General features: G+C 41.7%; 9 protein-coding genes and 1 long non-coding RNA gene across 16 annotated transcripts; 4 read left to right on the top strand and 6 right to left on the bottom strand.

Annotated features, from left to right (window-relative positions):
* Positions 1-40,657: 40,657 nt before the first annotated feature.
* LOC308332355 (E3 ubiquitin-protein ligase RING2-A-like) lies at positions 40,658-48,610 on the top strand. Of its 2 annotated transcripts, none has more exons than XM_080788213.1 (7): positions 40,658-40,982; positions 41,538-41,652; positions 42,310-42,470; positions 42,957-43,172; positions 43,913-44,245; positions 45,783-46,032; positions 46,333-48,610. In XM_080788213.1, the coding sequence occupies exons 2-7, from the start codon at positions 41,575-41,577 to the stop codon at positions 46,492-46,494; spliced, it is 1,200 nt and encodes a 399-aa protein (XP_080644339.1). In that variant the 5' UTR covers positions 40,658-40,982; positions 41,538-41,574; the 3' UTR covers positions 46,495-48,610. The 2 variants fall into 2 exon arrangements, with proteins under 2 accessions (XP_080644339.1, XP_080644338.1); XM_080788212.1 differs by having other exon boundaries at positions 42,957-43,196.
* A 138-nt stretch (positions 48,611-48,748) lies between these two features.
* rps18 (ribosomal protein S18) lies at positions 48,749-52,792 on the bottom strand. The gene is made up of 6 exons (XM_080788219.1): positions 52,737-52,792; positions 52,118-52,216; positions 51,435-51,521; positions 50,478-50,579; positions 50,010-50,101; positions 48,749-48,873 (listed from the first exon to the last, which is right to left on the bottom strand). The coding sequence occupies exons 1-6, from the start codon at positions 52,737-52,739 to the stop codon at positions 48,798-48,800; spliced, it is 459 nt and encodes a 152-aa protein (XP_080644345.1). The 5' UTR covers positions 52,740-52,792; the 3' UTR covers positions 48,749-48,797.
* A 290-nt stretch (positions 52,793-53,082) lies between these two features.
* On the top strand, positions 53,083-64,669 carry vps52 (VPS52 subunit of GARP complex). Of its 2 annotated transcripts, XR_013965702.1 has the most exons (21): positions 53,083-53,183; positions 53,899-53,980; positions 54,222-54,274; positions 54,417-54,492; positions 55,204-55,271; positions 55,589-55,764; positions 55,858-56,008; positions 56,660-56,760; positions 56,964-57,096; positions 57,943-58,000; positions 58,160-58,293; positions 58,521-58,676; positions 59,152-59,270; positions 59,727-59,850; positions 60,224-60,319; positions 60,880-60,987; positions 61,174-61,239; positions 61,473-61,584; positions 62,934-63,052; positions 63,139-63,391; positions 63,451-64,669. XR_013965702.1 is itself a non-coding variant. In XM_080788211.1 (20 exons), the coding sequence occupies exons 1-20, from the start codon at positions 53,085-53,087 to the stop codon at positions 63,283-63,285; spliced, it is 2,178 nt and encodes a 725-aa protein (XP_080644337.1). In that variant the 5' UTR covers positions 53,083-53,084; the 3' UTR covers positions 63,286-64,669. The 2 variants fall into 2 exon arrangements, 1 of the variants encoding a protein (XP_080644337.1); XM_080788211.1 differs by having other exon boundaries at positions 63,139-64,669.
* Positions 64,670-64,778: 109 nt separating this feature from the next.
* Positions 64,779-74,341, bottom strand: igldcp (Ig-like domain-containing protein). Of its 2 annotated transcripts, none has more exons than XR_013965703.1 (7): positions 73,985-74,340; positions 72,045-72,410; positions 69,604-69,694; positions 69,222-69,400; positions 69,054-69,101; positions 65,041-65,342; positions 64,779-64,997 (listed from the first exon to the last, which is right to left on the bottom strand). XR_013965703.1 is itself a non-coding variant. In XM_080788217.1 (7 exons), exons 1-7 carry the CDS (start codon positions 74,014-74,016, stop codon positions 65,260-65,262), a joined length of 843 nt encoding a protein of 280 aa, XP_080644343.1. In that variant the 5' UTR covers positions 74,017-74,341; the 3' UTR covers positions 65,006-65,259. The 2 variants fall into 2 exon arrangements, 1 of the variants encoding a protein (XP_080644343.1); XM_080788217.1 differs by lacking the exon at positions 64,779-64,997 and adding an exon at positions 73,142-73,185 and having other exon boundaries at positions 65,006-65,342; positions 73,985-74,341.
* On the top strand, positions 73,442-81,807 carry LOC308332358 (uncharacterized protein). Its single transcript, XM_080788218.1, has 6 exons — positions 73,442-73,682; positions 74,799-75,218; positions 76,324-76,464; positions 80,030-80,079; positions 80,865-81,373; positions 81,411-81,807. Exons 1-5 carry the CDS (start codon positions 73,580-73,582, stop codon positions 80,982-80,984), a joined length of 834 nt encoding a protein of 277 aa, XP_080644344.1. The 5' UTR covers positions 73,442-73,579; the 3' UTR covers positions 80,985-81,373; positions 81,411-81,807.
* Positions 77,417-79,774, bottom strand: LOC308332020 (uncharacterized protein). Its single transcript, XM_080787605.1, has 2 exons — positions 79,277-79,774; positions 77,417-78,780 (listed from the first exon to the last, which is right to left on the bottom strand). The coding sequence occupies exons 1-2, from the start codon at positions 79,613-79,615 to the stop codon at positions 78,271-78,273; spliced, it is 849 nt and encodes a 282-aa protein (XP_080643731.1). The 5' UTR covers positions 79,616-79,774; the 3' UTR covers positions 77,417-78,270.
* A 1-nt stretch (position 81,808) lies between the features above and the next one.
* LOC308332356 (uncharacterized protein) lies at positions 81,809-87,035 on the bottom strand. 3 transcript variants are annotated; one of them, XM_080788214.1, is made up of 7 exons: positions 86,909-87,035; positions 85,300-85,551; positions 84,537-84,818; positions 84,142-84,216; positions 83,816-83,860; positions 83,552-83,659; positions 81,809-82,036 (listed from the first exon to the last, which is right to left on the bottom strand). In XM_080788214.1, the coding sequence occupies exons 1-7, from the start codon at positions 86,979-86,981 to the stop codon at positions 81,873-81,875; spliced, it is 999 nt and encodes a 332-aa protein (XP_080644340.1). In that variant the 5' UTR covers positions 86,982-87,035; the 3' UTR covers positions 81,809-81,872. The 3 variants fall into 3 exon arrangements, with proteins under 3 accessions (XP_080644340.1, XP_080644341.1, XP_080644342.1); XM_080788215.1 differs by having other exon boundaries at positions 83,552-83,644; XM_080788216.1 differs by lacking the exon at positions 83,552-83,659.
* A 2,610-nt stretch (positions 87,036-89,645) lies between these two features.
* LOC308331869 lies at positions 89,646-90,758 on the bottom strand. Its single transcript, XR_013965635.1, has 3 exons — positions 90,680-90,758; positions 90,488-90,595; positions 89,646-89,735 (listed from the first exon to the last, which is right to left on the bottom strand). It is a non-coding gene; the product is annotated as an uncharacterized lncRNA (long non-coding RNA).
* Positions 90,759-98,536: 7,778 nt separating this feature from the next.
* LOC308331713 (beta-1,3-galactosyltransferase 2-like) lies at positions 98,537-99,616 on the bottom strand (the record flags this gene model as incomplete). Its single annotated transcript, XM_080787205.1, has 1 exon — positions 98,537-99,616. One exon carries the CDS (start codon positions 99,614-99,616, stop codon positions 98,537-98,539), a length of 1,080 nt encoding a protein of 359 aa, XP_080643331.1.
* Positions 99,617-106,238: 6,622 nt separating this feature from the next.
* Positions 106,239-127,307, top strand: atf6b (activating transcription factor 6 beta). Of its 2 annotated transcripts, none has more exons than XM_080787649.1 (17): positions 106,239-106,549; positions 111,121-111,200; positions 112,637-112,718; positions 113,220-113,279; positions 113,424-113,503; positions 114,200-114,389; positions 114,816-114,980; positions 117,584-117,753; positions 118,309-118,488; positions 119,992-120,074; positions 120,424-120,630; positions 122,043-122,150; positions 122,863-122,962; positions 123,284-123,351; positions 123,727-123,826; positions 124,107-124,191; positions 125,301-127,307. In XM_080787649.1, the coding sequence occupies exons 1-17, from the start codon at positions 106,477-106,479 to the stop codon at positions 125,600-125,602; spliced, it is 2,133 nt and encodes a 710-aa protein (XP_080643775.1). In that variant the 5' UTR covers positions 106,239-106,476; the 3' UTR covers positions 125,603-127,307. The 2 variants fall into 2 exon arrangements, with proteins under 2 accessions (XP_080643775.1, XP_080643774.1); XM_080787648.1 differs by having other exon boundaries at positions 117,584-117,774.
* The last annotated feature ends 16,872 nt before the right edge of the window (positions 127,308-144,179 follow it).

Genomic DNA, 144,179 nt, shown 5'->3' with positions numbered 1-144,179 from the left:
GATTACGACTTTACGAGCAGCAGCAGCAGTAGCATTATACCTTCTACACCAAAAATCTTAAACTCACCTCTTAATTGGCGCTGAATAAACACTGGTTCTCCTGACAAATTCGCTGGTCTCAAGTTGCAAGCCATTCACAGTCAGTCAGTCACACAGGAGGAGATGAAGATGACATTTTTTAAAAGTGGCGCAAAGTTCCGCAAACCTGAATGACTGAGAGGGACTTCTCTATATGCATATGGTATAGCTCCGCCTCAGGTAGTTAGTTATCAAGTAGACTAGAGTCCCTCCACTGGAGGAAATAGTCCCTTCTTGGCCCACAGGCAGTAGTCCCCCCTCCTCCCCCCTCTCTTTATTTCTATAGGCTACTGTACACAGTACACACGTTTGACTTTTTTTTCTAACCATGTGATGATTTACTTTGTATATTTGTATATTTGTACTTTTGTAGGCCTGTGTTTAAACTTTAAATGTTTTGATGAATTGAAAATGGAGGACCCTTAAAGTCCCTGCACACAGAGCGTTTTTCAGATTTTTAGCTGGGAATTTTTTTATGTGTGTGTATATATATATATATAAATATATATATATATATATATATATACACACATAAAAAATACAAGCATACATAATAAAAAAATGATAATAATAAAAAGCAGATTTTTCATAGCAGAGCAGATTTAGTTTCTGTTGTGGTTTGGCGTTGGCCGAGGCATAGGCACGGCACACTATGCAGTTTGTTTCTGTTGTGGTTTGGCGTTGGCCGAGGCATAGGCACGGCACACTATGCAGTTTGTGTGTTGTGGTAGAATGTCATAAACGGGCCCCAGGTCTTATATCACGAAGCCACTGACGGAGCACGGGCAGGGCAGCATCCTTCCATTTGAGCAGAATGGCACGCCTAGCGAGCATAGTCGACCATACGACACTCTATGCGTGTTAGAGGAAGGTCATCCCTTCCAGCAGTGCCAAGGAGAGCCACTAAGGGATCTGGGTCTAGATTTTGATGTAGAATGTTGGATAGAGTATTGAACACATTCCCCCAAAATGGTTGTAATTTCGGACACATCCAATACTGATTGATCAAAGTTGCATCACCGCTAAGATGCACTTGTCACAGGTAGGAGTTACGTCAGGATAAATACTAGCCAGTTTAGCCTTAGACATATGAGCTCTATGGACTATTTTAAACTGCACTAAGCAATGTCGTGCACAAAGAGAGGACTTGTGTATAGAAGAAAAAATAGAATCCCATACCTCATCAGACAGTGTGAGCCCCAGATCATGTTCTCAGTCGGCCTTTATCTTATCTAAGGGCGCTGGCCTCGAATTTGAAATTATAAAATATAATATTGAAATGGCGCCCTTAATCGTTGGGTCAAAAGACAGAAATTCATCAATAGGCTTAGCATTAGGCTTATTATAGGGAAGCCGGGTAATATAGAGCTCACATAATGTCGGGCCTGCAACCAGGAAAGTTCTTTAATGAACAACGTTTCGACCCTTGTGGGTCTTCGTCAGGTAGCTACTGTACTACCATCTCACTGAGCAGGAGAAGAAGAAGTTGAAAAATGTATACGAAAGCAATAGCCCTTTTCAGGCTTGAATCCCTATAGATCTGTGACTACCTTTGAAACGTTTAGAACAGTGATTCTCAAACTAGGACTAGGACTTCCGGTTCGATAAGATTTGTATCTTTGAGACGCAAATCTGCACTGTGAAATCCTCTGTGTAATTTGAACTCTGAAAATGGAGCCAAATTGCAGAGTTATTATACCACACGCTGAGTGAGAACCACTGTTAGAAGCACTGTTTTAGAGAGAAACCTTGGTTGTCAAGCTAATGCATGTTGGAGCGCGCCACGTCTGATGGAATGACGTGTGAAGGTCACGCATGACGTGAAACAGCACTCCATCAGTCCCTGATGTCTAATTACTTCACAGAACCCTCACTCAACTTTCTAATAATGGACCCATGCAGGGTACTGGGGCAACCCACTCATGTCTGACGCTGCATGAGCTAAGAAACTGGAGCTGTGTTAAATAATGTTAACACACTGCCAATGATTGATGGCACTATTAGGCTGTGGGATCTATTAAATCTATAATTGAGTTGATGTTGCGTCCGTAATGAGCTTTCGCTGCCAGTTCAATCATAACGCAACATAAAGCGCAGCATCATATCCAGGCGCAGTCAAGGAGAGATGGGCTGGCAGTACATCACAGCATCCTTTTTTTGTCACCTATCCATGAACATGGATAGGTCTTGGTTATCAATTTCTACTCTGTAATGTTTATTATCCACTCATGCTATTTGCTGTCAGGCTAATTAACATTCATATTTAAACATTCTTACCTGGAAGAAAATGTACCGGACAGAGCTAACAATGTCTGGTTTTGAAGCCCTAATTTAGGCAAAAGTGTTGGTATTGGTAATAGGAGGCTCTTTGCAGCCACAATTTACTATATATGGCTTGTGTAGCCACTTAAAGCACCTGTTTTACTCTAAATGGGACAATTATTTACAAAATAAACATGTATTGAAGAAGATCGAAAAAAGAATAGCTTTATTGAAAACATAAACTCATTAGGAACATTTACTGAGGTAATAAATCAAGTGAGAAGTAGGGCATTTTCCCACTGACTTCCAGAACGGGAACTCTTTTTGCAGCCACAGGAGTCACACCCCGATGGCCTTCTACTTTGGGCCACTTAGGATCTGAGAAAGAATTAATCATTTCCTTCCATCTACCCAGCTAGTCTGGCTGGGACAACTCCTCTCCATTTTCGGTTACTGTCCCTATCTAATCTTTTGTCTTCATGTTTGCTTTGGATATTCTGTGGTGAAAGTACTCAGAATTATTTTTATGTAGAAATAATCTGTAAAATACCTGTATTCAAAATATTAGGCTACTCATTATGCAGAATATCCCATTTCACATTTCACAATGTACTTTCACTTACACTATGGCAGTGTTTTTCAAATATAAACGCTTAAAGCTGCCCACATTGCTGATTGGATTAAATTAGATTAGATTGTTCTATATATGTATACTCTGACCTTGCCATTGTGAGATGCTCTGAGGAAGCCTATTTGAGATGAAATGCATCAGCTTTGTGATGCAATAAATAGTGATTTGTATTTCTCTGCTCGTCTTTTCGATGTGCTTCATCAACAACGTTTTCTAATGACCCGTTCTGTTCTCCCCGCAGGCATCACCTGTCTCATCTCATCTCCTCTTATTAACTCTACCTCTTACCCTGAAAGCTTTGATGATTAAAGAAAGTGTCTGCTTGTATGCCTGCGTTTGTGTGCACTGAGCATGCACCAGGTCCCTCCTGGTGCACACATGCTGTCTGTCTGCACGTGCATATCCTCGCTGTCGGGCAAAGGCCTTATCTCCATAATTTCAATGTATGTTTTTTCACAAATGAATGCTATTTGTCATTTTACTGTATACTTCAACATATAACCGTGTCGCATGCACAAAGTAGTGAACATTGCAAACATTGATAATCTGATTCTACACTCTACAGGCTCTACAGGCTATGTAAAAAAGGCTCAAGATTTAGCCTATAATGACATGCCCAAAGTAGGTAACCTGACGCTGCCAGAATGTAATGTCTTAATCTTGTGCTCTGCTCTGGGGGGGTTTGTTGTTATGTTGTTCATGTAATGATTACATGAACAACATAACAACTTCAATACAGTATGCCATAACCACATGATGTATATCACACAAAACAATCCAAAAATCACATTATAATCACAGAATCAACCATTACAAAACTCGATACCACATATCATAGTACAACCCATAATTATTAGAATCACAGAATCACCCATTGCAGAACTAAATGCCACAGGGAGGAGGCCGGGGAGGCGGAGGGAATTTGAACGCCGACATCTGAACTACTGACTCGGCTAGCATGTAGTGAACGGAGAACAGTGACTGCTTAAATAAAGGGACCTGACGTACTGTGGGTGAGTTAGCTTGAAGCGAATGAGAAACAGACAGACTGATTAGTGGGAGTATATATGAATGAACTATTGGCGAATGGAATGGGGGGGTTCGGGGAGAACTGTGCTGGATTCTGTATGTGTCTACGCATGTTGCAACAGGTGGAACGTGTAGACATACAGACAGACAGACAGTGCACCAGGTCCCTCCTGGCTGAATAATTGGCGTTGATGGATGGGGTTGCTGTGCCAAGTAGTCAGTCCATCTATTCTAGCTTGCTGTCTATGAGGGAGGAAAGGTCAAGAAGTCAACACAAAGAACCAAGACCACGACTGGATGGAACCTGAGCAATCATACAATAGAATCCCCATCGATGATGTCATCGGTGGACAGGTTTCTGAACTGAAAAATAAGAATGAACCCACGCTCTCATCTGATCCAATTATTTCCAATTATGTCTGAACTATCCATAGCCCGCCAAATGAGATGCAGAGTGTGTTTAAATGGTACGATCTTGAAGTTCTGACACTGACGAAGGCCTGCACACTGAGACGTGTTTGTCCGGTTTGACTGCTGCTGCAGATCCTCAATATTATTAAACAAGATTCTTACTACGACTGAGAGTGCAGATTTTATTCTCTTGCTATATGTTTTCTTTGAATCTGCACCCAGCACACGCCTGAACCTTTAAAAGACGGTCTGAGTTGAGCGAGCCTTTTCCCTTGAAGTGAACGATCTTTTAATGAGCATTAGTGATGACCAATTATATGAAGATATATAGTTGAAAATTGTTGTATTCGTGCGTGCGTGCGTGCGTGCGTGCGTGCGTGCGTGCGTGCGTGCGTGCACACTCTGTGGGATGCCCAACACATTAGCTGTTCTTCTCAGGGTTTTTTCTGGGTGTGAAAGACTAAGCATGATCACATCCATCCATCCATCTCACCCTCTTCTTGTTCTCTCTCTCATCTTCTGACCTCTGTTCTCACTCTCTTGTCCTCTACTCCTCCCCTCCCCTGCCATCATTATGTCTCTCTCTCGCTCTCTCTCTCTCTCTCTCTCTCAGTGTGAGCGTAAGGCTCCCAACAATGAAGCAGATGGCTGTTCACTGCTTGGCCAAGGACCCTTTCTTACAGCGCACACATACAGTTCAACAAGCATGCGCGCACACACACACACACACACACACACACACACACACACAAATGATTGCAGTGTTTGTGTGTGTGTGTGTGTGTGTGTGTGTGTGTGCGTGCGTGCGTGCGTGCGTGCGTGCGTGCGTGCGTGCGTGCGTGCGTGCGTGCGTGCATGTTTAAGTGTGCATACATGTGCATCATGCGAGTGCCAGCTTTTCTGACTAGGTTCACCTCCATCAATAAAGATCACACCTACAGTCACCTTGTTCCCAACAAAGATGTCTTACCGCATGAATGCGTTCCACTCACTTACACCATGGGTCTCAAACACACATACAATAGGTCCACATTGCTGAGCCTAATAAAGTACACTTACTACAGCAGTATATATACTGGTACAGGTAGCATTATAAAATACTGAATTCAATTCAACTACACCACAGCTATAGCATGTAGATCAGTGGTTCTCAAAGTGGGGTCCACTGAAAATGAATTGCTTGGCAATGCTGGCAATGCTATTTACATAAAATCTTGAAAAATGTTTAAAATGTTTCAAGAATATGCTAAATTGTTAACTACACAAATCTTGTATGGGCGTCCCTGGCACAAAATATTTTGAGACTGGTGTCTGTGGCCAAATACATTTATTTTGGGGGTCCTTGACATTTGAGAACTATACTGAAATAACACCTATAGCTAGTACGGGCAGGCAGCATTATAAAATGCAGATTTTAACTGCATCACAGATAGACAACAAAGTTCAATAAAGCTGGTAATTCATAACGTGTTGAATGAACCACTGGTATTCAGGACCCAATCAGGCAGCAAACGTGGGTGTCTGTTTGCTACAGTCTGCATCATTTTCAAAAGGTGTCCCGTGTCCGTAAAGTTTAATGCTTTCCATAACAAAACAGGGTCAGCAGTGTTTTCAGATATCTCCATTTAGGGGTTTGAAAATACCACATTAGTGTGGATGCTAGGGGTAAACATATAGCAAAAGCCAAGGTGTGTTTTCACTGTGTGGACTTATGCTAATGTATGATTTATTTATGTTTGCATAATGCTATATATCGTGCTGTGAGGAGCTTGTAGATCAGCAATTTTCAGTGTGTGACACCAGCACGTAGTATAACTAAGGCTTAATGCAGTAGGTTCAGTGTGAGAATGCACGCGAGGAGGTGTTTTGGGGTTTGTGCGTCTATAGGCATGCAAAGATATGTGTGAGTGTGTGTGCATTGTCCTGCATGCAAGGCGTATTCTATGAACTGTAGTCTTAGCCCACGTCTCATGCATGCAACTCTCGCCTGGTTCCTCATCAGCGTCGGCGAGGAGACGACATCAAAGGGGACAAACGATCCCCTCATTGCTTCTGTGGCAACAGAACCCAAGCAGCAGCCACACAGATTCACAAAACATAGGCCTCAAGCATTTGGCAGCATTAGCCAGCTGACAGCTCACAGGCAGAGCTGTGCCACAGTGCCGCGAAAAGCCAAGTTAAGAAAGGCAGAGCAGAAGAGAATGTATATTGACTGCTGTTAAATACGACTTGTTCTTTCATGGCCAAAAAGTTTGGAGCTAATTTGTGCATCCATAGAAAAGATGAAAGTATAAAGCCACTCAAAGCAAAGTAGAACAGAGCAGAGCTGGTCTGCTTCTAGTTGAACACTTTCTTCCACGACCAAAGCACTTTAAAGGGCTTATGTTTTGTGTATTTAAACATCCAACGAAAGATTGTGTGGGTGAGACAAAAGGAAACCCCAAGGGGTTTATACCTTGGGGTTTACTTTATGATCACATAAAGCCACGATCAAAAACTCAAGAAGTAGGTCCTACTTCTTGAGTTCAGGAGAATACGGCAGTTTGTTTTTAGACCGGCTGGCGGCACTGCACTATGGCTGCATTTTTCAGCGCGTGTTGTTAACTGACTACGTGGCTGGTTAAAACTGATATGAGGTCAAGGGACTTACATGGCTGGTTAAAATTGATATGAGGTTAGGGGACTTACATGGCTGGTTAAAATTGATATGAGGTTAGGGGACTTACATGGCTGGTTAAGACTGAGGTTAGGCTTGTTAGGGTTTGTAATGTTGGACAACGCACGTCGCCGCTGTCTAAACAGCAGCCCCCCCCCCCCCCCCCCCAACACCACCACCACCCCTCAATAATCAAATAAATGACTACATAAGGTCAACAGGCAAGTGAAAAAGAGTGAATATCTTCACAGATACAGTAAAGAAAGAAAATGACCAAAAACAAATTGGAGGGGAGAATTGGGTCGTTGTCTTTTATGGTGATAGCTGTAGCCTTTATCACCCACGCTGGGTGCATGTGAAACACAGATGCTGAGATGGACTGCTGGAGGAGGCCCCTCTGGCAGGACACTGAGTGGCATCTAATGTGCAAATGGTGAGGGATTTTCCTAGGAGATGACACCATCTTGTTTTTAATCCCCTAAAAGCTCCTGGCACAGGAGAGGAGTTGGCTGCTGCCGGCAACTATAGAGGTGGTACATCTCTCATTTTGCATCTCTCTCTTTCCCTCTGCCCTCGTTTCTCACATTAATTCCTCTGTCCGCCCCTCGTTGTAACTGTCACTCCATCTCCCTGTCTCCTAATTTCTAGCCTCGGAAACCACAGACGTTTTGTTTAATTTCTGTCTCTCCTCTCCTTTTCTCTCTTGCTCTTTCCGTCTAATAAGAGATGACTCATTACAGTTTGGTTTGGCATACAGATGCTCTTATCCATGGTGCCCCTCTAGGTTTGACAAACTTGACAAACCACAAGGTAAATGGTCAAGGAAATAGAGTGAAAAGAAAACAATTGTTCCTTGTGTTGTGCTACAAAAAAAATAGGTAAACATTGTCTGTCTAATGCAGTCTTAGCATTTGTGGAAACATATAGCCTAAGCCTATATGTAAAAAACATAACCAATAACATAAACAAGAAAAGAATATTGGCAACCAGAAGTGATAGAGGAATGAGGTATGCTAGGGGGTGAGGTAGTGTCTGAAGAGGTGAGTTTTCAGACTGCGGTGGAAGAAGAGGAGTGAGTCTGCACAGTCCTGACTGACTGAGAGGGTGAGGTCATTCCACAGCTTGGGAGCCAAAAGTGAGTCTATACTCTATAGGACAGTGATTCCCAACCTGTGGGCCATGGCCTGGGCTGCGAGAGTATTCAATCATAAGTGTCCCCCAAATAATTGGCAAAACATTAAGATTTTAATGACTTTATTATTATTTAAGAAAGAGCTTAATAGTATACTAGGTTAGTTCCATAATTGATTCATACAAATATATGCTCTGAAAATGCACACATTGATTTGGCCAGGGTGCTGTATACTAGGGTCCTGTCCAATTTCTCCTTTCTTTCTTTGTCTCGCTCTCTATTCAATTTCAGTTTTTCCTAATCTCCCACTCTGCCCCCAACCTATTTTATTAAATATACAGTATCTCTCTGTTATTCCTCTTTCTCTCCTCTCTTGCCATTATTCTCTGCCTCCAGTTCTCAATCTCTCTCTCTCTCTCTCTCTCTCTCTCTCTCTCTCTCTCTCTCTCTCTCCTCCCTCCCTCCTGCTGGAGGGCGTTAGATCTTTCTCTGGTAATTAAAACAAATTAGGGTAAACATTGGCACTTAAAGTTTTTACAAATTGCTTAGGCAGTAATATAGGCACCATTTGAGCTATAGGCTATTGTTGCAACATGCTACACTCCTGATACAAACCACACTCTTGCCAAAGCAATCACTCTTGCAAAACTCTTTTGTGTGTGTCAATACAGTAGGCCTACACACAAACCATGAAAACATATAAGGGAAAAGTTATTCTGCTGAAATATAAAGCACATTTCCTGCTTCACACTAGTTTGGACAATCTTCCTGAATAAAATCTCTTTGTGTTGCCTTTAAAGTGGCTAAACATACAACATCCCAAGCATCAGATACAGTAGTAGTTGGTCCCGAGCATGCTCAGGTACCATACATTGTTATCTGTGACAACATATTCACTTTCTGCCTTATAGCTCTGGTCTGCAACTGGTTCAGTGATCACCCACAATTTCCAGTTCTTTATCTCCCATACTCTCCATTTCTGAATCTGATTTGAGGGTTTTTTCTGCCTGGAGAAGGATATAGTGCAATCCACATGCACAGATAGTCGGATACCATCCACTGCTACAGGTTATGGAGGAGGCATGTGCACGGCGAATCGGCGATATAGCTGCTGAGCCATTTCAGGGCTGGATTCACCATTCTAGGAGATACCATTGAGAACATTACCTGGGCCACTACCATCCTAGCCTGGCTAATAAGCCAGACTAATATCACACAACACTGTCAGCATTTGTTTTTCTCCAACGGCTGATTCGGTCTGGCTTATTAGCCAGGCTACTACCATCCCACCTGTGATTTTTGAGTGGTGTAACCACTCCAAGGAACAGCAATGTCTGTGTTCACCTACCTATGTGTTTTCCTATGTGACGTTATGCACCTATGTGACTGTGAGCACCAGTATGACTATTAGAACCAGTAGGGGCGCTGTTGTGCCAGAAACAGAGAGAGAGAGATAGTGCTGCACTGTTGCCTGCTAATGAGAGCGAGAGAGAGATGAGGGGGGGATGGGGGAGAGGAATATATTTATTATGGTTCTGCGATGAATTGGATCTGCTTTTATGTACTCTGATAAAGCGCATCTCCCGACCGTAGGGACTCTGAATCCCCCGTACATAAACAGCAGATCCAAAGCAACCAGTGGTAGCTGGGGTGGTGGAGGGTGAGCATGACAGCAGCACAGTGGTGAGTGCAGCAGCAGCATGACAGCAGCGAAAGTAAGCAGGAATGAGCAGTGCAAACTTCCAGATTAATAGAGCGGTCTGACAATGAAATGAGTGTGTGTGATTGGATGAGTGGATGGACGTGGATGGAGTTGACGGCACTGAGTTTCCTGACAGAACTTGTTATGCGCCTGTCTGTGACAGGCGCGGCGCTCATTTTCTTTATTCATTCTCATTTTGCAATATCTTGATGATACCTTTTTCAACAGTATAGGGCATAGCATCCTTTTTCATGTCAGCCCTAGGCTATAGTCATAAATAGTATAGGGTAATAGATCCTGTACAGGTGTTTTGTATTAACTAAGGCTCTGATCCATTAAGGTCAAACTGAGTCAGCGTGCTGCTATATTGTGCATGTCTGCTGTCTGGAAAGGCTTTACTAAAGTACTACACTAAATGGAACAGAGCCTTTATTACTATCATTGGTACTATTTATGTCAATATGGCTGCCATGAAAATAGGGTAGCAATGTAGAAAAGGGGGCACGGTGACATAGTCGGTATAGCATTGACTGTCGCATCACAGCTAGAAGGTTCTTGGTTCCTGCTGGGGGCGCTGGGGGTGTGTTCTCTCCTCTGCGTCATCAGTGCCCATACCCTAGGTGGGGTTGATAAAAGGGTATAGTTTGCATGTTCTCCCCATGTCCCCTCACAAAAACATGCAGTAATCTCTAGTCTCTAAACTTCCTCCCCCTGGCCAGCCGGGGCGCCTGATGGAGGGGAAAAGGACTGGTTGGAATAACGTGTTCCTTCCACGTGCTACGTCCAACCGGGGAAACTCCCCCCTGTCAGGTGAAAAGAAGCGGCTTGGACACTCATGCACTGAAGGAAGCATGAGGTCAGTCCGCTGCTCTCCCCAGGTTGGTGGAGGGAGACCCAGTGTCGGTTGACACTGGGTGAAAGAAAGGGGTTAAAAATCGTAGGATCAAATGTTTTCAGTTTTGCTAAGTGTGTTAAGTTAAGTAAGTGCAAACTGAGTGCAAAGCAGAGAATGTGCATTCTGTTTGGCACAGTTAAAATGAAATGCATTAGCATTGTGTCAATGGCTTCAAGAATCAATGCTAGAGTTTAAGTATGGAAAAAAAAACTGTATAAACTAACATAGGGTTGGATCCAAGAAACACACACAGACACAGGAAAAATTCTACACAGAGGGCTAGATTTTGAAGGTGCGTTTTACCTATTACAGTAATATGAGCTGGGGGCGTGAGGTATGTCATATTGCAATTTTAAGCATGTTAAGAAGCGCTTTCGACACCCCGTGGAGTGCGCAAAACGGCCTTGAATTAGTCATGGGAGTGTTTAAGGCGTGTTTGAGAGTTACCCAATCAACATGTCCGTACTATTTTCTTTACCAGTCAGCTGATGTCACATACGGAATGCGCACTTTGGGGATCGTTATTATTACATTTCTTCAGGCTGGCACCATAGAAGACATGACATATGACTTTGTCACATTTGGGTTAATTATTCCTATTGCACTGCATGCTGTCACCTTTATGCCTCAAAATAAGTTGTTTCTATTGAGAAACACCAGTAAAATTATATTTTAATTTAAATTATAATTATATTATATTTGAAATGAGTAATGAGTTGAATGCCTGGTGCGTATGCCCGTGATGCGGTATGGTCCCGTGATGGTATGGTCTTCGCTCGTAGCATTTTATTGAAGAAGACTTGACTCGAGTGTGATACAGCGTATGAAAGCAAACTTCCCAAGGATTATGGATATGTTTTTGTTTTTTTTTAAGGTTGAGAAATGAAAGAATTATGGCCGTTTCTAATCTCAACATTTTAATAAAAAGACGCAATGAAAAGACGTTGTTGCCATGTCTCAGAGAAACAAGTAAATATAGGTCTATAAAAATAATCCCAAAATAAGCGCATATAACAGGGGTCTGTAACCTATTTTAAATGAAGTGCCATGTTTTTATTTTCTAGATAGTGAGTCTGCTATATCCAGATTAATTTTAATGACACCACATTAAAATAAAAAACATATTTTGATTGTCCACAAATATTCCATCTTTTTAAATATTTTCTTGCACATTGTTATAATGATCATTATATATCCGCCTGCAGTCAGAGTTCATAGTTTTAATGAATGAATGTGATTCATTGTGAGCTGGTAGATCTGCTATTTTCAAAAGTAAAATTTTAATTACATTTTTGTATTAGCCGTCCTTAGTTGGGCAAATGCATTCATCTGGGGATCCTTGACATGGGAATGTGCTGTGTGAGGATCACTGGTTTAAACAACATTAGGAGAAACCTTTAGAAACAAGAAAAGCAACCACAACTACCAATATTTACAAGCAACTTTACAGAAAAAGAAGCCGCTTATAATAAACAGACTTGGCAACACTACAGCAGCGTCCCAGAGCCGCTCAAGTGTAAAATCAAACAGTGCTTTATATTTTCTTTTTGCGTTTATGAGGTGCCTAGACCCACGTCTAATCGTTATGCGCAGGTCAAGGGGCTTAATAGCAAATTGCGCAAAGCGAAAATAATTAACATATGGACACTCCCACAATGCTAAAATATTCAGCAACGTCGTATTCCATATGTGTGTGCGTTCAACACGGGACGATAAGGCTTTCATAATACGATTGTGCGCAGAGCGAGGCCAATTTATGTATTACCACATGGTAAAACGCACCTTCAAAATCCAGCCCAGAGTGTTTAAAGGCAAGAATTTAGCCGGGGGTGCAGACAGTAAACCTACGCCATTCGCACAATGTATTGGAAGTGAAGCTGTTGCATACTGAGTATAGGCAGCAGCAGCTATAATGTGGATATGGGTGGATAAGTTACAGTGGTGGAAAGTACATTGCCCTTTCCACACGAGGACGGCTCGGGCTGTTCCCCGCGGAAATGTACTTACTTAAGTACGATTTTGAGGTATTTGTACTTTACTTGAGTATTTCCAATATCCAATGCTTTTACTTCTACTCCACTACAGCTCAGATCCAAATATTGTACTTTTACTCCACTACAATAATTTTACAGCTTTAGTTGGTACTTTGCAGATTTTGATTATTATTACAAAACAATATGATTAACCACTTCAGCCCTATATACATTTTGGCTATTTGAATATAGCAGATCTATCTTTTCAAAAGATTTGTATACATTTTAAAACCTGAGATGGGACATCTGCACAATACTTACGTTTACTTACTTACGTTACATATACGTTTACTCAAGTAAATTTTGAATTCCAGACATTTCTTTCATAAAATGTCCATATTGCAGTATTGACACTTTTACTCAAATAGCCTAAGGCCTCACTCACACCTTTCGATCTAGCATACAACATTGCCCATTGCCCTGTGAAGCACTTTGCGCTACATTTATGTATGAAAGGTGCTATACAAATAAAGTTTTTTATTATTATTATTATTATTGATGATGTAAGCAAGATGTAAGTGTCATGGCCGCCCCAATGCATTTCCAATGGAAGTCACATGGTTTGATACAACATTTTGGCAACATTTTGACTGCCCTCCTCCCCCTCCTACAACACAAATGTTGTGTCAAACCATGTGACTTGGGGCAAGATGTATCACACCCTTTGTATACAACAAGCATACATCAGTCTGTTGTAAAGGTGTGAGTGAGGCCAAAGAAATGCCCGAGTACACTGATAAGTTACTGCGGAAAATACTGGAGTCAAATGTTAATTACTATGCCGTTCTGCCATTGTGCTGGACGTTAAATGCTGCCTTTCACGATGGAAATGAATTAACTTATTCATTCGTAGCCCATAACCCTACTGACTATATCAGTTACATGTTACATTGTAGATTATTAATACAAAACACAATGTATACATTAACCAATTAAGCCTCACTTAATTCATTCAAAATAGCAGACCATGTGACGTGACACATTTTGAGTTTTCAAAAAAGGTTGACAAATGTGGATGTTTGAGCCTTTTACATTAAGTATTTTCTACATTGTGGCATTGCTACTTCAAATCTGTTCATGTGGTGCTGTATGCATTAAGCAAGTTAAGGAGCAGGCAAGAGCCATAAAGCTTAATCAACATGGATCTTTTTTCCCTTCTCTGTAACCTGTAATAGTACAGTTATGGGTGATTGAGTGATTAAAGTTGTTCCTTTAAACCTTGACCACCAACAGTGGTGGTCTCAACCAGCCAGGTATACTGCATACAGTATCTAACAATGGACAATGCTGCCACCTTATGTACAACATAGTCCATTACAACTAGTCAGGTAAGATTATTTGTCTTACCTTTTTGCAAAGCAGTGTTGATCTGTTTGTAAAGAACAACCACATGGAAGCTAGTTAGAACCCATTTTAGTTATTGTTATTGTAAATCAATATTGGTCTGTGTGTCATTTCCCTGGCTGTATATATCAACTCTTTCAACTCTTTTAATTCTATAATTTTTATCCCACGATTTTGTAACCCATTTTTCACCCCTGTGTCAATTATCTAATCAATGTGATCCTGGGCTCTGCACACCCTCCGCCAGCCTAGTCCCGACTCCCCATATATGGGGGACATGGGGAGAGCAACAGACTTGAACTCATGCTTCCTTCATGCCTGAGTGTCCAAGTTGCTCCTTTACACCTGACAGGGGGGAGTTTGAGCATGTGGAGCATTGGTTGGACGTAGCATGTGGAAGGAACACTATTCCAACCAGTTCCTTTCCCCTCCATCAGGCGCCCCCGGCTGGCCATGGGGAGGTAGTTTAGAGACCAGGATTACTGCATGTTTTTTGTGTACCCTAGGCCGGGGACACGGGGAGAACATGCAAACTCCACACAGGGGGGCCCTTTCGCCAACCCCACCTCGGTTATGGGCACTGATGACACGGAGGAGGAGGCATGCCACCAGCACCCACAGCGTCCCGAGCGGGAATCGAACCCAGGACCTTCTAGCTGTGAGGCGACAGCACTACCAACTGTGCCACCGTGGCCCCATCACTTGCAACTCTTGATACACCAGTCGATCTTTGTTCCTACTCTCATCTATGGTCACATAGATGAGACACAAGTGTGTGTGTCAAGACCGAAAGAATAAAATTGCGGCCTAAATGAGTTTTTTGTTTCTATTGTCACATATTGCTGCAACGTCCAGTCAAACCCCCAGATTATAATGTGACATAACAATAACAAATGTTGTATCTTTACTTTGTCCCCACATTCTAAAATGATTTGTCCAGCCAGCGGTGCACACAGATTTGCAACTCTGAAATAGTGACACACATCTCATTGTCTGCCAACTCACACCACAGCTGTACCTGCAATTATGCAATCACAACCTCCTGGAACATCCTAAACAGAACAGGTTTTACCAGGCTTACAAATGAAGAATAATAAACCAGTGAATGGTAGTGAGACGGCACACTATCTAAAGCCAGCTACAAATTATACTGTAGTAAGGAAAGCCGTTATTCCAAAAATGTGGTTTGTCGGATTTAAGAAATGTGACCCAGTGGTGTTTGCTTGATATTTCATTACATTAACAAAGTTCAGACTGTCACAACCCTTTCTTTGTGACACCGGTTTGTCTACTGCGAATGTGTGTTTTTGTCATTATATGTACTGTATCAGTCAGTCAGTCAGTCGCTCACGAGCTTGTATGATCCTCACTTTGTCACTTACATCCATACTTGCAAGGATGGAAATGTTGAAATGGAAATGTTTGGGATCTCTGGCCTAAGGCTTATTCATACTCCAGTTTTAGGTGATAAGGTGACCAAGGAAGTTGAAACTGTGGTTAGTAAAAAGAGAGAGATGTGTTTGGGTGAGCGGTGAAGCATGTTGCAGTTTTCGGTGGTCACCTTTATCACCTAAAACTGGAGTATGAATAGGCCTTAAAAGACACCATGATACAGAGGGAGGAAAGACAGCGTCATCCTCTTTGGGATGCAGAAATACAGTAATTAACTATTTTGTTGGTCTCTGCATTGCCTGCTGCCAGCTAGGCCAGGCTTCATACTTGAGGGTAGCCCCACAAGCAGAACCCAAATGGTACTAAAGTTCTGGCATTTGGTAGACTTTACCCCATTGGGTCCTATTCCACGGTCGGGTGCCACCTGGTACCGAACAGAAATAAACATAAATACGTCGGATACGTCGTTGCGGCGCCGTTTGAGGGCTTCTGTTTGTTTGAGTTATTCTGAATGTGTGAACTATAAGTACCTATAAATACCGCTGCGAATTCTCCTGTGCCGCGGAAGCCGTTAAGTATTTTTAATCTATGTTTGATTAAAAATGTCGCTTCTTCCTACCTTGTTTATTGACACCTCATTGTACCGCCTATCTGGCTAGCTAGTGGTGCTATAGCTATGACGTTAGCCGGCAAAGCCAACCGCACATCGGGAGGCGGTACAATAAACGGTAAATAAACAAGAGGAAATCAAAGCGACATTTTTAATCAAACATGGATTAAAAATACTTAACGGCTTCCGCGACACAGGAGATATTCTCAGAGGTATGTATAGGTACTTATAGTTCGCACATTCGGAAACCATAACAGGAAAAAATGTAGTAATACCGCGCAGACCGACTAAACGAGGAGTTTGTTTATATCCGCGTTCCAACAATTGCATTAGAAAATTTTGTAATGTCGAGGAACCCTACATAAAGCGATCATCCAAATTTCATAAAAGCTTTATGGAGGGTTCCGAGAGGGGCTAACTTGAGGGCTGAGCCATACATTTATTCAATCATTTCACACCTGTACATCTCTTAATTAGTGACGTCTGTTAGAGGTAAACACCCCTGTGACAAACCATGACTTTCTGGGCACGTAGGCTACTATTCGTCATCACATAGGCTACGTGATGACGAATTCCTTGGCACACTTGTGAAATGTGTGAAGACATGCTTCTGCGTAGGTTCTCCCAAAAATAGACAGAGACTGGACAGGTGTTTGTTTATACTGGTAACTAGGACTTGATTGACTTTTTATTAAGGATGGGAAAAAAGTGTGAACAAAAACAATAACGCTGAACTATTTCCATTCGGTTTGAGAGGAGACGTCTATAAATAAGACCGAAACAGAACATTTGAATACTGAGACACATGATCATGAAAGACCTATCTTAGACCTAATCTTAGACTATCTTCTTAGACAAATAAAACATTCTACACAAGTTCTCCCTGCAAACCGGAATCACGTTAGTTAAAACCACAATGGTAACTAATTATAAGTAAAATTATAGATGGGGAAATGTGTTATTTCGGTTTAGTTTGAGTTGCCATATAGAAAATGTATCCTCTAGCAGAGAACGAACACAATAAACCATAACAGTGCAATAATTTACATCTAAATACTGTGTGTGACAGGAATCGACCAAAAATGATTTAGATTGTATTTCTTTAACTTGCCTTAGAAATACAAACAACAACACAAATAATATTGTCCCTGGGCCCCTGGCTCCCTGCAGGCATGCTGCATGCTGTGTTTCCTCTGCCATGTTAATTCTCATATAGTTGCTGTGACAGCTTTGACATTCCCTCAAGGCTACAGATGCTATTGTGAATGAGCAATTGTAACTGTGTGCCATTGCCAAAACACTGACATGCATGCATCTTGCGTGTCTTTGTTATCCTTACTGTGAATGTGCACATCATGGGGCACTTGGGTGGTGCAGGGGTAAAGTTCATGGAGATAGGGGCCCTCCCTGCAGTATACGCCTGGCACAGATCGGCAGATCGGATGTGAATACCGGTAGTTTACAACTGATGCAGTTGGCATGTTCACGCCCAGCGCCCATGTCGGGTAAACTTCGGGTCGGGTGTACCTGTGCGCCTCTGTGTGCACATAGTCTTAAGATGAGGTGTGGTTGGAGCATTGTTGGTGCATCTTTAGGTGGTGTGAGAAAGGTCTTTAAAGAGATTTTGCCTTAGACTAGCTCTGTACTGGTGTAAAGTCAACGTAGTCCCCCAGCAGTATTTCTCTTCTATTTAAAGAGTGCATTAGATAGTAGATTTACTGATAGGCCTATAGGCAGGTTTGCAGCACATGCACACTGCTCGTAATTAAAATTCATATGAATTCAACACAATTACTCATGTTCAACATGGTTGCTGAGAGACTCGGCATTGATGTTGAAAAACAAATTAATGATATATTATCCATATTGCACCAGCCAATACGCCAAGCTGTATGGGAGGCACCAAACATAACAGTTTGTGGTCAGAAACAGAATATGAACCATTTCTCCAGACATGGGGAGAAAGAGAAATAAGAGATACATGGTGTCAATAGCCTACAGTACATTTATTGCTGATATGTTAAAAGACCTCAGGTGTACCAGAACATGTCGCCAAAATGACTACTAAAATGAATGTTTCACAGTAAGACTTTAAGTTGACATGTCAAGATATCACAGATGTCTCTTATAGACATATTAACTGGGGAGACATTGATGGAGAAAGACATGATTCTGAACTGCATCACCCCAAATAGGCCAGGAGCACTTGATATTTTCGGTGAGCGGAGTGCTTTTGTTCTCCCCGTGTCATTATATGACAATATTCTGCTTCCATAGCCGTGCGCTTTGACTTCAAAGCAAAATCATTTCTCAGCAGAGAAAGTGGTTTGCTTCTCCTCCTTTATTTAAATAGTGCCATAGTGCAGGTGCACCTGGCTCTTAAAGGGATTGAGAGCCACTATAACTGGTCTATTTCACATTACACCCAAAACTTTGTTTTAAACTTTTAATTAATAGAAGAACCCTGCACTAAGTGATAAATTGTCAACAAAGAAATATGACATGGGGTTTGCGGAAGTCACGGTATATGCATTTTGTCTGCACAGCCTGGCCAGTAAAAATGGGGGGAACTATATGGAAAAAGGAAAACTTGTATATATATTCTGTGTAATTTATCATCCTGTACACTGACCGTTTGAAGTATATTATATCATGATCATGCATATTTATTTACTGTAGCTTTTATATTGTAATGACCGCGCAGTAATGACCGTTAGCGCAGTAAAACAAATGACTCAAATGACTCTTTTTATTACGGCAAACAGCTCGTGAAACGAATCACACAAAACAAATAGGCTACAATGGGGAACTGGGAGGGGGGTATAGAATGAGGCTCACAACTTGTATGTTGCATAATCCTGCAGTATTACTGCAGCAATAATGTTTGAAAGCAGTGGCACATTAGTTAACTTGAAGTTTATTGTTTATTGCGGCCCACACTGTTGCAGGTGAAATTTATAGCAGGAGCTATGTAGGGGTGATTAGTGTGGTACGAGGTGTATTTCCGTAGGATTTTTTTGCTAAAAGTGTTTTTTTTGCTTTTTTGGCTTTCATAGGGACTGTCAGAAAATGATGGGGTTCAAATTTTCCCGACCCCCACCCCTTATTTGGGGGGTCATATATTTTGGGACCTCCCATAATATTACGCCAGACAATTAATGTCCGATTTTCATAATATTAGGGTTGTTTTATAGGTTTTTAAATATTCTGAGTTGATTTATTATTATTACACTTTGAAAGTAGCCAGAATAATCTTTTCTGACTTTAGGTTGGGGTCTTTCTTCACCGGGACCCCCCGGACTCATCTCAGTACTCATTACATTCCTCGCTCTGCTCCTGTTCCAGAACAATGTCAAATTAGATAATACTTAAAGCATTAAAAGCTTTTGTAGCTGGGCACTGATTACAAAAATGAGTAGTAGTTAATAGTAGTAGTCTTCCACAGGGGGCCGGGACTAGTTTTTCCCCTATTCTTGCACCCATATATACAGATTTGCAAGTATTTCGAATAGTATTAGAATATCTTGCGTTTATGTAAAGTACTTTGATAGTTTATTAGTATTCTACCATTATTGTTGACAGATGTTACTGCAGGTAATAAAGGTATTGCAACTTCTCACTTTGGGCACGCAGAATGTGTCCATTTATTTCACACACTGCACTCACACTAACAACACACACACACACACACACACACACACACACACACACACACACACACACACACACACACACACACACACACACACACACACACACACACACACACACACACACACACACACACCTATCCTCTTAAAGAGCCCATGGTCAATTATGCCTACAATACATTATTTGCAGGATCTATTCATCTTCGTCATCATCATCTTGAATGTCCTCCCTAATAGTGTTGGGACCGTACCCAAGTTCCCTCAGCCCTATGTTCCCTCAGCCCTATGTTCCCTCAGGCCTATGTTCCCTCAGCCCTATATGTTCCCTCAGCCCTATATGTTCCCTCAGCCCTATGTTCCCTCATTCCAAAACAGAGGGGGGGGGGGGGGGGGGCTGTAAGGCATCGATTATACTATAATGCTACCCATACAGTAGTTCACCCTGCAGCAACAGAACACATTACAGATACCAAGTTACAGCAATGACACTACTGCATGGGGTCTAGTCTATCTACTTTGTTATAGCAAATGCTCCACAACAACACAGTGAAACAGTGAACAGTGAAACATTCCTTAAACAGTACTTAATTATCTGTTTTGAATCTCAGGTATGTTTCCATTGCATAGTTGTCTCATCAACCTAGAGTACACAACTTTGAACTTAATGAACTGACACCAACTATTTAAGCTACGTTGACAAACACAAAACTAGTTTAGCTTGTAGAACATCCTGTCTCCTCATGTCCCCAAGTAACACTGTCCTCTGAAAGGCCATCTGCAATAACCTAATATTAAGTATACTGCGCACCCATTCACCTTTGCAGCTAAGTGTCCCTTTCTCGGACTGCAACTGTAGCCTACTTACTGTATAAGACGGAAGACCCATTTATTGAAATCCCAAACATGGAATATACTTGGACCATGCATTATGCCACATATAATGCCTGTCTGGACGGCCACCTGCCAGTATACAGTGGATAACTTCCCAGTCTTTCTGGGTAAGTTGGGTGACTATATAGCTATTTTTACCCTGAAATCCCAATTTTGGGCCTGTCATTATAGGCTAAGAAGAAAGGACAATTGCTGATCTACAAGGTCACAACATGCCGTAATGTGTTGTGAGCTTGTAGATCGGCTTTTCCCCAAAAATAAGTTTTGATAAATGACTTATTTTAAAATGTGTAGCGCAGTGGAATAGAGTAGACACTATGACACGTCAAGAGTCAATTAGTACTGTAGGCTATACATTTGTGTTCTGGTAATATCATTGATCACTTGTTTTGCATGTTTTGCAGTGGCAAAAATAAAATATTAATGGAAATGTCCATCACATTCACAAGCTGGCAAAGTGATTTCCCCGGGTGCAGATAGCTGCTGTATTATCATGGTTATTGGTGGTGGTGGCAATATTAATAATTTTTGTCTGAATATATCAAATCCTGTTTTGAGGATCACACAAGAATAGCATCACTTTATGGACAAAATAACACCCAAAAGGGTTCATAATTTCAGTCTGCTTGAGGTGTAATGCAGCTTTAAACAAAATAGCAGACAGTGGCACTGGTACATATCTGAACTCATCTTCTCACAGTGCGTGTCAACCACATAGCCGACATTTCTCAGCTTCAATTATGTTTTTCATACCAATCGTTGCATATAAGCATCATGGTTTTGTTATGCGTGGTACTGTGCCAAGAGAACTCACAGATCAAACGCACGTACAGTACACGCAGTCAAGTTGTCTACAGTCTACCGATGTTAACCATCTCAAACCCACACCCTAACCTCCCACGGGGAAGCACACCTAAACTGCGGTCATCCTGTTCAAGAGCGTTCATTTGGGCAAGATAGTCGAGCATATTTAAGGAGATCACGAGCAAAGAAATACTTGATGAGTTCCTCTAAGGATGACAAGTAGCCCTCCCAGTCACCTGACCAACAACAGAAAGACAAAGAGAAAAGAGAAAGACAGCAGCAGCCTGGCTGATCTTGGCTGATCTTTATTTAGCAGCAATATTTGCTACACTTGGGTCTGAGGCACCTTACTTTGAAAATAGCTGATCTACAAGCTCAAACTACAACCTTGTAGATTGGCTAAAGTTCTCCTTGGAAAAGGGATGCTATGGTTCAAGTGGTTTAATGTAAAAAAAAGAAAAAATGATTTGGTGGGCCCCTGTATAGTAACTCTGAGGACCCCCTAGGGGTCATGGGCCCCCTGTGGAAGACCCCTGGTATTGGCTACTACCATTTTTTTTATATCAGAGCCCAGCTACAAATACTTTTATGCTTCATTTATGATCTAATTTGACAATATTCTGGAGCAGGAGCAGAGCGAGGAATGTAATGAGAACTGGAATAGGCCCAGGGGTCAGTCCGGGAGGTCCCAGGTGAGGAAACACCCCTACCAAAAGTAAAAAAAAGATTCTTCTGATCACTTTAAAAGTTTAAGAAATCAACAAAATAATTATAATATTATGAAAATCGGACATTAACTGGCTGGCATACTGTTCTGGGAGGTCCCAAATAGATGACCCCCCCAGAAACGGGGTGGGGGTCGGGAAAATTTGAACCCCATCATTTTCTCATAGTTTGGACTCAATTTTAGCACAAAAATCCTACGGGAGCTGTTTTTTTGACGCCTCGTACCACACTATGATGGCCCTACTGTATATCTTAACACATGGATGGATGGATTCAGACCAATACAACATTACATTGCCTATTACAGATTCACTTCACAATGTTTAATGGAAAGTTATTTATAACAGGGTTTATGTTAGTATTTATTATTATAAAATCTTTAGATATGATCAGTTTGCATTTTCATCAGGGAGCCAGTTGAACCGGTTTGGTGGACCTATATGGTCTGCTTTGTGCACAGTGTGGCTTGCACACAGGGGAGGTTGCCAACACACACACACACACACACACACACACACACACACACACACACACACACACACACACACACACACACACACACACACACACACAAAGCAACAGTATTGTATAATACAGTAAGCAAACAATGTTAAAGGGATACCAGGGGTAGGGCCCAACAAGTTCAATGCTACCTATCCCTTTTTTGGGCACTTGGACAATGCTGCAGTATAGCAACATGTGAATCACTGGAAATTGACCAAATGTATTAGGCCTACACTATTTTTGTTACTTGTCCGTCCAACATCTGGAAATAAAAATAAACGGAACTGAACTGAAAGTCAGGGTGTGACCAGAGTGCATCAGATAAAGACTGGTAAAGAAAAGTAGTGTTGTCCCTATTTTTGGCATGTTATTGTAGGCGAAAAGTATTGTGGCACATTTAAATTGTTTTCCGAAATGCGTCACATTGTGATGTTACGTAGGTTCTCTCACAAAAATAGACTAAGAGACAGGACAGGTGTTGCGGGTATGTGTGATTTCTACACGCCACTGGTCCTGCATGCCAGTGGTTCTCAAACTTCTTCATGTAAAGGACCCCCAGTTTGACATGCATTAGGCTACAGACCCCCATTTAATGGTGTTTCCATCTCTGGGACCCCAATTTATATTGTAAAAATAGTAAAATCAATGTTAATATAACTCTGAGAGTGTAGGGTCCGTTTGTACTGAGTAACAGACCCATAAGGGTCCATTTGGTTCCTATCAATCATTTAGCTCCATGGCACCACCTGGACCTCCCTCAAGGACCCCTGGGGGTCCCCGGACCCCACTTTGAGAACCACTTCTGCACGCCACTCGAATTCGGACACTAGACGCACCGTCATGTTTATTCAGTGGTGGAAAGTAACCAGTAGTTATACTCAAGTATTGTACTTTTGAGGTACTTTTACTTTACTTGATCATGTCCAGTTTTCAGTAGGCTACTTTATATTTATACTCGTTGGTGCTTTTAGTGTGGTACGAGGCGCCAAAAAAACAGCTCCCGTAGGATTTTTGTGCTAAAATTGATTTTTTTACAGATCTTGGTTCTATAGAGTCCAAACTATGAGAAAATGATGGGGTTCAAATTTTCCCGACCCCCACCCCGTTTCTGGGGGGGTCATCTATTTGGGACCTCCCAGAACAGTATGCCAGCCAGTTAATGTCCGATTTTCATAATATTAGAATTATTTTGTATGTTTTAAAACGTTCTGAGTTGATTTCTTAAACTTTTAAAGTGATCAGAAGAATCTTTTTTTACTTTTGGTAGGGGTGTTTCCTCACCTGGGACCTCCCGGACTGACCCCTGGGCCTATTCCAGTTCTCATTACATTCCTCGCTCTGCTCCTGCTCCAGAATATTGTCAAATTAGATCATAAATGAAGCATAATAAAAGTATTTGTAGCTGGGCTCTGATATAAAAAAAATGGTAGTAGCCAATACCAGGGGTCTTCCACAGGGGGCCCATGACCCCTAGGGGGTCCTCAGAGTTACTATACAGGGGCCCACCAAATCATTTTTTCTTTTTTTTTACATTAAACCACTTACCATAGCATCCCTTTTCCAAGGAGAACTTTAGCCAACAATAGCTGATCTACAAGGTTGTAGTTTGAGCTTGTAGATCAGCTATTTTCAAAGTAAGGTGCCTCAGACCCAAGTGTAGCAAATATTGCTGCTAAATAAAGATCAGCCAAGATCAGCCAGGCTGCTGCTGTCTTTCTCTTTGTCTTTCTGTTGACGGTCAGGTGACTGGGAGGGCTACTTGTCATCCTTAGAGGAACTCATCAAGTATTTCTTTGCTCGTGATCTCCTTAAATATGCTCGACTATCTTGCCCAAATGAACGATGATTGGTATGAAAAACATCATTGAAGCTGAGAAATGTCGGCTATGTGGTTGACACGCACTGTGAGAAGATGAGTTCAGATATGTACCAGTGCCACTGTCTGCTATTTTGTTTAAAGCTGCATTACACCTCAAGCAGACTGAAATTATGAACCCTTTTGGGTGTTATTTTGTCCATAAAGTGATGCTATTCTTGTGTGATCCTCAAAACAGGATTTGATATATTCAGACTAAAATTATTAATATTGCCACCACCACCAATAACCATGATAATACAGCAGCTATCTGCACCCGGGGAAATCACTTTGCCAGCTTGTGAATGTGATGGACATTTCCATTAATATTTTATTTTTGCCACGGACATGCAAAACAAGTGATCAATGATATTACCAGAACACAAATGTATAGCCTATAGTACTAATTGACTCTTGACGTGTCATAGTGTCTACTCTATTCCACTGCGCTACACATTTTAAAATAAGTCATTTATCAAAACTTATTTTTGGGGAAAAGCCATTACGGCATGTTGTGACCTTGTAGATCAGCAATTGTCCTTTCTTCTTAGCCTATAATGACAGGCCCAAAATTTCAGGGTAAAAATAGCTATATAGTCACCCAACTTACCCAGAAAGACTGGGAAGTTATCCACTGTATACTGGCAGGTGGCCGTCCAGACAGGCATTATATGTGGCATAATGCATGGTCCAAGTATATTCCATGTTTGGGATTTCAATAAATGGGTCTTCCGTCTTATACAGTAAGTAGGCTACAGTTGCAGTCCGAGAAAGGGACACTTAGCTGCAAAGGTGAATGGGTGCGCAGTATACTTAATATTAGGTTATTGCAGATGGCCTTTCAGAGGACAGTGTTACTTGGGGACATGAGGAGACAGGATGTTCTACAAGCTAAACTAGTTTTGTGTTTGTCAACGTAGCTTAAATAGTTGGTGTCAGTTCATTAACGTGTGTACTCTAGGTTGATGAGACAACTATGCAATGGAAACATACCTGAGATTCAAAACAGATAATTAAGTACTGTTTAAGGAATGTTTCACTGTTCACTGTTTCACTGTGTTGTTGTGGAGCATTTGCTATAACAAAGTAGATAGACTAGACCCCATGCAATAGTGTCATTGCTCGCTGTAACTTGGTATCTGTAATGTGTTCTGTTGCTGCAGGGTGAACTACTGTATGGGTAGCATTATAGTATAATCGATGCCTTACAGCCCCCCCCCCTCTGTTTTGGAATGAGGGAACATAGGGCTGAGGGAACATATAGGGCTGAGGGAACATATAGGGCTGAGGGAACATAGGCCTGAGGGAACATAGGGCTGAGGGAACATAGGGCTGAGGGAACATAGGGCTGAGGGAACTTGGGTACGGTCCCAACACTATTAGGGAGGACATTCAAGATGATGATGACGAAGATGAATAGATCCTGCAAATAATGTATTGTAGGCATAATTGACCATGGGCTCTTTAAGAGGATAGGTGTGTGTGTGTGTGTGTGTGTGTGTGTGTGTGTGTGTGTGTGTGTGTGTGTGTGTTGTTAGTGTGAGTGCAGTGTGTGAAATAAATGGACACATTCTGCGTGCCCAAAGTGAGAAGTTGCAATACCTTTATTACCTGCAGTAACATCTGTCAACAATAATGGTAGAATACTAATAAACTATCAAAGTACTTTACATAAACGCAAGATATTCTAATACTATTCGAAATACTTGCAAATCTGTATATATGGGTGCAAGAATAGGGGAAAAACTAGTCCCGGCCCCCTGTGGAAGACCCCCTGTATTAACTACTACTCATTTTTGTAATCAGTGCCCAGCTAAAAAAGCTTTTAATGCTTTAAGTATTATCTAATTTGACATTGTTCTGGAACAGGAGCAGAGCGAGGAATGTAATGAGTACTGAGATGAGTCCGGGGGGTCCCGGTGAAGAAAGACCCCAACCTAAAGTCAGAAAAGATTATTCTGGCTACTTTCAAAGTGTAATAATAATAAATCAACTCAGAATATTTAAAAACCTATAAAACAACCCTAATATTATGAAAATCGGACATTAATTGTCTGGCGTAATATTATGGGAGGTCCCAAAATATATGACCCCCCAAATAAGGGGTGGGGGTCGGGAAAATTTGAACCCCATCATTTTCTGAGTACAGAGCGCACCTACCTGATCAGGTGCCTATAGTCTCATGCACTCTTTACCTGATCAGGTGCCTATAGTCTCATGCACTCTTAACCTGGTCAGAGCGGCTATTTAAACTTCTCTGCCTACCTGCTCATTCCTGGCTTCTCCCCTGCTGTCGTGCATCACTGCTGCTGCCTCCCTGCCTCGCTTGGGGCTAAACTACTGCTCATGATGTTTTGCAAATCCCACCTGCTCCCCAGCATCCACCTGTAGGCTTTGTTTCTAGATCTCCCTGGGGATCTTAATGAATTCCCTGTAATTCTATTTGGCTTATAACTTAACTAAAAAATTTATGTTACAGGGAATGAATAGGGACAGAGCCCTGACACCAATCTATTATGCTTCATATATCGATGCTCAATTATTCTCAAAAATAAATATATGTTAATTTCCCGTGTGTTGGTTCCCACAGCACTAACTTGCTGGCTGGAAGCTCTTGGTGTCTTTGGCAGTGTCCTGCTAGTCTCATTCTCCTTGCTGCTATTTTCTGGCTCACCCTTGGCATTCCATCATACAGATTCTTGTTGGTAACATATGTGTACTCTTGGCTGATGTTAAGAACTGCTTGCAACATTCTGGTGTAGCACCCGTCTAGAGACTCCTGCAGTGTTGGCTTCAGGGTCCAGCATTCACTGCCGTATCGGAGAACAGACTCTATAGAAGAAGCAGAGTTTGATTTGACGGGGGAGGTCAAATACGTTGGCCATGCCATTCAGGGCCCCCATGCAAGTGCCTCTCCTCTAAATCTCAAAGGCAAATATTGTACTTTGTAATCCACTACAATTATTTGGCAGATTAGTTATTATGCAGATTTATCTTATGACTAATATTTTACTTATACTTTGGCTATTCTGAAAGCTCACAACAAAACACATGTGATGCAATTTTGACAAAGAAGTTACTCTTGACAATGTAATTTTCACTTTTATATATTATATAGCCTTCCCTACAGTATATTATATTCAGTATTGGTACTTTACTACTTTTACATCAAACAAAAAATTCTGAGTGCTTCCTCCACCGTTTACAGATCATCAGCCCATTCTTGATTTATTTTTACATTACTTAAGTTACAGTAGTTGAAGCCTGATACAAGGGCCACAACCAGTGTTGCCAACAAGTGTTCACTGTCTTTTAATGTTCTTTAGCTTTTAGTGTTATTTTTCCTTTTCTTTCTATTAAAGTTGTTTTTAATTTGTTGTTACCTCTGTAAAGCCCCCCCATGTAAAGCGTCTTTGGGTACTCAGAAAAGCGCTATATAAGTTTGAGATATTATTATTATTAACTCTTAATTAAGCAACATAAATAAGCCAAATCTTCCCTCGAAAAACAAGCCAATTTTTTTTAAACAAGCCCAAAAAACCGCACTCAGGGAAACCACAACTCTGGAAAGAATCTCCAGTAAGAGTGAGTGCATTCTCCGGCACCGGCAGCAGCCACGGCACTGCCACACACCTCCCAGCACGTGCCGCACACCTCCCGGCACGTGCCGGCACGTGCCGGAAGGTGCCGGCACGTGCCGGCACGTGCCGGAAGGTGCCGGCACGTGCCGGGAGGTGTGCGGCACGTGCCGGGAGGTGTGCGGCAGTGCCGTGGCTGCTGCCGGTGCCGGAGAATGCACTCACTGTCTCTCAGAAAATAAGCCAACTTTGCCGGGAAACAAGCCAACATGGCAACCCTGGCCACCACCCAGACATATGTTCCACTGTAAATGGCGCCTGCGTTCGAAACCAACTGGGTGTGTTAAAAGGGTGTGTCATACGTGTGTCATGTTTACAGTATGTAGTGTTTTGTCATTAAAAAAAACGAACACACAACACGTACACATACTGTACAGTCATGTTTACAGTATGTAAAGTATTTTGTCATAAAAAAAAAACGAACACACAACACAATGCTCTTTATATGTCATCTAGATTTAGATATTTCAGTGATTTAATGAAAACCTTCAGATTTCAGTTTACAGTATCTAATTGTACCATTTCATAATTTAGGCTACTCATTTGTGATTCCTAGATACTACTAATATTATTCATCATAACTGCTCCTAGCCTAATGGATTTATTGTAGTAGGGAGTTGACTGCTCTTATGTTTTTGCAGATATCTCACAATCACATCCAGGAAATTAACATTGATTGGTCTGACTATTGCAATTAAACACACAGCTGGTTGCCCGGACCACGAACTTACAGATAATTCCTGAAAGGTCAAAAGTAAATTATTGATGTATTCCTTATAAATGATTTGCAAGGATAAATTTGCTTTGCAAGGATAAACAGTAAATAGTTATACAGTTATGTAATGCTTTGGAGTAGGATGAGCTACAGTATTTTGTTGGTCATCTCAAAGTATAAGCAAATTCAATGTGACATACCGCCGTACCGGTAGTTGATTAATGCATCTTCCAAGAAAGCCATGCACAAATGTATTACAAATGGACTTCTAAATGTGGACTCTTTCAAACGCAGTTACTGAATTGAATTAATAGCAATCAGGATGTTGCTGTGTGACAAGTCACAAAACTCACCGAGAGGCTATATTATGTAAAGTAGCATATTTGAGTATGAACATATCACTATAAAGCATATATTGTCTATTATCACTCATACATCGACACGGTCTCCTTCTGACCTTCAGGAACATTCAGCATGTTGTGTCTGAATTTGTGGATAGTTGGGTGCCCTCTTTATATTTTACTAGCAATTTACAATATTATTATTATATTATTTGTCAGACCAATATCGATTTCATCAATGTGACTGCCATGAACTACAATGAACCCTAGCGTCCCTACCCTGGGAGGAACATTGGGCAAAATAGCAGATCTGCCGGTTCACAACACAATGCTTGTAGATGAAGAGATTTGGTGTTGAGGGGACCTATATAGCCCTGCAGGGACACATATCAGTATCAGTGGTTCCCAAACCCCCAAATTGACACTAATTGGCCCGTGGACCCCCATTTGAAGAGATATGCCAGGGACCCCCATATAAGAGAAGATTTTACGGCTCATTCTCAACGCGTTTAATATCAAGGACCCCCCCCCAAGTTTGACTTTTAATGGCATTTCTATCTCTGGGACCCACAATTTATATTGTAAAATCAATGTTAATTTAACTCTGAGAGTGTACAAATGGAACTAAATGGACCCGTTAGGGTCCATTTAGGGCCCCACTTTGGGAACCACGGAACTATATGACCATAAACATTGTTCCTGTATTATTTTATTCAAAAAGAGTACACCGTGTTCACATCACATTTGCATTTACAGTACATGCAAAAAGGTTTCCACCCAGTTCACTTTAAATGAGTCCTCGTTGGCAGTCAGCTCTGCAGAGCAAGGAGGGTGTTCAGGGAGAAAAACGAGAGATTTAATAATTATTTATTTATTTTACATTCATCTTGCAGTATAATATCTTGCAATATCACATCTTTGGACGAGTAAATGCTCACAATCAAGAAAGAGTATAACCTTCAGTTTTTGCTTGTGTTGAAAAACAGTCACTAGACATGTCAAATGGACAAGGTGCTTATTTATGTACAGTAATAGCCTTTACGTAGGGGCCGGGCCACGTACGGTACCTGGCCTTTTATGTTTACAAAAGAATGTATCAGGTGAGTAATCAATGAGGTTTGCTCCACGCCTTCATGGGAAGAAAGGAGCCATATGCACTCTGATGTCATCTCATTCTTCTATCGGACTATAAATGTAGCTGTTGTATTTAATGGGAGCCAAAAAAGGGGATACTTGACAGACGACAAGTAATCAGTATCAGCTTCATTCACTGCAGGAAATCGCTTCCAAGAGAGAACATCAGTGAGTTTTGCATTCAGATTAATTAAACACATTGTCTGTTGATTGGTGTAGCACATTGGGTGTTATAAATACGATGATGATGATGATGATGATGATTATTATTATCACAATTATTATTATTATTATTATTATTATTAATAATTAGAGATGCACAATATTTAAATTATTACAGATATCCGATCGCCGATTAGTTAGTCATATCGGCCGCTACCAATTCCAATATATTTCATTATTACCGGTATATCATATTTATATGGAACTCGATCATTGCTGAATTTCTTAATTTTAGTTTTGCTGGTGAAAGTAGATGGTAATCCCCACTCTTAAAGAGACAGAGATAGGCAGACTGGCTGCTCTGCGAGTACAAAGCCATTGACGGTCACATTATTACTGCCTTATATCTGTGAAAATAATCATGATTATTTTGAGACCGGTGTGATACCGATATGACATTTGTAGGACCGATATGTCCGATTGCATCATGCATCTCTTTTGTATTATTCAACTTTAGATGTTTCACATAGAATCAAGTTTGCATCAATCAATACAAAATCAACATCATTGAACTCAATAGGCCTATATATATCGTGCATCTCTAATTATTATTATGATTAAGTTAACATGTTGTTATTATGATTTAACTGTTACTATTGTCACATTAATTTACAGTAATATTTTTACTAAAGAATATGGTCAACTGTGATTTCAGGTATTTAAATGAAAATGATGAAGATCTGTTTAATCCTCCTTCTGCTTATCGGTAAGTAACTCTTTATATGAAGCCCATGTCTATAATCTCCTTATAATTCTGGATAATTATAGTTATAATCACTCATTTGCAAGGATCATTGTGTCATCATCAGTGTTCTCATAATTATAATATAAAATTAATAAATTATAAATGTATAATGCGTTATAATTGTATGTATTAATTTAATTATCATTGCTATTATAACACACCATAATATCAAAGTATGAGTGTGTGTGTGTGTGTGTGTGTGTGTGTGTACAGTATGAGCACGGAATGGGCCCGAAATGCACAGCTTTGTGTGTTTGTGTGTATGAGCACGGAAAATGCGAGTGTGATTATTTTAAACAGAATTATGAGTGCTTATAGCTATAATTATGCAGTCACATAAGCAGATTCATTGTGTTTATAATTCATGCATTATAAACATAATGCATTATTGACATGCATATACATTGTTTTCGTAACAATAAACTCAACTGGGAAAGTAGAATTCTCTGGCCAAACAAGGTACTGATCACTGTCACTTTACCACAGCTGACCCAACAACTCATATGGCTGCCGCAACAACTACGATGGCTAACCCAACAACTACCATGGCTAACGCAACAACTACCACAGCTGGAGAAACAACTGCCACAGCTGCCCCAACAACTATCACAGCTGCCCCAACAACTGACACAGCTGGAGAAACAACTGCCACAGCTGCCCCAACAACTATCATAGCTGTCCCAACAACTGACACAGCTGGAGAAACAACTGCCACAGCTGCCCCAACAACTATCACAGCTGCCCCAACAACTGACACAGCTGGAGAAACAACTGCCACAGCTGCCCCAACAACTATCACAGCTGCCCCAACTGACACAGCTGGAGAAACAACTGCCACAGCTGCCCCAACAACTATCATAGCTGCCCCAACAACTGACACAGCTGGAGAAACAACTGCCACAGCTGCCCCAACAACTATCACAGCTGCCCCAACAACTACCACAGCTAGAGAAACAACTGCCACAGCTGGAGAAACACCTACCACAGCTGCCTCAACAACTACCACAGCTGGAGAAACAACCACCACAGCTGCCCCAACAACTATCACAGCTGGAGAAGTAACTACAGCGGGAGAAACAACTGCCACAGCGGGAGAAACAACTGCCACAGCTATACCATCAACTACCACAGCTGGAGAAACAACTGCCACAGCTGCCCCAACAACTACCACAGCGGGAGAAACAACTGCCACAGCTGGAGAAACAACTGACACAGCTGGAGAAACAACTGCTACAGCTGAAGAAACAACTGCCACAGCTGCCCCAACAACTGACATAGCTGCCCCAACAACTGCCACAACTGCCCCAACAACTACCACAGCTGGAGAAACAACTGCCACAGCTGCCCCAACAACTGCCACAGCTGCCCCAACAACTGCCACAGCTGAAGAAACAACTGCTACAGCTGGAGAAACAACTGCCACAGCTGGAGAAACAACTGCCACAGCTGGAGAAACAACTGCCACAGCTGGAGAAACAACTGCCACAGCTGCCCCAACAACTGCCACAGCTGCCCCAACAACTATCACAGCTGGAGAAGTAACTACAGCTGGAGAAATAACTACCACAGCTGGAGAAACAACTGCCACAGCTGCCCCAATAACTATCACAGCTGCCCCAACAACTGACACAGCTGGAGAAACAACTGCCACAGCTGCCCCAACAACTATCATAGCTGCCCCAACAACTGCCACAGCTGGAGAAACAACTGCCACAGCTGCCCCAACAACTATCACAGCTGCCCCAACAACTGACACAGCTGGAGAAACAACTGCCACAGCTGCCCCAACAACTATCACAGCTGCCCCAACAACTGACACAGCTGGAGAAACAACTGCCACAGCTGCCCCAACAACTATCATAGCTGCCCCAACAACTGACACAGCTGGAGAAACAACTGCCACAGCTGCCCCAACAACTATCACAGCTGCCCCAACAACTGACACAGCTGGAGAAACAACTGCCACAGCTGCCCCAACAACTATCACAGCTGCCCCAACAACTGACACAGCTGGAGAAACAACTGCCACAGCTGCCCCAACAACTATCACAGCTGCCCCAACAACTGACACAGCTGGAGAAACAACTGCCACAGCTGCCCCAACAACTATCACAGCTGCCCCAACAACTACCACAGCTAGAGAAACAACTGCCACAGCTGGAGAAACAACTGCCACAGCTGCCTCAACAACTACCACAGCTGGAGAAACAACCACCACAGCTGCCCCAACAACTATCACAGCTGCCCCAACAACTGACACAGCTGGAGAAACAACTGCCACAGCTGCCCCAACAACTATCATAGCTGCCCCAACAACTGACACAGCTGGAGAAACAACTGCCACAGCTGCCCCAACAACTATCACAGCTGGAGAAGTAACTACAGCGGGAGAAACAACTGCCACAGCGGGAGAAACAACTGCCACAGCTATACCATCAACTACCACAGCTGGAGAAACAACTGCCACAGCTGCCCCAACAACTACCACAGCGGGAGAAACAACTGCCACAGCTGGAGAAACAACTGACACAGCTGGAGAAACAACTGCTACAGCTGAAGAAACAACTGCCACAGCTGCCCCAACAACTGACATAGCTGCCCCAACAACTGCCACAACTGCCCCAACAACTACCACAGCTGGAGAAACAACTGCCACAGCTGCCCCAACAACTGCCACAGCTGCCCCAACAACTGCCACAGCTGAAGAAACAACTGCTACAGCTGGAGAAACAACTGCCACAGCTGGAGAAACAACTGCCACAGCTGGAGAAACAACTGCCACAGCTGAAGAAACAACTGCCACAGCTGCCCCAACAACTGCCACAGCTGGAGAAGTAACTACAGCTGGAGAAATAACTACCACAGCTGGAGAAACAACTGCCACAGCTGCCCCAACAACTATCACAGCTGGAGAAGTAACTACAGCTGGAGAAATAACTACCACAGCTGGAGAAACAACTGCCACAGCTGCCCCAATAACTATCACAGCTGCCCCAACAACTGACACAGCTGGAGAAACAACTGCCACAGCTGCCCCAACAACTATCATAGCTGCCCCAACAACTGACACAGCTGGAGAAACAACTGCCACAGCTGCCCCAACAACTATCACAGCTGCCCCAACAACTGACACAGCTGGAGAAACAACTGCCACAGCTGCCCCAACAACTATCACAGCTGCCCCAACAACTGACACAGCTGGAGAAACAACTGCCACAGCTGCCCCAACAACTATCACAGCTGCCCCAACAACTGACACAGCTGGAGAAACAACTGCCACAGCTGCCCCAACAACTATCACAGCTGCCCCAACAACTGACACAGCTGGAGAAACAACTGCCACAGCTGCCCCAACAACTATCATAGCTGGAGAAACAACTGCCACAGCTGCCCCAACAACTGCCACAGCTGGAGAAACAACTGCCACAGCTGGAGAAACAACTGCCACAGCTGCCCCAACAACTGCCACAGCTGAAGAAACAACTACCACAGCTAGAGAAACAACTGCCACAGCTGGAGAAACAACTGCCACAGCTGGAGAAACAACTGCCACAGCTGAAGAAACAACTGCCACAACTGCCCCAACAACTACCACAGCTGGAGAAACTGCCACAGCTGGAGAAACAACTGCCACAGCTGGAGAAACAACTGCCACAGCTGGAGAAACAACTGCCACAGCTGCCCCAACAACTGCCACAGCTGAAGAAACAACTGCCACCGCTGGAGAAACAACTGCCACAGCTGGAGAAACAACTGCCACAGCTGGAGAAACAACTGCCACAGCTGCCCCAACAACTGCCACAGCTGCCCCAACAACTGCCACAGCGGGAGAAACAACTGCCACAGCTGGAGAAACAACTGCCACAGCTGCCCCAACAACTGCCACAGCTGCCCCAACAACTGCCACAGCTGCCCCAACAACTGCCACAGCGGGAGAAACAACTGCCACAGCTGGAGAAACAACTGCCACAGCTGCCCCAACAACTGCCACAGCTGCCCCAACAACTGCCACAGCTGCCCCAACAACTGCCACAGCTGCCCCAACAACTGCCACAACTACCATTGATGTAATTGTAGGTAACACGGACGATGCATCCTCGTCATCAATTAAAAACAAAATGAGTTCAATTTCAATTCTAGTGGTATTGATGGTAAATGTGCTTCACTGGACCTGCTGAAATTAATCCTATACAGTCTGTATATAAAGTGACTTTTATTTATTGAAAACTATTTATTTACACATGTGATATGACCTGATGCAACTGCAATGCTGTAAAATTCTATATATGCATCCTTCTTGTTCTAAATACTGTGTGTATGTGTGCGTGCGCCTGAGTGAGTTAGTGAGTGAGTGAGTGTGAGAGAAATGAACATGCAAATGAACTTACGTTATGAGGAAATATTTTGTTAATAAAGAAAGAATATAAGTTTGTTTTGATTTATTATTAATATAATTATTCATTTATTTTTTACATTTCAAATAATTTAGATGTTCTTATTCAATGTTAAAATAAATTGCATGTAGACAAAATAGCTGATCTATAAGCTCACAACTCGTCACTTATACAGTATAAAATAGGACTTAATAGTCTTGCATCTTGGCTCAAATATAGACAGATTTGTCATCATGCATAATACGTGCATACTTGCTTTGCCTGCATGCCTTCATTTGCCTGGCCTGTCTGTTTACCATATCCCCAGGGCCATTATCTTGATGATTGTACTGTCCCATTGTCTAATTATTTGCCTAACTGTCTTGTCTGCTAATGCTTATGTCTTGCCTGCCATTGTATACTGCCTGCTTTACGTGTGCCTTTCTGTGTTAACCATTTGACTTACTCACTTTGTATACTTTGATTGTATTGGTTTTTAATTGCTTGCAAGCTTATGTTCTGGTTTTAATATAATGGCTATTTTAACACCTGGTCCAAGGACAATGATTGTAATTAACCAAGGTGGCTAAAAGACTGGCACATTAGCAATGATGTTCGTTAAACAATATTTTTCAATTATGGTAACTTTTGGGTTCAAGTATACTTTTATCTCCAAGAGTAGCCTACATTTATGAAGTACGGCCCTTAAACATGGAACTCCGAACACTATTTGGGGAAGTGTCCAAGGCTGTCATAGATACTCAATTGTCAGAATTTATTAAAAAAAAAGTAAGACAGATTGATCCAAGGCCAGGTTTCCTTATCCAGAAAAAGATAGCCCGTTTACTTTTCTGATAATATAAATAGCATGATTGCATGAATGTTCAAACATGTACCCGTATATGCAATTGTGCAATGGCAAGAAAAATACAGCTTGTAAGATCGATTTATTGTTGAGAAATTCAAATTTTTATATTTTAGAAACAGAATAAGGGCTATAGTCTGGCATACATGTTTTGCCATACTTTTCTTTTTTCCATACTTATCCAGACCTAGACATTACTCAAACTCTCCATACTTGCATAGGAACCCACAGGGCCGGTTATAGCCTGGCCCACTAAGGTGGGCAGGATGAATATATGGGCCTAATGGGGGGGGGGCATCCCTGCACGCGCCGCATAGCGTAATAATCCCCCAAATGCTCTACATTTCTCTAAAATTGCTGCACACCAAATCAGAAATAATATATGGTACTGATATCTTGTGGTATTTTTTTTATATTGGCTAAAAATAAATATTATTATAGATGGGTATAATTGGTTGAACTAGAAAGACAAGACATTTGCTTTATCAGTATAAATGCTCCTATATATTGTACTCAAAATCACAACATGCACCCTAATGGATTCCAGGGAGTGGATGTACTTTACATTCGCCCATTCCCAATCACACCACAATGGCATGCCAGAACACTGTTACACATTAAATAAGAAAAAGAGGTTGCGCATCAACGATGGGTTTTCTCAGTGGAGTGCTGGACCCAAAATCAATTATACATCAAAAGTAGCTCTGGTCCATAGCCGTAAGGACGCAGAAGTCCAGGTTATGGACCAGAGCTACATCAAAAGTAGGAATTAAAAAAATACCAAGGTAGTAGCAGTACATTTCCACTTTTTTAAATAAAAATCCAAAAAAAGTAAAATGAACGATTATGCATTTCGGCTATGAGCCAAATTCATCAGAGCATGTTACACATCCTTTTCACCATGCAAGTCATCAACCTACAGTATGCACTGGGTGCAGTTCGGGTTGTTTCAGTGTCTTATTCAAGGACACCCGAGGCCAGGTCTAGTCAGGAGAAGCCATGCCATGGTGCAATGGGAAATGGCCTCTACCATTCCATCAGAAATTCGATATAAACGCATGTCATTTCCGCTTGTACAGTATGTAAATTCCTACACTGACGAAGGCCTGCGTGCCGCAACGTGTCTGTTATTATTAAACGAGACTCCTAAGACTACTGAGAGTGCATATTTTATATTCCCCAGCATACTCCTGAACTCTTACACTGTCCTTGAGTCAAGTGAGCCTTTCCCTTGAAGTGAGTTCTCTACCATTCCAAAACATTTGAAAGTTGGATTGAAGGAACCATATAACTGAACAAAATATTAAAGTCAAGGGTACACGAAATTGAAAATATAGGGCTCATAATGAGAAGGGCTCTTCATAGAGGCGTTTGTTGCTCACTCAAATAACTTGCTTCTCCAGTCAACATTTTTGTTTGCAGGATCCTAAGAAAATCCACAAATATCTATAAAACAGTCCGTGCATAATTATTCAATTATTTTATTATTTATTTTAAACTTGAATGTGATAAAAACATGAAACTGATGAAAGGAAACAAAAACCCACCATTTTGTGCTGCGCATTCTTCAGTGTCTGACGCTCTACACTTGGAAAACATCTGAGCCCTTGTTGTTAGGCATAATAACCAGTGATACACCTGTCCCACCTGCAACAGCTGCAGCCATCACCATGCATGGCTTATTGGCTTGCCATCTACAGCCACCTTGTGGCTGTACATGTAATTGTGGATATAAGGATGTTTTTGGAGCAGATACACAATTACCGGTAGGGTGTCTATTTGTGCCACGGTGTAGCTCATTTAATTTAATTTAACTTTATTTCATTTTTGGATGGTGTCATGGTTCTCTCGTTGTGCTTTGATGTCAGGTAGCCCACATAGTGTGTTATTCAATATAATTAAGACGCGCCGTTATCTTTATTCAGTGGTGTACGGCTGTACGCGAGTACAGTTTGAGTATTTCTATTTTTTCAGAAGGCTACTTTAAATGTCTACGCCTCTACATCTCAAAGGCAAATATTGTACATTTTAATCCACTACAATTATTTTAGTGCATATATTACCTATTTTATACTTTGGTTATTCAGAAATAACAGATCTACAAGCTCACAACACAACACATTGCAATGTGGCGTAATTTTGACACAATTCTTAAAGGAAGTTGTGAAAGAGTACCTTTACTCTTGATAATTTAAAGGTGGGGTAAGTGATTTTCTTTGGTTAAAATAAGTGTTAAAAAGCTCTATATTGTAACAGGAGTCTCCAGTCTCTCCAGCTTTTTATCAAACAGAAAATGCATTTTTAGGTCTGGATACCAATTTTATCCAATCAGGATATAGATAACTCAGTCAGGATACAGATTAAACAAGTGGGATTGTAAATGATGACACAAAAAATGAGCAGACAACATTGGAACTGGAACACTATAAAAATGAAGCTGATAAATGTCTACTTTCTTCTGATTGGCTGAAATTTTGCCACCTAACTGAAAATGTATTTTCTGTTTTTAAAGAGATGGAGAGACAAGGAGACACTTGTTACCGAACAAACACTATAGCAATGATTACTTGCCTTTTAACAGAAAAACGCTTTGTGTTAACCAAACAATATCACTTACCCTACCTGTAAGTAGCTTATATTTTGATGCCCAACTTTGTACTTAGTTATAATGGAGAATTCTTACTATGGTATTGGTACTTTTACTCCACCACTGTTTTTTTTTTAGTTGAAGCCTGATACAAGCTGCAGGGGCCACCACCCAAACATACGTCCTGCTGTAAATGGCACCTGCGTTTGAAACCAACTGGGTGTGTTAAAGGGTGTGTAACTGTTTATGTACTGTACAGTAATGTTTACAGTATGCAAAGTGTTTTGTCGTAAGACCTGTATTTTAATAAAACACATGGGACAATGCTCTTTGTATGTCATCTAGATTTAGATATTTCAGTGATTGAATGAAAACCTTCAGTTTACAGTATCTAATCTTTTCATAATAAACTAATTTGCGATTACTAGATACTACTAATATTACTGATATTATTAATCATAACTAACATTTAATTTGCGGACTTTTAAATGATAGTGGATTTTAGATTTGAGTTTTACACCATTTGGATTTTTAGATAGGCTATTGCATTTCAGAAGTTTAATATTTGTGATCAGCAAAACAATTCAGTGTTTTTAATGGCACCTCTGTCTTTTAAAACCTGTGATCATGCTGAAAGTTGAATAAACATAAACAGATAACTGCTCAATAGTGGATGTATTGTGGTAGTGAGTTGACTGATGAATGTTTTTGAATAAAGATATCTCCATGGTTCCCATTTGCTTACTGATAATCACATCCAGGAAATTAACATTGGTCTGACTGGTATTGCAAGTTTTTCCCCCCTTTATTTCATTTTGCATGGTGTCATGGTTCTCTCTTTGTGCACGTAGTGCGTTATGTTATTTAATTTAATTAATGTTCTGCTTGTTGACTTGCTTTTGCTAACGATTGATTTATTATTGGAGAATTGCAGACCTTTAAAAGAATATGACCTTGATTTAATTTATTCTGCATATTAATACAGGGTGTAGCCTACAGATTTATCACACCATTTGTAATGCATAAATAGGAACTGTGTAGGCTATATATTCTCATTTGAAAGGTATTGCCAGATCTGGAAAATGTTGGTTGGTTTATGAAGAGTAAAAGTCTGGTTGTTTCTTCTTTACTTGATACTGGAAATGGAGATCTCAGATCTGTTAAGGACGGTGTAGAACTGTAGATGCTCTCTCTCTCTCTCTCTCTCTCTCTCTCTCTCTCTCTCTCTCTTATATATTAAAATAATAACAATAACAAAAACAAAAACAATAATATATATATATATATATATATATATATATATATACACACACACACACACACACACACACACACACACACACACACACACACACACACACACTCTCTCTCTTATATTGAAACAAAGCGCTAGTAGCCGCTGTCGCGTAGTATTTGTGAGCCGACGATCGAGGGAGTGTTGTTCCGGGCCGGGCGAGAAGATGGCTACAGTAACAGTTTGCAAATGTTGCGTTTCTTTATTTGTCATGTCGAATTTCCTGACCGACTGACTGCTGGGGGCAATGCAAACCGCGTAATAATAATAATACACTTACAAACAGCGTCAGGTCGAATTGTCAGTCCGTGCATGTAGGCTGTAGCTGTTGTTGCAGAGATCAATTTCCTCGGGATTTGGGGTCATTCGGTATAAACAGTTCGTCGTTCGTTGGATTGGATTGTCTTCCGCAGAGCTGTCCTGTCCTGTCCTGCGGCCACTGACTGCCCCGTCACATTTCGAGGTGAGTTGCTGCCTGGATTTGTCCCTTTTCTCGTCGTAGCGTTGGCTGGCTGGCAGGCTGCTGGTGCTTTTCAAGCATCTGTCGTCGCTCGCCGGTCGGTACATCGCTAGTGTTCGGGTTATATTATTTTTGTCAGCGGCCCCGGCCGGCGGTAAGGATGAGTGGGATATCCCGGATATGTCAAGTTAACAACTTCGCTCGTAGTTTCAAAACAAAGTCTCGCGTCTGCCTTTTGCGAGAACGATCAGTGTCAATACACAACCGGGGACGGCTGAAGACGAGTTCTATTTTCATTCGCTCTCCCGCTACCATCCATGGTTGTTAATTAATCACCTCGCTAATAGCCTATTATTAGAACGCCCATCCATTCTCCCATTTCGAACACACACACACACACACACACACACACACACACACACACACACACACACAGAGTGACTGACACACTTTTACTTGTCCTCCACTAAAAAATAACCATGTTTTTGTTTTTGCGACTGGTGTGTAGATATTATTACATGATGAATAGCCACTTTGTGTTCTCCTCTCTTCTTCCAGTAAGGGTATTGTGGTCACTGTGGTGGGGGCAGTAACCATGGCGATGCCTGTCAACATCCAGAGCCCAAATAAGACCTGGGAGCTCAGCTTGTATGAGCTACATAGGAGTCCACAGGTAATGCATGTGTGTGGGAGAATATTATATTAGTAGGAATGCACCGAATGGGAAATTCTTGGCTGAAACTGAATAGGAATAGTCGATTATGCCTATTGCCTATCCACCCATCCATCTATCCATCCGTCTGTCTATCTTTTTACCAGTTTTTGTACCATTGCTATCAACAAAGGTACAACACCCTTGTTGTAGAGCTACATGGTAATGGCAAAAGACATGATTACATTTTGATCACGTCATCATAACATAACAGTAGGTTATGAAAGGTAAACCTGATTCTTTGATATTCGGTTTCGGCTCTGAAATCAACCGAACCGAATACCAAATATATGCATTTTTTGCCACGATTCGGTTGAATAGTTTTGGTGGCCGAATATTGGTGGCCCTAATTATTAGCCAAAAATAGCTGATCTACAAGTACACAACACTGTGTGTGCGTGTGTTCGTGCGCTCACAAACACACTTTACAGGTGTATGCAAACGGCTCAACTTATGTAATTTAGATATCATTTTATGAAGACTTTGCTTTTACTGTACATCTTTTCTACTGCAGATGCTAGGTTCTATTTTTATGTATTTGATGTATTACCACGTGTTCTTGCTTACTGTAAATCGCTGTGTGTGTGTGTGTGTGTGTGTGTGTGTGCGTGCACGCAGGAGGCCATCATGGATGGGACAGAAGTAGCGGTGTCTCCCAGGGCCCTTCACAGTGAGCTGATGTGTCCCATTTGTCTGGACATGCTGAAAGACACCATGACGACCAAGGAGTGTCTACACCGTTTCTGCTCTAACTGTATCGTCACTGCACTGAGATCAGGGTGTGTGTGTACACACACACACACACACACACACACACACACACACACACACACACACACACACATACATACATACATTGTTAATGATTTATATAACACCTTTTATCCAAAAGCAGTTTACAATATGCATACATTCACCCATTCACACACCAACTGCAGAGGAAACCATACCAGACCATACCAAACCAACCTGCTCGTCTGGAGCAAGGGCAATTAGAGGTGAAGTGTCTTCAATACAAACACGGGGAGCCAGGGATGGAACCGGAAACCTTCTGTTTTGCCATTCCCAAGCGGCTGCTCTACCGCCTGAGCCACTGCTGCCCCGGCACTGAAAGTGTAAAAATGGGTCCATTTTTCAGATGAACACACACACACAGTCCCTGCAATCACACGCCCACACGTGTGAGAGCCTGTGTTCACACTCCCTTCCCCCCGTCCTCTTCTTCTCCCTTCCCCTCTGTCCCATTTGCGGCCCCTCCCCTCCAGGAACAAGGAGTGTCCAACGTGCAGGAAGAAGCTGGTATCGAGACGCTCGCTGCGGCCAGACTCTAACTTCGACGCGCTCATCTCCAAGATCTACCCGAGCCGCGACGAGTATGAGGCCCACCAGGACCGCGTGCTGGAGCGCCTCAACCAGCTGCACAACAACGAGGCGCTCAGCACTAGCATCGAGGAGGGCCTGCGGCGACAGGCGCGTCACAGGTCTGAGAGACAGAGGAAGAAGGGGTGGGGATTTTTAAATTTTTTATGTTTTAGCGGCAGTCTGTGTAGGAGAGGAATGACAGCGAAGGCTCTGGAGCTAAACTAAAGGCATGTTCACATGTTGTATTCTTTTCCCAATAGGCACTCCGGCCACTCTTTAACCAGATTAACCCAATTTACATTTTAGGCATTTAGCAGATGCTCTTAATCCAGACTACAGTAAGTAAGAACAACACATGGTAATACATCAAATAGTATAAATACATAGAAATAGTCATCAAGGATCTTAAGCAGGCTAACAACCTATACCATCTGTCTAACGGTAGAATGTCTGTACAGTGATGCTATGAGTATACACTGTATAGAGTGCTAGGTCTACATAAAATGCAATGTAAATTACATAGATTTAGTCTTTGCATACGCCTGTAAGGTTGTCGAGGCTTGTGCAAGTGCTAGGGCAAGTGCTATGTGTCCTACTCCCTTTTTAGGGATTTCATTCCCAGGGGCCCCCTTGTGGCCCCTGGAAGAATTTCCATTTTGGGGTACTAGATATAAATGGCATTAAATGGGGGTCAGTAGCCTCTGCATGTCAAACTGGGGGTCCTTTTCAAATGGGGTCTTGCCCTGAAAATAAAACTCGACCTTGCGCGTGCCGACTCGGCCCCCAGCCTGGTACCCTAAAAATATGGCCCTTAAGGAAAATTAATTGGGGAACCCTGCTCTATTGTGTATCACCCCAGGGTCCAGCGTGCTCGGAGGGCCGCTCAAGAAAGCGACAACGCCCCATCCTTAAGTGGGGGGGAGGACAACGGTGATGCCCGCACCCATCTGTCCCATGACTCGGCCCCTTCGCAGCACGCGCCTCGTCACTCGCGGAGCCACACTCCCTCGGATGTGGTGGGTCCAGGTCCGAGCCGCAAGCGCCGGCGCGTCTCAGATGAGGCGGGCTCCGAGGCTGGCAGTCCCGCCCCGCCACCGCGACGTCTCAAAGAGGGGCCGTCCTCAGAGATAGAGATGGTGTTTAGGCCACACCCCCAGCTGGTCGACAGCGGGCGAGAATACAGTCAGACCAGGTAACGCTGTCTGTCCTGACTCCTTAACTCTCCTTCATGAATTAAGTCTTATCCCTCACTCCACCTCCATCTGTACTTCTTCCATCTCTTTCTAAATCTGGTTCTGTCTTTCCTTCTCTGCGTCTGCCTTTCTTTCTCCTTTGTTCCAGGCTGCTCTCTTTACCCCTCCCCCATTTCTCGACTCTCCATCCCTCCATCCTTCATTCTCTCGCTCTCTCTCTCTCTCTCTCTCCCTCTCCCATGGGCAGGAATTTTCCCTGACATGGCTTGATCTGGCAGAGCACATAACGGCAACACATAGTAAATATTACATTATGCCTCTGCATGTCTATGACAGAATGCATGTGAAACTCCCTAACGCAGGATTGGAAAAGAGATACATTTCTGTGGCTATAGTGATGTACCCCCTCACAAAGCTAGTATTGATACGTTTGAATTCAGAGCAATCCTAGATTCCTAACCACTTGAGCCCTAGGGCTGTATTTTGCGTGTCTTAAGTACCAGGTCTTAAGTTATTACCTAACTTTAGTAAACTAAAGACCTGGAGGCGTGATCAATGCTCTTTGGCCACTCAGAATAGCCAAATGGCATTGATCACGCCTCCAGGTCTTTAGTTTACTCAAGTTAGGTAATAACTTAAGACCTGGTACTTAAGACACGCAAAATACAGCCCCTAGTGTCCTGATTCTGGTGGGTATATTCGGCCAAAATAGCCGATCTACATTGTTGCAACGCAATGAGTTTTGAACTTATACATTAGCTATTTTCAGAAAACGCATTCGATATAGAGGAAACTTTCTAGCTCTGTTATTATAGAACTCTGCTCACCCGATCGACAATGTATTGTATCTTATTCTTGTTAATAAGTCAATAAGTGTCTTGAATCATAGCATACCATGTTATCATAGGCAATCAAATACATTACTGTACATTGTCAACAGCCCAGAAAGTGCATCTCTGCTACAACTATAAAAAGTAACGACGCTTTTTCTGTTAGACTGTGAATGTGAATCAGCACCCACCAATGTAAAATAAACATGAAAGATTTCTGCAGACTTTTGCTATGGAGCCAGGAGCAATTAAATAATATCTCCATTATCTAATCATCTTTCCATTCTGTGTGTAATATGGGTCGAGTCCATAATGTCCCCCGATTCTGCTGAGATAACGCTCTCTTTTCTCATAGCTTGTCCTTGTACGGTATGTTGAGCACAAGCCTCACTCTTTCCATTCAATCTTTAGTTTGCAAATGAGTAGTTAGTTTACAAATGCAGAGCTCATGAGTCATGTTCAGCTATGGTTTAGTTTAGCGTAATTTGAGTACAGATGATGCTCCACAACGGCTACACTACGAGATCGCACTCCAGCCCCCACCTCTCGCTGACATGACGTTGCTATGAACTATAGAGACCTGTCACCTGAGGGACTCTTGTCAATAGTCTAGGTATATAAAGTCTAAGTGGCTAAACAGTGTCTTGAATGCAAAATCTGCTCTTGGCATGGTTTCAAGTGTGTGTGTGTGTAAACGTGTTCTCAGATATGTAAAGACCACAGCCAACGCCACCGTGGACCACCTGTCCAAATACCTGGCCCTCCGCATTGCTCTGGAGGAGAAACGGACAGATGGGGAGACGGATGCAGGGGTGGAGAGAGGTACAGAGGGACGAGAAGAAGATGGAGGGGAGGAGAGAGGAGCAGAAGGTGGTGGAGGAGCAGAGGGCTCCAGTCTGAGGAATGTCAGCGAGAAACAGTACACAATTTACATCATGACGACAGGACAGTTCTCCGTGAGTACGACTCGAGTAGAATAATACAATTGATTTATGTACCTTTCCAACATGAAATGCTGTATACTTTAGGTCAAAGTGGTCTTTATGATTGATATGTGGGGCGACAGTGGCTCAGGGGTAGAGTGGCCGGATGGTAACCGCAAGGTTGGCAGTTAAAACCCACTGTTTCCGCCGCCATCGGTGTATGAATGTGTGCGTGAATGTGTGCATTACCACAGAGTAATGGCTGCGAATAGTACAATACAGTACAATGCAGTGTGCTGAATATTGAGTTCTCCCTTTGCCTCTCACTTCCAGACGTTGAATGGTTCTCTGACACTGGAGCTGGTCAATGAGAAATACTGGAAGGTCAGGAAACCACTGGAGCTGTACTACGCCCCCACCAAGGACCAGCAAACACCACCACAACAACCCTCACAGCAGCCGCAACAGAAGTCCCCAGAACCAAAAGAGGGATAAGACGGACAGGAAGAGAGTGGTGGCAGTGGCTCAGGGGTAGCCGCAAGGTTCCCAGTTCGATCCCAGGCTCCCCCAGAGTTAGTGTCGGAAGTGTCCTTGAACAAGACTCTGATCCCCTAATTGCTCCCAATGTGCAGGTTGGTGCCTTGCATGGTTTCCACCACCATCTGTGTATGAATGGGTGAATGGAATGCACAATCTATGTAAAGCGCTTTGGCTAAAAGCTGCGAAGCGCTATATAAATGCAGCCATTACCATAGAGTGGGACACACTGCGATGGTGGGTGGACCAGTGTTGGGTGGGAAGTATTATCTTCTCCAAACACACTCAGATTTCCTCTGAACAATGAACTGTGTATTCTGTGTTTCTGCATTAGCATTAAGCTGAACAGGGTTATTTGTTTTGTGATGGCATTGGGAACAAACAACAATTGGATTTACATACGTTTAATAAAGGCAGGGAACTGTTCAGTGACAGCCAGAGCTGGAAATGACTGGCAGGCAATTATTATTGTCCTCTATCGCCAGCCACTATAATTAACCAGCTATCATGTGGAGATCTTTATTCTATTTTAAATGTATTGATTTATTTACCATTTGGAGTTGACTTGTAAGTTAGTTTTACTACTGGCAACCATTTGCCAGGTATCATTTGAAAATTAATTCTGTTAAAACAGAGCAAGTGGCTGGTATATTTTTTACCAGTATCTGTGGCTGGTGGAGATAGAAAAACATTTGTTATTTTCCTGCCTTCATCACTGAAGAATGCAGTAATTGTCCATTATGTTTTCTCATGACATGAACCATTTGGGTGCTTTTGTGAGTTACATTTTAAAGAATACATTACTATACAGTGATTTATAAAAAATATATACAAACAACGCTTTAACTGTATGCCACCTGCTGCAGTTTTAACCAATCAGATTGCTTTACTGAACTGTAACTTTGCACAAGGCTCTAAACTTGTTAATCACTTATTTTTGTTACATTGGATATATAATAGTTTGTGTGAATACCTCAGGACAGACTTCACATATTCTGCAGGTTGTTAAACTGAAAATGTCGCCCTTGTCGTTGTCAACTAGTCATGTCAGACTCAAGGATTTTCTAAAAAAATAAGTTGAGAACGTGTATGCATATGATTTTGCACTGAAGATTGTTTCAACAGAAACTAAGTGATTTTCAGCAATTAGAAACAAACAGGGATATGTACCTGAAGCACTTTGCCGTTTTTGAAGATGTCTACATAGTTTGAGGCAATTTTCTATAACTTATAGTAATGCAACTCGTGAAATGGCGAATTGTGTAAGAGAAAACATGCGAAATTGCCAACAAGTTTTAGGCTTTTCCGTCAGCTTGACCAGCTAATATTTTCTGTACTTCAATAACACTTTACTAATGGCACAGCTGTAAAGGAACGTGTTTCTTATGTTAAGGGGGGGAAGCGGAAAGGCTAGAATCGTTTTTGGTTGCCACTCTTGGGGATGCACAAAGATTAGACACACCAACAGTCCGACATGCGGAAACAATGGTCGACTACCGCTCGAACTGCTCCCTTGTAACCAATGTCAACATTGAGGCCTCATTTTCACATTCCTTAGGTAACCTGGCTTCTGCTTTCAGGTCTTATCGGATACTTTCTGCAAAGCTTATTAGGGTTTCCTACTTAACTTGATATACATTAAAGATGCAATATTTTGCTTGAAATTTGCACTTAAGTGTGAATATTTGTGGTAGAAACTAATCAGCACAATAAAGTACAAAACACTCAAGCATTGTATCGTCGTCATCTTTGAAGTATTTACACCATTCAATTTGCATGGCTAGATCTGATGGCATACCAACATTTAACAGGCTTATGTTTAGATTACATTGGATCATTTGTGTTCCCTGATAAGTTATGGTTTTAAGACGGCAAGGATGGTATTGTTAAGGGAAAAAAAAGTAAATTCTTTGCCTCGACACTAAAATGAAATCACAGCCAGATGTATCAGTAACCTACACAGTACGAAAAGCAAGTTACAGTAAAACAAAGTTGTCCACTGTCCAATTAGTTTGTCCATAGGCATCTACATGTTAACTTGTTATTCCAACTTGAAGGGTTGAAGACACATACTGTGGTCATTATGACTTGTACCTCTAAAAGGAAGTGCTACTCCTACACTTTGGTCAGACAATTGAGCTATGCATTTGGCAAATTATTAAAAATAGTTTGTGGCATATTCAGATATGGAATGAAAACCAGCAGACATGCATGTTGTGGACTGGTGATTTATTGACACAAAAAGAGGACAAGGAGAGGCTTTACTTCTTCTTGGACACACCGACTGTGCGACCACGACGGCCGGTTGTCTTGGTATGCTGACCACGCACACGTAGACTAGAAGAACATTGAGTAGAAAAGAGACAGTTAAACAACAGTCCGTCGTGTTGATGAAAATAGACATGAGGTTGACCCTTTACATATAGCAATTAACTGCAGTAGTTTCCACCAAAATTCAATACTCAATCATGGATAAATCAGTTCTTTCACGATTGGGCAACATGTTAACCGACAGCTTACATTGTTGCTGGTCAATTACAATACAGTTGCAACTTGTATTAAATAAATAAAGACAAAATGACACATCATTGGTGTCAGCTTTGTTTTTTTTTTCTTCTTTATACAGGTACAATCTCGTTGAGATACAAGATCTCCAACGAGGGACCCCTGAACTAGGGTAGCAGAAGTGCAAAAAGTTAGTTACAAGTTAAAACTAAAAGAAAATGTTCCTGCCCTTGTGGATCTGGAGTTGTTCAAAGATCAGCTTTGACGACCATTTCATATTCAAGAATATTTGAATATGAATACAACCCAGTTATTTATTTAGCTCCCCCTGCGCCTGACCTAGGGCCGATTCATACTCTTATTTTAGAGCTGAATAAAAGTCGGTTCGGCTCTGTAGAGCCTACAATGTGTCGTCATTTGAGTTTTGGGGCGGCGGGTACCGTCCTAAAGTCAGCTCTTCGGTGCTACTGAAAATCTCTGACGAGCCGAAATCATTGGCACTACAGCGCCGAAACAGCGGTAAAATAGGAGTATGAATCAGCCCCTACACTGTTAAAAACAGATCAATGTCGCCCTTTTAATTATTTCTCTCTGTACACTATATTCCAGTTACACCTTGAGTGGACAACTCTATTCAGCCTCAACTGCACTCCATGGGAAGCACATGTACACAAAATAAGCCACAACTTGCAGGCAAAGAATAGGAAATATGCATGTAAACCAATATTAAAATAAAATAGTAGCAGAGCAAGAGTGTTCCATCTCCCCTGACATTTATCCCAAGGATAGCGATAAGCATGCAGGGCAGGGAAGCTTTAAATAAATAAATTAGCAGAGCAAGTTTCCCCATCTCTCGACATTTCTCACCACTTCCCAGGATGCTTTTAAGCTAAAGGCATGCATGTGTACCATACTAGTATTATGGTACCAGTGGACAGCCCTAGAATAGAAGCAAGAACAGTTCTTACCCCCAGAAGTGCCTGAGGCCACGGTGAGCCCTGATCTTCTTCAGCCTCTCCAGATCTTCTCTCAGCTTGTTGTCCAGACCGTTGGCAAGGACCTAAAAGCACAAGACATCAGTTCACATACAATGCTCTATTCACCAGTTAACAGTCATGAATAACGCTTATGGCTTATGGCTTATGGCTCAAACAGCATGACTATAAGTCCCGTCTACAGAGGACGATCCCTGTTTTTACCATTGCAGCCATACAAGAACGCATGCCGTTATAATTCTGTAAAGCCATTCCCAAAAGTGGCACTTCTTATATTAAGATCCTGTAGAGTGTAGAATGAATGCAGAACTTTCTGTCAGAGGGAAATGGTGAATGCAGCGCAAACATATTAACAGGCACTGCCACCAATGTGCAATTATAACAGATGAGTTATTGCTATAGGTGGTCATTAGGTTATAGATGACTAAGAGAATACTGTACCTGGCTGTATTTGCCATCCTTAACGTCCTTCTGCCTGTTGAGGAACCAGTCTGGGATTTTGTACTGGCGAGGATTCTGCATGATGGTCACCACCCTCTCAACCTAAAGATGGCAGAGAAATGGCACACAAAAATACAAATCCCATTAGTGTCATGCATTAACTAGGAATGTTCAGATCACGTTTTTTTCTGCCGATACGATTTTTATAGAACACTTATGCCATAGCGAAATAGTATAATATCCTAAATCAGACAATATCCAATCTAATATCAGTAAGACGCCTGAGGCCCTAAAAGGTGAGGTTGCATGCATCCGCCTGGGCGAGCGCTGGCGCTTTGCCATGGGGGGTAAGATATTAATTTTCGGGCCCGTTAAGAACTCTAGTTTGACGGCTGCACTAATAACTTTGGGACAGGCATCAGTCAACGGGAGACATCGTAGAGAAAGGATGGATGGGAAAGGATCAACATATGGAATGATGCCGGCCTCCTTGAGGTTCCTAAATGCAAAACATGGGGCGACAGGGCCTTCCTTCTGTGGCCGCCACTTCCTACCTTCAAATCTGCACTGAATTTCCAAGCCGGTGTGTTTTTAAACTCGTCATATGTACCGTTTCATTGGTTTTACTCTTTAATAGTTTTCTAATAAAGTTGTCCATTTTCTTGTTCCCCCCTGGCCCTCACACGTAAAGCATCATTGAGTTTCATGAAAAGCCTGTCCCAGATATTATTATTGTCAGAACAGGTCAGCTCCACTTGGTGCCTACTTGGGTCATTTCCTTTACCCACTCAACCAAACAAAAGATGATCAACAAGCTGCACAACAGGTTGTGGACTTGCAGATCAGTTTGCATGAGAATAGAGAATAGGGAATGCAGATGAGGGGGAACATGGTGCTGTACAATTAATAACTCAGATCCACATTACTCTGCCCTAGCATAGGTCCAGCCATGCTCACCTCATCCTCCGTCAACTCTCCAGCCCTCTTGGTGAGGTCGATGTCGGCCTTTCTTAGGACAACATGGGCGTAACGTCTGCCAACACCCTGAGGAAATGCAAAAGAAAGTTGGGCTTACAGTACAGTATAATATAATGCCACTAGTCAACAACAAGGACTGCTACTTCAGTCAGACTAGCCATGGTTCACATGACACTCATACTTCACAAGTGTCATGGCTTAACTTCCGCCTGTTTTACGCGATCGCTACATTGTAAACATGTACATAAACATTCAGATTCCAAAGTACTCGCCTAGCACTCGCCTATTAGTCTGTAAACGCTGTCCTAACACCCGTGGCACATGTGGCGAGGACTTTATTTGAAATAGAAATGTTTATATACACATTTGGACTGTGAATGTAGCTTTTGCATAAAACAGGCTGCAATTGACGATAATCATGACAGTCATGTTTCAGGGCTACAGTCACATACTTCAGCATCTTACATACAAGGATGCATTTCATACAAGCGAAGACAGACATGATCAAAAAGTTTTACAATACACAAAAGTTGCAGCAATACACCTTCTGAGAGCAATGAGCAACAACTGACTTTCAAGACACATCTTGGATAACGTCGCTATATAAATGCATTTTATTTACCATTTTTGAATAGTATATTTAAAGAGACTAATTAGCTCACCTTAATGGCAGTGATGGCGAAGGCAATCTTCCTCCTACCATCGATGTTCGTGTTCAAAACACGAAGAATGTGCTGGAACTTCTCAGGGATGACCAGAGACTGTAAGGAGTACATGTCGTGCAATTAGGCTTTCATCTATGCATTCAGTCAGCACTGTAAAGCTTCACTACAAGAAGCAAACACAGTAAAGTTAGCACCGGCGGCTAGTAAGCTAGCTTTCAGTTAACATACCGTTAGTTGCCTGGACAGTGGGCACTGGACAACAGCATTAACGGCGACACAGTATGATAAACATACGTGCAAAGAAATCAAGTTTGCGACAAAAACAAGCGTTAACTCAACGCTCATTAAAAACAGAAATGTTGGCTGCTGTTTATCGTCCCAGACAGTGCATGTCGGTGTGTGTCACCCGCGGGCTAATGCCCACTTCACAAACATTTACAGAAAATCGTTTTATACGAGCGATTGTGAAATGGATATTACACAAATGTTGTCACCGTGTCATCCACACAACTCGGTTAGACAGCATTACGGCGATAATTATGACAAACGAGCACATATAATACAAGATGAACGTGGATTTGTAAAGCATTTTTGTTAGAGTAAATTCTGCACTCACCATCTTGGAAGCAGGTTCCGTGCGAAGAGGAAGTGAAGGAATTCTCGCGATGGTTTGAGACTTCAGAACGGAAGTGTGTACGTCGCACTAAACTCGTCCCACTAAAACATTTTCAAAAAGTTAAACAAAATATTTATATTTACTTGGATTTATATAAAATGTATATTTAGTTATATTTTAAATGTTTCATACAATTATTGAATGTATATATTACAAACGCGTGTGCATGTCCTAGTGTCCTGTTAATTCAACACGGAACATTTATTGTATCCATCGCCTGGCCCAGGGGGAACGATGGGCAGGATCTGTAGTTTAGTTCTTGACGTTGGTGTTTTCTGTTTTGCAGCGATGGCGGCGGAGGGAGCTGTCATCGGAGTTGTGTCCTCCTCGGATGTAAACACAGCTGTCAACCCGACTGAAAACGCCATGGCATATTTGCAAGACGAGGTAACGTTTTCTAACGTATATATATTATTCACGTTTGTGCTGGTCCATTAAGTGCACCAGGCCACCAGCAGTTCAGCACAGCATCATTCACCGAGGATGCAGTCTACTCTACAATTTTATTGCCCAGTGATAGCTAGGCTGTAAATGACGCTAGAACTACTGAACTAACTAGTTCGTGTAACTGCCTTCAGTTTAGGTTCCAAATAAAATATAGTGTTTTTAAAATGTGTGTTTGCAATCCTACTAGCATGATGGGGTGTAGTGTAGCAGCCCCATATGTGCCCTCTCCCTACGCTTATTCTGTAGCTCGGAGCTACAGAATGAGCGTAGGGAGAGGGCACATAAGGGGCTAGGGTGTAGTGTAGCCCCACAAGCAGAACCCAAATGTCGCAGTAGCGAAATCCAAATTTCATAAAAGCTTTATGGAGGGTTCCGAGAGGGGCTAGGGTGTAGTGTAGTCTCTAACTTAGCTTTGGTTGCTATATTGGCATATGAAAGAATTGTATTTCCTGGTCGTGCATTTTACAGACTTGATTGTTGGAAGGATCAATACAGTTATCTTATATTTGTTATCTTTGTCTGAAGGGTAAGAATTTTAGGAATTTTATACCCATGTACATGAAGATTATATTATAAATAAGCCCATTATAGATAAATATACAGATAGACAATGCTACATCTTTTCACAATTATCTGTGTGTCATTGTGTTTACAGAAGGTTGAAGGTGAGATCCCTGATCTAAACCTGGGTGATCTGGACATCACCACAGATGAGTTCATCTTGGATGAAGTAGACAGTAAGGCAAAGATCATGCTGCATATTTTTTAGAGGAATTGAATAAAATAGAACAGGAAGGATATGAAGTGACCATCACTATAGATCTAAACAAAGAGTCAAGTCTGGACATTAACACCAAGTAGGCCTACAGCAGAGCAGATATATATGTTTTAGCATGTTAATCTCTGGATTAAGTAACAAATATATTTGGTTCATGATGGATGCCATGCATTTCGCTTTGTCTCCCTCCTCTCCCCCAGTTCACATTCAGGCCAACCTTGAAGATGACCTGGTTAAGGAGGCCCTCAAAACGGTAAGATCCAAGATTACATGATTAATGAGCAAATAAAGGCTATTACAGGTTGTTATGCGCTATTACTGTTTATGAACATTATTATTCAAATGATCTTACTGCCAGAGCCATTGACTACATTGTTTCTCTGATGATCTTTCAGGGTGTCGACTTGAGACAGTACTCTAAACAAGTGGAGGCAGAACTCCAGAGGATTGAACAAGCCTCCATCAAAGATTGTATCCATAAACTTCCAATAGAGTAGTTACACTGATGCTTAGATTAAACGGTGAATTCTTACATAAACGTTGGGTGTAGCCAGTCCAGCTGGGGGCCTGGTTGAGGTATCCAGTCGAACACTTCAAGTGGCTATACCTTCTAGACTTCTAGGGTGGACGAGATCACGGATCCTGAGGCTAAGATGAGTGTTCTATATCGTACGTCTGCGATAACTGATCTGTCGTCTTAGGTAGTCCTTATGTAGTCGATGTGACATCATGCCGTGACGTCACACTGCTGTCTGTTGTCGTGGCAACCTTGGGTGTTACAAAAAGTAAGTCAGTGGCTGATATAGAGGGTATGTGCATGACATCATCATCATACCTGGAAGTTATGCGGGAATACCTACTGTGTGGAGAAAAACGACTTTCTGGCATTGACAGCCCATACATCCAAACAGAAAAGTTCTATTTGATTGCATTAAATTACTTCAAACAACATTAAATTCACTTTGTCACTCACTTTGCCACTCAATCTGCCATTCACTTTATCCATGCGCATACCCTCTATAGTGGTTTGTTAAAATGTTGCCCTTGAAATGCATTTGTTTGGGAGCTATAACTCAGTGTGCAGATATTTTACTTGTCCTTGTTAAAGCTTGTAACCATTTAAACCCTGTATACTTCATTGAAGTCCACCAAGGGTTCTGATCCCTAACCTGCCTGTGTCAGATATCAAGGAGAGCCAAAATATTGCCTTACTGCACAATCAGATCACTGCTTGTGACTCCATACTGGAGGTAAGAGAGGTTATTTCTATTCACTAGAAAGAAAGTATTGATTTTGTATGTAAAACTGATAACTTGTATCTAATAGGCAATTACTTTAATTGAGTTATTGGCACTATATCCATATTGAGGCAGCCATCATCTCCTTTTGCTCCTGTTAAGATCTTAACCAGACAACCATCAGTTCACCATTGATGGGTACAAACAAAACAAGGGACTTCTTAGAGTGTTCATAAAGCTGGCAGTGGTACTTGCTGATGGTGTTCTTGGACTAAACTCACTGAGGTGGTTTTATCTTGTCTGCTACTCTTCCCTCATCCAATCTCCAGCGTATGGAAGGGATGCTGAGTGGATTTCAGAGTGACCTCTCATCCATCAGCAGTGAGATCCAGACACTGCAGCAACAATCTGTCAGTATGAACGTCAGGCTTAAGAACAGACAGGCTGTACGCAGTCACCTCAGCCAACTGGTCGATGAGCTGGTGGTCCCCGGAAACATGATCTCGTAAGTGAAAAGCATGTGGATGGTTGAGTACGATGGTATTGGTGGGCATGTTCATGCATGTGTTTTATCTGTTTCCTCTCCTCTTTTCTCCAGGGTCATCCTGGACAGTCCTGTGACAGAGCAGGAGTTTTTGGAGCAGCTCCATGAGCTCAACAACAAGATCAACTTTGCCAAAGAGCTCAGCTTCAGGGAGACACTGGCCTGTTCCGACATACAGGACATAGTGGACCGGCTCAAAATCAAGGTAAGCAATGAGCATGTTGATCAGAGAAGAGTTGATTATATAAGGGTAGGAAAACTTCCTTCCACCCCACAGAGACTCTTGTTTGATTCTTGGCAGTATTGCCTCTGGCTTGGCCAGGTGCTCCATTGAAAAAGTGTGTGTGTGTGTGTGTGTGTGTGTGTGTGTGTGTGTGTGTGTGTGTGTGTGTGTGTGTGTGTGTGTGTGTGTGTGTGTGTGTGTGTGTGTGTGTGTGTGTGTGTGTGTGTGTGTGTGTGTGTGTGTGTGTGTGTGTGTGTGTGTGTTAGTGAGTAGAGGAAACTGGCAAGGGATTTCTTCATTGGTGAAAAGAAGCGCCTGGGTACTCTACTACAGTATGTGTATTGGGGGAAACGCATGATAGTAATCTAGTACACCCTCCCTCCCGAGACCAACAGTAAGTGTTGGTCTCTATGTCTGTTGGCAGGCATGTGGACCACAGTGTGCACTTGGGGAATTGGCAATGACTGCATTGGGAAGAAATGGGGAAAAACAAATTAATTCAATAATTTTCTGATGTGTATGTGATTAACAGTAGGTGAACAACCCATGACAATTGTACATACATCACCAATAATATTGAGTTTATATTTATTAACTTATTAATATATTAAAATATTTTGTTCATCATTCCAGGCAGTGTCTAAGATCCGAGAGTTCATCCTTCAAAAGACCTACTCATTCAGAAAACCCATGACCAACTACCAGATCCCACAAAACACACTGCTCAAATACAGGCAAGTTGAAACTTATCATGTCACTTATACATCTGTTTAAGACTCATGAAGTGCATTTGTCATCGACATTGATTGGATCTCGATGGATGTTTGCAGACAATAGAAATGTTACTAAAGAGACATCGGTATCTGTGTAGGAACATGCTACACAACACTTGCTTCATATGTATCCACATACTGTCCATTATCTCGTTATACCCTAGATTCTTCTACCAGTTCCTCTTGGCCAATGAAAGGACAGTTGCCAAGGAGATCAGAGATGAATATGTTGACACCATGAGTAAGATCTACTATAGCTACTTCAAGTCATATAGTGGCCGGCTGCTCAAAGTACAGGTCAGTGGATACACACTGGAAAACGGAAAGTTGTTTTTAACTACATACGTATACAATAAATGTTGCACTGCACCTCAGATGGCCAAAAATAAATCACTTCCTGTTGTCATGGTCTACCCAGTAGAAGGCAGTTGTATGAGAATTTTGTTTTTACTTGGGCAGCACAGTGTATCACATTTTTCCATAATTGCATTTCCATCACATAAAGATTACAGACTTACTGTACACATATTCACAGAGAGCACAGTATGTCATCTGCTCAGAGGAAGGCTGAGGTTGAAACGTGTCAAGCGTTCTCAATAAATAAGAAAGTGTATATGTGCCAGTCTTGCATCCTTTATTTTTTATAGTCTTGCATCCGTTATATTTATAGCTGAGCACCCACTGCCTAAACAAAAGGGCATCCAGAGGAATCTCACTTGCTTTGTTTTCCTTACTAGCGTAATATTCAAGTTTATCATATAATAATAATACATTAGTTTCTCGATATTGTGCAGCCCTAAAAAAATAATGTGATCATTCTATGGCTTTGGCATGGAATAAGGTAATTACACTTCTGCACCCACTCTTATGTTGCGTTCACACAGTCAGATGAAACGATGCAGTCTACCATTCATTGTCAATGGAAGTCAGCAACGTGAAGCTACGAAGCAGCTATGACGCGTGAAGCTGCTGCAAATTATGCTGTGATGCGTTTTTGCATCAGTTTCATCTGCTCGTCTGAACGCACCATAACTGCGCCCTGTAAGAGTAAAAAGCAAGTACAAAATACATGTCTTTATTTTTTATAAAATCATTAATTCCTGTTATAAATGACCGATTGTGTGTGTACGTGTCTGTTGACAGTATGAGGAGGTGGCAGACAAAGATGACTTGATGGGAGTGGAGGACACAGCCAAGAAAGATATCCTTTAGAGAGAGAGGGGGAGAGAGAGAGAGTTCATGCAACATTTTACACACATTCACCTATTTGTGTTTCTAAAATTAATCTATAAAGATTTGAACTTGAATCATGAAGTTGGCATGCCTGTCAGAGTTGTTAGGATCCTTCATGGCTGTGCAGGTTTTTTCTCCAAGCCGTCTCTGAAAAGCAGGAACACCATCTTCACCCTCGGCCAGAGGGGGACAGTACTGAGCCCTGCTGAATTGGAGGGACCCATCCTCATACCACACACGGCCCAGAGAGGAGACAGCAGGGTGAGATCATGCACACATACACACAAGCTGTTTCCAGACCTGAGCAGACAGGCTAAAAGTCTGAAAAGATGCCAGCAGACAGCGGAAAACGGTCGCGCCTGTCTGCTCAGGTCTGGAAACACTGACACACTGCATCGCGTTGTTTGCTTGAAAATCACGTATTTTGTGTTTTGTGCAACAAAGAAGTCTGCATAATGGAATACACGTGTGTCCATGTGCTCCTGCAGTACCCCTATGAGACGCTGTTTCGGAGCCAGCACTACGCCCTGCTGGACAACGGCTGTAGGGAGTTCCTCTTCCTATCTGACTTCTTCATGGTGGCTGGAAACTCCGCCCTCGATCTCTTCAACAGCATCATGGGAAAGACACTCAGCATGTTCCTGGTATGATCCCCTTTACTTCACCTGGGAAAGCCGTTTATTTTATTTGTTTTTTCTTTTTCCCACCATTACGACTTTGGACGTGCACAAAGACATAATTATGACGCAACATTCAGTTGAAAGATCGCTCTTTGACAGGCCTTATCAATAAGCAGAGTAAATGAAAAACCTATGTGAAACATGCATCTAATGTGATGCAGTGCAAACATACTCGAATCAATTGACATTGACTGACTCTCAGAGGGTCGTGACTCGTAATATAGGGTGACATAGTGACAGAAAAAGATGTTCCACATGAAACTGAAAGGTTGCTTCATATACAGTTTATAGTACTCTAGTAGTCTAAACATATGCTTTTGCACACCTGCGTGTATAGCTTTATGTAGGAGGAGACCCTGGTTCCCTGCACGTGTCTCCTTCACTTGAGATTAAAATGCTTTTTATGTACTCCCTTTCCCCCTCCCCCTGCTCCCTGTAGAAGAGTATGTCCACCTACGTGTCTGACTGCTATGACAGCATTGCTGTCTTCCTGTGTATCCACATCATCCTGAGGTTCAAAGCCATCACTGCCAAGAGGAACATCCCCGCTCTGGACAAGTCAGTGACAACACATTTAACTTTAATCCACTGTTTTAGGCCCTGGGGCTTTTTTTCTAAGCTGAAAACACCAGGGTGCTCCTCTGGCAGCGTTTCCAGATGCCCGAGTTGAAAATATTTTATAGCTCTCAGTAGGTAGAGGAAAGCACCTTAGTTGCGTGCAGTTGCGCAACACCAAGCTGCTGGGGTTTCCAAAAATGCGGTGCTCCCATTATAAACAATGAAAAACCTGTGCTTCGCTCAGGAAAAGATCATCTTTGTGGACACGGGGCCTCAAACTCTTATCATGCATACATCTGTACCAGTTAGTGGGAGGGAGGGAGCTGTCAATTCTGTTGCATTTTGCTTTGCTTTATCTCTTATATTTCTGTGTGTGTGCCTGCGTGCGGTGTATGTGTGTACTTGCGTGCGGGGGGGGGGTGTGTGTGTGTGCGTGTGCGTGTGTGCGTGTGCCAGGTACTGGGAGGCAGTGCTGGAGCTGCTGTGGCCGAGATTCGAGCTCATTCTGGAATTGAACATCCAGAGCATCAGAAACACAGACCCTCAGAAACTAGGAGTACTGGACACACGACCACACTATGTATGCTTACACACACACACACACACACACACACACACACACACACACACTCACACACACACTTGTGGAGCAGCAGAGAGTAGGTCTCACTATGTATGGACAGTGACACAGACTAACAACTGTCTGGATTTTGTCATTTGCAATTATGACACACACACACACACACACACACACTGTATACAACAAATACAGTGGATGTTGTATACTGTGTACCTTATTCCCTTCTTAAATAGTCTACAGCTACATCATACACAAGTTGATGGCGGTGTTCAGATTAGAGCTGCAACTATCCAAGATTGTAAATTGTTTTCACTAGTTTCTGAACTATATATGACTTGCCCAAAATAGATGAACTGTTACATCCCTATTCCAGATCACACGTCGGTATGCAGAGTTCTCTTCAACTATAGTCAGCATCAACCAGACCTTCCCCAACGAGAGGACACACACGCTGCTGGGACAGCTGCAGGTACAGAGTGTGGGAATCACAAGGAACATACTGTACAGTATGCTACAGGGGTGGCAGTGGCTCAGGGGTAGAGTGGCTGGTAGAACAGCCAGATGGGAAGTTGGGAACCGCAAGGTTCCCAGTTCGATCCCAGGCTCCCTAGTGTCAAAGTGTCCTTGAGCAAGACGCTGAACCCCTAATAATCCTAATTGCTCCCGATGTGCCTTGCATGGTTTCCTCCACCATTGGTGTGTGAATGAGTGAATGTAATCCACAATCTATGTAAAGTGCGTTGATTAAAAGCACTATATAAATGCACCATATACCATTTAGGGTTCTTACATTTAAATTTAAAATAAAATTAAAATTGCAATTTCCAGGTCCTGGAAAATGCAATTGGCAAGGTTTTGGGACAGTCAAGTCATGCAAATCTGGCTCAAGTTACATCCGCTCTGCATCAAAGCAATGTATACTTTTGACTTTACTGTTGGTTTCTTGTAATGCCAGTGATCCAAGAATGAATACTTATTCTGTTGCTGCTGCTGTCCACTCTCTATAATGTTACAATGTTCATTTTCTAGATTGAGGTGGAGAACTTTGTCCTGAAGATGGCAGCAGAGTTTCCCTCCAGGAGAGACCAGCTCATCTTCCTTATAAACAATTATGACATGTTGCTCAGTGTGCTCATGGTGAGGGACAAAAAAGGGACCTACCTTAATCAGTTGCCCAATGTCTTTGCATTCTTTTCTCCAATGAATTAACAAAGCTTTATTATCATTATACATTTCCTGTCTATTTGTTCGTAGCGATTTGCATTTTTTTCTTTCATCTAATAACTATTTTCTCCTACTGTGCGCGTTCGTTCATTTGTCCAGGAGAGGGCAGCAGATGACAGCAAAGAGGTAGAGGGATTCCAGCAGCTGCTCCTGGCCCGGACACAGGTGAACTAGCAGATAGGAATCATGGGGCATATCATACTGTAGCTGTAGTTTTCTTGTGACTCATATGTATACTACATTACTACAAGTTCACTAGCAAAAATATTGTGACCAAAAGCCTCATCAGAGCCTCTTTATTAAAACATAATTAATTGAAGTTTGAGTTTTTTGTATGGTTTTCACAAAAGCAACCCAGTGTCCCAGTATAATTTCAACTCCTGTCCTTTCCTATCCAGGAGTTCATTGAAGAGATCCTGTCTCCTCCTTTTGGAGGGATGATTGCCTTTGTAAAGGAGGCGGAGGCACTGATGGAGAAAGGGCAGCTGGACAAGCTGAAGAATGATGAGGGTGAGGATGCTCAGATAGGCCTAGACTTAAGAATGATGAGGGTGAGGATGCTCAGATAGACCTAGTCTTAAGAATGATGAGGGTGAGGATGCTCAGATAGACCTAGTCTTAAGAATGATGAGGGTGAGGATGCTCAGATAGACCTAGTCTTGAGAATGATGAGGGTGAGGATGCTCAGATAGGCCTAGTCTTAAGAATGATGAGGGTGAGGATGCTCAGATAGGCCTAGTCTTAAACCAGAAATATACTCGGATGCGGGCCTTAAAAGAACAGATCTACAAGTTCACACGCTTGTGACTTGTTGAGCACGTACATCTGCTATTTTCAGAACAGGACAGCGTGGGCAACTAACAAAGCAAAACAATTGCAATGGGTTAGACTAGAGACAGGCTGAGGCTACTGTACATTTACAGTGGATAGATTCCCTTGAGGCGTGTTGTTACAGACCCAGCTGACACTGTTGTGGCTAAAATCATTGGCTATTTGGGGAATTAGCTCACAGTGAGCCCTCAGGGATGGATTCATTTCTGTGCTCGAGGGCACGTTGACAGGACACATTGCCTGTCTGTGGTTGGAGACTGAACATAGGAAAACATCATACCCACCTTAATATTGTAGTACAGAATTAAAGCTAAACACTTGCCCTGTCACAACAGTGTAGGCAAATCTAAAGTAGGTGTAGTTGTCAGTGTATCGTCCTGTATATGCATATAACTGATTCAAGAGAATTTCATAACATAAACATCTACTTATTTGATTGTGGTGGTCAAGGTTATTGTACCCTCACAAATTACTTAACATTGGCATAAAAATACACTTTATGCCTTTTATTAAATTTCATCAAAGTCTTCACTAGATATAATTTGAGTGAGGACAGACATGGATGTAAATAGTAGCTGTACAGTAGCTGTACAAGTGCAATGCAGCATTTCATAACTTTGTATGTAAACCACTTTAATATACATGTTCTTCTGACTATGCTTATTGAAGTGTAATGTGGAGTGAGAGCTGGTGTTCGAGACGGTGCCAGGAAGCAGACATGTGGTCGTATGGACAGAGATATGAAATGAAAGCGAGAGGGAACAAAGCTTTAATGGACAGTCAGAGCAAACTGACTTACTATAAAACAAAACTTACCATGATCAGTGCATCAGAATGAAAGTGAAACCCTCTCAGTTGTTCTTCCCTTGTTGTGGTAATGCTCCACACCTTCAGATTCGGTGGCGAGCATAATGGATCTTCTCTTAATTATCTTTCTACTGTACTTCTTGCTGTCTCCATTTCTTGTCCTCTGTCTCTTTCTGCCTCTCACTCTATTGCAATCTTTGCCTACTTCTCCCTCTCTCCAGCTCGCATCACCCAGTTGGTTCGTGGTTTCTCCAGCACATGGAAACAGTCTGTTGAGGCCATGAGTCAGGATGTCATGAGGTCATTCACCAACTTCAAAAATGGCACCAGCATCATACAGGTAATAAGCTGTGCCATCTACTGTATATTATGCGTGTGGGTTTCGTGTTTAATTCAAATATAAACGGAGACTCCCAACTCCCCCAGGGTGCTTTGACCCAGCTGATCCAGTATTACCATGGCTTCCATAAGGTCCTCAACCAGTCCACTTTCCGCAGCCTGGCCGTCCGCTCTGAGCTCATCAATCTACACCACCTCATGGTGGAGGTCAAGAAACACAAGCCCAACTTCTAAACATACTGTTCCAGCACAGTGAGATCTACAGTAATAATGCAAGATCGTCCTGCAACAGAAAGTTCAGAGGTTCGGTGTCTGTGACATAGACCGCAATCAGTGCCCTGTTTCTGTCCTGCATTTTTGAGAAAGACATTTCAGTAACGGATCATAGAAAGACCCAAGAATTATTTTTTTCAGGGCGAAGAGTGTATTTGGTTAATACCAAAAGATTATTGGTTCAGTCTCCAACTGCATTTTGAATAGTTCTTGATCAACACACTGACTGAACCTTACGTTGCCTTGTTCGTTGGTTGCAAAACGCTTTAGGTAAGTGCATCTAAATACCAGAACTGTAACATTGTGCTCCAACAGCATAGCACAACCCTAACTAGCAACGAGCCTTTTCAACACCGGAATGTTGATTCATGTGATTGTTAAATAACTGCCTGTCTCACCAGTACCCCAATACTTTTTATTGCTGATGGGGCTAATTGAACAGAGAGCCCACTCACAGGGAAATAACAGAAGCCAAGCTTCTTATCCACAACTTATGTATTATTACTTATTGCATTATCCAACAATAATCAGATTCCCCGTAATGTAATGTCAGGTTCTTTGTATACACAGTGACAGTTCTATAAAGCTTTCGGAACCTAGATCCAAAACTTTGTCCCAACTCTTCATTCCCCCTCCCACCTGAAGAGCAGTGTCATAATGGATATTAATTTATGGACTCAACCATTTAATACTAGTAAATATTTACCTCTAGCATACATGGAGGACATCTGTAACAGCTGTCCTCCGAATGTAAATGCCACAAAGTAAGCCTTTGGTCTTTGTGGCGTTTACAGTGTCAGCCTTTTCTCAACTAATTCTGATAGGAAGCAAAGGTCCTCTGTCTACTACATATTTTGAGGTCTAAACTATGAGACCACAGTATTAGAAGTTTCATGTTTTCAGTAGTGTATACATTATATAAAAGGTGTTGCAGCACAGTCCGTGTTCTGTGTTGTTAATTAAACATTACTGATAGCCTAACTGGCTTAAGATTCGCTTGCCCCAGAGAAATATCATCTCCATACAATATGTACTACAGTATAAACAACCAACTGGAATGAACACTGGTGAAGTACAAATTAACTGAGAAGAGTAGAAATCTACTCTTGGTAAACACTGGGAAATTTGCTGTGGCTCCCGACTTATGTGGGTCTTATTTTATTTTATTGTTTTGTGTATAATTGCTCTGTATATGAAGACATTCCAGAATGAACCAACAGACGGAACAGAAAATGATAAAATGTGCATACAGTGACCACCATATCCGCCCATTTGTATAATTTGCTGTTTTTAATCTTATGTACATTTCAGAAGAAAGTGATGAAAATAAACACTAATAAATATCTGTATCCTTCATTTTTAATTATACTATACATTTGTCATACATTTTACATCGTAAGTATTCAATGTGAAAGAAGGGACATCCGCACACTGCCACTTGCTAGTTCAGAGCACTTTATTGAGCAACGTTTCGGTCTTGCGACCTTCCTCAGGCTACATCGTAAGTATTCACAATGTTAATAGCATTTGAAACACACGGTGTGTACAGTATATATATTTTAAGCGAACCTTTTTAACTCAAATCTTGCTTCTTATACCACGTACACACATTTGCTGTATGTATACAACACACACTGATCAAGTTAAACATTTCCCCCAAATAGATTAGAACACTTGAAAATACCGTACGTCTTTAAACACAAATTGACAGCACACAAATCACACCCATTACAGACAAACCACAGATGTCTTTGTTGCAGATGGCTTCCAATAACTCCACTTATGTGACCTCTCTCTAACAAATAACTTCAGTCATGTGAACTACAATTTTGCAGATGGTATATAAAGTGAGAACAGGACTGAAGACCCACGGCACAGCTCACTTGATGAATTCAAAACTTTGCATGGATGCTTGATGATTGGAGGCAAGACACTTTACCAGAGATGTAGCACGAGGAGGTTGACACTGAAGCCTAACACAAGAAGCAGCCAGGAGCAACTGCTTTTCGTTGCATCACCTGAACATGGTATAGTACAAGAGAGAAACATTCATAAATCGAGAGACAGCGAGATCAATTCGTGGCGGTGACGACTCGCCACGACCTATTTTTTCCGCCATGGCGTATTCTTCATTTTCCGCCATGGCGAGTACAGAATCCGCCTTGGCGAGTACAGAATCCGCCGTGGCGAATCCGCCATTGTTTATTTTCTTTTTGCGTGCCCTGGTGCCGTGGTGCAGTCCTAGTAGTAGAATTCTCGGAATTATTTCATCCTCTGCTAGCGTAACGGCTAGCGCTCTCGCCCCTATAGTCAAGGCACCGTGCAGACACAGGTTCGATTCTTGCAAAAAGCAAACTATTTTTTTTTTTAAAGTTCTTTTTTTACCCGTACATACAGTGTGTGTGTGTGCGTGCGTGCGTATACAGTGTGCGTGCGTGTATGCGTGCGTATACAGTGTGTGTGTGTGTGTGTGCGTGCGTGCTTCATCGTATTTATTATTATTATTATTATTATTATTAATATGCAGGTAATAATAATAAATACGATGAAGCACGCACGCACGCACGCGCACACACACACTGTATACGCACGCATACACGCACGCACACTGTATACGCACACACGCACACACACGGTATGTACGGGTAAAAAAATAACTTAAAAAAAAAAATGTTTGCTTTTTGCAAGAATCGAACCTGTGTCTGCACGGTGCCTTGACTATAGGGGCGAGAGCGCTAGCCGTTACGCTAGCAGAGGATGAAATAATTCAGAGATCTGTGTGTGTATATGTTTGTGTGTGCGCGCAACGTTTATAAGAAAGAGAGAGAGAGAGAGAGGGGATGGGGGGGGGGGGGTGAGTGACTCTCTCTCTCTCTCTCGCGCTCTCGCCCCTATAGTCAAGGCACCGTGCAGACACAGGTTCGATTCTTGCAAAAAGCAAACATTTTTTTTTTAAAGTTATTTTTTTACCCGTACATACCGTGTGTGTGCGTGTGTGCGTATACAGTGTGCGTGCGTGTATGCGTGCGTATACAGTGTGTGTGTGCGCGTGCGTGCGTGCGTGCTTCATCGTATTTATTATTATTACCTGCATATTAATAATAATAATAATAATAATAATAAATACGATGAAGCACGCACGCACACACACACACACACACTGTATACGCACGCATACACGCACGCACACTGTATACGCACGCACGCACACACACACACTGTATGTACGGGTAAAAAAAGAACTTTAAAAAAAAAAATAGTTTGCTTTTTGCAAGAATCGAACCTGTGTCTGCACGGTGCCTTGACTATAGGGGCGAGAGCGCTAGCCGTTACGCTAGCAGAGGATGAAATAATTCCGAGAATTCTACTACTAGGACTGCACCACGGCACCAGGGCACGCAAAAAACAATGGCGGATTCGCCACGGCGGATTCTGTACTCGCCAAGGCGGATTCTGTACTCGCCATGGCGGAAAATGAAGAATACGCCATGGCGGAAAAAATAGGTCGTGGCGAGTCGTCGCCACGGCGGATTCTGTACTCGCCAAGGCGGATTCTGTACTCGCCATGGCGGAAAATGAAGAATACGCCATGGCGGAAAAAATAGTTCGTGGCGAGTCGCCACCGCCACGAATTGATCTCGCTCCACCTGGATAAATCACTCTACCAGCTATGTAAAATGCTGTACATTAAAGGAGAAGTGACACGCCCCTCGGGAGCTAATAACTGCTATCAAACAATGCTATCATGACTCTGACGTCAGGGTGGCGAAAGCTTTCCCCAACGACTTCTATGCGGGCTCGCCGGGCTTGGTGGCCGTGGTAGCATAGCAACTTATGCTACTATTTTGGTGTCACATTTAGCTTGAATACTGGGTGAAAGTCTCATTAAAAAAATTATTTTTTCGCAACATTGTTCAGGTGAACTGTGTGTTTATGCTTGTTCATTGTAATAATCAATATCGCTATGATTATTTTATTTATCGCCGCGTCGCTCCGCATGACAACATACAGTCTAGCCCGTCTCAGATGCAGGCTGCACACACACGGCTATAGTGCATGACAGCGGGGAAGAGAGCTACAGACGCCCGAGGCAGATTCCGTGCCATTGCGTGTGTGTGTGTGTGTGTGTGTGCGTACACACATGCCCAGTTCAATGCGGGGACCTGACCAGAGACTATACGTCCGTCCGTCCGTGTGTGTGCAGCCTGCATCTGAGACGGGCTAGACTGTATGTTGTCATGCGGAGCGACGCGGCGATAAATAAAATAATCATAGCGATATTGATTATTACAATGAACAAGCATAAACACACAGTTCACCTGAACAATGTTGCGAAAAAATAATTTTTTGAATGAGACTTTCACCCAGTATTCAAGCTAAATGTGACACCAAAATAGTAGCATACGTTGCTATGCTGTGTGTGTACACACATGCCCAGTCCCCCGTAGAGGCTCATGATCTCGTCCGCAAGACTATGCCTCGGCATAGCGATATTTATTATTACAATGAATACAAACATAAACACACTATAGTTCACTTGAACAATGTTGTGGTAACTAACTACGGTATTACAGAGTGAGAGCGAGGGTGTACATGTCAGCCTGCGGCTGAGAGGGGAAAAGAACAGTAGTCGCGCTGCTCTCACAGCGGCCAGACAACAGCAGACCGTCCGTAGTCGCGACTGTCGCGCTGCGGGGCTGAGAGGTCTCAGAGCGGGCAGACAGGGGTGTTGGCGACCGGGGGAACATGGGACTCCAGTCCAAAATTTGCGCTTGTGCTGCAGTTCCCCTAAAAAACCCCACGCCAACCTCAATTGCATTCAAACTAAGCATTTCTGGCGAAAAAATAATTTTTTTCAATTACATTTATAGCCAATATGACGCTAAATGTACCGTCAAAAACGCTAGCCTGACCTATAGCCACTTGTTGCTAGCGCCGTAGCCCCGTTTCAAACTGTTTCAAACTGTTTTCAGTCAGACCACGTGATGTGCTGTACCACCCATATTAATTTCGGGGCATGTCAGCGGACCTTTAAAGTAATTATCCATTGGAAGATGAAGAATGGAAGTGGAGAGAGAGAAGTCCTGTTATCATTGTTCCTTTATTTAGGCGTGAGTATTAATGTCTGTTCTAGCATTGGGGTGCATGTGTTTGGTCCGACTTACTAACAGTCCGACTACCCCAAACCCTAACCGCACACAGAAGCCACAGGTGAGTCTTAAGCGACCACGCATGTCTGGAGCTTAGAGTATATATACAATAGAGAAGACACCCAAGTTCTCCTCCCGTCCACTTGCATTGAGTTGCTCAGAAGCGCATGAGGCGAATCCACTCCTCCTTCCGGTTTAGGAGCCCTGTGCATTCTGGATTTTTGCCCTCAAACACATGAACGCGCGAGCGACCGGCAGAGTGGACGGAGCCTAGTGCGCGTTCATGTGTTTGAGGGCAAAACCTTACCAAACTGCAATACCTTCTTCGGCCACTATGTCCATTGCGCTTCAGGATTTCCTCTGGGTGTCTTCTCTATTGTATAATAACTCTATGGTCTGGAGCCATGGTTGAGTCTTAACTGGCCACGCATGGGTCTTAACCGGCCGCGCATGTCGGGGCAATGGGTGATTCATAACCGGCCACGCATGTTGTCGGACTGTTGCATGTCGGAATGTTAGTACGCCTGATCAACATATGTGCCCCCTGGTATTGTACATACCAGCTGACAGACTTCTTACCTATTGGATACATTGAATGTTGCTCCTCATGAACAGCAGTGTTTCTCTCTGTGGAACAAGATTATACATGATTGAATATTATGTAAAACGTAATTCAAAATCATGAAATGACACTTTAGGGCTAAATTGTAAGATAAGATGTAAATAAATATTGTTACGTATTCGTACCGTCCAAAGTGAGCTGTACGGTGCTAATACTCAGGCCGTCTTCATTCAACACCTTGTACGTTCCCTCATCCTCCCACCTCAGTCTCCTCACGGTCAGCCATTCTGTGTCTGTGACCTTCTCCACACGCACAGTGTTCCTGTCCCCCCTCTTCCACAGGTCTGACCAGTTACTGCTGTTCCTGTGCACGGGGGTTGCCGATTTTGTGTTTTATTTATACTGTATGATCTAATTTCCAATGGGAACACTACTACTACTTCTAATGACGATTATGATAATAATAATAGGATTTGCTTTCATTATTTGTATAGCACCTTTTAAAACAATAGTTTGAGTGAGTGAGTGAGTGAGTGAATGAATGAGTGAGTGCAGCTACCATCTCACCTGCCTTGGAAGACCACCCTGTGCGAGCGTGGGGTGCGTAGGTCCAGTAACATTTCCTGACCTGGACGATGGGACTGTCTAGACTTGTGGTCTGTAAAGAATGAAGGACAGAGTGGAAGAAGGAAGAGGTAATCAGGTGGAATGTTCCAACTTGATCCAGTAGTAGAAGACTGTGGTTCTACTAGGCAGCTCCCAGTGGCCAACAGTATCAGACAGTGGATGACTGTCGCTGAACAATGGTCAGTCAGCTCCCTGGTTTCCCGTAGCAAACAATAGAAGACTGTGGTTACACTGGGCTGCCAATATCCAATGTTATATGAAACCTTCCCCTGAGATATCAAATTAATTCTTATTTTCTATGTATCATAAAATGATCTAGGGAAAGTTACCAAAATCATCACCTATCTACTGCAGTAACACCTTTGTTGGCCCTGAAAACACTGATTTCAGTAAACGAAAGCATACATTATACGTTATGGAGGTACACTGGTCATATAAATACTTGAACTTTAGAAGAACATAAAATGACAACATCAAGACATCAAATAAAACATTTGGCCCTTGAATCTTATATTAAAATTGTACCGGCCAGCTGGTGGGCGGGCAGGCGGACCATGTTGTCAAGCTCATGTCACTATGACATTGTCATGTAGCAACGTCCTTTAATTATATATCTGTTTTGTTTATATATCTTGTATGAAAAGTAGTAGTGCTCAAGTTTGAAGAGAGTTTTTCAGTGTCAGCAGGTGCATAAAGGCTTAACCTCCCAGGAGAGGAGAGAAAGGTGTTCAATTCTTAACTAAGTTATCTTGGCCTTCGTCTCTTTCTCTCTCCATCCCGCCCTCTCCTAGCCTGGATCCAGCCCAAAGACCCTGCCCACTCTCTGAGTGGAAAGCTACAGTCTGAGAGGCTAGCCCTCTCCTATTTTCTTCGTCCCTCTCTTTTTCTCTCTGAGGGTCGGGGGGGGTAGGACCAAGGGATTTGGGATTTGTTTATAAACATTTTGGTATTTGTTTATAAACATTTGTGATTTGTTTATAAACATTTGTGATTTATTTATAAACATTTTGGGATTTGTTTATAAACATTTGGGATTTGTTTACAAACATTTGGGATTTGTTTATAAACATTTGGGATTTGTAAGTCTCATGGGGGGGGTAGGACCACTACCAGTTGACCTGTAGTAAGTCTCATGGTCGGGGGGGTAGGACCAAGGGATTTGGGATTTGTTTATAAACATTTTGGTATTTGTTTATAAACATTTGTGATTTGTTTATAAACATTTGTGATTTGTTTATAAACATTTTGGGATTTGTTTATAAACATTTTGGATTTGTTTACAAACATTTGGGATTTGTTTATAAACATTTGGGATTTGTAAGTCTCATGGGGGGGGGGTAGGACCACTACCAGTTGACCTGTAGCAAGTCTCATGGTCGGGGGGGTAGGACCAAGGGATTTGGGATTTGTTTATAAACATTTTGGTATTTGTTTATAAACATTTGTGATTTGTTTATAAACATTTGTGATTTGTTTATAAACATTTGTGATTTGTTTATAAACAAACATTTTGGGATTTGTTTATAAACATTTGGGATTTGTTTACAAACATTTGGGATTTGTTTATAAACATTTGGGATTTGTAAGTCTCATGGGGGGGGGGGGGTAGGACCACTACCAGTTGACCTGTAGTAAGTCTCATGGTCGGGGGGGTTAGGACCAAGTCTCATGGGATTTGGGATTTGTTTATAAACATTTTGGTATTTGTTTATAAACATTTGGGATTTGTTTATAAACATTTTGGATTTGTTTATAAACATTTGTGATTTGTTTATAAACATATGTGGCCCCCACCTAGCTTCTTAATTTTGATCTCAAAGTGCACCAGATTGAAGCATTTTCATGTCAAATTTACAATTTTTATCCGGCGTGGCAAAGCAGGAGGGGGGGGGGCTCTGTATAATATGTTGCCTAGGGCCTCAAAAGGCCTAGAACCGGCACTGCTGAGAAGAGAAGAGAAGAGGAGAGAAGAGAAGAGAAGAGGAGAGAAGAGAAACTAACTGTAGGAGCCATTATGATGGTGCTATATTATTGGTTAGGTTGGCATATTATTTTTGAACACTAGATTTGACAGCACTGGGTGTGTATTTAGAGGGTCACTCAGGTGCACTAATCAGATCAGATAGGACACAGGGAATGGTGGGAGCACACCGTTTCTTACCAGCAACAGCAGAACAGAGACAGACAAACTTCTACAATAACTTCACTGGTATGTTCATTTCAACTGCTCACTTCTGCTCAATAAACACACCAAAACTGGATTTAAGACTGGACATCCATCTGTTATGTTTCTGTTAGTACTCTGCGCAGGATCACTCCCAGCATCTGTGAAGTAACGTGCAAATATACATTGGAAGGTGAAAGATTGCCGTTACACTAACCATGAACAGACAGCTGAACAGCTTGAATGAAAACCCTCTTCTTATTCATTCCCGCTCCCTCCACCACCACCATGAAGCTCTCGTACAGCCCTGTGTCTCTGAACTGCACGTCGCTCATAATAAGGGAACAATCCCCAGCATCCAGCTTTTCCTTCGGCATCTCCACACGTCCCCAAAACTCCTCTGCCTGCCATGTCTGCTCCCCCTTCTGTTCGAGCACGGTGTCATCAGGGGTCTGCCACTGGATGTGGCATGCTGGCAGCGAGGCGTCGCCCAGCTGTGACTTCCAACTGCAGGGAAGCACGGCCCGGCTCCCCACAGTGGAGTATACGTTTGCAGGAGTAAAGGACGACAGGGAAGAGGAGGCTGAAAATGTGTTGAAAGAGAAAAGTATTAATTTAATGGAAAACTGCTCTTATCACAGTTATGATTTGATTTGTTATCAATTGTTTTTTGTTCATAACAAAAACAGTACAATTATGTAGTCTGGGATTATAGGGAATAAAGAAAACAAAAACAGGATACATATGTAGAGTAATTTGTAAGGCACACGCACACACACGCACGCACGTAGACACGCACGCACATAGACACGCACACACACGCACATAGCACATAATACAAACACACACACGCACGCCTCCTCTATCCATCTATTGGCACCCGCCCATAGTGCGTCAAGTCACAGCGGAGCACATGGGTGAGGTATTCTAAACAAAGCTAAAACTGAGACGTCCCAGGGTGACACACAGACCAGCTAATGACGCCTGGACATCACTAAATACCATGTGCACATACACACACATACACACACACACACACACACACACACACACACACACATGTACATACGCACACACATACTGTATGTCTGATATATCTATATTTACATGTATTTATACAATGTTATGTCATGCATTTCACATATAAGGAGTTAAAGGCATAGAGATGAGATCATGGCACTAGTGTGCCAAATACTATATAGGCCTATAGACTATTATAGCTTAAAAATATACACACACACACACACACACACACTCCCATGCTGCACAAACATTCACAGTTTCACACATAAGCTCATAAAAACAATTGCTCACCAACTAAACTGACAACCAAGGAACAATAGAGATGTATGAAATACCTGAAAGAGAGATAACCACATGAAGATTAGCACAAGGAGGTTGTCGACAAGGCTAAATACATTTTTATAGAAAGAACTAAAGAAAGTGTGTGCGTGTGTGTGTGCGCGCGCGCGTGTGTGTGTGTGTGTGTGTGTGTGTGCGCGCGTGTGCGCGTGTGTGGGGCTGTGTGCGTTATAAGTGCGAAATAAGTTTCGTTTCTCCAGCTTTCAGTTCTCCGCTCGGTCACGCCACGCGAGGTTAGTTATCTGCTTGTTTACGTTGGTCTCGCTCAAATGTTTTCATAGAAAGCGAAACTAAAGGCAGCAAAGGCTTGAGCGAGCGTTGTCTAGCCCTGAATCATGACTGTCTGTCATAATCATGACATGAAGATGAAGTACGAGCGTCATGTGAACCATGGCTGGAGCGTTGTCGTGCTTTGCCCTGCAGCTATGTGTGGCCGCAGTCCACAGAACAGAATTAATACAAGCCTGCAGGTACCGAGGCTACCACAGAACTGGTGGGTATTGGCAAAGGAAAACGTTAGCAGAGTCAACGTATCGTATGTACTATTTAGTATTTCTCCATCATGCAGAGCTATACATCGCTGTCTAAACCAGTGGTACCCTATACCCATGCTATAATGAATGCTGTAGCAGCCTACATTATATTTTCTACTACTCTTTTTACATTTCTTTACTAGCCTACTCTCCAATTAAATAAAATGTGGATAACACCTATTTGAGCTGCAGCCCACTGTCTAATAGATTTATAATAATTAAATACTAATACTAAGCCTAATAATAATGTTAACATTCTTACCCATGCAGATTTCGTACATCATACAATGCCATTGTTGAAGTTGGTGCCTTTTAAGTTGACTCCTCTCCTCCTAACGGTCTGTGGTTTAGTTTCACTGTCAGAGCAGCTGAGCAGAGACAGCCTAGGTAATAGCTGTACAGCGCTCCGCTCCGCCACCCACCCCCTCCTCCATAACTGAGAAACGAAACTTATAGGGAAGATATTGAAGAGTGAGTGCCACCAAGCTAAATATAGCCCCTACCCTACCAAAGTACCAATTAATGTTTTCATTCGAGAAGGGGGAAATTATATTCAAGAGAGCCTTCCGTTTTGTGGAGAAAAAAACCACAGAAGCCTTGAAGCCTACACTAAAAGTGGTCTCGGTTTTCTATAGGCTGCGTGCATGACAGCCCCCTTTCCTCGACCTTATAATGAACTACAGCTAGGGGTCATGTCAGTCAGACTGTCAAATCTGTCTGATTATTGTATAATCTATGAGGTATCACTATGGCATATCACAGATTGGGGATCATTTTCCTTAGTAAGTCCATTTATTTCATTTATTTGATTGGTCAATGATGGTCACATGGGTCAGTATATGGATGGATAGATGGAGATTCATATTCGTAATTTGAGATGTTTATCACATCACTTGTCTCTTTAGATTATGTAGGCATAGGCTACTGTAGTATAGGGTATTCTTAATAAGTTATATGACTTGTATAGTGTAGGCCTATGCTTTGGCAATGTAAAGCATATTTTGTTATGCCACTATATGGCAGTAAAGCTATTTGAATTGAACATTAATTCATCCCTCCTCCTCTCATCCATCCAGGCCTCATCGTTAACCATCTCCATTCCCGGGCTTCAGTTTCTGTGTCTGCCCACTCCTCCTCCCTTCAGGGGACTACTACTACTAGGCCAGGACAGAACCTCTCTCTGCCCTGCAATCTGTCCTCCAGCATAGAGGTCGCCTGGTACCGCCTGGGAGTGACTCCCGCCGATAGTCTCCTCCTGCATCCACTCCTCTCGGTATACTTGAGTAAATTTAACCAAAAGGACGACGTCACGGTCATTCACAGCAGCATAGACGGTCACAAGGATCGTTTGCAGGCGAGGGGCAACGCCAGGAAGGGCTCAGCGAGTCTGGAGATGCAGTCGGTGAACGAGTCAGACAGCGGGTTGTATTTCTGCACAGGCCGGTACAGCGCCGGGGTGACACGTTTTGGGAAAGGCATTCGCCTCATTATCGGTGGTGAGTCGTTTTGATTTCATTTAATCTATTCATATTTTATACAATATGGTCCTTGTTTTTGTTTTGTCTTATTTTGTGTTTGGTTGTTAAATGTTGTAGGCTATGTCAGACCAAATCAATTGGTCTGCCATAATAATGTGCCATATTTTGACTAAAAATATGACACATTATGGCAGACCAATTGATTTGGCCAGCCATAATGTCATGCAGAAAGTGTAATAGAGTAAATAGGCTAATCTCCATATTTTTTCTCAGCTGACAAAAGTTTATCTTGACTTCATCAGCAAAATGCTCCATCCTCCCTCCACAAACAACTAACTGCCCACGAAAAGGAAGTAGCATTGATGACTATAGCTGAGTTGTATTCAGTCAGCATTCAACTCATCATCACTCTCAGATACTATACTATATAAGTGACAAGAAAAAAAAGGCATCGGTTACCTTGCTAAGAAATATAAGAAAACAAAGGAATCACTCAGTTTATTCTGGCAAATTTATATTTATTGTAGGAGCCAAAATATACATTTAGTTTGTTGATTCTATTTATTGTTTATTTTTTCCCATGCTTGGTTTTTGATGTTCCACTTCCCTTACCTGATTGATTAGCTCCTGCTGTGTGTCTGCTAATCAATTTACTTATGTCAGCTGTGTGGCTGGGCAGTGGCATTCAGTGAGAACAGAACAATGGGGGTGAGCTTTAGGCTCAATATTTTCTGTTGACCGTTTAATCGCTTATCTACACGTTTTCATTTATCAACATTTCAGTACATTTTTGGACCTTGTTCTTTCTTAATAAATCACCTTAACTATACAATAAGAAGTTTTCTGGATTTGATTGGAAACATAGAGTTCCTGCCGACCGCTCAGCCTCATATAGCACTACTTCTATTTTGATTTGATGGGAAGAAGTAGTCGCTACAACATTTATGATTAGTCGTTAAAGAGTCACCCATTAGAGTGTAGGATGCATGTTCAGTGTCATGAATAGCTTGTAACACCTTATTGTTATTCCGTAAGGCCATTCCATTATTTTCCAACTACCGTCCCCCATACCACCCCAATGAGTATTATAGTTTGAATTATGATTGTGGTTTTGTGTTTGCAGATACAAAAGCGGAGGAGGCATTAGAAGACGCAGGCAGACAGAACCTGCCATGTTGGAATCCCCTGCTATGTGCCCTTCCTGCACTTTGTCTTCTAGTCATCACACTCTGTGCTGCTATTATCACATTCTGCTGCTACTCGGGTGAGTTTGGGTACATGTCTGACTCTGTCTGTGTCTTAAACCCATTTTGACCTGAGATCAGATTCTAAAAGTGTATTCTACATCCTGACAGTTTTCGGAAAAAGCGTTTTCGTACCGCGCCATGAGCTTGTAGATCTGCTATTTTCCAATAGCTAAAGCATAACATAACCAAAAGGGGTTCCCGCCCAAAATGCGTTAAGTGGTTGGGAAGTGGGGGGTGCCTGGGTAAAATTGCCTGTGTAACTAAGATGTTACTGGAAGCTGATGGAAGGTGTTCCATGATCTCCCAGGGGTCTAAAGGCCAATACAACAATAAGCCACTCCAGTTTATCAACAGGTTGCCTACTGTACAGGACCTAACAGAAATATATTTGCACCACAAGATGGCAGCACAAAGCAGATTTTGAGCTTTCCAACCTTTGTCTTCTTCTCATCTATGCCTACAGTACTCTGCCTTCCTTGTTTATCTGTCCTTTTGATGTAAAAAGTCAGTACACAGCTTAGTTTCATTTTCTAGTAGCCTGACATTTTGACAAGAAACCCGACCTGCATGGTTTTGTCACAGTACTTTTATTTAAGTAAAAACATCAATTTTACAATAAGAATTTATACCAGTGCTTCCAAAAAGCAGACCGGTACCTAGTGCTACTGAAGCTGGGGTTATACATAGCAGCATAATTATACAGTTTTGAGACTCATTGAGCCGACACATACATTTATACATTAAGTTTCTCAGTAAGGCATGAAAAGTGTATACTCCCACACTACAGAATAACTCACTTGCACTGTCTGCTCCACCTTGGTTTTTTCAACAATATCTGCATGCAATCATTCATTTAAACATGCTTGCTTTCTTCAATTTAACCCACAAGGGGGCGCTATAGACGGGAGTGAAGTATGCTCTGAAGAGATTTACTTTAACCTCAGGTGAACATGAGTGCAATTTCCTCCCCAGCATGTTCGCCTGAGCATACAGTATACGGCGCTGCCTATACAGATCCTCATCATCAGACAGTTGGTCACGATCCGATTCCGATCATTTGATATCGAGTATAGGCCTATGCCGATACAGATTTTTCCCGATCCAATATTTATATTTTTATAGAACACATGCCATATCACAATAGTACAATTTAAAAAATCAAAGACATATCCAGTCTGATACAAGGGATGTCCCGATCACCTTTTTTTGCTCCTGATCCCATTCGATCATTTGAAATAGACATGATCTGTCCCGATTTCCGATCACGTGATCAACAACCCTATAGGACAACCCTAGTTACAGCTAATACTTATTTGATAGTTAGTTGCTAGAATGTAATTTTATACTTGATCAGCTACCCCACACAGACTAGTCAGTGTGTGAACCAATTGTTGCCAACTCCAGCTAGTTTTCTGTTACAGCTAATTAGTTGAAATTACCTGTTGTCTCATGCATACAGTATATCTAGCTTGAGATGGCTGTAATGAAAACTAGCAGCACTCTAGATCTCCAGGACTTCAGAAATACTGCATTAGATTCACCACTGTCACCTGAGGGAGTGGCAGCCTGTTAACTGTGGCTGAATGTTGTGTTCTCAAAACATCAATCAGTTGTAGTGTAGTGTAAGTTTTTTGGAGGGCTGAAGGTCAAGGTATATGTAGGAGTACTTTCCAACCAAACCCCACCACCAGCTGTTTTCAGTACTTCATTACACTCTGAAGGTAAAATAATAAATGCAAACTGGTGTTGGCCAGAAAAATAAGCTACATAGGCCTATACTCTTGTATGGGACATGAGCATACTCTACAGCTGTTGGTTCACATTCACAACCGTTTAAGCAGCATGCCATAGGGGCGGAGAGACTCCTGCACTATTGCTCTTGTCTGTACGTCATTAGCGTCGTCGGGCACGTAGACCACGCAGTAGCCTTCTCTCTGACACTGCCGCCTCTTCTCTGGGTTGATCCGGTTCTGGAGGACCACCTTGTAAGTATTCCCGTCGACCTGGGACTTGAACTTCTTGCAGTACTTCTCTGCGACCTTGACATCCGGTGTTGAGTACACGCCCCGGCCCCTCGTCTCTCCGGTGGTGAGAGAGGCTGCAGCCGCGTCTAAGAACCCTGGCTCTTCCACGGTGCTCCTTTGGCGGGCGAGGATGATTCCGGCGGTGCCGTCCATGTTGTTGCCATGGTAGGAGACTGGCCAAGCACTGCTCCCAGTGCCGAGCCACGCTTCTCCACCATCGTACTTTCCCACCACGCGCAGGGCGACGCGGCTCCATCCGCAAGGACGCACGTACTGCTCACTGCCCCGCATGAAGCTCTTGTCACCATCCTAGGATTGAAGGAAGGGTTGACAGAATTAATTAACAATTTGCCTTCAACAAAACATTAATTATCTCCACTAGGTTCAGCATTTAGGTGTCAACACCTAAATATGTAATGTTGTTAGTAGGAATAAATACAGAAGCACCTTGGAGTAAATGGACTAAGAAAGGGGGATTCTTATTAATTATTTACTTCTACTTCTGATTAGTACTACAGTGCTTCTTCATGTTGTTATTCATCAAAAACCTAATAGTCAATGTTGCTCTTATTTTGAAGTCACCTAACGGAAGTAAGTTCATGGCGTGACAAATATGCTACTATGTTTATTTGCGCTCACGGAACAAACACACCTCAAACAGATCTTATAAGTTATTTCCATGAACAGATACACAGAACATTATACGATATGATATGCTATGATTAGGAATGAGGCCTATATAGTCAAGTCAAGCTTCAATATTTGAAGAAGCACTAATACTGCTAATCTATTCCCCCTCCCTTACCTTAACCTTGGTGAAGTCGTAGTCATACTGTGGATCAAAAAAGTCTTGCGGATTAACTTTCACCGTGGCCCTCATGCTGGCCTCCGGACCTGCTGTAGATGGTCCCTCCTCTAAGGCAGGTGGGGCACTGTACAAGTCCATATCATCTGAATCCCGCAGCGATAATGTCCCCAAACTCGGGTACTCCAGTTCCTGGAAGCCTTCTTGCTTGTAAAATTCCTTCAGAGCCACAATGTTGACGATATCTTGAGGAGTCAGCTGGGACAATGCCGTAGTCTGTTGTACGTTACACCCAGTAACAGCCGACAGGGCCTCCAGACACAGGCTCAGATCTGGCATTCTGGCAGAGACTGAGATATACTGTAGGAGAAAATACACTGGTGTATTGCAAATCTTCTTCCTATTAAAGAGAGATTTACTGTTCAAAATAAAGTACAAAGTCTATTGTGTAGAGAAGCAGAACCACCCGACGTGTATCTCTGTGCTCTGAGCACTAGCAAGTTTTTCACTTTCACTTTCATTTTTAGTTGCTCTCAGCTCGTTATAACCTGTATAACCTAGTCAAACTATGTAATAGGCTATTCCACCAGACAGTGGTTGGTTTTTCCATTTCTACTGCACATAATGAAAAAACATTCATGTTACAATTAACATTTATCTAAGTATCTTATCTTATTACATCTTATAGTTATTACATAAACACCAAAAACAAAAGGCCACATGAATTGTTGAATGTTGTTCTCTTGTCTTTAGGTAGAGCAACTCAGACCTGCTGTTGCTGTAATGGATCCTCCAGTCTGAAGGTAACTTTGAAAACACAAATGACAATGATCGAAAAATGTCCAGCTAATTTAATGTGTACACAAATGTATTACATTGAAGAGGAATGTACTGTAGCCTATGTCATTTGTAATTAGATTGATTCAAATTTGAACACCCAAAAGATAAACCTGATGCCTCCCTCGGGCCCAAACTTACAAAAATACATTGTGAAAGACCCTATTCCATAAATAGATAAAATAGCTGATCTACAAACCCAAAACACATCACAATGCAACATATTTTGAGCTTGTAGATCAGCTATTTAAAAAAAGATGAACCTCTGAAAACTCTCTTGCAAAAACATTTTGTAGGGATATTTACTACAGCCCATAAAGAGGTGTCCGTGACTTAGTGAATTAGTCCTGCACTATTGTTCGGAAAACACTGCTCTTCAGTTAGTTGTATATTCTGAGTAGAGATGTCCTGATATTGTCGGTATCGGCATCGGCCCTTATTTGTCATATTGGTGTCGGCCAATATGCCAGTCTAACCACCGATCCAACACACCCACACGGAAAGGACTTATATGTTACATATATGTCTAACATATATGTAACATATAAGTCCTTTCCGTGTGGGCAGGGTTAAGGGTTTGACACTATGGCAAGTAAATAATATGTTGGGGCATGTGGAGTTTGCTTTGGAGTTGCCCAACGTGCAAGTGCACATTAGAGTGAGGAGTCGGCTAGCTATAAACACAACACGAGATCACAACACTCACATCCCTACTTCTGAGTTAATCATCTTTTGTGTGCACTTTCTATAGGAAGTGGATATGCACTATGCCAGCGTGAGGTATGCACGGAATACCCACCGATCCACTGAGGGAGGGACAGGATTGGCTAAGGAAGATGTCACTTACTCAGTGGTGGCCCTTCGGTCATAAACCTTTTTTATGCATCATTACATATGCTTTGCTTTTACTACCGTTTTCTCTAACAAATACATTTCTGATTATTAAAGTACATTTGATTGCAAAGAAAATCACGTTCCCTACTCTCACTATGCAGAGTACGATTCGGAAATGTTTCTCAAGCTTTTTGAGACACTGTTATAGTCTTTTAAATAGACTAAATGAATACAACCATACCTTTAGTCACCAATTTTATATACAGTTTGCTTGAATAAAACAAAAACTAAATATCGGGAGCAGAGATATGTTCAGAGTAATAATAGATTCAATCAGATATTATTACTGTACACATTTTGTACTGCATTTGTTCTGTGTCAGCGTACCAAGACCAAAGTCTCTACTGTGATCCATGTGATCTGTGTGTGATTTTGTTTTTTTCCTAGCCATGAAAATCACCAGGTGATTGCAACCTTCTAATTGAGTCTACTGTTGGGAGCCAATATTTACTGGGTGAAATAGAATTATAGAAGCAGTCCGCTGGGTCTCCATAACCAGAGTTGAGAACTATGGCTTGTCTTGTCTACCCATATTATCATTTAATGAGTTCCATATTTTCCTGTATAGTTTTCTTATTGTGAGAAGCAAATAATAATAAAGTCATTCACTTTAACTTAATGAGTGTAGTTGGTGTGATTTATTGCTTTTCAATCAGGCTGTCCAATTAGGGTCACATTTTTCACGTGGGGAGCACCAGTAGCCTGGGTAAACCCACTCCCCCTGCTGGACAACATTTCAGAATGCAAATCTGGTGAGAGGGGGAGGGGTTTACCCAGACTAGGGCACCAGGTGAATGCAGTTACCTAATCAAAAATAACACATGCACAGCTCTGGACTACATTTCTGGTTGTTTGTGGCTTGGAACTATTTCCCAGTAGGTGTGGTGATGACTGAGGAGTAGATCACATACAGGTGGTTCTGATCTGTCAGGGTCTGGAGGATCGGTCTCTCTCTCCAGTTCTGCCTTCCCAGAGATGCATAGTGGATGTAGTCCTCCGCTGGACACTGGCCCTCAGACATCTCAGCCACTGTGAGTTAGAATTGAAGCACACGTGTTGTCAGAATGTGGCTGAAAAAGAGCATACCAGTATGTATATGTTCTCAACAAACCTGCCCCTATAAAGTTTATTGTATTGTATGTTAAAACACCTGCATGGGGGAAGAAGAACCTTAGAGCAAAGTGGACATGTGAGTCTGGCACCTCAAACGTATCACCTCCTCCCTCATGTCACTTCTGTCTCTGTAGCCTGTTTTCTTCTTTAGTAAGAAGAAGATTGATCATGTAGATAAGATGCATCGCATTGTTCACTTGGAAATCTGTTATCTGTTAATTTCGGAATAGCGACACCATCATGCGATGAAGTATAGGCCACTTATGCTTTAGTGACAGTGTTGTGTTACATGTCAAGCGACCAAAATAACGGATTTTCAAGTTGAAAACGTGCCATTCAAGTCATGGCTGGTGAGATGTTGTTCTTACCTGTTATCCCGTGGGAAGACTTCCATGGCTGGAGTTCAGTGTCTTCCTCTCTCTGTCCTGATGGCGCTAAATACAGACGTTAAGCTATTTTTAACTAGGTTTGTCAATGTGATACATTGACCCCCTGCTCTGTAACTGGATCCTCGACATCCTTGTGAACAGACCCCAGCAGGTCAGGATAGGCAACCTCAACCATCACCCTGAACACTGGTCTCCCTCAAGGTTGTGTCCTGAGCCCCCTCCTCTACTCCCTCTTCACTTTCGACTGCACACCTACACATGGCTCAAACCATGTCATCAAGTTCGCAGACGTTCATAGTGAAAGTTTCTGGGGGTCCACATATCTGAAGACCTTTCTTGGACCCTAAATACGTCATCCCTGATAAAGAAGGCTCACCAGCGTCTCTTTTTCTTGAGGAGACTAAGGAAAGTCAAGCTATCCCACCTGACTCTGGAAAACTTTTACCGCTGTACCATTGAAAGTACATTGACCTACTGTATTACTGCTTGGTTGTTGCAGAGCGGGAATCACTGCAGAAGGTGGTGAAAACTGTGCAGCGTATTATAGGCTCCTCATTACCATCCACAAACAGCGTTGCCGGTCTAAGGCCCTCAGCATCATCAAGGATGCCTCCCACCCCAACAACAGACGGTTCCACCCCTGCCATTCACAGGGGCGAAAGGGCTACAGATGCCTCAAGACTTCAACCACCAGATCCAGAATCAGCTTCTTCCCCTCAGTCATTATTCTCTTGAACTATTTCACCAAGAGATAGAGTGTCGTCGTTCGGTTCGTCGGCGGTTCAATAATGTGAACTCTTCCCTGACTGTACATATGATTGCTTTTTGTACTGCAGTGGATTTATGCCAACAGATTAATTTAGTTGTACATGTGTGTGTGTTCAATGACAAAATAAAATCAATCCATCCGTATCCATTACATTGTAACTTAGAATTGTCCTCATTAATCAGAAGAACAAAGCAGTTAAAAATTAATGGAATTTCATTCTGTTTATCTTTGCCAGCATCTGAAATCCCAACGTCACTTGACCTTTTTTCTTACCTTTACTTTTGTTCCTCCTCTCCCTGGTGCACTTGGTGCAGCTCAACAGCATGCAGAGCCCACCCGTCAGTAGAGTCATCAACCCCACTGCCACTATCACCATGATGACTACAGGATCATTCATTTCATCACTTTAACAGTTAAGTGATAGATAAACAGATACTGTACATGCACTGTACTCTTCGGAGTAAAACTAATATTCAGGATTTTAGAATGTACAGGCTACATAAGAAAATAGCTTGGAAAATAACTCTTAAAACTCACTGTTCTCTGGGCTCTTCTCTATATTCTTCCTTTCAACCACAACATCTGGGAAACAAATGGTGAAAGCACATGCCGTATAGAAATGTTTGTCAAATTGTATTTACAAACAATATCTTAATCCCCTTGGAAAAGCAAGCAGGTGGGATTTACTGCAACAGAACTATTCAGAAATCATAAGGCAAATTATTCAAATTAATAATAAAGTACACTTAATTAACACTCATTAAACATATTAAAGACTAAAGCAAACAAAATGTTATGCAAAAATCTCAGTGTATGACGTCGTGACATGCTTGTAAGAATAGCAAGAATAACATGTTTTTTACCTGTTCTCATCACAAGAACAGTTGTGGGGAGTAGAGTAGTTGGGGTGGTCTGGGTGATGCTTTGATCCGTGTGCACTACAATATAGAAATACAAAACATTACATACATTTCAGAATTCCCAAATTATCTGAATCTGTTATAGAATCGTGTGATGGCCAGTTATTTTAACTATAAGAACAATCATATAACAGTTCATTGCAAAATAAATAGAATAGATAAATAAATAAAACGATAGTGTGGTTAACCACTTTAAGCGTGGATTCACTATTTTGGACAACATTTCTCTGAAACAATTAAAACACAAAATGGTGTTGTGAGCTTGTAGATCGGCTATTGTCTTATCTCCTTTTTTCACAATTTTATTAAAATCAGGCTTAAGTGGTTAACTAACTTACTTGCCACTACAGTGACTTGAGCTTCTAAATCTCCATTACACAGATACTGTCCGGTGTCACCTGGCTGTAGGTTGAGGATCTGCAGGGCGCCTTGGTCATAACTATATCTGCCCCAAGAGTCTTCCCTCTCCCTTTTCACTGTGCCATTTTTGAAGCGAGTAAAGATGAGTTCGCCTCGCCGCCTCTCTCCCTCCTTCCGGTGGTACCACCTCTGTTTGACCTTTCTGGAGCCTCGACATGGCAGAACCAGGGTTCTACCAACAGACACGGTAAAGTCATGACCTGTGGAAGACAGTGGTATTGAAACATTTTAGAAGCCTATTAACCTACCGGTAGTTATTATGTGGAGCTTGACAATGTTTTCTCTAGAAAAACAAGGGTGAGGGGGTTAAGATTATGTTCTTCTTGTTGCCAGCTAACCATAAGGACTGAATTATGTCTTGCTCTAAGTCTATTAAAGTACGATGACATTTAGGATGAAAAGATCTCGGATTAGAACCATTTGTGCTTTTGTGAAAGGGTGGCATTAACTCTCTGGGCAGGGGGGGGGGGGATTAAAAATGTGGACATTTAGAAAAAGGGTGACATTCTGTTCAGTATAGTACACATGGAGTTCTGTCTCCCAGCATCCATGTACCAACAACATAAGTGTATTGATAGAATTTTCATACCTACTTTATGTAATCCTGTGATGCTCATTGAGTTTCTCAGGGTATAAAGTGCACTACAAAAATGAATACCAAATGACTTGAATAGAACATACCTGTCAATACTTCCACCTCAGCCACTAGCTGGTCATTACAACTATACTCCCCAGAATCACTTTTCTCCAGTTCCTTGATGAACAGTGAGCCATTGGACAGGAGGCTGTATTTGTTTAGGTTATGATTGGTTTCATAGTCTCCCTGTTTGGTGACAATCACTTTCCTGTCCTGTTGAGTCCAGATGACATTGTCCGAGTCCCCGCAGCGCAGATAAAGACAGTGCTCTTCAGGTACAGAGATCCTGTTCACTGCTGTGAATGATGACATAAAATGGAATACATCTTGTAGCCACTAATTTTGGATAATGCAGACAGACAGACAATATCTGCCGATCTGTGTCGGTCTTCTTTTAAATATATCATTCTTATACATTAATATGCACATAATAAGTAAGAATAAAAATGATGTACATTAAGATGACAAATTATCGTAACACTTAAGTACAACTTTTAATTCTTTATCACGACTCACAAGGTATTCTATATTTGTCTGTCATGCATATCTATATTAATCCTGTATCAGACACTAGGCTTTACTGTACCACTCATATCCTGCTGATGCTCCGTTATAGACATGTTTCCTGTTTTATCTGCCTTTCCACTGTTATCACAGAGAAACATACAGCACCATACTGAGGCAAGCCTAGAAACGGGACAATGAAGCTATTGTCCACAGCAATGTCCTGAGTGTCAATTTAATTCTGTATAGTATTCAACCACATGCAGTATTATAAAAAACATTTTTTTTTCTTTCTTAACAACATTCCTTTTTTTTGTTGATTGGGCTCTATTTGCATTTTCCTTTATATTCACTTAATTATATTGTTATTTACATTTCAAGTTCATTCACTGCTTATTTCACTTTTCTTTTAAATAAGACTTTTTATTAAATAGTGAATGACAGCTAAATACTGTATTATTAAATGAAATGTAAGGATTAATAAATAAATAAAAGTACATACAAAAACATGCAATATGTACAGGTTTATAAAAACTATTGACATAACAACACTAATTATAGTTATAGTATTTTTTATATTATATGTAGGCTAATTCTATATAATTATAATTTGCATTGAACGGAGTAAAATTGACTTTTGGCAAGTAAACGTTTGACTGTTTAGTGTTTACTTAACTGAACATACTGTATATTAACACTACTGCTACTACTTCTACTACTACTAGTAGTAGTAGTAGTAGTAGTAGTACTATAATAATAATAATAATAATAATAATAAAATGTTATTTACAGTATATAGCACTTTTTTTAAACCAAGTTACAAAGTGCTTGAACAATCAAAACAATATAAAACATCAAAATACAACAATAATGCAATAATGAAATAATAATAGAAACAAACAAGGAAGCAATAATACAAGAAATTACTTAAGGAGATAAAAAGGTGTTTTTAAGAGAGATTTAAAACTCGTTAAGGATCTGGTTAACCTCAGTTCCTCCTGTAAGGACCCTTACAACAAAAGCCCGATCTCCTTTGGTCACTAATTTAGCCTTGTGACTCCTTTAGTAGACCCAGACCAGACTACTAGTAGTAATAATAGTAATACAAATAATGATGATAATCATTGTTGATAATATTTATCACATTACCTGATGAGGTTTCAGTGAAGGTGAAGATTATCATCAGAAAGTAACAAACATTACTGAATATCACAAAAATCATCTTTAAACACAAACTCTGCACAGACGTATACTGTCCTGTCCTGTCCTGCACAGTGTTTAAAGCAGACTTATATCCCTCCTCTCTACTTCTCTTCCTCTTTCCATCTCACTCTCCACTGAGCTACATAAAAAAACAATTATACACAAACTCTGTAATTAAAATAAATTACTATTCCTTTTATTGGCCATTTAAATGAGAGCTTGAAGAGCCATCTATGAATTTCCATAATATTTTTGCAATGCTGCAATGACTGTCAGACTAATGATATAAAATATCAGCAAAGATTACTGTAAAGGTCCTTGCAGACTGGACGTGTTTCTCGGGAAACCGGTGGAAAAACGCTGCTAAAAATCAGAAAAACGCAGCAGTGTGCAGGGACCTTTACTGTACCTACAGTATTTACAAATTTGTAAATAACAACTAGTACTACTAATGATTATAATACTATACTACTACAATATAGTACTAATCTTTTAATGTTATTTTAATATCACATAAACCTGTTTGTGTGTACAGTAGAAGTGTAGATAATCAGTCATGCACATTTTATACCACTAGGGCGGGCCCTGGGCAGGAATGAGCTATGCCCCTGACTGTTGGTCTGAGCCATTTTATCCAGTATGTCCAGTCCAGGCCCAACATTTCAAATCAAGTTATTTGATCACATGAAATAACCTGATTTGAAATGTTTCAAATATTCACTATCTGAAATATAATTTCCACTTCCAAGATGAATGACGTCTCCACCTCTGGTGACTGGGTTGGTATAGTAATTCAAGTAAATGACAAAACAGAAGACACACATATTGCACCCCAAAAAAGGCTTTTATATCAGCGGGTACATTTATTTTCAAATAGAAATAAAGAAAACTGAACATACTACATACTACATTTACACTAGAGAGAAGACAACTGCCTCAGTTTAGAGGACTACATTACATGTTCTACCTGTGTTCCACGTTTGTCTAATTTGAGACAACAACATTAATCAACAAATTAACTGCACAAACTACTTCACTGCATCGTAATCATTGGCATATTGTTTGTGAACAACTCATCATGAAGGTTTTGCAACTGAAACTTGGCATCTATAAATATTTGTCATGGTTTGCTGCTCTTCTAGCCCTCTCTGATCATGTTCTCAAGCCCTTGGACATTAATTCTTGTGCATTAATTTTGCTCTGTTCTCTCTCTGTCTGTCTCTGATTTTGTCTCTTCTCTTGGCCCCTCCCACATTATATTCCCTGCCGTTACTCTCCTGTAATCGTCACTCACTTCCCTCATCAGGCTGACTCTAGAAAGCTGGGCTCATGCCTTTCTGACTCATAGTTCCCTGTAAGTCTACTAGGTAACTGTTGAGCTTATTATGCCATCCATCTGTATTTTTTGAGCATTCCTGGGAATCCTCTTTGCTTTGTCTTCATCTATCTTCTGATTTCTTGTTTTGCCTATCCTGTTTGGTGTGTCTGGGATTTGTTTAATAAAACCCCTTGTTTTTGATCTGCCTGTCACATTCACTCTTGACAGTTTTGGTACAGATCCAGTCAAGGCTCACCTCTCTGTTGCATGTCAGTTCCTCAGTCTACCCTCCTATCTTTGTACTGTCACAGATGACTCCACACTTAACAGTTAACTCGGCAGTTAAGTGATATTCTCTGGATTTTATTTATTTATTTCTATTCCTAATATATTTTTTTGTCCTGGTGTCTCACAGTAGAGGGCTAGACTCTGTCATTTCCAGCAAGACTATAACATTAAAGCAAGTAACTTTCCTCTTCTACCCCGGACTTGAACTTGGTTTTCTCCTTAAGTGCTGATTTATTTTCTTTTTCATTGAGCTAATAGAGTCAGCCTGCTTGCTTGGGGATAAAGTGAATCCTCATGTCAGATACTGTGTCTAGGTGAGACATGGCCTTTGACACGATCTATCTAAGATATCAGTTATATTGTATTAACATAATCTACCATACAGATTGGACAAAATTACATTTTGTTCATTAAAAAAAGCTACATGGTGAGTGAGGCTTTAAGATATCAAAAGATGAACCTAAAATGGTAAATGTCACATTTATATAACGAAACTTCCGATTCCCAAAAAGCTGCTCTACCTCCTGCGTCTAGCTGCCACCCCCAACCCAAATCAAATCAATAAATAGCAGAAAAGTAATGCTCCAGCTAAACCAAATGTGTCATATCAGCTTCAGTGTCTGGCTACATAAAAAGTGGAAATAATACAGTTGTATAAAAATACAGGTAAATACATGAGGATTCGGCAAGTTGAATATTTTGACAGTTTCTTTGGAAGCGCATTTTTTGGTTATTCGAAAAGAGCCCATCTGCAGCTTGATCAGATTGTGACGCATTGAGAGCTTGTAGATTTATTCTTTCTGAAACATGTTGACTAATCTTGACAAATGTTGACAAATCTCCTCTCTGGGGGTCCCTGCCACAAAATCTTTTCAAATAGGGGCCAAATACAATATTTGAGAACCCCTGCAATAGGGTCTTTATAATCCCACTACAACAGAGGATGTAGGACCTTCAGTACTTTGCCACACACCGGTAACAGATGTTTCGGTGACAACTCACTCCATGAAACCAACACACGCTTTATCATAATAGATGTGTGGCTCATATAAAAAAGGTAGATCTCTTTCACATGGTGTTGATGGACCATAGACATCTACAGTAGTATCTCATCACAGTCGTCCTTTGATCTCATTCTCAGGTCACCAGTCATAGGACGAGGTCTTCCTATAGGCAAAGTTGAAAAGTTTCAGAAAAGAACAATAAACATCCACACAAAAAAAACATGTACATTTCAAGCCTACTACCGGCCTACCTCTGATGAAGAGCCGGGGGGCTCGAACGTCACTTCCAATCGTGTTATTTTTTAAGCTTTGGAGCATGATCCAGTGTGCAGACTTTATTCTGGTTTGTAAAGTTGAAAAGGTTACCATTTTGTGTCTTTCTCTTGTCTCTTTAGGTGAGTCTATGGTTATGATTTTGTCTGTAGTCCTGTTTACCAAAGCAATTTCCTTGTAGAGTATATAAACCCCATATTGAATTACTGTTTATTGGTTTTTTTTATGTTAACTATTGCAAATGGATTATGGATAGATTATAACAAATAATACATTGTTTGATTACGCTGTTACTGTTGGATGGTTTGAGCATTTCAATCAAATGTCTGTTTATTGTCCTGAGGTGAAACCGTTCAGTTAATGACATTTGTCTAGTCTAAATCCATACACTCCAGTAATACTAGTAAGTTTAGACAAATGATCAGAACAATAAAGCTGAAATCCAATAAGATTGTATAAATCAAATGTTCTACTGCCAAACGATATATATATAATTTTGTTAAACCCAAAATACATTCAGTAGGCTATCGTTAAATGTAGCTGACGTAGACTGTGAAGGTGAACTTGCAAGAATGCATTTGATTTGACACATTTGTCCTATATTGTCAGGTGAACAAGGCCACATTCAGGCAAATCACTCACGTTGTTTGGAACGGCAGTTCGATGATACAGCAATGATGAGGATGAGGACTACTGTTAAAGCTGCCACGGCCACAGGAAATTGCCAGTTTTGGAGAAGAGCTAGAAGAGCTGGGGGAAAAGATGATGAAAGATGATTCTGTTGGAATCAAGGATTATAACTTGGGGAGTGGTGAGTGCATCAGAGTTACTCACCTTGGTATCCACTTTGATCCATTTTTGGCATTTTTGTTTCTGCAACTGCTTCTGCAAGTAGGGCTACTTTGGTCGTTCCTGTTACAATGACAATGACAAGTGATTGTGAATACAATATAGCATTATCCATATAATACTTCATGCAACATTATTACTTTATTAGTTGCAGGATTGATTTCTATATAATACTGTATGTGTTTAGCCCACTGAGGTGCATGTCTATGTCTGAATAGAATATAATTGTTTCATAAAATTGTAATCTGTTTGCTCTCAAAATGTATAATTTAATTTAGAACGTATAGGATATTTTATGTAGTTTTATAGTTGTCTGATTAACAGCTAAAACAAGCACACTCAGCATTCAGATTAGTATTTCCTTACCCTTTTTCTTCATTCCATTCTGTTTCCTTTTATATTTGCGTGTTTTAGGTTTCATTGCAGCGTTCTCTATCAAAAAAACAAAACTACTGAACATACTGTGCTGACACATACTAAATGAGACAAAACACACACTGCAACATTGCATTACAGTTGTTCTCTCCCTACGTGTAGAACAGAGAAGGTTGTTTTAGAGTGGTGCCTAACCACTCCAATGAACAGATGTGTGTCCCTAGGCACAGTATGTCTCCATGTATGTATGTCCGCTTGAGTACGGCAATACCACTGGCGCTGGGTGACCTAAAGTGTCACTGTTGAGCAGCTTTACACACACACACACACACACACACACACACACACACACACACACACACACATCACTGCAGCACACACACACACACACACACACACACACACACACACACACACACACACACACACACACACACACACAGCCTGCACCGCACAGTTCAGACGGGTCTGATTTTAAGAGAGAAATTAAGTGAGAAAGCGAAAGAAAGAAATACCATTACACATTTTGAAACTCTCCAACTATCAAGGTACACTACTCAAGCAATGATACATATTCTTCAATCGGTAGTCTCAAATATTAATCACCTTTGATCAGGGCCTGGGCGACTCGACTCCCGATCCCGACAGCCCTTACTGCATGTCACCCCCCCATCTCTCTCCCCATTTCCTGTCAGCCTACTGTCTGTCCCTCCACAAAAAAACATTTAATCACCTTTGATCAGATTCAGAAACACAGCTGTTGTTGTCGTCGTCGTCGTCATTGTTGTTGATCTTGTCTTTACAGTAGGCGTTGTCATTGTAATAGTTGGCTTGTCAGTTGTCATCTGTGTTTCATCAGTACCTGTGATGAGGATATAGAAAACGTCATGTTGGTGAATTCCTAATTCACAACAAGATGTTTAACTCCAGAATTAATGCGAATTCCATTAATATGATGTAGGCCTACTTTCCCCAGCCCCAGTCCAACCTCGACAGTGCAAAATGTTTTCTTATAATGGCTGCTGGGGCCAAATTGTATATATCTGTCATTGAATTTACTGTCAATGAAAGATCAGTTCAGGTGTCTTGCTAAAGGACAGCTCGATGTGACTAGTGTTGGTTGTGGGGATTGATCTCGCATGGGACCTTTCTGTTTCATGATAGTTTCAAATCAAATTACATGATTTCAAGCTTTTAACTTAGCTCAAGTCTTTGTTGTTGTAAAATGGAGTAAAGATTGAATCAACCCTGTGTATTGTGTACGTAGTGTGCGTAGTAATAATAATAATATATTTAATTTGTTCAATGGTGGAAAAAGTACTCGAAAGTGTCAATACTGCAATATAGAAATACTGTTACAAGTAAAAGTCCGGAATTCAAAATATATTTGTGTAAAAGTACTAAAGTATTGGCTTAAAAAAATATTTAAAGTACCAAATATAAACTTACTCATCATACAGAATGTCCAATTTCAAGTTACCAAATGTATACAAATCTTTTGAAAATAGAAGATATACCGGTGTGCATTGTGAGCTTGTAGATTTCAAATGCCAGAAATGTAGGGCTGGAGTGGTTAATGTATGTTCTGTAATAATATTCAGAATCTACAATGTAACTAGTAATTCAAGTTTTCAAAGAATTGTAGTGGATTAGAAGTGCAATATTTGGATCCTAGATGTAGTGGAGTAGAACTAAAAGTATTGGAAATAAAAGTACAAATACCTCAAAATTGTAAGTACAGTACTTAAGTAAAAGTATTTAGGTACTTTCTACCACTGCATTTGTTCAGGTTTTTCAAGGTACTCAAGTGTTACTTTGAACCTCAAAACCAGTGTGTATATATTTTTGCTTCAACGGGAAGTCTCAGATATTACTCACTTTTGATCAGGGTCAGATACGCAGCTGGTGTACTGTTGCAGTAGTACCAACCAAAATCTGCAGCCTCCACTTCATTAATAGTCAATGAGTTGTCTTCTGACAACTGGTAATGGCTGTTATGATTTGTAACATGGTTCTCTGTGATGTTGATGTTTGTTCCATTGATCACTCTGCTCCACGTTGCAGATTCTGAACCAGTGACAGACTGAGGGCAGCTCAGAGTGACCGTGTTCATTTCTACAGCCGCTTGTCTCTTTCTGTCTGTATACAACATACAAAATATATACTGACATTGTATTGCAGTTGTTTACTCCCTGTATGTGTAACTGTATCGAAAGAGAGTAATGAAACATACTGCGCAAATCTTCAACAACATATTACTGTAAATCATTTTACCTTGTGGTATCACTATCAGTTCCACCGCTGGCTCAAAATCACAGTAGAACAAACCAGCATCTGAGAGCTCAATACTTCGTATAAACAGTGACTTATAGCCATCTGCTATTGAAGTGTATCGTTTAAATGGGTCATTGTGTCTGATGTCACCGTCACCAGTAGCAGTAAGGATATCAATGTTTGTTTCTTCACTCTTCCTACTCCATTTGACGTCTTCCTTTACGTTACCAGCACACTTTAGGATGGCTGAGCTCTTCTCTTCAGCTATTAAATGTGTGATGTCTGTAAAACAAAACAAACACAAACTCAATATACTTAAACTTAATATACTTTAATTGTGATTGTGGTGATTGTCTTGTTGATGTGACCCCCATGGATTAAGTAACCACAGAACAGGAAAGAACAGAAAAAGCAACATACGTAATACTGAATTACGGTCTAATTTATACTGAAAATACTGAAAAACTGAATTCTTTAAAGTAAGACATTTTTCCAATGTACAGCTGTTCTAAACTGCTCTAGGATGCAGAATAGTTAATTTGTGGTTAATTCAAGCAGATTATGCTTGTTTTTTTTTTTACTACAATTTTGTTTTGATCCCATCTACAGTAAGTTAAAGCCCAGTATTAAAGAACAAAAATGTAGATAAAATGTAACAATTATGTAACCTTCTAACCTTCTTACCTGCACGAACATTGCTGATGACATAGCTCAGCAACACAACTGCAGAGAACAAGTGGCCGCAGGTGTTCACCTTCATCATGCGACAGATTGATGCTGTGTTCGCACTAGCAGTGGAACAAACTACGAAAGCGTCCAAGCGTGGCTGGCTAGGCTACATTGCTGCCGAGGCTCTGTTGGAGTGTTGCACAAGGCAGCCACTGTGCGTAAATGAAAAGGGTAGGTTTACAGGAAGAGAGAATGGAGTGGAAATGTTGAAACAAAAACATAGTGATTGATGCTTCACTGCGTCATTGGGATGCTGAGAAAAGTTCAAGCCAGCTGAACTTTTCTTTGTAGCGCGTCACACCCATCACATGTGTCTTACAGGTTATGCGTAAAGTGTTGCTTTGTTGCAGCTGGTGTCTACACAACATGAGAAAAGTGACAAACTAGTGACACACACGTACAGGCAGAACCCCAACAGAAAGGTGTGTGTGAATGAATGTAAATTATTACTGTACCACCCACCTCTATCCCACACAGAATTAGAACGTCACCAGACGTATCAGTAGGCGGAGTTCACTGATGAGAATACTGACAACATCACAACGGGTACAACAACAGGTATTGCATACCTGGAGGGACGTGTGTTCCCACTGGGCATCGTTCCCAAACGGGCATCACCCAAGTTATTCATAATTGTCATGGGATGCAACCTACTGTAAGTCTAGATTAGAATGTAGCAAATAATGCAGACCATAGAGTCTATGGCATAGACTGTCCACTGTGCATTGGTATTTTCAGTTTTTCAGCAGAAGGCTATTAATACACCGCAAAGGTGAATATTTTTGTCTGCAGTAGACAACTGAAAGTACAAAGTGATCATTGAGATATTTGTAGCATTACAAGGAAGTGGACCTAGCTGCCAAGTGAATGTTTCTGATGTGAGGCGAAAGATCTTTGCCACACCCCTTTGGTTGTGTGGGTGTTTTCTGAAGTAGAACAAGAGAAGAGTTTATGTTTTATTGTCACTGATGTTTTGTGTGTGGCTGCAGCAGGGGTGAATTTAAAGCCCAAGACAAATTGCCCTTGTGGACAAAAGTTGACTTTGACCTTGACGATATTTGATTGATTGTTGAAAATGTTATTAACGGTTTGCATGGGTACAGTTCAAGGAAAGTACAGGTCAATACAAAAACTGCTAATCTTCAAACCAATATATTTAAATTCAGCAGACAAAAGTTTCATTCTTGTATATACTCAGTATTCAGAGTATAGAGAGTACAGAAGTAGCCTACTATTGTAGCAACATGGTATAGACAACATCATAGTATTTATACTGTAACAGCAGGTATATTTGACCTGTTCTGTGCCAAGGAATACACCACATTGTCTTTCAGTGGTTTGTCTGAAAAATAAAAAAAGATTTAAAGAGACATGGATATCAGTCAAAAAGGTCAAATGGCAAAATAGCAAGTAGAAAATTGTTTAGCATTCACTACCTCATAATGAACAGGGTCATATTCCAGTGCTAACAGACACAACTTCAAGGTCCATGTTTTATAGATGTTAAATAGTAAGAGCATTTAGGGACATGCGTGCGTGCGCACGTGTGTGCGTGCATAAATATTTTTACAAAGACGCACTTACCTCAGTTGTAAATCTTATTTGACATTTCAATCCAGGGATATGTGGGGTCAATTGGTGAGTCTGCATCTGATGCCACACAGAAAGAGATGATGGGCTATAGGCTTTTGGGACAAATTTTGCCTTTCTGCCTATAACTTTCCTACACAGTCTACCTCTCAGCTGTCCATTACCAAATACTGTACAAACAGACTTCACACAAATGAGGATTAGGATTTTAAACTGTGACAGTCATTACCGTTTTGTGATGGTGCCTGATAATTCTCAATTTCAGCATATGTTGACTCTGAGTCACCCTCAGTCCCCTCATGCACTGCTGTAACATAAGACAAGATACAATCAGACAAGAGCAACAAGGCAACATAGATAAGATAAAATTGTGAATTTTTATGACTGTGCTGTTTACAGCAACCGATGTTGCGAGTTTTAGTGGGTCAGGAATGATGTGGTCGTCGATTTTGGTAGCTGGACCAAAATACCACCAAACTGTATTAATGACAGAACAGAAGAATCATGAAGATAGATATAACACTATACATAATACTTTGCAACAGTATACGTAGCAAGGATGCCCATCAATTATAAAAGTGACATTTCCTCTACTCACAGGATATTGGTGGTGGGAGTTGAACCACAGACACATCCAGTATCTTATAGACAGGCTCTGCTACCTGCTCACCATCTTCTACTATTAGACTATTACTATTTTCAGTATTTTTGGGTTTTCTTTATTGGCTTTTGTTGCATTATACAGCATATGTGCACACACTGCACTGTGTTAATTGATTAATATCCATATTTTACCATTGACTAGGTTGTAAATTTGACCGCATTTACTATGAAAACGTGAATTTCCCGTTGGCTCATCACACCCCCATAAATAGCCTCCATACTGTATATGGTAGACTCGTGACATCATGTGACATCATGGAGACACTTAGATCTCCATATATGGTTGTCAGTCCATCACACCTCGTGACATCACACACTCCATATATGTCATTCTGATATCATAAAACCCGAAAATTAAGGCCCAGCCCTATCATCAAACCCTGTACACTGGCTTGTCACTGAAGTTGTCAGTTAACTGTCTTTCAAACAGGAAGTCTCAGATATTACTCACTTTTGATCACGGTCAGATACACTGCTGGTTGCCTGTTGCAGTAGTACAAACCAGAACCTGCAGCCTTCACTTCACTGATAGTCAATGACTTTGTAGAGGCAAGCTCAAACTTTACTTTGCCTCTCGGCTGGGCACATGCATACAGAAACTGTTTTTGACGCGTATATATTATATTGTCCAGGCATTGACTGCTGTAGGGTGAGGTTCCCATTTATTGTACAGGTTCTGTAATACAGCAGTTTTTGTTATGCAAAATACAGTGATACGGTAAAAACCGTGTGATCTCTAGCCTCTTGTGCCCATACCTTCCAAACCATTCAACCTGGCTTGTTGCACCTGTGTCATTATGTCAATCCTGTGTGACACACACCCCCCATGGTGAACCCGCCCATCAAACGGGTTAAAGGCACACACAGGCAGAAATGGCTCCTTCACCCCGGCCCCTAATTGTGAATATGAAGCAATTATCAAAAGGGAGCCATAGTTCAATATTAAGTCATGTCCATTATTACAGTGCTTCTTGAAGCAGGAAGAGCTTGGATATGGGCCGCTCCAACTGCCCTGTCCTTGTCTTCAACATTTCTCAGACTCCTGATTGGCTAAGATTGGCTTCCAAAGTTCGCAGGAGTGCTCAGTTTTAAACAAAATGCTGCAAATCATGAACACATCGTGTGATTTCCGTGAAATTGTGCACGCACATTCCCACTAGGCCGAGGAAGAAATGCCATGTAAACATTTTCAACTCAGCCTCATGGTGGCGCTATAACTGGCCGAAAAGTGTTTTACCTCTAACTGCATGGATCTGTGGATCCATGCAGGCCTCAGGTATGCCAACTCCCTAGAGGCCAAGGAAAAAGCTTTGCCTGGAACTTTTCACATCTGCTCTTTATAGCGCCACCAGGAGGCCGACATATGTATAACACATTTTCTAATATTACTTCTTCTGTACAGGAGCATATAGGCCTATATGGAATCGCCAATGCCGTCTTTTTTATGAAATGAAAACATTATAATAAAATAAATAAAAGTTAAGTAAAACCTGAACCACTCCAGAACAATAACGTAAATCCTTTTTGCAAAATAATATATGTTAATGACATTTAGAAGATTTAGAACATTTTCCTGGGGGTCTTTATGTGTGTAATATGTGGTTTTAGATATTTTAGATTTTAGCAGTGAGCCCAGTGTCTCTGATGTCATAGACACTGGGCTCACTTACTTCCTGGACTACATGTTGTCTCAGTGAGACAGCCCTCCCCCTATCCACAAGAAGGAGCAGTGCACCACAGCAGTGTGGGAATTGTAGTCCAGGAAGAAAGTGAGCCCAGTGTCCATGACAGCTCACTGCTAAAATTCTAAATATCTAAAACCACATATCACACACATAAAGACCCCCAGGAAAGTGTTCTAAATCTTCTAAACGTCATTAACATACAGTATGTACCAATTTCTTTCATTAGATACCCGATATAAGGGCTGAAAACAAGCAATCAGCTGCCATTTTAAGATTGCTATCATATCATTTCATAAACAACAGACATGTAGCAATACAAAAATCATATGCAACCTTTGTCCCTTTTAGTCGTAGGCCTACTGATATCCCAGAAATAGGCCTAGACCGTGGACTATAAGGGAAAGACCATTTTACCAGTACCACACCAAACAAATCGGGGCAATATAAGCGCCATGTTATTAGTGTCATTATGGAAAAACCGACTGCTGAAAATCCGAAAAATATTCATGCTCTGAAAAACATTTCCCTACCAAATGCAGAGCGCTCCATCGCTCTGCATTTTGCGCCAGCACTCCAGCATCTTACCGGGACGAAAACTGTGGACTGTGACCATGTTTTTGTAATTGAAGCTGGAGTAGGCCAATCCTCCCTGGTTGAACAGCCCACGGGGCTGCGGTGTGGGCTTGATCCCTAGCCTGTCCAGGCAGACTCCCACATACACATCCTCAAAACGCAAGATGCGAATGCTCAGAGAAGCTCTGTACACTTCCGTCGCAACGTCTCCGGAGAACACATAGCCCGACCCTGAGCCGTAGTCTAGGTACCTATCGCTTTGGTACTCTTCTAGGGGCATGTAGTACTTTGATCTATTGTCTCGGATTACCAGGGGTTCCCTATGGATACAGCCTGTAAAATACTTTGTCTTGGGTTTCAGTTCCGGTCTCAGCAGCTTGTAGATAAGGTAAACGGTGTTCACAAGGATGTCACTGTCAGTTTTCATAACATAGCTGGCCCGGGGACAGTGCATGGCCACCCAGTTCATCCCCATCAGTGTCTTTAAAGTCAGGTTGTAGTAGGTATCCAGGAAATCCTGCTGAATGATATCGTGGTGCCTCAGGCTCTCGGACTCCAGGGTTTTCTGCTGTAGGCGCCCGAGCTTGCCTTCCGTCACCCCCACCAGGAACAGCCGGATGATTCCTAGGCCTGGAGCGAGGCTCTCATTCCCCCATGTCTGCCTTATGGCATTTCGTGCCTCTACTTCACCAGCCATGCTGAGTATCAGAAATACTAGGAATGGTGGCGGCTTTCCCTCTGGGCATTTGTTTGGCTCCCTAATGATGTACCGGTAGTTGGGTAACGGCCCAGGAGTTGGCGTGCCCCATGGGTGGCCGATGGGAGACCCCTCATGGGTGGTCACGTTTGTGGTCACGTTTGTGGTCACGTTTGTGGTCACTTGTGTGTTCTGGCCATGGGTGTGGTTGTCACCCGCTTCACTTGGGCTGGCTTTACATGGCAGAGAAACTGTCTCCCAGCCCACATTGACCAGGGCCCCTAGGATCGAGAGGAGACACAGAACCGCAGCGATGTGCTTCCCCGTCCACTTCATCGCATCTGGTGGTGGCTGCCACTTGGAGTCGTATTGGTGAGAGAACAAGGCGATGTGGCTTCGTGTCAAGCAGCCGAAGCCGAGGTGTGGATCTGAATAAGCCTTGCATGGTATACAGAGAAAACATGATCAAAATCAGCAGGTCTTTATATACACGGTCTGACGAGGTAGTAGAGACAACACTGGGTTTAATAAGACAATAGGTTTAAGATAAGTCTAATAAACAAATAAAATATTCAGTTCAGTTCAGTTTTATTTTCGGAATGTTGATGTAACACACATGATTTAGTGCATTACAGTATAACCCTAACATATAGAGACAAGCTAGCTCTGGTCCATAGCCTTCTACTGCTTCTACGATTCTGCCCTGTATGGGACTTTCTGTTTTAAATCTCAAATCGAAATCAGACCAGCCTCTCCTCTTTAGCGTAAATAAAAAAAACGTTCTTGCTACTCACCAAAACAAAGGCGGGTTGTGTCATTAGAAAGTCTACTTTCCTTAGTGGACGCACTCTGAGCCCCCCACCACACGTATAAACGGTACTTTTTGGCCAGAAAGGGATTTTTTTTCACCAGAGGAAAAATATTCTCTATGAGGCAGTTCTCTGGGCAATATCGGTACAGGGCGCATTGGAGTAACTAAAAGTATTGACCAAAAGCAAGTATGAATCATGCTCTAATTTAAATTTGGGGCATATATTTCACAATAATTATGTACATGTTCTAGACATTCTAATGTTCACCAAAACAAATATTACAGGCATATTACTTACGTATTTGTGAGGAATATCTTCCAGATGTTGTTCCAACAGAGATTTTTCAAGTTGTGATTATTCCTGGCTCTGTGGGGGGTATTTATATGCAAATATCCTGGCCACAGGAAACAATAGGACCCAATGAGGATTTAGAGGTGATAACAGAAACTAATTATTTAAACTATTTTCTGGGATAGGCTGTTTGGTTTCCCCCCACCTGTTGTAGGCTATACTATAGCTTTGTATGACTCTTTGATTTGATTTGATTAGATTATCTTTATTTTGAAACCTTCAGGTAAGACAGTCAAATAAGAAAAAAGAAAAAACAATATATATATATATAACCACAATGCATGTATATTTCTTTTTTGTATGAAATAAGAAAAAATATAATGACAACAATGTGATCATAGGTCTTGCACCTGAAGTTCAAAAAGGAGTAGGAAGAAGTAAAAACTTATTTACTCCTACCCCCATCAGTAATTGCAATAAACATATAATCCAAATGTAACAGCATCCATACATTTTACATACATCTTACATACACATGTGTCCATGTGTATGTAAGAACAATAAATGAGAAATCAAGTATAATAATTAAGAAATCAAGTATAATAATTAAGAAAACAAGTATAATAATTAAGAAATCAAGTATAATAATTAAGAAATCAAGTATAGCCCGAGATAATCAGCGTGCCTCATCCTCCACTCTCATGCGGAGCTGCTGTTTGTTGGCTCCTGATCGTTTAGTGGCTTGCTGCCCCATGGACCAGCTAGGAGTACTGACTGCGTGGCTTCTCCACGCCAAGGCCTCGTATATTTATGCGGCACTTTTCCAGCTCCAGTTGGTTCGGTGGCATGCTCCAGGCACCGAACGCTGATGACCGCATGGCCTCTCATTGCCTAGTGTGGCATTCTTAGCTCTGAGGTAAAAGGCTGCCTCTGCATATTGTACTTATTGACCTTATATCTAGTAAGCATCCATCATTTACACCTGGCTGTGAAGTTGGGAAGCACATGGGGAACGTAGAAAACATTATTTTGTCGGTCAAAGTAAAATTGTCAATTGTCAAATCATGCATGACAATACAAAGTTATACAAAGAAAAATGTAATATCATACACGTTGATGATTTGCCAATGGATAGAACCATGTGAATCATTTTGCAAATACATTAGTTTAGTCATTTTCTTTCTAAAATAGTGGCTATGGGTAAAATTAACCAATGTCCGGGGGTAAATTGAGTCAATGGGAATCACTATTCATATTAATTTTTTTATTAAGTCTTTGCTACTCAAATTATACTGAATGACCTTTAATTTGCATGTACATACTCTTAAGAGAAGTTTGCAATATTGTATTAACAATATTGCAAATATAAGGTTCTGAATAACAAACTTATTTAATTGTCTTAATATTGTTTAAATACCGTAATAAAACAAATAATATATTTGCAAAAGGGAAAACTGTTATTATTATCGATAAGTGAATACATTATTTGTTCAAGTTTAAGCTTTTAACATTAAAATATCATGTGGTTCTTACCCCTCGACTTGGACTTCAGTGAACGGGCGTTACAGAGAATCACGGATGGAAAAGGTGGTCTGTACATCCTTCTCCTTAGCCTCTGTTTCACCCCTCCGCGTCTACCCCTCCTCCTCCGCCTGTTGTCGCTCCTCGGTGGCGTTGCCAACGCCCAACAGTTCACTTGGGAGCACTGGTGCCAGGTTGTACAGCTAACCTAGTGGGGGGAGTGGTAAGTGGGTGGGTATCTATTGTCACACCCATTCCTGGGTCTCAGAGGTTTGCAGGAGAAATTCTCTACTTTGGGGTTTCTGGTTCAAGTTTCAGATGGTCATATCTTCTTCATTTTTTCAATGAAGAATACATCATAATTATGAAAGCTTACATTATGTAGTTTCATAATATGTAAAAAACTGAAAAATGACCATGGCCTACTTGTGTCTCAAACCACTGTATTCATATTCGGTCACATATGTTGTAATCATTCTGACCTTTTTCGTGCATTTTGATCAAAGATCCTGGGAGGAGATTCATTTTAATTGATTTTCATATAATTCAAAATGTCGGGTGATCTAGAGATCAGAGGTCAAAAGTAAGAGCACAATACTTGTTAAGCATTAGGAGACGCATATGGGTGTCGAGGTTTCATTGCTGACGGTCAAACGGTTCATGAGCTATGCGTGGTCAAAGTTTGCATGGTTGTGGGCTTCGCATCCTCACCGTTTGGCATGGCCCTCTACCATATCGCCAAATTTCGCGAAAACCGACTGCACGGTTCAGCCAGAACTGCTATTTTTGGCGGAAGAAAAAAAAACTACAAAAACAATAAAGTACCAAGTCCTTTCAGGACTTCTTGGTCTTTTAATGATGTGACTGTCAATGGTTTTGTACTATCAGAACAGCCAGTCTGCATGTCTCTGTCTCTTTAATTGTCTCCACCAGGCCGAGCGTATGTTTTGCACTCCGTCCGTGTGTGTGTGTGCGTCCGTCCGTCCTTCCTTCCTTCCTTTCGTCCGTCCATTACCAGCTAATCTCCGCCACCGTTAGCCCGATCCATGCCAAACTGTGCACACACACTCCCTGGGTGCCAACGACGAACCTCTGCCCCAAATATCCCTCAACGGCCTGTTATAGCGCCACCATGAGGCCGACTTAGGCAAAACACATTTCTGTAGATTACTCGTACACATTTTATCCATACATCACACAATTCGGTATACACTACACTATCTCCATAGTCCATAGTCATGTGATCAACACGGATCTGCACCATTTCCCATCTTCCATCCTGATTGGCTAAGATTGGCTTCCAAAGCTCACATGATTGGTCCGTTTCCAACAAAATTCCACAAATCACAGTGTACAATTTCCGTGAAATTATACATGCACATTTCCACTAGGCAGAGGACGACATTCCACTCATTTTGTTCCCAAATCAGCCTCATGGTGGCGCTATAACGGGCCAATTCCTGTTTTTAGCTATAACCACATCGATCTGTATACAACTTATGTATGCACACTCCCATGGAAAAACATTGTCCCTGCATCCCTCCACATCTGCCACCATAGGTCAATTTCTGCAAAACATATTGCTGTTAGTTGCACAGATTTTATCCAAATCTCACGCACATCGGTACACATGATCTCTGATTCTCTGTAGTCATGTGATCAAGACGAGTCTGTTGAATTTCTCAGATTCTACACTAATTGGTTAAGATTGCCTTCCAAAGTTTTCAGGAGTGGCCCGTTTCGTTCAAAATGCTGCACATCCTGCTCATCCAGAATTCTATCCTCATGCTATGAGTGATCTGGCTCTGCATTTCCTCAACAAAATGAAGAAAATTGTTGCAAAAAACTAACAAACAAAAAAACATGTTTATAGTACTCCTAAACATTTTGCCAAACATCCCACACAGTCCTATCATCCTGGTGGAGACCTGTGCCCAGAAGGGCACTTTTTCTAGTTTCAAAGTGGGTTCATTTGCATGGGAAGAAATGATGTACAATTAAAGATGTCTTAAAACTCACTTAAAGATAAATTAAAATAAGAAATATATACAAACTGAAAGATTTTGCTTTAGTTTTGGAATATACATTACACAAAGATACCTTAATCCATAAAAATGGCACCATTGTATTCTCTCATTTTCTCTGTGTACATAGTTATTGTAATTCATTGGATGTCATTTTCCTGTCACAACAGCTCACGCATCTTCCTGCTGTGTAAAAATGTTCATTGATGCACTTTTGTCATTCATGTTACCGTGGTACAGTTGACACTTGGCAGGCTGGCAGCTAAGTTATATAGTGTAGGCACTTGACTATAGTAATAAGGGAAAATTAGCTAAATGTGTGTCAAACCTGCAACAAAAAAAATGCTTACCACTAGCTGTCTTCACAGATGTGTTCATATATCACATATACATTAGTAGCAAACCCAACTCCCTTAGGAAACTTTGTGACAGCTGCTGAAAAACGGGGTACCATTATCAACCAATAATATAAGGCAAATATTTCCAAATTTCATTATACTTTAAGTAGCACGTGACATGTCAAACGAAGGAGTTTTCATGATCTGTATTCATTGCGAGCATTAGTTTTGCACAAAAAAACACTCCTTTGCCTAAAAATGCCCATCACAAATGTGATGAGGTCGGCACATTTTAGAACAACAGAACTGTTATAGGTGAAGGCGCGCTCTACTCAGTGAGCCAAGTTGAGTGAGTCTCTGTAGCTGATGGGTGCAGATTCTTGAACAGCACATTTTGGCACATTAGGGCAAGTGGCAATGGCCAAATTTAGCCCAAGGAGTATTTTCGTGCAAAACTAATGCTTGGATTGGATTCAGCATTATGAAAACCCCCTAGTTTGACCAGTGTTGGGTAATACACACTATGTAACTTAATAAATTACGTAATATATTACAGAAATGCGGTAACTTGCATAATACATTACTTAACCATTTTTTTTTTATATATTTATTATATTATAAAAATCTTTCTGTATTACTGCATTACTTTCTGTCTGTCTGTCTCATTGCCCGTAGCTCTGTCTTGTGACATTATTATGTGACTGCAGAAGTTAAAGAATTACTTATTTTCTATAATCTGTCATCAAATTATTTATTGGCTTCCATGAATTCAAGGAATACTTTTTGCCTTATTGGTTGTTAATGGTACCCCAACTTCCAGCAGCTGTCACAAAGTTTCCCAAGGGAGGTGGGTTGGAACAAGTATATGTTATAGTAGACACCTTTATGAACACATTTGTGAAGAAAGCTAGTGGTAAGCATTTTTTTTTGCAGATTTGCCACACATTTCGCTAACTATAGGCCTTGATGGCCTGATGATGACCTGCAGTTTGATTGATTGATTGAACATTTTATTCACAGTATATGCAGCCTAATGCAGGGTACATTTCAAAAGAAAGCAGTCAAATACAAAAACTGCTACAAGGATGAAACCAGAAAAAGCACTAAGACTTTTTACATCAGGCCAGGGTCCTACTCCTCCATTTTCAATTCATCAAAACCAAAGACGTAGGCCTACAAATACACTTCTATGAAGAAGAAAAATCATCATAGTTAAAGAAAGTAAAAAAGGGAAAGTGCTCTTTGAGAACTGTTTTGAAGAATGATTATTATGTTCTTTGGCTATATGTCTATTTGTACGTCTCTACATGTTTTGATGAATTGAACAAGGTGGACCCTCTTGTAAACAAGTTTATTGCTTTATTGGGTCGTCCACTCACAGTTAACAGTCTTTGTATTGAGTTGTGCTGGAAATGTACTGCAATTCTGCAAACTGTTAATAAATATTTCAATCAATCAATCAATCAATCAAGGAAGTTATCAATTTAAGTTCAGTTCAGTTGTTGTCAGGTCAGGTGTTGGTGCGATGTCCTGCCCTCATTTACCCTGCCATGTATGTAACAAAACATACAGTCTAACAAAACCCTAATCATAATAAATAATAAAATGTATGTTCCACACAGCTAAAGTAAAGTATGAATGTAGCTTTCTCTGTCTGTCCGTTGTAATATAAAATAAAAGCCAATTTTATTTTAAAGTTATTTATTAGAAAATACATTATTACTGGATCCCATGCCATTTAAAAGGCAAAAAGGTGGACAATTTGTCCTAAAATCCTTCTTGTTATTGGATGATTTTTCTCTCAATCAGAATCCTGTCGTCCCTTTGACGTTTGCGCCCTGTGGCACTGCGTTGGCCACCAACACTGTCAATCAAGCCGCCCTTCGCTTCCATTGGCCTGTGCGCTGTGAGTGGGCGTAACATTTTCCGGAAAATAGATTTCCTTGTCTGTATGTCATATGCGCGAGACGGACTGGGCAAAGGATCGACTGCGAGTTATGAAACCAATTGAATAAAATAAAAAAACACATTTATTCTGCGAGATTACTTAATTTGAAGTACAAATGCAATTTGCAACGTATTCTCCCTAAGTGCTTTACATAGAGCGCCAGGGTCTGTTGTGTTCATGTTCTATTTAGATAGCTAGCTATTATTATCACCTCGCTATCTAATCACAAGGAGCTCTTTCTAAATACGCCTGCTTTGTGGCTATGACTACGGATTTACTAGTTGACTTGGATAGTCGCTTCTTCGCTGATAACCTTCTGACGAGCGAAGACTGGGGTGAGTTCATAAATAATGTGAACTTAAAGCTGTAAATAAACGTGATTGATTCATTGCAGGTTCGTTCGTGTGTGAGAAGGAGCGATGCGCAGAGTGAGAGTCATTTACTGGCAATGGGCGTGAAAGATTCAAAGGCGAGGTGGTGTTCGAGTTTAGCCTAATCCCCATCAGTGCGTTTAATAAAGCGTGTCTTTATTTCGAAATGAGGAAGTTAAATGGCTTCCTTCCCGACCAGAGATGCACGTTGAGCCGCATTCACGCGTGGATCTGCCTGTGTTTTGCACAGATACGTGTGTACTGTGCGGTGGTTTGCACAGACCCGGATATGTCAGTTTATTTTACAATACGCCAGTCCAGAGCGCTATTAAACTCCAAATGATGGCCGTGTCGTCTCTCGTTTCTTTTACACGTATTGTGTTTCCTTATTGCATGTTACAGACATGGCTTTTATGATCTCACGCTGTTAGAAATTAGAATATCCATAGTGTCCGTCATTAGGCCTACATTCTAGATCTAGACAAAGGACACTTGCTTTGTTTACACTTGCGTTGGCAATGTAAACATATGTTTTCTCATGCCAATGCTCATACGAGTAAGAATTTAATTGGGTGGCAGTCTCTATATGAGCATCTAACAGAACTAATACATCGATGCATTTGATGGTCGTTTGAATTTCAGGCAGGTCAAGCAGCAGCACTGCAACAAATAGTGCTTCATCTATTCATTGGCACCGACCGTTGTACAATTAACATCACATACAGTATGCTGATTTATTCCGGGGAGCATGTTGGAAAATGCATCATTGATCCCCAGTCTAGGGAAAACTGGAGATAAGAAATGACAGCAGCACTGCTGTTTAAAAAGTTAGAAATGGTCTTAAAGATCAAATTCAAGAGTAACTGACAGTCTAATTACAGAAGGCCATGCATTCACTTTCAATTCCCACACCAGCCATTATGTCCTGTCGAATCGTGCTTGAGATTCTGAATGGGAATGTCTGTGGAATATTCATTCAGAAGGCAAAGCTCTCTGTCTACCGAGCAATCTTCGTTCCAACTCTCACCTATGGTCATGAAGTGTGGGTCACTTGAGATTCTTAATGGGAATGTCCGTGGAATATTCATTCAGAAGGCAAAGCTCTCTGTCTACCGAGCAATCTTCGTTCCAACTCTCACCTATGGTCGTGAAGTGTGGGTCATGACCGAAAGAATCAGGTCGCGAATACAAGCGTCCAAAAGGTGGCTGGCATCTCCCTTAGAGATGGGGTGAGAAGTTCAGTCACGTGTGAGAGACTCAGATTGAGGGATTTCATCGACTCACTGGCCTCGATGTAGATCCCACAGGAGGAAGTCACTAATGTTGCTCTGGAGAGGGAAGTCTGGAGCTCTGGTGGAGCTGTTGCCCCCGCGACCCAACTACGGATGAGCGGTTGAAGATGGATGGATGGAGTTATTGAATAAATTAATGCATTTTTTCCCCCTTCTATTTCACCCAGATTTGTATCATTGCCAGACCTGACTGTTTGGTCTGGGAGGATGTAGACTAGTGTAAACAACCACACATGTGTCTGTGTCTCCTCTGATAGACATGGAGTCACCACTAGCTCTGGCTATGGACCAGAGCTAAGTCACCACTAGCCACTGTTTAGTGTTTACCTGACAGTGAGGTTTTTCGCCTGACTGGAGGTCATAACACCTGCATACTGTGTAGGGTCTAGGGTGCAGAGTCAGACTATCCCTCCCAGTTCTGCGCTCTAAACGTGAGCCCCGGCCCCCAACCAACATGTAATCAGTACAGTGGCAAATTCTAGATTTTTCTTTTACACACCATTTTAGTGTTCTTATTTTGATCTTAAGTCTCAATTACTGAATGTCAGTCTCCAGACTCTCCAGGTTTTCTTCAGAATATGTAGGCATATGACACTGATTTATTATGACCATTTATTAATGGCAGATTATGAGTCCACTGTCTTTCAAGGACCCCATAATTCTGAGAGTGTACAAATGGAACCAAATCGACCCATAAGGGTCCATTATTGGTTCCAATGGCACCCTCTCAGAGTTACAGACCTGTATCATTTAGGTAATTTTAGGACTATCTCTTTCTGTTCTCCTACTCTCCATCAATGCTTTTTAAAGCATGCCTTTACTTCAAAATAAGCAAGTTAAATGGTGGCTAGCGATAGAGATGCCTGATGTTGAGCTGCATTCACAATTTCACATCCTTATAGCCAGGCGTGTTTGCACTTGCTCTGTGTGTGATTTGCTTCTTTAAATGTCAGTATAGATGGCCTGAAGGGCAAGAGTGACGGTCTAATGACAGAAGGCATTGGGTGCAGGACAGGTTCAATTCCTGATGAGGAAGAACATGCACATCCAAACTATAGGTGAAAATTATAGGTGCTGAGAAGAAAACAAAATGACAGTTGGGCTTCAGTTTAAACATAGTCTACTGTATTGCACCCACAAGTGAAGCACAAGTTACGCTGTCTGACGAAGAGCATGTAGTTCGAAACATCGCGCAGGCAGGCACACAGCCATATGCCTTGTTGAATGGTGCTTGAGCAAGACAGAAGCCTAGAGTTTGCTCACTCATTCCAGGTTTCTTTGCATAATAGTCTAAAGGCATTTGCCAAATGCCTAAAAAATGTAAATGACATGTACATGAGCTTGTCCACTTATGCACTTATTCTCTGTCTGTGCTCTTGCATATACTCTGGAACATTTTCGGCTAACCCTTAGGCTGACATTTTGATAGAGGCAGTCTCTTCTGTACAATAATAGTCTATTGCTGCACGATTGATTGAAAAATAAAAAAGGGAGCAATCTAGATTCAGACACCAGACCTATGTGATTCACTTCTAAACTTTTGAGCAAGAATCGTGCAGCACTACAAGAGTCTAGATCTGTATAGGGTCGATATAGGATTCCTCCAGCTCCTCTATTGAATGTGCAACACCTCAGGGTAACAAACCCACGTTGTTGGCACATCAACAGTTTCGTTCTTTGCCACTACTCAGGTTTCCATTTTCCCAGCCTTGGCTTTTGTTATTAGCAGTGAAAGGAAAAACACATGAATGTAGGAATAGATGTATGCAATAGTATCATCATTAGTTACATTACACGGTTTTCAAACTTTTTGTGCCCAATGGGTAATTAAAGTCTCAAGGCACACATTGTATTCATACTAGTGAAAATAGCAGCTCTACAAAGTTGTTGCCGTGTGACGTGTTTAGAATATGATCATAATCTATTACGCAATTACGCATACATTTCCCTTTGACTTGCCCAAAATATGGATGCTAGAGGTTGTACTGATATAGTAAATTGAAAAATAATAAAGCATTGCAATAATGTGATTGTCACAACATCCAAACAAGCACACCTGGACTTCTCTAATGCCACACCAGAGAATTGTGTGATCTCAATTCTTGTGGAGGAAAATCGAGATTCACATTTGCGCAAGAATCGTCCAGCACTACAATAGTCTAGATCTGTATAGGGTAGATATAGAATGAATCTAGTAGTAATCGATATTAATGCCAATACAATATTATCATCACCTGGACCAGGACTTTTCTAATGCCACACCAGTGAGTCTCGGCACACCACTGACTGTACACCAAAAAGATGAGGAAGGGACACGCAGCCCTGTATTGATGAGGCACTGGGCACATGGTCAGAAACTAAAGAAAGCCCCACACTCATAGTCTCAACTCAATGCAAATAATATCTCTGACCCAGTTCTTATTATCTCGGGTACAGTATTCTAATGCAGTTGTTGCACAGACTTGCGGACATGCCAAACCGACATTTGTCTCTTTGTACTTGTACAAGTGACTGACAAATAAACCCTTCTTGAGTCTTGTAAAGAGATCATAAATCATTACTTTCTTTTAGCTCCTGTTAGTCAGTGTTATTCGACATTTTCGACCTTGTGCTGTTGCTCTTCAGTGGCTTACTGGCTTGCAATAAGTCAGATGTGGAACAAGCAGATAAGAGTGAGCGTAGCTATTTATAACCTCATATGAACCAAAGGACACTGCATGCTTCACATCTGCTATTAACAGTTAGGAAGCCAATAGTTGAATATGTTCCACCTGGTTGTTTTCATGTAATGAGGCTCCTCTTCTCTTGGCTCATTAAAGTCCATGGTCGTGTGTCCCCAGCCCTTCATCTCAGAATCAAACGATGCACGATAGGAGAAAGAATTGTTGATGTTTGGTCTAGCTTCCTAGAAAACAAGGTTATGGCCCAAGCGCATAACAGTAGCTACCCTTTTATTAGTAAAGCAGAGTTTTTGTATTGCATCCATGCTCCATGAGTGAGTGCTAATAGTTCCACTGAATGAGTTTATGTAGAGGGTTACTGTTGTTGACCTGTTTATTATTATTTATTTATTTAGTCTACTCTTCACTATCCATCTATGGTGCCACATTTATCGCTGCCTGTCTCATCCTATTCTTCCTCTCTCTCTATCACCATTAGTGCTTTCTCTGGGCCTTCTTTTCATTGTCTATGATCCATACATTAAACAACATCTCTCTCTCTCTCTTTTGTCCGTGTCCTCAGATGCCTGCCTGTACCAGTGTGAGAGTATGGAGGAGGGCGATGACGGAGACTTCAGCCGAGGGACGAAATACGATACATCGGTACAGAGACATTAAACACTCTTCCTCTTTTCTCTTGTCTCCGCTCCTCTCCCAGGGACTGTGTTAACCCGATGTCACCCCAGTCTCCTAAATACTCTAATCTAGCATGTGTTTCTCGATGCCAGAGTTCACACTGTAGGTGCGGGGTTTAGAAGGGCGTCTGGGGTTAGAAATGACTACAAGCCAAAGGCCCTCCAAGCTTATCTGTGTCGTGTTGATTTCATATTCTTCATATTCAAGGCTACCAGTCCAGACTGAAACACAACACACTACTCCCACACCAGGACAAAACTATCAAGCTAACCCAAATGATGTACCGTCTTAAACTATGGACACATTTTAATATTTTAATTTAAAAACAGTCCACATTTGAGTGCCATCCCTGAGTCTGTACTCTTGAGTGGTTGGTAAAATATAAACATTGCTTCTGTTAATGCCTAGAACGTCAAGGCATTGGGCCAGGCTCTGTTGAACGAAGGGGAGGTGAAAAAGTAGACTGGCTGGCGAGTGGCTAAGTCAATAATAGATGGTAAACACAGAACAAAAGTACAACCTACCATGTCCTGCTCAAAAGTATTATTATAGGAATGGTCCTGGGAGTATGTCATTTAGTAGTGTATCATCACTGTCGGGCAGAAACCTTGCATCTCCATATTTCATATTTGTTAATTTCTTTTAAATAAATTGATGCCCTACTTTATAGTTCATGGTAAGTGTTGTGATTTCGGTTGTTCATCTGTGGTCCTAAACCGAAGGGGTGGTGGCTGAGGATCGGCTGAGTCGCAGACGCGGACAACATATTACAGTGTGTCAAAACCAGGCCATATTGCACATACATTGTAGTTTATTAGATATACCGGGAGAAATATATACAGTATGAACGGCAGATATATGACGCCCTTAGCAGATATGGAAACAAAGATAAGAACAAAATGAACAGGAACAGAGCATGCATCATTTCGCACATGCAGTCAATCTCTGATACAGTAGAGTAGTGGCTTGTTGTTGTCATATCATGGATTGATATCAATATGCTTACGCGGATGAGTGTTTCGACACTTTGAGTCAAGCATATGTCATAACGGTAAGCACCAACACTAAACCTTAATCATGATCTTGACCTTTAACCCTGTAAATTGAGTAATAGTCTGATTTTGGTGAAGCAATGAAATGTCGGTTATACCAGATAAAATACACAAACCTTGTGATTGGCTGTCGTTTGGTGGGAAAACTGTGTGTTTGCACTCTCTCTTTCTCTCTCTCTGACACACAATGCCTGCTGAGGTTGATCTGCTCACTAATCCAGGAGTTGTTTGACTTAATTCTCTTCACAATCTTTCTCTCTCTTTGGACTCTATACCTCACTTTTTTCCTTTACCTCTTTCCGCTCTCTTTCCCACATGTCTAATTATCGCTGCCTCTCCCCCCGTTCTCAGTTTGAGAACGACCTCGTGCTGACACTAGACCCTGACAACCCCACGTCGCCATGGAGACACCTCGACAACAACCTCCTGACAGGTACTAGCGGTCAGCCAACCATGACAGCCATGGAACATTAATTTGCAGCGGCAGGAAAACGTTAAGTCAGCTTCTTTTTTAAACTATCCATAATATCTACTGACGCATCCAGTAGTAGCCTACTGTAGGACACTGCTCAAGCTGTCGATTCAGTTATTGTAACAAGAATAATTCAATTGTTATTTGTTGGGGTAGATTATTTCTCTAGTCGTAACGATGCTTTTTGTCCGTAACCTTTACCGTTGGGAATCCTGTTTATTTACCTTTTTTTTAACATTGACCGTACACTATTATTTTCTCAGTTCTGTGATTGCAGAAGTAAAGGCTGGTGTATGAGGCAGAGACATTCTGCTTTTTATGTTGAATCAATTAAAGTGGTAGTGGTGAAGAGGACATCTTTTTCAGAATCTGGCACGTTGAGAATAACTTTTCTTCCGCTGACTGTTTCTTTCTTTCTTTCTTTCTTTCTTTCTTTCTTTCTTTCTTTCTTTCTTTCTTTAGGTGACGGTCCAATAATAAAAGAGGAGATGACTATAACCCAACCGTTACCTGTAGAGATGTGTAAGTGACTCTTTCTGTGACTTAATTGTATTGCCTTTCATAAGCTTTGATACAACTACGTTTAGCAGTTCATATTCATTGTGTGTGTGTGTGTGTGTGTGTGTGTGTGTGTGTGTGTGTGTGTGTGTGTGTGTGTGTGTCCAGTGTTCCAGATTAAGGCAGAGCCTCCATCACCTGCCTCCTCCATGGAGTCAGACTGCTCCTCTGCATCACCTGACCCACAGGTGAGAGTAGGTGCACATATCGAACTGTGTGTGTGTGTACCCTATTGGCCTGAATATAAGACTACGTTTTTTCCCCGAAAAAACAGGGTCGTATTATAATCGGGGACTATCCTATTTAATAATAATAATAATAACTTTATTTGTATAGCACTTTTCAAAAACAAGTTTACAAAGTGCTTCACATACAATACACAAAGGCAATTAAAATCAACAATGAAAATTAGTCAAATACACAATACAAAAAATACGAGATAAAAAGCAGAGACTGGGACTGTTCATTCAAACTCATTAAAAGCCTTTAAATAATAGTGGGTTTTTAAGAGTTTTTTAAAAGTGGACACTTTTGACATTTGACATTCAATGTTCTTTTTCCATAATTAGAGTCTTATTTTCGGGACAATACTGTGTGTGTGTGTGTGTGTGTGTGTGTGTGTGTGTGTGTGTGTTCTGTACAACGGCGTGCATTCCCAACTTTCCCGTTATTCCTAATTTGCATTGTTTACGAGTAGGCCAGTATCTTTTCTCGTTTTGACTTTGACTGTTGACCTTTTCAAAAAATCTAAATATATAATATTTCCATCACGTCAAACTGACACATGGACAGGACAAGATAGAATAATTTTTTAGTTTTTAAGTGACAACTAATTCAGTGGATCGTGAGTCACATTTCCTGATGGTATGGTCTGTCTCTGCCAGATGATGGTGAAGGGGGAGAACCCCCCCACTCCTCCCTACATGTACGGCGATGTGCTGTCCCCTCCGCTGGGCGCCATGGAAGTGATCGTGGCCTCTACCACGTCAGTCTCCCAGACACAGACGCAGAGGCCCACGGTCTCACAAACGCAGATGCCTGCCCTCATCAGCACCATGGACACACAGGCTACAGGTATGCTGATTTTATGGAACACAGATGGACCATCCATTTGTACACTCAGGATTTTAATCAGTGATACAATTACCGGTCTTTACAGTTTGGAAACAAACCGCAACACATATTGTTTTACATTTAGTACGCGAAGTGTGCACTAGAGTAGACTTCCGACTCCCAAGCCTGAAACACCCAGATAATCATCAAACTCACTCAAACCGTATTATGTTTCTACTGGCTATTTAATTCGCTACATGTATTAAAGGTTGTGTAGCTAAACATGTTCTTTATTTTGGTATCGGTGTATTTGAGACTGAAATTGAAAATGTTGTGCTATTGGAATTGATCAGTAGCCTATATTTTTATATATTGGTGTGTCACTAATAGTAATATGACTCATAATGACCTAAATGTTTAATGCCAAAATATACATTTTGCTTCCAGTACTTCCAACCACAGCCAGTGTGAAGGCCAGTACCATACTGAGCAGTAAGACTCCTATCCAACCCAGGCCCATCTGTGTGGCCACCATCCCTGTCTCACAGACCCCGGCCCAGGGCAAGACCCTGATCCTGCAGAGCCTCCCTGCCATGGAGCAGCCCAGACCTGGTAAGAGAGGCTAGACTCGGGGTGTGACAAAGGATGGGTAGATGTGTATGTACCGGTACATGTGTTGTATTTTTTTAGCCTGATTAACCTCTAAAACCCTGTTTTGTACTTATTTGGAAAATGGTGGTGTGCAAAAATCTGCAAGCATTGGCATATAAATATTTAAAGAATGAAACATTCAACAATTTTCCATTTCCTGAATATTAATGGTTTGGGCATACGACAGCAATCGTATGTAGAACACCCCAAATCCCATGGTGTTGGTTTAATGTTTCAGCTGGCTGCATGAGTGGGTATGTCAGAGGTTTTGTGTGCTTTTCATTGGAATGTGTATGTGGTTATCACCAGTTTACAGAAATCCTTCATTGCATACCAATGATACCATACTTGCTGCCATTGGTGTCTGCATTGTTGCGTTGATTTGCCAAGGATGACAATGCCAAAATATGGTGTGTATGTGAGGTGGTGCATGACGAGTGTCAAAACCGATGAAATTAAATGTTTTTTTATTGTGACACATGGGCATTTGCTGTACGACCTGATAACTGCCTTCACTTCACACTGAAAACATCACATTGAGATTGAGATCCACTATTGCATTGATAAATATGAGGCCCATATAAGTAATTTACTCTCGCACACCAGCCCAACCAACAATTTCAACAACCCCTAGTTTCATATGCAAAATGTAACATCTTGCACATTCTTTACTACACTCTGAATTACTAAACTGTAAGGGATCCTACAGTAACTACCACTTCCCGCTCCCCAGACCACACACTGAGAACGCATAATATAGGTCTAGGACTTCTGCATAGTGCACAAATAAAATAAAAATTCATAAAATTAATTCAGACCTCCTCACAATTAGACAGTGGACAATACTTGCTTGACAATAAATTATAATCCTAAAATGAGAACACAGAAAATGTGAATGAAGACAAACCTGTTTGAACAGGACATACAGTACAGTACAGTGTCATTTGGGGGTTTTAATTCCTGCCAAGTATCTCAACGTGGAAACCTCATGTTGACATGTTGAATTCTCTGGTATTCATCGTTTCTCTGTCTGGAGAGTTGAAGGCCATTATGTAACGGATGGTTATATAACTGCTCAGTGATGTCATATTCCCTTCTCTTAATCTCTGTCTACAAAAAACAGTGGGCAGGCAAAGTTTCTGACGTTTTTATTGGATGGGAGAATTGAAATAGATTTGAGGTAGGTTGATAATAAAATGATACTGCTCACGTGTTCCCCAGATTATACCTACAGTATGCAAATGCATTTTGAAACGAGACTGTAATTATTTTATATTATTATTTTATAAATACTTTTTTAATTAATTTGTTTTTTATTCAGACAGTATATGAGAGGTACATAAGTTATTTATACTTGTTTGTAAAATGGTCGTTCTACAAGCGTCATGACACACTGTACTTAGTACTTCGCTATGTTCGGTGCATGCCAGTGTCCAGCAAGTACACCTATAGCTCTGATGTGATTCAAGCCAAGGCCGAACACTAGTGCATGTGTTTTCATTCCTAAGATTATTTATAGGCAAATGGTTGAATTTTGTTTTTAGATAAAACATTGTAGGGAGACGGAAAGCTCGGGTAGAGAAGGGGAAACTGTCTGGCTGCTATTGAACCGGAGATGTTGCCACCATATGGCCACTAGCACACTAAACCAACATTCAACCACTGGAGTCCCTAGAGATGATTGTTTTTAACCAGCATGCTTTAATTTGACAGGATAACACTTCAATCCCCAGCCTAATTAACTTGTCATTCCTTTAGCAAAACCTTATCACATGACACATGCCTAACAGACTCCCATTCTGATGGCAGTTATAATACATCATTCTGTAGGGCTGAATTCAGTTAGGTGAAATCCAAATTAAGACCATAGTGTGTCTAGTGACTCGATTTAGTGCAGTGGTTAGTACCCCCCGCGGCCCACGACTGAGTCTCTGAGTCCACGTTTGCCTCTGCTGGCCTGCAGCCAAACTCCTTCCAACATTTCAGGCTTTCTCACCAAGGAGAGAGAACTGCTGAAGCAAGCAAGGTTCGTGCCTCCTGTGCCAAAAGGGAGGGAGGACTCTGTGTACTCTTACACCACTGTTTCCCAAACACTGGGTCGGGACCCAATTGTTGGTCGCGGACACATTATTATGGGTCCCCTTATTTTTTGTTTCCTACATTTAGCTTTTCAATTCAAAGATTTTATTTCTCAATTTCATGAAGAAATAAAAAAAATCTATGCTTGTAGATTTGCTATTTTCACTAGTTTGGGTCCCGGGAAAATGTCTAATTTCTGTTTTTGGTCACAGGTTAAAAGGTTTGGGAACCACTGCTTTACACAGTGTACTCTGATTGGTCTGTCGATGTCTCAATTGAAAATGTCAACAGGAAGTGCAGAGTGTGAGGAGGAAACCAAAATCTTATAATAACACCACGTGTTGTGTGTAGGCTATTCTGTAACATGTATGTTTGTGCGAGTGATACAGTATGTGTATAAATGAAAAGAATGACCCAAGGGATGTAAATAAATCTATCTCTCTCTCTCTCTCTCTCTCTCTCTCTCTCTCTCTCTCCCCCTCTAGTTGTTCTGTCTCAGTCGGTATGTTTGGGTTCGACTCCAGCCATCGTTAAAGTAGAGCCAGTATCTCCCAGCATCCCCCAGCACTGCTCCAGCCCTACAGCCCCTCTCTCCAGCAAGCCCATTGTCCCGGCCTCTGCCTCGTTGCCCGGCAATAACGGCAATGACATGGATGTGAGTGAATGGCCTAAAAATGTATGTAAAACACTACTGTTAAGAGTGTCCTTAGTGACTGTTGTGACAATTACTATGTCATTAATATAGTGGTATTCCCCTTTAAGTAAAAGCATCAATACTGCAATGTAGAAATGCTCTGTTGGAAGTCAAATTCATGAATCACGATGCATTGTGAGCTTGTAGATCAGCTGCTTTACAGAGCAATAGATAAAAAAAAGAAAAGCAAAGGCGTAAAACAACATTAAAATAATAGCAGGAGCAATACAGTGAGGACATGAATAACAATAAGGATTTTCAAAGCTCAACTAAAAGCAAGAGTGTATAAGTAGGTCTTGAGCTGTGCTTTAAAAATACAGAGGCTGCTGTCGAAGCTTTTGTTTTGTGTTTTTTAGTTGAAATATTTTAGGCACATTGAGCAGGCCAGCAGTGGAGGATCTGAGGGGGGGCGGTTTGAGACATACAGTATCTAAGCAGGCAGTCTGTCATGTAGGTAGGAAGGTGTGAGAGCTTTATAAACAAGTAAAATCATTTTAAAATCACCTTCTTCCTCAGGTGAAGGTGATGAAGCGGCAGCAGCGCATGATCAAGAACCGCGAGTCGGCGTGCCAGTCCCGCAAGAAGAAGAAGGAGTACCTCCAGAACCTGGAGGGCCAGCTCAGGGAGGCCCAGCAGGAGAACGAGAGGCTCCGCAGGGAGAACCAGGCCCTCAGGGAGAGGCTGTCCGGGAAGGAGGTGAGTGTCATCATGGGGCATTTACGTTAAATACAAACAAAAGTTTAAATTAGAAATATACCATGTGAAAACCACAAGTACAGACAAACGGAGGCCATTTGTAACTTCAGGTTGAACAACATGAGAATCCCAAAGGTCACTGGTAGATATAAAGGACTGGAAAGAAGTCAGAGGCTATGCAATCTATGTAATGAAAAGCGAGTTGGAGATGAGTATCACGTTATGTTGGAAAGTAAGAATCATGCCAATTTATTTTAAAATCTACATTAAGTATATCAAGCTTATATACCGAAATATATTCTGTTCAAATAATGAATGCCTTTGGCTGTATGTACTATATATTATGTATTGTATTGTATAATCTGTGCTCCATACCATGTGAACATGGTCATGAGTTAAATGAGGAGGAGGAGGAGAAATATGGTAGTAAGGAGGGTCTGGGAGGGATTGAGCCAAATTCCAATACCCAAATCTCTGCTCAAAGGGTCATTTCTCTTTTGGAGAAGTGGAGACCTTGCAGCGCCAAACAGCGAGTGTACAACCAGTGTACACTACAGCCTGTTATCATCCACTCGCTGGAAGTGTTGATTGCCTATTTGTTCTGTTATTGGATGGAGCGACTCCTCTTTGGAAACCATGACTACGCTGTCTGGGAGATGGGGTGTAAAAACAAAAGCCATGTTGCAGACTTCAAAGGGATGCTTAAAGCCCTAACCACCCCAAAGGGTCGAGACGGTTTTACCGTTGTCCCAGCTGTGTGATATGTGTGTTGCACGTTGTCCCAAGTGATCCAACTGGTTGAATTCAATGGCCCAAACCACACCAAAGCGTCACCATGCAACTCCTTGCAACCGTTTGGACCTGAGGAGTTACATGGTGACCCTTTGGTGTGGTTAGGCCTTAGAGCCGACGAAACTTTGATCACCCCAAAAATGTCTTATTTTCTATAAATTACACACCCCATGAAGCCTTGAATTATTATTTCATCCCCCCCCCCCCCCCCCCGCATTCCTAAGACAATAATTTGATGACCGGCAGCAGAGTCTATGGAGACTCCGCAAGTCTCCTACCGAGAGACTCTACCGGTCATCAAATTGATTCAACTGCAGAGATACTGAAGGGCATTTATATATCATTCTGAATAACGGTGATCAAAGAAATTATACAATCGTGCTGTGCATGGTGTGGCCTAGAATGCGTGTCAACCAGCTCATATAGCGGCAGTGCCTCTATATTCCATTCTGGGCTCCCCCAGAGTTGGTGTCGAAGTGTCCTTGAGCAAGACTCTGAACCCCTAATTGCTCTTGATGTGCGGGTTGGTGCCTTGCATGGTTTCTACCGCCATTGGTGTATGTGTGTGTGTGTGTGTGTGTGTGTGTGTGAATGTAATACACAATCTATGTGAAGCGCCTTGGATGAAGGTGCTATATAAATGCACCATTTACCATTTATATATGAGAAATGCAGCGTCTAATATACGTCCCTCTTGTACATGTGTTTCAGGGCGGTGACTCGGCCAACAATAAGAGAGCCGTATGTGTTATGGCTGTTCTTCTCTTCATGACCTTCAGCTTTGGACCTGTCAGGTACTGTATCATGCTAGTCAACTCTGGAACAAAGACACAGCGTGCTAATTGACAAAGAAATAAATTGGTGTGCTACACAAGAATGATTTGATGAATAAAAGTTGCATTCTCATTGGACGTGATTAAGAAAACGCGAGAGCTGTGTAACTATTCAACTGTGAATTTGGTCATGGCAGCTGGAAAAATCCCATTAAATTCAACAAAAATAGTTAGATAGAGATAATTCACAACAGTTATATAGTGTAAAATGGTACTAAAATGTAATACAATAACAGCCATACATTTTAGGAGGCATGTTAATTTTCTATAATACATGGTGCTGAAATCGGATTTGTTTTTGTGCCACCAGCATCACTGACCGAAAGCTGCCTACGGGCCTACAGGAAGGAGTGGTGTCGTACACAGGAAGACACCTGCTGGAGTCACCTGCGCCTCGTCAGCGTCCCAGCCGGGTCAAGTACAGGACGGAGCCCCAGGAGACGGAGGAACCGGAGGCCAGGTGGACGAGAGGAGACGCGGAGAGCGACTCGGAGGCCACAGAGGACTACGATTTTAGGTGGGTTGGTGATGGGCTTTGTAAAGTTTCTGAAATTCGGATGACATTACATAGGGTTCCCATGTACATGCCCTCCGTTCAAGGCCGTGCTGCGGCCTTTTGGTGGTGGTGAGATGTTTTAAAAGAAGCATACATCGGCTATAGGAGGCAGGAACGTAGGGACACGCAGCTAGCCAGTCCCGGTGCTGGAGGCGGTACAATGGGAAGTAAATAAGGAAGTCAAGGAATGAAGGAAGAGAGAATTTCAGAGCAGCCTAATCGGTCAAACAATGAAACACATGAAATTTCTCTGACGTTTCCGTTGTCTCCTATAGCCGATGTATGCTTCTTTTCAAACATCTCAACACCACCAAAAGGCCGCAGCATGGCCAGGAACGGAGGGTATGTACATCTGTGTACCATATCGCGTGGGGAAAATGCAAAGGGACCCCATGTAATGTCGTCCGAATTTCAGAAACTTTACAGAGGTTCCCTAGAAGGGCTAGGCTTTTCCTGGAAGTTCAAGGAGCCTCGCTGAAGCGTCCGTGAGTGTGTAATAATAACGTGCGTGAACGGCACGTCCAGTCCACACAACTTTGTGGGTGTGGACTGGAATTCTCTCAATTGTAATATAATAATAATGACATGAAACCAAGGAGGATTTACATAAGCAAAAATAAACAAACTATTTTGTTTAGGGGAGGACACACACACACACACACACACACACACACACATTTGATGGCTCCAACACCTCAAAACATAGTCATACCAGACATGATTTATATCTATGACGTCTGTCCACCATCATTCAATGTTTCTCTTTCTCAAGAAATATGCAGAACTGGAGGTGGCTTAGCAATGGCTGCGGAATGTGACCGTTCATGTTTCTTGTAACCCCACTGTCAGGAAGTAACGCTACACATGTCATGACGGTGACTCGTAAGGTGTTTTGTGTGTGGCTTTGTACCCAGTCTTCCTCATGATACTGATAGTAGCTAAATTAGTATTTCAGTCTGTTCAAATGAAGCCTGATTTATATTGAATTGCTTGTCGGTGTAGAAGTGCACAGATGCCATGATATGGCATCCATTACTGTATGAATTCTTGCCTCCAGTACAGGTCGTTCATGAAGTCACAGGGGGTTGTATGTATGTGTTGTATTTTGTATATTGTGTACATGTTTACAATGAAATACTGCCAAATAAAGTTATAAAAAAGAGGTCATGACTAACATATTATAAATGAAAGGAAGTCTGAACTCCAAGCCCACTCTTTTTTTTGTAATTCTTGAGTATGAGTAGCAGTCATTCTGTGATGTGAGGTCTAAAGCGTTCTGTGATTAACTATTATACACTATGTTCTCTGTTGAGAATATTGATATTCCTGGTAATGACTGTACTTTAACTAACGTTATTGTGTGTGTATTCCAGGAACATCAGTGACGTGTTCAGTGACGTGAAGGACCTGGTTCTCCAGGACATCGATCGCTACTTCAGCTCCTCAGACTGTCGCCAGTTTAACCGCTCTGAGTCTCTCAGGTCAGTCACCGCAAGAAAGGAGCTAACCAGTTTGGTGTTGGGTAGCGTGTGACAGGAGAATGTCTGTTTCACGTGCGTTTACATAGTGTAACTGAAAATACTCTGTTTGATTAGGTGATGGGCGGTGTGTCTGGGTAAACACACACGTCTGCTAATCCCACGTGAGGGAGATGCGAAGATCATGAAATGCATTTCATTATTCATTTTCCTTCCACAGAACATGAGATGTAAATTATCTATCTAAAATAGTTGGGCCCAAATACATGGACCTCTATGGAGCTATGGGGTTTTTTGGGCCCAATGACAGCGCCACAACAGGCCATTATATGAACTTCCAGGAAGTCAGGATTTCCTACTGGCTTCAGACACTATTCTATTGGCTTCTCTGCCCCCCTGGTTCATACATGCATCAATTCTAACAAGATATGTTTGCTTAGATCAACATATTTTTACAAAAGCTACACAAAACAAATTATATCGAAACTGAGTGACTGAACAGACTTTTGTGTTGACGGTATAAGGCAAGTACAGAGTACAGGTGGCATTTGGTTTGCTTTGTATAACTCTCTCTTTCTCGTTTGCATGTGGTGGAGAGACGCACACCTGGTCTACAGTTTGTGTTTTTTGTATCTTCATTTAGAGTGGCTGTAGCAAAGCTGCTTGTCAGATATGCTTCACCATTTGTGTGCCATTTTTTTTGCTGTGATTTCAGGTTGGCTGATGAGTTGCGCGGCTGGGTACAGCGTCACCAGATCGACAGGAAGAAGTCAGGGGGAAAACCAAAGATGGCCAAGAAGGTGAAGATCGCCCAGGTGGGGAGCGCTACAAAGACATCACTTGACATCTGGTTTCTGTTTCCAGTGTCCTCGAGCAAACCACTATCCCTGACTAGTCATTCTGTCCTTGACCCCGTCTGTACTTTTCTCTTCGAGAGAGGACAGTCAATGTAATACCATGTATTTTAATTAAGTTCATGAACCTCAGATTAATGTAAATCGTTCCAAAAGTTCCAATAAAAGTCCAAATATAATGTATCAATGTGTAAAAGTTTTTAGATTTTGAGAGAATTTGTCGGATGGAACTTTGCATGGATTTTAGTATTTTCATTCTGCTTTATTTTCTTCTTACCACAGAAAGCCCAGCTGAGGAAGACCAATTTCTCAAGATATCTTCCGATCCAGGCACATCGTTCCATAGAAAGGTACAGACGGCTCACTCAAGACTCCTGGAAAAAAAAAATATATATATTATCTTTTTTTAAATTATTATTCTTTCACGGCAAACGTTTTTAACTGATCTCTTTGCTCCTGAGGTGGTCCCTGGAACAACATATTTTCAGATGGGGGTCCTCAGCCAAATACAGATAATTATGGGGGTCCTTGACTAGATTTTTCAGAAAACTGACAGGATTTAGAAGACATTTTGTAGAATCTGGTCTCATGTCTCAATGGCTTTTAATGGCTGCTCCATGAGGACGACCAAGCCCCTCGTGCTGTTCTGACACAGTTTTGTTGTGTTCTGAATGCCAGTCACCTCCAGGTTCTTACAGTTCTGTTGTGTTCCTCCTTAATGCCAGTCACCTCCAGGTTCTCCCTGGGCCAGAGGTCACTTACAGTGAGTTCCTAGACGCCATCGACCGACGGGAGGACACCTTCTATGTTGTCTCTTTCAGACGGGTGAGACGAACGCCAGTGCAAAAAAAGAGCAAGGAGAGGAAAAGAAAGCAGTTTCAATAGCATCAAATGTTTACGTGTGCATATAGTTCTTGGTATATTGTATAAACCAGCAGCATTTTTCCAGTGGCTGCTACCTAACTTGGTGCAAACAGCTTGTCACAGTGCATTCTATCTATGTGCAATAGATTTTGGTATGTTCAAGTATAGTAGTATACTTGAACAGTATATAATAGTATAATAACAGTACAGGCAGTAGTGATAAAGAATATTGTGTGTTCAGGATCACCTGTTGCTACCGGCCATCAGCCACAACAAGACCGGCCGCCCCAAGATGTCCCTGGTCATGCCTGCCATTTCTGTCAATGGTGAGTAATGGCAAGGAAGTTAAGGAACTTAGAACTGTTAACCATGAGTTCATGACCAGGGTGAGCTTAATGTAGCTATTGACATACTGAAGATTTCATGGAGGAAGCATGAGTAATCAGGTTTCTGCTTTGTATACTTACCTGTCTTCTGGGACCCAGTTGGCACAAAGAGGATGTTTTATTTTTATTTTTATATATTTTGTTTTTATTTTAAATTTTTCAAAGAGAGGATGTTTTGAGTCTGACTGACTTGACTGTGCATATCATTGTCACTGCTTAAGCAGTGCTCAAACTCATTTTAGGAGCAATACTTGTCATTCAGTCAGGTAGAACTCTCATACATTGCACTTTGAAGAGGATAAACACAGGATTTTCTTTTAACTGCATTCAAACTTTGGTACAGTAACCTTCAAGTCAACACAACAGCTAAAAACAAAACCATGCCATGACAGCAGAAAGGTGCTTTTGTAATTCGGTGCATTTTTTAATCCTAGTGTAAAGTGCTTACAAGACAGAGATAAAAACAAGAGCTTGGCGACATGCCCAGACATGCCCTCTCCCTGGCGCGTGTAACATAAGTTAATTTCTCAGGTGGTGTTTACATGGTCATTACCTATTGGGGGTGTTATTGCGTTCTTACACGGCATGTGAATGCACTCATTGAGTTTCACTTTGTATGAATCGTGCAGTATTTGCAGTGGCACTGGTTATCATATTTCTCAAAGTGGGATCTGAGGACCCCTAGGGGACATTGAGGGGGTTCCAGGGGGTCCCCACCAAAATATTTAATAGCATTACAGCATAATTTTTTTTTTAATAAAACATTAACCCTACAGTACATTGGCCATTTGGCCATTACATTTTTTGGGGCTTTTCTGGCTTTTATTGATAGTATTAAGTGAAGATAGACAAGAAAGAGGGAGAGAAAGAAGTGGAGAGACATGCAGCAAAAGTCGCCATGAACGGGACTCAAACACGCGATGCGCTGTCAGGCCAGAGCCTATATGTGACATGCACCTGGACCACTTGGCCAGGGGGCGCCCGACATGAAAATGTTTTTGCGAGCCGCTGCAGTATTGTACAAAGCTGTCTCCCTCCCTCCCACACAGAGAGCCTGTACAACTCGTCCCAGGGCTATGAGATGATGATGCAGGTGGACTGTGAGGTCATGGACACGCGCATCGTCCCCATCAAGTCCTCCGCCGTCCCCCCCTCCCTCCGGGACCCCCCGGCGGCACGCCCGGCGTCCTCCTCCGACGACCACGGGAACCACACCGCCCTCCGCGGGAGGCACCACCACCATCATCAGCCCATGGCGACCACCGCTCCATCAGCGCGACACCAGTTCCCCGCTGGCGCCGGCCGCCGGCGCGCGGAATACCTCATCAGCCAATCGGAAGCTGGGGTCTGAGGGGGCGTCACCGCTGTGACCCGAAGGTAAAAAGGGATTAAGTCCTATTCATAATCCAGTTTTAGGTTTCGGGCGTCACCTCATCACCTAAAACTGGAGTATGAATAGGCCTTTAGGATGTGTAAAGGTTTACTGAGGGTTTAGCAAAGATGGCAAGAGTTAAAACCGTTAACCGAGCATAATTTATGCTCTGTTGTTGCACGATGGTGTTGTCGTGGCGACAAATACATCTATAAACTCAATTTATCGCGGATGTGACGCGTTTTCGAGCTTGTAGATGTTTTTTTGTTTGTTTTTTGCTGTCACGCGACAGTGTGACCATATATTGACTTGACAGAGGTCAAAACGTTTTGACCCTGAGACTGAAATACATCTCTCCACATCTCACACCAAGAAGGGCACAGATTACTAGAGAAAGGCCTACATAAAATGATTTCAGATTGTCAAATTGACATACCATCAAGTACTGTAGCTCCCTGGAAATTACACCTTTCTTTTTGTGGGGAAACTAGGAGAGAATGAGAAATAGAATTGAATTCCGTTAATACCCCATGAAGGGAAAATCTAGTTCTACGTTCTAACCTATTGATTGACTTGAATCAAACCTATACACAGTTAAGATAGTAATCCAGTAGTTACTGTATACCTCGTGTTACAGCCTCCAGGTAAATTATACTTTGACCTTTTATATCTATTAGATTGGGGCACCGTGAAAAGATAAATCATTGCCTCCTTGGGAGATTCTAATATAGAAATGTATATTTCTGAAATTAACGAAAAAGCAGACAACAGCAGCACACTGCACTTAAACCTGGTGCTGCTGTCGCTAATCTTGAACCGTTAAATTGATGTGGTATTATCGGGACCCCAGCATCTTCCATGCAGCCAGCATTAGAACAGCCAAACAAAATGTACCTGTTTTTGCATTTGATAAATGGTAAGAATCAAGAGCAGTACCGGTATGTTCACTCAGTCTTACAGGTACTGTTTGGTTAACTGTTTTAGTGACTAATGACCAAGGTAGTGTATTACTCAAAAACATGTTAAAAGCAGAGGTAGTGTGAACGTCAACTTTTGGTTGGTGACTTTTGGTTACAGGACAATCTTTAACGGTTTCAAAATCCTGTAAAACGAAAAACGAAATGTCACCAGCAGAGACGCCAAAAAGGGAATTTGAGCTCACTGTACAGACAGCAGTAGTACGAGTGATCAACCGCTAGGCCTCTGACTCTAAGATAACGTTGATTGGCTGGCATGCTTTTTGGTGGGCCAAAAAGAGTGAAACTTGCAGAAGGGACCGTGCCATGGCCCATGTATTTTATATAATGTTATATGCAGGGTGGGGGGGAGATAGTGTGCTATTTTTGCTGGTTTCTTTTTTGAGTAAAAGGGACGCCAGGGTTGAGTTGATGTGGTTAACATACATTTTTAATACCCCCCCTAGCAAAACGAACCCTGGTTATATGTAATGGGGCCTAGAATTTTAGATGGCTCCCCTCTGCGGGGAATAGCAGTGGACATACGTTGGTACAGCTGCAAATATTAATAACCCTTGACTGACTTCACTACTGATGATTCTTAAGACTTGTAGACTATTATGTTTTTGTGTTTGTGTTATTGTTCTCGCTTGTAATTAGTCTATGTTCAGATTACCAGACACATGCGCTCTGTATGTGAGTGAGTAATCGAAAACTTGTAATCAAAAGGTTTTGTTAAAAAAAAAAAAGGAAACCTAGGTTAGCTGGTCAACGGGACACTGCGTCTACAGTATACCGCTGTAATGTTGTTGTTTGATCATGGCAATAGTTGAACCTTTACCACTAAATACCACTACAAATATATTTCCCTCTTCTGTACCATGCATTTTGAGAGACAGTAGAGCTGTCTTTTCACATTGCAAATTTGCAAAAACAACTCCAAAACACACATACACTGACTGTCTAACTTGGATCCTAATTTCTTTTGTGACAACCTTTAGATTTGTATTTTGTTTTTTTATACAAATCACTTCATAGTTTGAATTGAAATTATTTAATATTTGTAAATATCAATGTTTATGTAGATATTTGTTTGTTTTTTCATACACTTTAATTCTTTTTTAAATATCTTTTTCCAACCTTTTGGAAACAAAAAATACAAAAAAAACATAACAAAACTGAGTCCAGGGCCCAGGCTTAAAGTGTACCAGTGAATAGATGGATAAATCTTGAATTCTATACTATATTACAATTCACCACAGATGATCATTAGATTATCTTCCAGAGAACAGAGTTGTATTTATGAATATTTAAATACAGATTTTATATGCACAGAGACGATTCATAGAAAGCTATGGCTGACATATAGAAAATACGCTTTGAAGAAATGTCTTTAATTGCCCCAAACTTACAAATGTTATTGCCAACTTTATCTGCCGCTAACTAGACATTTTGAAATGTCGTGACTTTGAGATCAATATTGTAATCTTTCTGTAAAATCTTCCTTCTGTCCCAACATATAATTTTCTTTTGACCAAAATGGGTAGATTTTTGAATACAAGGACATTTTCAAATGTGTGTATGGTGTCTCCAGTCCTTTCCTGTGCTTGCATTGGCAGTTTTGATCATTGATATGTAATTGATGCAATGTGCCTTCACACCAAATACATTTACAGAAGTAGCTGGCGTTGAACATGTAGGTTGCAAAGAAAAAAATTCTGCCACTGAAAACTGAAACATTTTTTTAATTACCCTGAGAAACTATCTGTCCATTGCTTTCTTTCTTTTCTTTCCTTTCCTTCCTTTCTTTCTTTCAGCTGAAAGCACTTCACACAAGACTGCACTTAGCTTCAGTTTTTGCTGGAAAAACACTTTTTTGAGAACGTGTTGAATATTGGCCCTTTTTCATTTTGTTTTATTTTGATCTAAGAACAAAATACTCATGCCCACTCATCTTCATTAGCAATTAAAAACAACCAAAATGTTCCCAATATACCAATTGCACCTGTAAATCTATAGGTGTGCAATAATTATGATCTTTTAGTTTTTTTGTTTAATATATATCTGCAATATTTGAACGGCTCTTTTTGTTTAAAAAAGGAAAACATTAAGGAAAAAAGTTGATGAAGCTATTGTTTTTAAATTAAGTTTTTGTTAATTGGGATTATAAGTTTGGGTTGGCGGGCTGTAAATGATTTAGCCTACTCCTGTTTTTTATTCTCATTAGGCCAGACGTCTTTATGTTGTTGGGAATGAATACTACTGCATGTTGGAGCGGTAAATATGTCTGTTCCAGCTGGGATCCGAAGATTGGGCTTGTTCTCAACTCGGATCCTCGGGAGAAAGACGGCTAATTAAACACTTAAACCCTCTCTATTCTTTGTTAAACACTTAAACCCTTTCTATTCTTTGTTAAACACTTAAACCCTCTCTATTCTTTGTTAACACTTAAACCCTCTATTCTTTGTTAACACTTAAACCCTCTATTCTTTGTTAACACTTAAACCCTCTATTCTTTGTTAAACAGACCTGACTTGGACCGTTTTTCCCCTCCACACCAAATCTCACCGCAAATATCTGATCTGCAAGCTCACAACGCATTGCGAGCTTGTAGATCCTTGGGTTCAATTCAATTGGTTAAATACGTTGACCCGGTGTATCTTGTAGTCAGTCCACACAATGAGACGGCCTAGTTTGAAAAGTAACAGTAGAATGTCTCCGCAGGACAAGACTGAAGAGCCACTGCTCTGATATTTGGTATATGACTTTGGAGTGATTGGGATTCCAGCGTAAAAGCAGTTAAGAACCATGGGTTCTTTCTCTCATCTCTCTCTCTCTCTCTCTCTCTCTGTGTCTCACACACACACGCACGCATGTACGCAAACACACGTTAAAGGACGATAAGGCCATCAATTCATCATGTCAGTAACAACATTGTACATATGTTATTTTCCTGTTCATAGCTGTATTTTTCATATTGTTTACATTTTGTTCTAAGTTACAACGTTAATGAACTAGCTGGAATTATTTCCAGTATCTTGGTCAAGCACCTGTGCAGCTAATAGGTTATGGACATTTTTATTTAATATTAAAATCTATATAGCTCCAGGGACTATTCTCAGCTACACTTTAATATCAAATATATCTGCATATTTACATCCATGTCGGGCATAAAACATATTTTTCTGAACATCTTTATCTTCTTATTCACATATTCTTCCTCTGAGCTTGGACCCCTTTAAATGCCGTTTGCAGCTATATTAATGTAAATGTTTGTTTTTATGTACCTGATTGGTGGAGTGTACTGCATCAAGATATACCTGATTGATGGAGTGTCCTGCATCAAGAAGTAAAAATAAACATTTGCTATTTTATGTCCAGTTATCTCCAATGCATAGATCACTCACATACGTACCTGTTCACTGCTCTCTCTCACACTCACACGCACGCGCGCCCGCCCGCACACACAACCACCCACACACACACACACACACACACACACACACACACACACACAGCGCCTTGATGCATGCAAACTGTGGTAACTAAAGTAATGATGTAAATATGGTTTATACTTTTTGACTTGTTTTTTTACATTTTCTAATTTAAATGACATTTTCATAACATGTCTGTACATCTTATTAGTGTCCTCCTCCTTACCTAATTATGAATGAGATGTTTTGAACTGCTGCCTTTCATGTTTGTAGAAAATTTAAGCATTGAATTTTAATAAATATATATACGTATACAGTTCTGTTCTTTTTATTTGACCGTTGCTTCTGAGCTTACATGACACTGCCCCAGTGTCACCGAGCAGAGAGGTAATGTGAATATTTTTTGGTCAAAGTTTGTGCCCTTGCACAATAATGCACAGCAAAATCTTTATCTGAAATAAAGAAATCCTCATCAAATCATATGGGTCCTTTTAGTTATGTTTGTACAGTCTCTTGAGTTAAATGAACACTGAAGATTTAGCTGTGTACATGCCAATAAAACTGTCTGGCATGTGTCCTACCCGTAGGTCCATTCACGTTTACCTTGTGATCTTGGACACCTTGACAACTGTCTGGCATGTGTCCTACCCGTAGGTCCATTCACGTTTACCTTGTGATCTTGGACACCTTGACAACTGTCTGGCATGTGTCCTACCCGTAGGTCCATTCACGTTTACCTTGTGATCTTGGACACCTTGACAACTGTCTGGTATGTGTCCTACCCGCAGGTCCATTCACGTTTACCTTGTGATCTTGGACACCTTGACAACTGTCTGGTATGTGTCCTACCCGCAGGTCCATTCACGTTTACCTTGTGATCTTGGACACCTTGACAACTGTCTGGTATGTGTCCTACCCGTAGGTCCATTCACGTTTACCTTGTGATCTTGGACACCTTGACAACTGTCTGGTATGTGTCCTACCCGTAGGTCCATTCACGTTTACCTTGTGATCTTGGACACCTTGACAACTGGTTTGGCAGTGGGTCAGGAGGTAGAGCGGCAGTCTTGAAATCGGAAAAGTTACCAGTTCGATCCCATGGCTGCGTGTACGAAGTGTCCTTGAGCAAGACACCTTTTGATGAGCAGCCTCGTGCCTTGCATGGTTTCCTCTGCCGTCGGTGTGTAAATATGACATCGCATTGTAAATCGCTTTAGAGAAAGGCACTAGATAAAAGGAATTCAGTCGTATTTTGCTTGCCTTGGATCCATGCAATCTGCTAGGCTCCTACTGTGTCTCTTCCTGTGTACCCATCACTTTCCAAACCCTGTAAACTAGGAACCGGGTGGCATTGCGACGCACCGCCACGGTGCTTACGCGTGCAGTTAGTTATGGACAGCATTAGTGTTGGGTGTGTCGGAATGGCGGTCTTTTGAATGGCAGTGTGTAGTGTAACCCTCTGTAAACCAGTCCTCTTGACTATGGGAACAGACAGAGGCACATAATTAGCATAGTTTTATGCCTAACGGACAGCGATTGCAGTGATTGCAGCCTTTTGTGTACGGGACAGGTAAAAAAGAACAGATCTACAAGCTCACAACGTGCTGCAGCGTGATCCTATGCCCTAGGCCTATAGGTGGTGTCACAAAACATTTTGCACAATTTGGAATGGAATAGCATTCTATGCTTTAATTTTGCTACACTGCCTGTCTTTGGGCATCGCACATAGGAGTAAGACACTCATTATTGCACTGAATGATTGTTATATAGGTCTGGAAATTGGGTTAAATATTCTGGAAAAGTTTTGAAAATTCATTGGTAGAAATGTGTGGGAACCCTGGATAGATAATGGTCCAGTTCAGATAACGTGAGCTTTGTAACGAGAGTTTGAATCCCCCAGAGGTCTGTCACAAATGTAGGGAGACTCCTTTGAGTTGTGAGCTGGCCAACTATAGTGTGCCGTTGTAAATACTGGGCAGTAAACCTTCAGGTGATGGAGGAAAGATAAGAGACTTTAAAAAGTGTCGTAAAAGCTAGTGTTCACATGCTCCTGGGTGTGGTGAGTGAGTGAGTGAATGACTGGATGTAGTGCCCTGGTTCCCATTTCCAAACACTGGGTCACTGGGTCACACTGGGACACATTAATATGAGTCCCCATATTTTTTTGGTTCTTAAATTTGGTTTTTAATTATTTCAAAACATTAAAAAAAAAAAACATTCCCCCCAAAAATCTAAACTTTTCGGGAATTAAACCAAAATTCTATGATTTCTTTTCAGTAACTTCATGAAGAAATGAAAGAAAAATCTTAAGAAATTCCATAAATTGGAAGAAAATAAGTATCTCACAAGCTTGTAGATCTGCTATTTGCACTAGTTTGAGTCCCGGGTAAATAATATGTGTGTGTGAGATCTGCGATCTGCTCAGGCGTTGAATCATCATCCACCGCTAGGCGGCAGCAGAGCACTGTGTGGAGAGAGACTGGCCTAGTCCATTGTATTTGTATAGTCACAGTGCATTTCATGGCACGCAAACTGAACGTGCTTCACTATGAAAAGCAAAGCAAAATAAATAAATTGGAACTGCCATCCACCCAAAACAGGAGAACAGTGTATTTATATTTATTCCGTAAGAAGCTGTTCAGCATCCATGATGCATGTGTGACTGTGTGCACAACAAAAATGTACCTGGGTAAACTGGTGTGGCACATGGTTCTAGTGCCACACTGGCACCCTCTTGTGGTTAAAGTAACTTACTTATTTGGCTCATTGTATTATTTGCCAAATGAGACACAGGGATCATGAACTCATTAAACTGGTGTATTTATTTCCATAACGGAATTCTTTGAGGAAATGGAGAAAGAGACGGAAGACAAAGAGACGGAAAGAGAGCGAGAGGCAGGGTGACAACATGTAGACACTATTTAACTACATCCAGACAAACTCATCATTCTGTTGATTACTGTGTGTGTGTGTGTGTGTGTGTGTGTGTGTGTGTGTGTGTGTGTGTGTGTGTGTGTGTGCGCGCGCGCGCGCACACTTTTGTGTTTGTGAGACAGACACAGATGATGTAATATTACTTTCTAATTACCTATTTTCTGAAGCTGCAACCCAACTACTTTAATTTTGAATTTCTATTTTTACTTTAGTCTGAGGCTGTGTGACACGCAAGACAGTAAATCTCTGCATTCGATGACAGCTCATGTCTCTCTTGCAATTCTCTCTCTCTCTCTCTCTCTCTCTCTCTCTCTGACTTTTCTCTTTTCCGTTCACGCAACCCTCGTTCTGAGCCCCCGCTGCCCCGTCTCACTTTTGATTAACTTTTTGTCTTTTCTGTCTTTCTCTCAGTAACATAGTGACACCGTGATCCAATCTCATCCTAACCTCCTTTCACCCTTACCTCATCCATTAGTATTATTATTTGGCACAGATTGTCACTCTCTCACTATTTCCTGTCTCTCCTTCACTCCCCTCTGACACTCCCCTCTGACACTGAGGATTGACTCTCTCTCTCTCTCTCTCTCTCTCTCTCTCTCTCTCTCTCTCTCTCTCTCTCTCTCTCTCTCTGGTTATCCAGACAGGGTCAGCAGTGTGTTTTTGCTGGGGAAGATAATAAAGAAGTCGTATTTTCTCACACCACTGGGTCCCACAAGGTCCCAGTCTTACGGTCAATCTTATTAAAAATATCTCTTTCCATCTGTCTGTCTGTCTTTCTCCCTTCTCCAGTTCTGTTGTTCTCTCTCTCTCTCTCTCTCTGTGTGTGTGTGTGTGTGTGTGTGTGTGTGTGTGTGTGTGTGTGTGTGTCACACGTCTGGGTTTGAGGTCCAGACTCAATTTTATTTTATAGTTTTGAGTCGTGTGCAATGCATAGATGGAAAAACCCCCCTGCCTCGGCCCTCCGGTCATAATGGTAAAAAAAATACAATGAAGTTGGAAGAGTAGTTACAGACAGAGATGCATCATCACCATGTTTAAACGTAGACTAAAACGTTGTGAAAAGAAGCGGCTAAGAAGTGGTTAATTGAACGAAGCATGGGGTCAGTCCGTCGCTCTCTCCAGGTTGGCAGAGGGAGTTTATCACAGAGGATTACATTGACACTGGGTGGAGAAAAAAAGCGTTACTTACAAAAAATTTCGGTTCAAATGTAAGTATACTGGCGTATACTGGCGATTGGCAGAGCCATAGGGACACTTTATTTGTTTAGTTCCCTTTACTCATTGCAACGCAGAAGGTCAATTAGTTACCTGGGGGAGAGTGTACTTGGCATTAACACAGACAAGCAATACCTTCTCAAATTGAACTATGGGTGGTGTGAAATTAAGTTTTCTATGAAAAATGTGGTTCCCCATGCTTTAAGATATAAAACCACTGTTCCATGTGGGTGCTAACGATACTAATTTGTTCTTTTAGAGTGTGGTGGTGTTGTCATGTGTTGAGTGAGATTTTATTTTTCCTGTAACTGTGCTATGTTTACAAGCTAAGCCAGTCAGGAAAAAATAAGTAAGATGAAGTTAATGCTGTGCTTGTGTGGGTTTTAAATGGAGTTCGGGTTGCAGACAGACTACTGGGGGATGTATGTGTGTGGAATCTTTATTGGTGTATTAAAAATGCAGATTTCTCACTCGGTAGTTGGTACGATAACTTTAGCAGCCCCCACTAATTTGAGCATTTCTCCACCATAACCACTTAAACCCTATAGTGTATTATAGACTATATACTTTGTCACAACGTGTTGTGAGCTTGCTGATCTGCTGTTTTCGCCTGTTATGGCCCAGAATTGGGACAGTAGGGGGGGCGTCTGCTGGCCTATAGTGGTCCATGCGGATGCCACATAATATAGGCTCTTGCTTGAAAGCGTGTCGCGTGTTCGAGTCAGTTTATTTTTTATTTATAGTGCATTTATAGTGCAACATCAACATCACCCCAAGCACTTCACAACAATACATAGCAAAAAACAGCAAAAAAAAACACAATAGCACAATAATACAATAGCACAATAGCAAGGAAACATGCTTTTATTATGCTTTTATAAAATGTGCCAATACACAAGGCATACCATGCGATAGGACACGGCTATAGATCATCAACAGATAGGTTATATTGTTATATTCATTTATATAACATAGGGTTTTAAAACCACAGGGCAGAGCACGGTGAATATAGTGATCTCAGTGAAACTAGGGGGAACCATAATTAAAAGATGGGTTTTAAGTCTAGATTTAAAAATGTCTAGTGAGTTGGCATCTCTAACTGCTTGTGGGAGAGCATTCCAGAGACAGGTTGGCACGATTTGTGAATGTTCTGCCCCCAACCGTTATTTTATTGTGGTATAATGTGACTGTGAGTTTTCCAGCATCTTGGGAGTGTAGAGGTCGTGGGGGGGATGTATGCTTTTATTAAGCTGGACATGTATGGTGGAGAATGTATGTATAGACAATATTTTAGGCCAATAAGAAAGACTATAATACCAAATTTCCCACCCCATAACCTCGGCTGCCGGACTATTTCTATATAGTATTTCTATATAGCGGTATTGATACTTGTTCTTGTTCTTTTAACCATGCACTTAAAAGGTCAGGATTCAGGAGTATGTCACGTGTTCAAATCTGTTTTGTGTCCAGATAACATCATTTCTCTTGCTCGTTGGTTCTCTTCTCTCCCTTTTCCTGTCTTCGTTCACGTTCCTGTTCCAATATGGCAGAAAAAACATTTAGACTTTTTTTCCTTATCAAGGCTGTTCTTCTCATTTTAAGTTTTATCACGGCGTCTCCATCGGACAAACCGTGACACGTAACACAAAGAGTAAGTTATTGCGTTCCAACCCCTGGCACTTGTGTGTGTGTGTGTGTGTGTGTGTGTGTGTGTGTGTGTGTGTGTGTGTGTGTGTGTGCAATTGCGCGCGACAACAGGGGGACTGTAAAATGTGGAGTGCAGATTTCCCCCTGCAGTGCACCTGCGTTAATACTACGTGGGCTTGATTTAGAGCGTGTGTGCACAGGCCAGGAGGCTTGGTCGTGACAGCAGAGGCTCTAACATGCACTCAGTGTTCACAGACATGGAATATAAAATACGGCCCTCGGATTGTGTGTGCGTGTGCTCGCGTGTGTGTGTCTGTGTGTGCGTGCACTGTATGATGGCAAAAGAGAAGAAAACAAGAGAGCAGAGCAGAGCAGTGTGTGCACTTGTGTGGTTTGTCTCTGGTTTCTATCTCCTAGTTTATTGTCCAACAGACTTTACTGTAAAGATAGTAACAAACACAGATTTATTACAACTGAACACTAAATTACTGTCCGTTAAAAAAAAAACCCACAACAGATGTAACGAGTAGCCAAGCCCAAGTCCCTCTTTTAACTTTGTTTCTCTCTTTCTCTCTGTGGAAATAACTGTCCTAATTCCCTTTTTAAAATGCTGTGTGTTTTGTTTATAGTTATACGATGTTGGTCATTATCACGCACTAATGACAGTGGCACAACACGGTCTACTGACTGATTTATACTTCATTGCATAATGCGCACAGAAAAAAGCCGATCTACAAGCTCCTGCGAGGTTGTGTATCGGTTATTTTTTCCATGCATGATGTGTAATAGGGCTGACTGAGGAAACCATTGAGACTCTGGGCTGTATTTTGCGTGTCTTAAGTACCAGGTCTTATTCCCTAACTTGAGTAAACTAAAGACCTGGAGGCGTGATCAATGGCTATTGGCTATTCTGAGTGTCCAAAGAGCATTGATCACGCCTCCAGGTCTTTAGTTTACTCAAGTTAGGGAATAAGACCTGGTACTTAAGACATGCAAAATACAGCCCTCTATCTCCAACTCACTGTGTGTAGTGTTTGTGTGTGTGTGTGTGTGTGTGTGTGTGTGTGTGTGTGTGTGTGTGTGTGTGTGTGTGTGTGTTTGACATCTTGACGTCCGTCCCCTGTCCTGTCTCCCGGCTCGGAGTCTTCAGATGAAAAAGTCATCAGCCATCGATGGTCGTGATGATGGTGATCCCATGTTGTTTTCCAAGTACTCCACACAGTCTTCACGGTGCCATGGGTCGTTAGAGTGAAACCAGCGGATTGGATCAAACGATGAGGGAATAAGCAGAAAGGTTTCAGACACTTATTCGTGCACGCTCAAGCACGCACGCACACACATGGGTTTACACATGCATACTCCTACAGTTTTATGTTTGTCTATCCATAAAGCCATCCTTCTGTTCATCCAGCCATCCATCTACATGTCTGTCTGCATGTCTGTCTATCTGTCTTCTTCTTTCCTGTATCGCAACGTTGTGTAATCAGTTTCTCTCTCTATCGCATAGAAGTGTCACTACTGTGACAGGAGGCCAGAGTGTGTTACTTTGGACTTGGATGCTGAAATGCTGTAATATGACTTCTAAACTTGGGGAATAAACACTCAAAATCGTACTTTTCACTGCTTTGGCCGCACTGGAAAGATCAAGTTATGTGACTCATTAAGGAACTGTGGGTATTTTGCATTTACGAGTGTGTGTGCGTGTGTGTGCGTGTGTGTGAGTGTGTGCGCTTGTCCTCCCACACTGTGTGCGCGTGCGTGTGAGGGTGTGTGTATGCAGTACACTTTGGCCCTCCGTGAGGAGAAAAGGCATGTGTCCATCTCCCCTCTCTGGCAGGTTGAGAGAGAGACTGTCAGACAGCCCAGAGCACATTGAAGACTGCAAGATGTGTACTACTGGAGAAAGGAAACCACCTGAACCAGTGGTTCTCAAAACGTTTTAATTGGAAAGGACCACCATAAAATACTGCATGTGCAAATGGAACATAGTTTGACACTTTTTAGGTGCTGCATCCTCCCAATGGAATAGTCATTCTCTCGTTATTTATAAAAACAGCTCCTTTCCTGATTTTCCACCAACTAATTAAGCACTTAAAACCGATATACATTGCTTCATTGGGGCGGCAGTGGCTCAGAGGTAGAGTGGCCGGTAAAATGGCTGGATGGGAAAACTGAGGTTCCCAGTTCAATCCCGGCCTCCCTCAGAGTTAGTGTCAAAGTGTCCTTTAGCAAGACACTGACACCGCTCCCGACGAGCAGGTTGGTGCCTTCCATGGTTTCCTCCGCCATCGGTGTATGAATGTGTGTGTGAATGGGTGAATGTATTGCACAGGCTATAAGCGCTTTGGATAAAAGCGCTATATACAGTAAATGCACCATTTATTGCGTGTCTTATAGGGGGAAAAGTTCACAGTTCACAGCATGATGCGTCGTGAGTTTGTAGATTGGCCAAATCCACGATTGTTTGCATATTTCTGCTGAATGCTTGACTATTGTGAGTGACCATAGACTGTAAAAGATTGTGACAATCCCAGAATGGGGTTAATTTTTTCCACAAGGGAAATATTTGGTCACATCCCAGGCTTTGTTGACGGTGTGTTTGGTCTTTGAATCGAGGGAACCACAGGGTGACTGTTTAGTCGCTAGACAATGATGGAAATTGGTGTTGAGCAGTGTGACATGCATGCTGTCAGAGATATGCACAGAGAGAGAGAGCGACGGAGAGATGATGGAGAGAGATGACAATGAACAGATCTCATCTGCTGTTTACTACATTATTTATTTATGTCATTCTTCCTTCTTTCCGCTTGTGTCTATGCTTTGGCGGTGGCGTTGATGTTCGTCTCCCATTCATGCAAACACCATTCATGCAAACAAAACCATCTTGAGCTGAAATTAATTGGAGGGCCAAGCAAGGGGAAGAATTTGGCCATGCTGATGACGCAGAGACGCACTCTCATGCGTGCACGGCACGGCACGCACATACACACACGTTCACATGCAAATTGTGTGTCTTTACAGAGATCGTAAGCGGTTTGTTGTCATAACGGCTCGTTGCCCCCGGCTACCAGACGAGCCCTCTGTGACCTCATCAAATGGCACTTCCTGGGTCACAGAGAACCGCTGACAACAATCCCATAATGCAACATTCCACGGCTATGTTTCCTTACTGCCGAGTAACCAGATGATTACGGTCTATCTGCATTTGTGTGTGTGTGTGTGTGTGTGTGTGTGTGTGTGTTCTATTCATGCACATTTCACATTGAAATTGATGCAGACCTGAGACCTGAATACAACGCACAATTATTTTATCTCAAAATCTCATCAAAAAATAATGGTGGTCTCAAATGCCAAATAAATAATGGGCCTTGATATGATGAGGGTTGAAAACCACTGCTATAATAGAATAATAGGAGGATTTTGGAACTGTCTGCACCTGCATGTGGGACGAGAGGAGGGAGCAGCGCAACAGTGACTACAGTGAGCTGCATATGACCTTTAACACTCACTGGCAACATCAGCACTGAGGAATGGAGAGAGAGACAGACAGACAGACAGACAGACTGACCGAGCCCCCAAGCCCCCAGAAGGGCTGGCCAACGTTGAAGCTGCCACTACCTACTGGCCAAAAGTGGAACTGCAGCACGTTCATGGAGGTGGACGGACGTTCAGTGACGTCATGTGCGTAACGTGCGTCAAGCCTGACCTCAAATTTGAGGTCCGCCCTCAACTTCCGCTCGCTGGAGCCATTGAGCTATAATCGTACTTCCGGATCAGTCTCCCGGGTGCTTCAAAACGCCACTGAGCAACTCTTCTATCTTCTATTGAAATTAATAGTGGGGGGGGGGGGGGGGGAGACAGACACTCAGAGAGAACGAGACAGACAGCTAGTGTAAGCAACTGAGAGGGGGGGAGTGAGAGGCGGGGACACCTGTGTCTGTGCAGTAAGAGTGGGACAGTGAAGGACGGACATCATGTCTCACTGGAGAGCAAACATCTGTTATCGTGGAACAAACTGTGTGTGTGTGTGTGTGTGTGTGTGTGTGTGTGTGCGTGCGTGCACAGACACATTTTAATTTAACTTGAGATCCCAATTTTAACTTTAATTTGAGAGTGTCAAACTGACCCAAAAGTGTCAATTTAGTTGATGGTCACCGCCTGACATTCCATATGTTGATCTGACCTCATCAAACCCTGTACACTCAAGACATGCTCCTTATAATGGCCAGTGCAGAATTAATTCCATGTTAATCTGACCCCCCCCCATGCCAAAGACCACTGCTCGCTAGACAATGATGGAAATTGGTGTTGAGCAGTGTGACATGCATGCTGTCAGAGATATGCAGAGAGAGAGAGCGACGGAGAGATGATGGAGAGAGATGACAATGAACAGATCTCATCTGCTGTTTACTACATTATTTATTTATGTCATTCTTCCTTCTTTCCGTTTGTGTCTAGGCTTTGGCGATGGCGTTGCCAGTCATAACAAATCCACTATGCAAAGAAAGTTGCATTAAACCTCCGACCTTGCTTTCACGCTGAACAATGGAAGATAATTATGTCAGTGAATTAAATGTGTAACTCATTGCACTGACTCTTTTTTAAACTCTGATTTACTTTACGTGGGTTCAAGCTGAGAGTTGGTGAATTCATTTTCTGCTTATTGAAGAGAGACAGGGAGACCTCTTGTTACTGAACAAACGCTCCGATTTACTGATTACTATCAGAATATGGTGATTTAACCTTTTAACAAACTTTTGTTTTAACCGAAAAATATCACTGAATCCACCTTTTAAAGGGATAGTTCAGAATTTTTTAACTTAAAGGTATATTCAGTGATTTCACTTAATTCAAATATCACTTCTTTTTTTTGTTTTGTTGTGATAATCCTCCCTACTATAGAGTGTGCTGACCATATAAGGAGTTCCTCCCTGTCCCCAGTTAACCCCTGGGGGTCAAAAAACCGTAGGTTTCGTTTTTGAAATCACTGAATATACCTTTAAGCTGTATGAAATACTTGCCAATAATATAGTGGTTGCAACTGTATTAAATGATTGCCCGAGTCCCGTGGTGGGAGTTTGCTCTGGTTTTGGTCAATATTAAGTAGTTCCGGTCATTTTCTGGGGGGCACAGGGGGCCACGCAGTAAAAGTAAATTAATTCACAAAACTAACATAATTTGTATTGTTGACCTATTTCTAAAATATTAGCGCAACTTTCGTTCAACTTTGACCCCTCTATCACGTGGTGATATGGACACAAAAAACATAGTTCCGTGGGATAGAGGTGTCAAAAATGAACGAAAGTTGCACTGATGTTTTAGGAATTAGTCAACAATACAAATACGAGCTTGTAGATCTGCTATTTTTCAATAGCTAAAGTATAACCTAATGCTTTAAAACACCAAAAGGGGTTCCTGCCCGAAACGGGTTAAAAAGCATGTGTATTTTTCCCTCCCTACTCACCGGTCATCTCAGACTTGCCCTCAAGTTCAAGGGTCATCAGTTCAGCAGAGCAGACCTGAACCAAATTCTTGCTGTGGCTTTGGTCTCCAATCAGTGTTTTGGAGGTGTGTGTGTGTGTGTGTGTGTGTGTGTGTGTGTGTGTGTGTGTGTGTGTGTGTGTGTGTGTGTGTGTGTGTGTGTGTGTGTGTGTGTGCGCGCGCGCGCTACAACACCTGCTGGTTTGACTGATCACCACATCTTCACCCAGCTGCAGAGCTTTGCCAACTGCAACTTCACGGTTGCAGAGACAAAGCAGCCGTGCAGGCACAGTTCAGTTTCACAGTTCACTGCGCCCATCGTGTTTATATTCCTCTTCCCTTTGAGACGCATTTTCCCCCCCTCCACATCTTGATTTTTTTATTTTTTTATACTACACCACCAGTTCGACAGTAACTGTCCATCACAGAATCACTGCACCACAACAGACCGGCGTGTTGGGAACATTCCGTTCCATGACCTCAAACCACGTATACTATGGAAGACTGTTTCTATGCCTCATCATGTGTAGCCCTCGGTCGTTTCCTTGCCTCATTGCCTCAGCCCACACCAGTCCAGAGGTCTTTCTTTATTATTCTGTGGGCTCCTCTGGATGGATGGATAGACCTGGCCTACCGTATATCCTTTCTCCTCTCCTCAGATGTTTTACAAAAGCATTAGCCGTACATCTTGACCCCCGACTCCTGTCCCGTTCACTTCCTCTTGTAGCACCTACAGGACTCGCCAGCAGGAATAAACACCTCTCTTCCATGGACTAGGAACCTGTTAGGTCCTACTCATGACTGTAACTAAGTGATAATCCTTCTACTCACGGCGACGGATGCCGTGCGGCTCTTTCTGGATGGGAAGCTGTATCAACAGTGGGGAGCTACCAGAGGCAATGTAAAACTGCCATGGTCGATGACATCACGTTCCTTTTATGTGGAAATGACCGTGTCATGGCAGTGCATGTGTGGAGACGCAGTACAAGGGGTGATGAATGACGGGGGGGGGGGGGGAGGAAATGAGGGGTGAGATGTCCGAAAAAGAGCGGAGCAGAGGCAAGAGGAAAATAAGAACTGAAGAGGGAGAAGAATTAAGAGGGGAGAAGAGAGAAGTGCAGAGCAGTGGAAAGATCACGGGGCGGGATTAGAGGAAAGTGAGGAGACAGGAGAAGGGGATAAAGACAAATGCCATCACCTCATTTCCTCCAGAGTGATGATAATAAACTCATCGCCATGTACAGAGGAGAGGGCTGGGCTTAGTTGAAGAGTTGTACTGAACCAAAAGGGAATGAAAGTGAAAGAAGAAGCAGTGTGAGAAAGAAACACAGAGATGAGAGGGAGATAGAGGGTGAGAGAAACTCACCTGGGAGTCGTTAACCTGACAGCTGTGTTTGGGATGGACTTTAGGGGTGCACTGCACAATGCAGTCATGGGTCCCCAATAAAAGGGTCCCCCCTTGTTTCCAGATGGGTTGCACTGATTACTTTAACAGCTGTGGTGAAATATGCAACACTAATTTGACACAGGCACCTACTTACTGGATTGTGCACCCATTCCCTTTACGTGCTTGCACAACACACACCCAAAGACATTCCCCTTGTTCATGTTGTTGAGGGAAAACAGAGCTTCAAGTTATGGTTAGATTAAAAGACAAAACAAATATGATAAACTGTATAATGTACGCTTTGTGTGTATGTCTGTGTGAATGTAATCGCTTGAGACAGACTGTTGACACAGTCAATAGAGAAAAAAGGGCACAGTTTTTCCTTTATTTTTGGGTTTCTCAGATTGGTGTGAATGTGAAGCATGGCATTGTTGTAAGGGAGCACTTGTGCTTAGCCAGTACCACATACACTGAGTTTGAGCGCCTAACACAAAAAGAAGATAAGCTAGTTTAAAAGAGAAGTGAAAAAGGTGATACTGTAAATTCAATGATCAGTAAGGAAAAGCCTTTACATACTACTAGAAGTTATTTAGCCTATATCACTGACCTTGTGTAACTGAGTTTCAGTGGCGTCATTTCAGCAAAAGCTAAGGTATGGCAAGTTCACAACATGCCATGCATCCTGCGTGTTCGGAATAATTTCATTTTTTTATTTTATGGAGGGACAGAAGGTAGGCTGACAGGAAATGGGGAGAGAGATGGGGTTGAAGACATGCAGTTAAGGCCGTCGGGATTGGGAGTCGAACCTGCGGCACACTGCCAGACTGGATTGCCAGCCAAGGTGCCTGGACCACTGAGCCATGGCCCAGGCCTATTTACCTCAATTTTATGTTATGTGTGGTTATTTGCCTATTTTTTGGCATATTTTCTTAAATTTTCCCTTCATTTGATTGATTGATGATTTTATATTTTCCCCCTGGTATGGAGCCATGGTATGGCAGCTGACATAGTTTGCTATACCCTATTGACTGTGCCACTGCAGACTAGAGTTTAGTGGGTTCCACTTGCTCCTTAAGTAAGGGCATTTCTCATTGGTTAGTGGGCGGATAACACAGGTGTCCACGTTAGAGCAGTGTCAGTCTTAAATGAGATATGCCCTGGCCTAGATAGAGTGAGAGGTGTTCCGCAGCACACAATATTTTCAACAAGAGATGTTTAGATGAGATGTTTACTGTGATAAAGTGATGAATACTGGTTGTTCTAAACATGCTAAATGTGAAGTAGTGATGCTTTGTACATGTTTTCAATTAGGCTAGTCATCTTGTCATACCAAACGGTAAATTGTTTACAACAAACTGCTCTTGGTCATGCTGCTAATTCTGTCGTAGACGTGCTGAGGCTTGGGTGTGTAACACCAAATGAAGTGACCGACCAGATACTTCTGTGTAAGTGCCCGTGACACTTGGGTTTAACTCCAATGTTTTCTTTAGTTTGAAGTTAAT

The sequence above is a fragment of the Protomyctophum bolini genome, assembly GCF_963924005.1.
Source record: "Protomyctophum bolini genome assembly, chromosome: 17".
Classification (NCBI taxonomy): Eukaryota; Metazoa; Chordata; class Actinopteri; order Myctophiformes; family Myctophidae; genus Protomyctophum; species Protomyctophum bolini.
Note: the sequence above shows the minus strand (reverse complement) of the source record. Positions and strands in the feature narration are given on the sequence as shown.

Coding starts and splice junctions, on each gene's coding strand:
- LOC308332355 (XM_080788212.1), top strand. CDS start 41,575: ATGGCGATGCCTGTCAACATCCAGAGCCCAAATAAGACCTGGGAGCTC. Junction 44,246..45,782: donor CGAGAATACAGTCAGACCAG/GTAACGCTGTCT, acceptor ACGTGTTCTCAG/ATATGTAAAGACCACAGCCA. Junction 46,033..46,332: donor TGACGACAGGACAGTTCTCC/GTGAGTACGACT, acceptor TCTCACTTCCAG/ACGTTGAATGGTTCTCTGAC.
- rps18 (XM_080788219.1), bottom strand. Junction 51,522..52,117: donor TCGCCATCACTGCCATTAAG/GTGAGCTAATTA, acceptor GCATTTCCTCAG/GGTGTTGGCAGACGTTACGC. Junction 50,580..51,434: donor GAGAGTTGACGGAGGATGAG/GTGAGCATGGCT, acceptor TGCCATCTTTAG/GTTGAGAGGGTGGTGACCAT.
- vps52 (XM_080788211.1), top strand. CDS start 53,085: ATGGCGGCGGAGGGAGCTGTCATCGGAGTTGTGTCCTCCTCGGATGTA. Junction 55,272..55,588: donor CTTGTGACTCCATACTGGAG/GTAAGAGAGGTT, acceptor TCCAATCTCCAG/CGTATGGAAGGGATGCTGAG. Junction 56,761..56,963: donor AACACACTGCTCAAATACAG/GCAAGTTGAAAC, acceptor GTTATACCCTAG/ATTCTTCTACCAGTTCCTCT.
- LOC308332358 (XM_080788218.1), top strand. CDS start 73,580: ATGGCTGGAGCGTTGTCGTGCTTTGCCCTGCAGCTATGTGTGGCCGCA. Junction 76,465..80,029: donor CACATTCTGCTGCTACTCGG/GTGAGTTTGGGT, acceptor TCTTGTCTTTAG/GTAGAGCAACTCAGACCTGC. Junction 80,080..80,864: donor ATGGATCCTCCAGTCTGAAG/GTAACTTTGAAA, acceptor CACTTTCTATAG/GAAGTGGATATGCACTATGC.
- igldcp (XM_080788217.1), bottom strand. CDS start 74,016: ATGGCATTGTATGATGTACGAAATCTGCATGG. Junction 69,401..69,603: donor AGGGTGGTCTTCCAAGGCAG/GTGAGATGGTAG, acceptor CCCCGTGCACAG/GAACAGCAGTAACTGGTCAG. Junction 65,343..69,053: donor ACATTCAATGTATCCAATAG/GTAAGAAGTCTG, acceptor TACCATGTTCAG/GTGATGCAACGAAAAGCAGT.
- LOC308332020 (XM_080787605.1), bottom strand. CDS start 79,615: ATGCCAGATCTGAGCCTGTGTCTGGAGGCCCTGTCGGCTGTTACTGGG. Junction 78,781..79,276: donor ACGACTTCACCAAGGTTAAG/GTAAGGGAGGGG, acceptor CTTCAATCCTAG/GATGGTGACAAGAGCTTCAT.
- LOC308332356 (XM_080788214.1), bottom strand. CDS start 86,981: ATGATTTTTGTGATATTCAGTAATGTTTGTTACTTTCTGATGATAATC. Junction 84,217..84,536: donor TCAAGTCACTGTAGTGGCAA/GTAAGTTAGTTA, acceptor TCTATATTGTAG/TGCACACGGATCAAAGCATC. Junction 83,660..83,815: donor AGAGAAGAGCCCAGAGAACA/GTGAGTTTTAAG, acceptor ATGATCCTGTAG/TCATCATGGTGATAGTGGCA.
- atf6b (XM_080787648.1), top strand. CDS start 106,477: ATGACTACGGATTTACTAGTTGACTTGGATAGTCGCTTCTTCGCTGAT. Junction 114,390..114,815: donor CATGGACACACAGGCTACAG/GTATGCTGATTT, acceptor TTTTGCTTCCAG/TACTTCCAACCACAGCCAGT. Junction 122,963..123,283: donor AGAAGGTGAAGATCGCCCAG/GTGGGGAGCGCT, acceptor TTCTTACCACAG/AAAGCCCAGCTGAGGAAGAC.